At 44.8% G+C, this 144,179-nt stretch overlaps 1 long non-coding RNA gene across 1 annotated transcript; it reads right to left on the bottom strand.

The window, feature by feature from the left end:
• Positions 1-24,374: 24,374 nt before the first annotated feature.
• Positions 24,375-133,518, bottom strand: LOC138522224 (uncharacterized). Its single transcript, XR_011283304.1, has 3 exons — positions 133,343-133,518; positions 104,272-104,421; positions 24,375-25,528 (listed from the first exon to the last, which is right to left on the bottom strand). It is a non-coding gene; the product is annotated as an uncharacterized lncRNA (long non-coding RNA).
• Positions 133,519-144,179: the final 10,661 nt, after the last annotated feature.

Genomic DNA, 144,179 nt, shown 5'->3' with positions numbered 1-144,179 from the left:
GCACCCCTGTAAAGCTGGAACAGTCCTTCTTCCCGTCGCACTATTTTCCCTGCAGCACTACCTCATTGGCTTACGCGTAAGTAGGCACACATGCATCCACCAATCACCTCGAACCTGCCATCATCTAACGCTGTCACTCATTTACAACGCTTCAAATGTACCTTTACACATTTACAATACAAGTGTCGTGCCATTCCAAAGTACGTCCACTACAAAGTTCAGTAAAAGTATGCATGAATTCACCATCTGCATACAGCCACATGGCCACCCAGGATGCGGCATGTGTAATCCTGAAACTACTGCACAATCTGCAACCTTTTCGTGACAGTGAGGGTGCGGGTGGCGGGGTAAGCATTATCAAGCTGAGTTGGGGATTGGGGCATCCATCGTAGATGTATAATGGTTTTTGATTTTTTTTAACGTACATGCGAGCAACATTTTTTGCTTTTTCTCATTATATACGTTTCTGTTTGTCTCTCCTCACATTTTTACCACACTCTAGTCAATACTTCTTGCACAGTGTAAAAGAAAATGGCATAGCCAATGGCGCTCAAATAAATCAATTTCTATGGAACCACTGCATATTTTGTGACCTCATGATCTCATAGTGGGTGGAGAACATGCCAGCAGTCTGCATAAATTCACACATAATTCTGTTTATAACACCCCTTCTGACCTCTGGCCGGGGACAAATTACACCATCATGGGCCCATACCCCTCTTGGTGTTATGCATGAGAAAACGACCTTGGCAGTAGGAAAAATCTGCATCACTGCGTTCAGAAACCTCTTCAGGTGACGGATTAAACATTCACATGACATGTAACCCAATTGTACACTTCCATAGTGCACGACAACAAAGTCAATGTTCGTGACAGAGGCCACATATCTGCAAAGGCGAACCATTCTGCCAAAACTGCAGTCACCCTGACAGCCTCAGAAATCGTCCACTCCTTCCAAACCAAAATTACCAGCAACGCCTCTTTGCACACCTTTGCAGATGGCACACAAAGGTATCACTGACGATAAGCACTGTGCGTCTCTCCCTCTCGACCAACCTCACAACACAGTATTAGGACGAATTGGTACTGCCCCTTCCTGTCTACCCCACCCTAAACACCAAATTGCCTATTGGCCAAAATTCAATTTCCATGTGCACTATGCTCATAAGGGCAGAACATGGGACTTGCGCTTTCCTATCTGCAATGAGGGCCATGGCCCAGTAACGCACACACAATACTTCTTCCCTTTGCACCGGCATTTTTGCAGCACTCTCCCATTGGGTGTTGTCAAAGTTTCAAACACGCATGCAGCAATCACATACAAAATGTCTGCATTGCACATTTCTGTACACCACTCCATATTTACCATTACACCCTCTTATTACATGTTTCGTTTGATTCCAAAGACCCTCCGCCAGAAACTTCTGCTAATGAATGCACAATTGCAGCATCCACAAAGATCCTGAGGCGCACCCAGCACACCTTTTTGCCATGCACACAACAGTGCAGCCCTTTCAACACCCACCACAACACGATGGATCCATGCATGCAACCATGTGGGCACCTAACATTATGCACAAACGTAACATACGTAGCACCACTTCTACCCATCTCCCCCACACCATAAAACACCCATTCACCAAAAAGTGTCACAATTAGTAGAATCCACAAACATACTACAGCCTGCACCGCCCCTACCCACTGCCATTCACAAATTATTGTGTCACTGGCAATCTATGCACAACAGCTTCACAACTTTGTGCCTAATTCAATAAATCTGCACACAGCACTGTAACCAAGCACATATACGCTGGACTTCAACCATGCCCTCACATTACATAAACACTGCACCCTGTGTACACACTACTCAACCTCTCTCTGCAACATCTCCTTCTGTACACCAAATTCTGTAGCATGTTGTAACTATCATCACAACCATGGAACGCACAATACACACTTTGCAACTCACTTGTGCTGCTGTAGCATGTCTACAATGTGCCTAATGCACTGTCAAACCTGCATTGCTGCAGTGGGTGTGCTCCTTGCACACATTTCCGCACAATAATTCATGTCAGCATTTCACCAAGTTCCACTATGCACATACGCACCACTGCCACCAGTACTCCTACCCAATCTACCCAATCTCCACACCGCAATGCATGTGCACAGCGTTAAATGCAATAGTTACCATAATGTAAACACATTACACTATCTCCAGCCCCCTACGCCCTTTCATTCTCATACTAATGTCTTACCCACTTCCACTCAGAAAGTATTGTGTCACTGCCAACCTAACCACAAAATGCTCACAACATTGCTCATACTCCAAGCAATCTGCACACAGCACACTATCCAAGCAGATATAAGCGGCCCTTCAACAATACCCTCTACCATGCTGAAAATATGCAAACACTGCACCCAGTGCCCACACTGCGTGACTTTTCACTGCAGAATCTCCAACCACACAGCAAAAACTTTACCATGTTCTAACAGTCACCTAACCTGCAAATCAAACATACATGCTTGGCAGCTCTCTTCTGCTGCGCTATTGAGTCTTAAATATGCTCCACGCCCATTCTGTACAAGTCACCACCCTCTAATGGATGCAGAGTCAACAATGCATTACTGCTGTGGTTGTGCTCAGGCCCTAGGCTCTTGAGAGCATGCCCTCTGGCCTTCGGCCATGCACCCAATAGTCTAGGCCTTGCACAAACCCACCACAATGTGAGGCCACCATACATGTCACCATGTCACCAACTACGACAATCCACATACACAGCACTGCCACCAGCACTCCTACCCAACCTGCGCACCGCCATGGAGCTATACAGGAACTAATTGCTACACTTACCATAATGTAGAAACAAAACACTGTCTCCTGCACCCCTGTGCACTTTCATTCACATAGTACGGACGTACCCACTTTCATTCACAAAGTATTATGTCACTGCCAACCTACCCACATACTGTTCGCAACATTGGCCCTACTCCAACCAATCTGCACACACCACACTATGCAAGTACCCCCCTCTACCGGATACAGAGTCACACATGCATTGCTGCAGTGGGTGAGATGAAGCCCCAGGCTCTTGCACCCAATAGTTTAATCCTTCAACAGACCCACCGCAACTTTATGCACCCATGCATGCCACCATTTCCCCAACTACCGCTATCCACCCACATAGCACAGGCACCCACGCTCTGACCCACCCTATGCCATGTGCAATTCACCCCCCTTCTGAAATTCACCTGCCACCACTCACCATGGAAAGAGGTCGCCGCAAACAGGTCACGGCAGAAGCTATCGGGCCGTTACGACAGCTGCCTCAAATCACCACACAAAGTTGTGGGCTGTTTAGGTACCCGCGAATTGGTGCAATACACCACTCCTCCATCTTCTTCCACCTATATGCATATGTCACATTAACCACTTCTCACTCCCCCACCCTCTCCCTCCATTCTTGTGGCCAACACATGGCGTACGGTATGCAGACCCTTCCGCCGGCGCATTGTCCTCCGAGACACCATGGCAGCGTTTCTCAAAAATAGTTGACGCAGAGCGCGCTTCCCTCCAGCCAACCATCGGCCGCATCCAAAGTTCTCCGACAGCATGCCGTGCCGCAAGCCAATTACACTTTGGTCTGCAGAGTGAACAGGGAAATGGGTCCAGAGAGCAGACCCAGATATCACTAATTTTTAGAGATGTGCATTTCAGTCATTTGCAACAAAAGTACTGATCGGATTCCCACCAAACAAACACGTTTTGTGACCCAAGCCCCTGCTCCTGCTGCAAATTTGATGCAAATCCATCCAGCCGTCCGGGCTCTAGACGTGCGCAAAGCTTTTCCTCATTCAATCTATGGGGGAAGAAATGCTGAGATAACCCCTATAAGTTTCCGCCCCTGCATGAAACCTCACCAAAGTTGGCGGCCCATATACCTTTTTTGCAAAGTTTGGTGAGGATTCGTCCGGACGGAGCGAAGTTATAAGCCATCGAAAAAGTAGTCTTCCTATGAGTTTAGGAACTTAACCATAACTACACATCCGCTACCACGGGCTGTGTAATATGTTCCATTTGTACAGTGCTCTGATGTGCTGTGGCCTAGTTTGCGCTTTACATTTTTTTAAAAAGTTTTAAAATGGTTGGGCAAGTAAACAAATGACGTTGTGCAGTGCACTATTTAGTTTATTTATTTATTTTTTTAAATAATGTTGTTTATTTATAAACTTTTTCATTTACGATGTAAGTCTTGGTAAAAACAGAAGGAAAAGAGAAAAAAAAAGAAAGAAAAAAAAAAGGACAATGACTTCTCGAGATAAAAGGCAGGATGTAGTACATATCTAGTTGTAAGAAGGAGGTGGAAGCAAGTAAAGTGGAAAAGAAGTGTGGCGAGCAGTATTTTCTAAAAGGTCTTTTTCCAAGTTCAAGAATGTTTTGGAGAAAGAGGGCGATTGTCTATGTCTATGTCTATGTGTTTGTAACGCGCCGACAGCCCGCGGGCTGTGTAAATTGTGTAAATACATTTGTTGTTATGCCCATTCAGGAGGGAAGTCCATCTTTCTTCAGGTTCCATTTGTTGCGATACGATTGTAAAGAAGGCGCCAAAGTGCTCCCTTTGGTTGCAAAGTGATGTACATTCCATCACAAGATGGTAGACGGTTTTGGGTGTTCCCAGGTCTTTGCAAAAACGACAGTGCTGCTCAGTGAAGGGTATGAGTCTAGCAATAGCCAGAATGGCTATTGTTGGTATAATATTTAACGGTTATAGATCAAAGGTTTGAATCAAAAGGTTCGAATTACAATAGGTTCGAATCAAAAGGACCGAAAACAAAAGGTTCTAATTTTTTCGATCCTATTGACTCTCACCATTTGCATTCGAACCTTTTGTAATCGATCCTTTAACTGGACACCATATTTAACCAGATTATCATGAAGGTTGTTCTGATGTTGGTATCAGGGAAGATGATCAGGTATTTGGGTAGATCGTGGATTGCGCGTGTGTCTGTGAGGCAGTGAAGGTTCTGTTGATAAGAGTTTTTGAGTTCAATCGTCTTTATCCAGTCGTTGCACATAAGTTTGATTTTAGCATGTTGAGGTCGAAGAGTTAAAAGTTCTTGTGAGATATCTTCGTTATCCAGTTCTTGTAACAGCTTGTATTTCCAATCATTTAGGACGGTGTTGTTAAATGTATTGGATTGAAGCCTCAAGATTTGTTTTGCTGGCGTTTTGTGATCCATTAGTATCTTGCGAACTAGGTCCAGCTTTTTCCAGAGTACAATGAACTCTAATGATTGTGTTGCCATCTTGTGTCTAATTCGTAGCATGGGGTAAGACGGGGGAGATGTAAAATCTTTCACCAGAAAATTGCCTCGTATTTTGAACAATTTGTGGGTCTTGTAGTAATCATTGCCTCTGTTCCATAAGATATGGTAGGTATGAAATTGAGTCTGTAGTAGGCGATGATAGGCTTAAACGAAAATGTTCTGTATTTGTGATGAAGGATGATGAAGTATTTGTGATGAAGGATGCACCCCTGCCTGGCATCTGTTTGATGTGAACATTGCTGTGGTTCTTAGACCTTCTTTCGACAATCTGACTGTGATCGATGTTTTCGAATAAAGCAATTTAATCGGTTCTACGATGTGATTTGGATATTGCCATGTCTCCAATTTTGCCCACAATTTTTCTCTTGATGTGGCGTCGAAGGCCATGTGTAAATCAATAAATGCTGCATATACAGGAGTGCTTGTTTTAATGGGTTCGTGTTTGATTAGATTGGTTAGGAAAAGATTGATGTTGATCCCAACGTTTGGTGTAAAACCTGTTTGCCTGATGGAGAATCTGCCCATGTCTGTAGCCCACTTGGATAGTTCTTTCAGACGAATTGATGCAAAGAGTTTTCCAAGCGGGTCAAGGAGGGAAATGGGGCGAAAGTTCGCTGGATTATCACGCAGTCCTTGTTTGTGCATGGGAACTATTGTCGCAGTATGCCAAGAGTTCAGAATCAAATTTAATTTGTTGATCAGATGTAAGAGGTTACACATAATCGTTGCCCAAGTGGAGGATCTTGTTTCATTATTGCATTAGATGTTCATTGCAGCATTTAGCTTTTTAATCATCTGTATGATATTGTTATAATCTGCCTTTACTTGCCACTTGTTTTTTTAGCAAAGTCTGTGTGAGGTAGATCTGCGGGTCGAGATTTATAAATGGTAGAAAAGTGAAGGATCCATCTTTCCTGCATTACATTGGCAGTAAGTTTGTGTTGGTTTTGAGAGTTATTGTTTAATAAATTCCACAGCTCTCGTATTATGAGATTTGTATGTTTTCATAATTTCTTCTGTATCAAGTTGTTGAAGAATTCGCTGTTGCGATTTTCTCCAATTTGAATAGCTTTGTTTAATTTTCTTTGATCTTGCTGTATTCTCTGGATTGTGTGTCTTTTTTAGTAAGCGCAGAGTTTTCTGTAGAGCCTTTATTTGCTGCTGATTCTTCATTGTATGTGTGACAGTGTTGTTTTACAGCAGCTGGGCGGCTTTCTTTGTAGAAAGAGATCCCCATCCATTTGTTGTTGAGTTTATCTAAGTCTTTTAGGGTTGAACTTTGAAAGGAATTCGGCAGAGCAGACATCGCTTGCTGTGGTATATGGAGTCTAGTAGCTGTGCTAGTCAGTTCAAGTGGAATTTGAGGCTGGATCTGTGATTGCCGGAACAGGCCGTGGCCTTGGATGGCCAGTTGATTATGATCACTCTTGTCAGAAAGCAAGGTTTGTATTTTTGATATCGATGTATGTAAGCCTGATTTTAGATAAATAAAATCAATTATGGCGCTTGAGTTTCCTCTGGTCCACGTTGGGATGATGTTGTTAGTCTCATCAGTGGCATGGTCGATTAGGATGAGGCTTTGATTAGATATTTCTTTCATCCACCTTCGGGCATGTGTTGGCAGTTTATAAGCGTCCCATCCAAGGTATGGAGGTGGATGTTAAGGTCTCAGCAAATTATGAATTCAATTGCTTGATGGGTGTTAATGAATTTGTCAATTGATAGGAAAACTCTGTCAATGAAGCACTCATTGGATATGGCTGCTGGATTCCAGTACAGATTAACGATTGCAATTGTTCTTCCAATTTTTGGCAATGATAACGGGGTTAGATAAGCGGGGTTGATTTGGTTCTTAGAATAGTGATTTGCATCCAGGGGTTAATATTTTCTGTATTTATTACGCTCCAATCTAGGTTGATTTTAATCAGGGTGAGTAGTCCGGAAGCGGGGCTTCCCTGGTTTTTTACAATAGCTTGATTCAGGTAGGTAAGGAATCCGTTACGGCAGGGATTCGCTCTAAGCCAAGTTTCCTATAGACAAATGATATGATAAGATTCGAGTTCTGGGGAAGGCTGGTTGAATAAATGGGAGTTGCCTCTTGTGTTCCAAGAACATAATGACCAGGTATCATTTGTGTTGGTTAATGGTTATGTGTTGGTGATTGAAGAATTTGTCATATATGATGATTCAGTGTCATACTGTCTTTTAAACGGTCATTGGTGCCAGGCTTCGTGATCTGTGTGGTGTGCGTGGCTCTGATCAGAGGATAAAGTTGGGTGAGTCGAGGAGCTAGCTTGTTGTTTCGATGAGGAGTTGTCAATTTGCTTTGGTATCGGATGGATGTTTTGTTGTAGTGCATCTGTGATAGGTAATTGGTGGTTTTCCTATGTAGGTAGTGGTGTTCTGTTTGGAACGAGAACAGTTAAAGCCAAGTTTGGCAAATGACTTCCGCTTTGATTGAATGAGATCTAACATGCTTTCATCTTGGAGCTCTATGCAAATTTTATCCAGCTCGAGGTCGTTTTCGAAGATCATGAGGTTTATGTCTCTGGAATCAATCGAGGTTAGCTGGGGTATTGAGTGAAAGAGTCGTAGGAGAATGGTCCTATTTAGAACTAATGGAAGTTTTCTGTTGGCAGTGTTTTCTATCCATATGGCATATGCTTGTCTTTGGTTCTTTGGTATAAAGAGTTCACAAAGGTAAGCAGGTTGAGCTTGGGCTCGGGTGGTTGACAGGTTCATTACCTAAAGAGTCATTAGATATTTGTTCATATGTTACAGAGCAGTTTGACTGTGTGTTTCATCATTCATTGAACCGTCTGATATGCCTTCATATGCTGGCAAATTTTTCCAGTGGGAATAGATCTGGTACGCGTCTCTGGGAGTCTTGTTGGATGGCTTCGCAGATGGGGGCTGCACAATAGAAAAGTTGACAATGGAGTCTTTAGGAAGTTGGTGTGGCATGGTTCGTTCCAGTATTTCATCTACGTGGATAAGCTGTGGGATCAGTGGTGCTAGTTCGAGTTGTTGAGTTGGTTGAGAGGGCGGTATCAATATTCAATATATCAATATATTAGCTCGGATGTGAGCTGGGATTTTTCTTTTCGATCCCCTCTTAAGATTTCAAACAGTCTTTGCTGCCAAAGGTTTGATTGTTCTGCTTCAGTTTGCCGACGGGTTTCTAGAATGTTGATGACATTTTCTATGTAGATTTGTTTTGAATGAATCATGGCGAGTAAGGTCGCTTGGTCTCGAATATTATCTTCTAGGTTTTCCTGTAGTTTCAAAAAGGGTATCGTGGATTGTGAGATTACTAAAATGAGCATATTTTGAAGGTCCACCCTGGTGGTTGGAATTCTGGGGTTGTTCTGTTCATCAGATTGGTGGTATTCCATCGTTGTAGGAGTGTTTTTGCTTTCTGAGAGCTGTGTGAATGGTGGAGGTAGGTGGTTGTCAGTTGGTAGGTGTGGAGTATGAAAGAATTAATCTGGTTCATAGGTGAAGTAGTTATCTGGTGCTCGGCCAGGAAATTTGGATTTCTGTCGTTCCAGTTTAGGCTGAGGTTTGAAAGAGTTGGATAAGTGAGTTGGGTTGTAAGAGAAGTTGAGGTGGAATTTAGTTGATCACTGCGAATTAGGGCGCCAAATACTTCTTTTCTTCTTTCCGCTGTCTTTCTGGATGGTTGTTGTGGGTTAAGTTGTTGTGCGGCCTTTTGGGTTGAATGGGTTTGAAGCCAAGATAATTTGGCAAATCTTGCTTTCTCTTTTTTCATTATGATGTCAGATGGGTTGCTTGGTTGCTGGTAGGCGATTTTTGTGATGTTAAGTTTTTGCAAGTTTTCGGAGGGGATGATGGTATGATCTTCCAGTGGGTTTTTGGTTGGTTCAGTCAGCTGTTCTGGGCACAGCTCAAGGATGGGGGAAAAAACTTGTGGCAGGGATGAATTTTCTAGTATTGGATGAGTCATCTCTTTGTGTTCCATTTGGTTAGAGTCTTGCATTTTCGGGCACAGAGGGTGAGCAGGTGTGAAGATGACCTGGTCTGGTGCTCGATCGGCCAAAGGGGCCACAGAGATGGTGTCAAATTCTTTCGCGTATTGTGATTTTGAAGGTCTAGAATATCTGTATGAGTTTCTTTTTTTTTTTTGATTTAATTGTATAACAATTTTTACAAAACAGAAAAGCATTAGTAAACTCCTGTCTACAGCTTGTGTGAAAATGTCCTTGCTTTGGCTTGTAATTGATAATTAGTCCTGAATCCATTGGACTTAATGTAGTGAGCTCAAGTTTTACTTTTGTCGCAGTTCTTCTTTGATCATGAGTCTCTATCCATACATTAAGATAGACCTTTCCAGAGGGATTACAGTTGGGGTGAAACATACCTCTCCTGTTCAGTTTCTTCTGCTATAGATTCAGTGTTTCGAGAAACAAGGTTACTCCTATGACGCATCTCTTGTTGTTCCCATTATTCAATAGTGACCAAAGGTTTTCCAGGTCTAGTGTTGAATAATGTTTCAGTGGTTCTGTGAGAAAGCGTTGCCTTTCTGTTACCAAACCTAGACATTCCATTATCAGATGCTTTGTGGTTTCTATGTGCTCATTTGATTTGCAGAAGCGACATAAATTCGTTTGAGCTTGTTTACGAATTGCCAAAATCTCATTAGTTTGAATCGTAGAAATAAGCGACTAAGTCTCTTATCCGGAAATTTGTGAAGGTAGCCTCGGACTGCGTTTAGCTTCATTGGAGCGTTTGGCAAACTAGCTAGTCAGTGAGTAGTCGTTGGCCATCTCTTGCGTGTGAATCCAGTCCGCTTCAAACAGTTTTTTCACTACTCTGTTTGGGTTTTGGATTAGAGTTTCTATAGACAGGTCCAGTTCTTTCAAGATTGTTTGATTATTTTGTTCCCATTCCGCGAGCATACAGTTATCTCCGTCTATGATTTCTTTACGAATGAGGTCTAGCACTCATGCTTCCGGTTTGTTGATAACTTTGCGATATAACATCAAAGTGGCTCTCATTTTGATTGCCAACATTGATGATATGCAGAGTTCCCTCCTTATTAGTGGCATGGGAGTTGATGTCGCTAGGCCCAGGACGTTTCGCCAAAAACAAACTTTCATATTTCACCCAGATAGAATTCGGGACCAGTGGCATTGCGTCTATGCCATATATCAGAGCAGGCACCACCTTGGCCTTGTAGAATTTCAAGATGGGAGTTATTGAGAAGCGGCCATGCCTCCTATCCACCGCCTTTGCTTGTGCTGTGAGGTTCTTTAGCTTTATCCAAAGTGTATCTAGCATGGTCTTTTCGTTTCTGTCATTGCTAATTGTGATTCCCAGATACTTGAAAGCTTGTACTGTTTCCAGTCTCTCTCCACCCTCACAATGCCAAGAAGATTTTTGATTCTTTTTTTCTTGCCTGCCCAGAACGAGCACTTTGGTTTTTTCGTTATTTAGCCGGAGATTATTTTCTGACATATATAATACCAGATTATCCAGATGGCGCTGAAGGCCGATGGGCGTCAGATCCATCAGGATGATATCATCAGCATATAATAGACGGTTGATCTTCTCTCCTCCCAACGCAGGTGGAAAATGTCTGATAGCAAGACTTGATTCCCCATAGTCTGCAATGTACGCATTGTATAAAGAGGGTGCCAAGGGACAGCCTTGTTTAACTCCTCTGGCTGTCACGATCTTCTCAGACAGACGTCCATCCGAGCTGAGGCGGACTTGAATGGAAGTTCCTTGGTATAAATCTTTTATGGGATTTAGAATTGAGACGGAACATCCTTTTGCTTCTAATTTCGCCCAGAGACGTTGTCTGTTGACCTGGTCAAAGGCTTGGACCAGGTCAATAAAGACAACATATATCGGAAGACCACCTTGTATTGCTTTTGCTTTCAGGGCACTCATAAGCAGAATGTTTGTGGTTGTCCCCGAGTTTCTGACGAAACCATTCTGGAAGGGATCCATAGAGTTAGTTGAACGAACCCAATTTTGGAAGTCGTCCAACACAAAGGACGAGAAGACTTTTCTCATAACATCCAAAAGAGCAATTGGCCTGTACTGATTTGGATTATCGGTTGCACCTCTCTTAAAGATTGGGACGATGTTTGCCTATTTCCAGGTAGATGGGATTTCTTTCGACTGGTTGCAATTTGAGAAAAGCTTACTCATAAAGTTTGCCCACAGCTCGGGATGTTTTTTGAGTTCGAAATTGCTAATGCCATCGGGTCTCGGCGCCCTGGAGTTGTTCAATTTCATAAGTTTGTTTACAATTAAGTATTTGTCAACAGGAATGTTCCACGTTGGATCATTTGTGTTACTTTCTCTGATAGAGGGATAGGTGGTATTCTCATCAGGGATTGGTGCAAATAGTTTGGAAAAGTGCTCAATCCAGCGGGATTCTCCCACATTATTCTGGATGTTATCGTTGACGTTGCTTTTGGTCTCCTTGATCAGGTTCCAAAATTCTTTTGGTTTGTTTCCACAAACTACCATCAGCATTTATTCTGAATCGTTCAAATGGAGTTTATAACGATAGTGGAGCAACCAGTTTCTGTACTCTCGCACAGCCTTTATCCAATGTGCCATATTCTCAGGAGAAGGGAACTTTTGATAGTATTTCTTCTGTGTTCCGACCTTTTCATTACCAGATCCTTATTATATGAGTGTCGGTATCCATTCTGTGGTTTAGATGTTTTGTTTGGGTCCATCTGGAAACTGGTTAATAAGGGAGTATAGTCCAGATCACTAACGTCCCTTTTCACTTGTGTATTAGTTTCTTTCATATCAGTAGGCTGCAGGCTCTGGGCAGCAGAGTCTAATTGGATCGAATCAATTTGTTGTTCGGAATTACTCATAGGAGGAGGGCTGGGTAAATTTGCTGGCTTTGAGTTCTGATCTGGTTTGTTCAGATTATGGGTGGTCTTAAGCCTGGAAAGTTCTAGGGCACCTTTTTTGCTCTTAGACTTCAGCAATGATTGTTGCAATGTCTGCTGCAGTGGGTCCAGCGACGGTTGGTTCGCAGTGGTTACGCCTGTTTTTTCTCGTAGTCTAGTCTTTTGGTCCTGGAAGATTAGGTTGTTTGTTCTGATGGTTCACAGACATGTTGAAGGTTGAAGCAGGAGTGGGTCTGTACTTCACAAGGCGATGAAGACTCTTTCAGAAAGGCTTGGAGCCAATTATATAATTCTTCGAGTAGAGTACAGGGTGCACAGATAGAGGGTAGGGTTTGGTATAGGTAGTTTTGCTGAGCTCAAATTAGATACAATCAGGTTTAATTCGCCGATTGCGTGAGATTTCCTGTTTCGTTTGAATTCTTGTTGTGTGCTTTGCGTACCTAGTTTTCACACAGTGCCGTTTAAATTGGTGTGTGGTTGGTAGTGATGAGGGCGGGATCCAAGGGTCAAGCCCTTTCGGTCTCCCATGCGGTTTTAGTCTGATTGCTGGCCTCGATGGGTGGTGGGCGGGATCCAAGGGTCAGGCCCGTTCGGTCTCCCTTGCACCGGAGGTCAGCCAATGTGGATTATAGCAGGGTGGGAGGGATCTAAGGATTAAGTCCTTTTCGGTCTCCCGACTACCTTTGGTCTTGCTTCGTAGTTTGTGCTGGAGCATATGGAATCCAGAAATTGGACGCTAATAGTCTCTCGGACCATTGTAACTGCTCAGGCGGCTCGTGCTTAGGAATCAGCTCCTCGAACGCTGCTGCGAGGGGAGGGTGTCAACCGCAGGGAGCCACATGCAGCGAACGCTGTCCGTAGAGCCGTTTGTTATGATGGCACAGACGGTATCTCCTGGGATATTGGCGATTTGCGGGGGTGAGTCACGAAAAGAGGTTGTTCTCCCATATAATCCCAGTGCTGCGGATCAAAGGACACTAGTCCCACAGTGTCCCCAGCACCAGTTCAAGCCTCACGAGTCAATTCTGCTCACAGTACTTGGATCGATGGATAACAATGACACTGGAGTCAATCATCCTAAATCGGGTTCTGAGCAAAGCTGAATGGCAGTCATAAAGCGAAGTCTCACTGTGGCAAGTGAAACATAGATGTTTACCTTAACAACTTTGGCATTCATGTTTTCCACTCCGCCGTGCTTCATGTTAAGAGGGCCCGGCTGGATGTGAGCCAACCGGGGCGATCCGCATCTCGGTCCTCAAGGGGTGCCAACCCTGTATTCCACCTGCTTTGGGCAATTCCGTATATCAGCGCCCAGCGCAACAGCACAACAGGAGAGACGCTCCCTTATCACCTCGCGGTCTTCACGCCGCAACGGCTCACCAATCCCACTAATAAAGGCACTATATCAATGGACACTATTATTTTTATATGAAGCAACACTGTAGCCAGTTAACCCTTAAGTGAGGGTTTTTTGAAGAACGCACACTTTGAATGAAATCACTTTTAATGGCTGACAAATTTTGGCAATCTTGACAGGTTAGGCACTATGCGAATATATTAATTGCCCAGGATCACACAATTTGGTTAAGAGGAAAAGCTGGGATGTGACCACGTTGGTTCCCAATTCATACTATAAACAAGGTGCAACTATTTGTGATTTTCTTTACTTAAATAAACTAAAATAATAACATGTTTTGTAGACTTTACTTGGAACATATATATTCTAGGGCCTGCAGTAGCGGCCCTGTAGTTATGGGTAAATTGCTCATAGGAAGAGCACATCTTGGGTGGTTCATAACTTTGCCCCCTGGATGAATCCTTTCAAAACTTTGCACAAAATGTATATAGCCACGTCAGATTAAGTCTGCAAAGTTTGGTGAGGTTTTTGTAGGGAGGGGCAAAGTTATAGGGAGGTCCCATATTTTGTGGTTTGTACTTCAAAATTATGCACACGTAACTGATGCTCCTGCCTTACCTAGACAACCTACAATGGCTAAAATCATTGAATTCTCTTGCACCATCAGAAACCTTTCACAAAATGTGGGTGCCTTAATCTCGTTCAGGTTTCCCACGAATGAGGCAATGACTTATTTTTTCAATATATCTAGTTTGGGTTTCAACATTTCCCTTAGAGCAATACTGACCTGTTCTTTCGAGTCGAGGAGTCTTCGCTCTTGCTCTCTTGGTTCAGTTAAATTAAATGTATTGTCTCATCTTTAATTGTGTGGGAAACTGACATAACTATGGATCCATGCAGTTATCTTTAGTTACATGTATAATATATTCCACTAAACCTGTGTTTAAAGGGAGGGATTCCTTCTTTCAACACAACAGATAACTCTGCTTTACTTGAGAGTTGAAATTCCACTCTAAATGTAAGGCTTGTTTCTCTGTATTAGTCCCCGGTTGGAGGTCCATTAACTGATATTCTTTATATGAAAGGTTGGCTAGAGCCCCATCCATTGCCGTGTCAAGCTCACATTTGAATGGAAGTATTCTCAAGTGGGTTAAGACTCTTCAGTTGTCCAACTCCATTTCTGCAATATGAGCTGTCTCTGAAGTTGACTGAGGTAAGCCAAGTAATCTTCTATGTATTTTGCCTTACAATTAGGTGAACCAGTCTAAGCTGCCATAGGCTCTTATGAAACCTCCATAAAACACCATTGGAAGCAATTTCCCTATTGCAAATTGGCTTAATAGTAATATCACGAACCAGCCTCGTTCTTTTTTTTTTTACAAAGATTCACATCATGTTTAATAACTTTGGGGAGTTTAAGTTTGCCTTGTCTTGATTAGTTAACCCTTTCCCGACAATTCAATATCTGCTATAAGCACCCACTGTTGCTGTAGCCATATTCTTCCCTAATAAACTTCGGCTGCATTTCCTGTTGCTCAGACACTTCAGATGGCTGGATGAACACTGTAGTCCCTTTGAATTTGTCAGACATGGGAAGGAGTAGAGTTAGAGTAACCAGAGGAGAGAGGTAGGCTTGGAGAGGGCACTGCCATCTTGGAAACCTCCAGTCCACCTCGCTCGCTCTAGACAAAGCAGTCTAGGTATGATGACAGAAGGCAAAACCCTCCACATGGTACAGCCGCCTGCACCAAGCATAGGCTTGCGTTGGACCAATCCGCTGTAGCAGTGTAACTTTATAAGGGCAGAAAATCCTGTCCTTACTTGATTCATCTTTGCATCCTCACAAGAAGAAGTATCCACTAGACCTCGTTTAGGAATGCTGACGGATTATCATGCCCATTTGACAAGCGGAACCAGTGAGGAGGTTAGGAAAACACTTGGAGATATGAGAAGTATGAAGCAGATATACACCACAACTTGGAGGCGTATCTGAAAACCCCAATCACATAAATAATCATAGAAAATCAAGGGCTGAAAAAGACTGATTGAAACACAGGAGTACGGATGTAAACACAGGAGTACGGATGTAAACACAGGAGTACGGATGTAAACACAGGAGTACGGATAAATCATCAACAGACAATTTTCCCTCCTGAGAAACCATTTTACATGATGGGGAGACACTTGTAGAGGGATCGAAACAAATTGAGAAAATGAGGGACTGAAACAAACTGAACAAACTCAGAGGGATTGAAGCAAATGCATAACTGACAACAGATGATTTGTGACAACTAAGTAATTGTGTATTTAAGGAACAGTTTATGGTACTGTGAAAACTCTTGAGTGAATTGCATTACAGACAGAACTACCAATTGGGATTTGTGAAAATTAATAAACAAAAATATTTTTTCTTGGAGCGCACAATCAAGAGTACTTGTAATTCTTTCTTACACTGGTTTAGGAATACAGACTATTTGAAAGTCCCCTACATAGAGGTGAAGACAGAAGACTGACAGAAGGCAGAGAAAGTAGAGGCACGCTCTGCTCCCTAACCATCTTCAAGGAATAGTGGGGGTGGCGTTATTGTGGACAAATTCCTCTCGTCTGCTGGTGCACTGGAACCTGGATCCTGCTCACTGAAGTTGAAGGATCCCTTTTAGGCGCCAAACAACATGCTTGACTGGAAGTACAGAACTAAGGACTCACCTTGTCCCTGGACACCCTGGACTGGGCCTCCCAGCAACCCAGAAGTCCAGAAGTAGCTTTACATTTTCTTTACTACCTCGAAACATCACTGAGCAAGTTTGACCCATAGAGGACCCAAAGTGCTGCGTTTGGCACTCTAAAGTCTTCAAACTGTTTTCCTGCTTCTTTGAGCTGTGTCGACACTGTCCTGACCCAGTGAAGCATTTCACGGCTGTGTCCCAACTGCGGGCTTGCTGCTGTAGAAGTACTTGACTCACCGCAACTCGGAAACGACCCATCTCAACCACCGAAGTGAGCTGTTGGGACCCATTGACACAAACCGCCTCAAATGCTGATTCAATCCACAAAGAGCCCCATCTTGAAGCCGACTTGCCGTCGATTCACTTCTTGGCCAAGGCACCTCGAATGTATCAACATCAGCTTGACAGCAGTAATTTGCAATGGCCCCCTCTTTAAGTTGACACTGCTGATGAAAGAACACCCTGCTTATCACCCCAAAAAACCCATTAGTATTAACGGCCTGCCTTCTCAAGGAATGGGTTTTAATTAGGTTTAATTAGTTGATTCCATTGATTGTTTTTATTGAATTTCCTATTTTTGTAGAACCTTCATTGCACACTTAACCTTCATTAGACACTGTTTAATGGTGATACACCTGTACTATTATTGTTAGTTTTGCAACTGTATCCACTCCTAATCCTGCTGAAGATACAGCCTACTCTCTGCCTACACTACCGAAAGAGGCAAAGCAGGTACATCTGTTGGGTTGTGCCAGTTACACCTTTAGGATTAGGACCACTGGTGGTTCATTAGTAGTGTGCAGCTCGGTAGGTAGCTTACCCACTACTCATCCCACTACTCATCTCTGTACTCCTACAGAGCAGTAACCATTTTGTAATAGTCACTTCCTATGATGTCAACTTCCAATGGCATCACCTGATATGATAGGTTATTTATAACGCGGTTGATACCCAGAGGTTTCTAAGCGCGGACCCTGGGGATCGAAACTGTGGGTTGCTCTCTGTCGTCTTGATTCCAATACGAGCACGTTGCCCCTGAGCTATCCTCTCGAGACAATCTTCCCTGGGTTAAAAGGTTGCATCATGAGGTTCAGCTCCCACCTGGTAAATAATAAATAAATAAATAAAAATTGCTACTTGTGGCGGTGACCCAAACTCTAGTGCACCACCGGGAAGGCAGGTGACTGCCTCTATCTAACTCATAGATGGGCAGCAATTGGTGGCATAATCTCGAAATGCAGCATAGTCTCCATCTCCCAGCACAGCATTTCAAGGTTAGCCCAGAGGGCTAGTGGCTGCTTTCACCAGCACCTTTGAATGTTAATAGGTCATGCACAGTGTTCTATACAGGCTTCATAGTTAAGGCCAATGTTCACCATCACAATTGCGCTCGCGGTGCTATTAATACCACCAGGTGAGGCAACTAACCTTCTTCATGTTTTGTTCTGACGAAATGATGTAAGAAGATAGAATCCATGATTGCGATGAGTCACGTGTGTACATGGATAATTTCAGGGACTGGAAACCGCTGATGCTGGAAGCTATGCCGCCTATGGAAACCGCGCAGATTGACTGGCGGGGAAAAGAAAACCCACAATGGCTGATGCAGATCTCGCTAATGCGTGTCCAATCAGCTTCATCGGAGCACTAATGCGTGTCCAATCAGCTTCAGCAGAGCTGCGGTTTATCTGAATACTTACACACTTGATTCGCATCTGCTCTACAGTAATGATGGAAATCCACCAGCGTCGGAATTCTCTATTGTTAGAATTACTTTAGCTTTTTAAAAATACTGTAAAATAACCTGCCTAGGCTTGCCTACGCAGAAACGGGATAGTTTCCCGTCAGAGCCCCACTACTGGCAGGGAAATGGGATTCAGAGAGCTCTGCGATTCTAAGCTTTATACCGAATACAATCAGAAACTGTTCCTTCCCACAATGCATTTGATGAAATAATCTGAACTTCAAAAGTTCTTTCTTTCTTACATTCTACACTCTAGACTCTCTTTATTCTGCGCTCCCCTCTTCTCCCACCTCATTCTTCTTCTCCCCCTCTCGCTTCCTTTGTACCATCTTTTCAACATGTCTTTCCTCTCCTATATGGCCCTCTATCCAGCTCTCTCACCCTCCTTGCCTCCCGTCTTCCCTTCATCTGATCTCTCCTCCTCTTCCTGCTCTCCCCTCTTTCTGTCCCCTTCGTTTCCCCCTCTCACCGCCCAGCTTCCACCACCCCCTTCCACTCCCTTCCAACACAAAACTAGAGTGACCAGACGTCCTGGTTTTGCCGGGACTGTCACGGAAGTAGGTGCTCTGTCCCCTTCCCCAAGATTTGTTTTCCTTTGGAAAACTGCAGTGGTCCTGGTTTTTGGTAGTAGGTCTTCATAGCTGGCAGACAGGAATACACAATCTCACACAGAAGAAATGCTGCATTTTACGAATTAAAATATTGATAATTTGTGATAAATCAATTATAATATGTGTATATTCCAACAGTAACATCTAAATCTCCTTCTCCTCAAACCGCTACTAAAGTGTAGTGCCTTGAAAGCCACTTTCAAGAGTTAGGGCCTTATTACACGGAAGGCGGTAAGGGTTAACGGTCACCGGTAATGGTACCGGTGACCGTTAACCCTTACCGCCTGATTACGAGGTCCCTTTGCGGGTTGTAATTTAACGCCTGCTTTTTAGCAGGTGTTAAAAACCAACCCGCAAAGGGACCAGGGTGTTAATTACGGTACCGCAATTTGCAGTACCGTAATTAGCACCTTCCCCATTCCCATTATGCCCTATGGGGCAAAAATGGGAATGGGGAAGGGCAATGGGGAAGGGGGAATTACCGTCCCGCCAACCTTGGAATAGGGCGATAATTCCCCTTTCCTCCAAGGCGGTGCCGGTATTTTACCGGCATGGACCAAGGTGCTAATAGCACCTTGGTCCACCGCCTACTATGTAATGAGGCCCTTAGTCTTACGTTTATGCTAGTTGCCCTGTCCCAGGTTTTTACTTTTTAAATTTCGTCACCCCAACAAAACTACAAACACATTTAAACAGAACATTTTTAAAACATAGCAAAAACCAACATCTGAAACGTGCACCTCAAAATATGATACACTGATTTGATTGCTTTGGAAAGTGTTAGAGTGCCCCTTTTGGGGCATTTTACAGTGATGGCTGACACCTGATTTTAAGCTCAAATGGGTGTGACTAATTAGAATGAGTGGGAGCACATGTTCAATGGTGCTGGTTTCCCAAAATGAATTGTCCTACAGCTAGTGGTGTAGCAAGTATTTTTCCATATGCACGGGCCTAGAGCAGAGATCCCCGTAAACTATTTTTAATAATACTGTTTGCTTTTTGCCTCCTGCAACCAGGCCACGGTTTGAGCCTGTACAGTCGGTCTGTCTTCATTGCATTGTAAATAACAGATGTTACTCTTACCCAAATGGTACTCAGTTCATCGACTGCGCCAGGATAAAAGCCACAAAGGACTGATCCGGAATTGGAACCTGCTCATGCATTTACATGAACCTGGCCACAAGGGATGTCCCCTGTTATTCCGTTTCTTCACCGATTTTCCGTGTTGTTCTGAATCTCTGAAATTCACTATTCAGCCGAGCTCGCTCTATTGCTTTCGACCGAGCTTGTTTTTCTGCATAATACCGTATTCCCCATTCTCTCTTCTCAAGTGTGGAACGCTGCTCACTACCTTCATTTAAGTTGTCTACATGAGCCCCTTGTCCTGCCCTTGGAGGTCCCTGTCTGCTCCTGCCCAAGAAGCTGTCCGTTCCTGATGAGGGGCCTGCACTCTTGGATGTGACCTCGTACTGCAGCACCTGCGGGTGATAACTGACTATAGCTAGACAAAAGAGGTGATGGCTGGAAGGTTTAGAATGAATCTTAATCTCTGTTGTTGCTCTGGGAAACCCTCTGGACCATCGTTCTTCACCTGCCAAGCCAATACAAAAGGGGAAAGACTATATACAAATCAGGCTTGGTCCCACCCCTGAACTGCTAGGTCACATCACTTCTGCACGAGACCACAAGCATCCCCAAACATGTTTCAGCCTTCTTGGGCCTAATTGGGCCTCATCAGTAAGTGACTATGTCATTCGAGTTGCACACCAGCCAAGTGCCACAAGGACAAGTCTGAACTAGCGTCTCTTGGCTGCACCTCTGGCATGCCCTGCTTTTATAGATTTTGGCTATCCAACCCATTATTGTTTCTGTTCAAAATATCCCTAGAACCGCCCATGTAGCCTCTGCCTCTCTTGATCATCACTAATTCACCCCTCACTTCTTAGCTGGTGTATGGTGGTAGAACCGCGGCATGGTGGGTACCTCCCGAAGCCCCATCGTTAGGAGCAGTGGATGTTGAATAGTTTAATCGAGGCCCGCTCTAAATCACTATTGAAGCATCCCGGCATCCCCAGCCTGTTTATGTGTGCCCTTGTGCATGTTTCTACATGGAGGTGTTTGTTAGTGCATGGCTATGGTTCAAGGTACGAGTGTGTGAGTGAGTATATGTGTGCAAGTATTTGAGAGTGCATGGGAGAGTGTGTGAGAAAATGCATTTATGTATTTGCGTGGCAGTATGTGTGCGCACGTGAGTGTCTATGTTTATGAGTTCACATTGGTATACTTTTCCATGGTTTACCATGAATATATCGTTTACGAAATGTCTGAGGGAGAATAAAAACGAAAGTTATTATACCGAGAAGAACTTTTGGCTTTGTCTCCCCCGGACATGTCTTGCAACTCGTTCCCACCAACCCCTTTACTTACCTTCCGGTGGCACTCAGGGAAGTGTGCCGCTGCCTCCACCATCCTTCTGCGATGCCGGTTCCCTTCACACACTTAGATCGGAACTGGCGCCACAGGGTCCTTTCCTCTTTTTCCTTTTTTTTTCTCACTTTGCTTGTCCTCCGTTTTCCTGTTTTACGGAAGCTGGGGACACCCAGCAACCCCCGAAGTCCTGGAATGTACATCAGGGGCGTTGCTAGGGGGAGCTAAGGGGGCTATAGCCCCTGATCTTTTGGTTGTAGCCCCGGATAGAATCTCAGGAGTTACAGCCAAAAGATTAGCTAGCCCCCAGTCCCAACAGTTCCGACATCAGCTTAGCCCCGGGTCTTTTCCAGACCTAGCAACTCCCCTGATGTACATCAAAGGGAACGAGAGACACCCGCCTCCCCCGCTCTCCTTGATCGACATCGTTGGAATTCGCTTTTTTTTTACAATGCCGTATTCGGCATTTTCTTTCATTCGTTTTTTTGTTGTTGAAGTTTTGTACGGATACCCTTTTCCAGTGCTCGTGGGTTTATGTATACGCGCCAGCCTCTCTGTGCAGGTCTGCAGGTGTATGGGGGCATTGCTGTATGAATGTGAACGCATATGTGTTTATGGTGCCAGTACATTGGCATCTCATGTCAATCAATACGTGACCTACAAAACATTTCCCTGGGCATGTGTGAATGCCTGGCCAGAGGAGGACAATGCCAAGGTCATATGGTAACTTGGCCATACCAGAATAGTACTTGGTATATGGTATTTGTACCTAGGCATATGATGGCAATATCTAGCATTGACTGTGCTTACCTGCACATATAATGCAGTTCTTGGCATATGACAGGAGTACTAGGGCAAATGATGGCTGTAGGTGATGCCAGTGCCTGGGATATATAGGGAGTATCTGCTCAAATAATGGAAACATCTGGGTTGGGATTGTAGTAACGGTGGCAACATATAGCATATGATGTGAGTACATGGAGGATACAGGCATTTCACTCCAATGCTTGCCATTTGAGTGTAGTATCCGTCCCTGTAATGGTACAATAGGATATTGCAACCCTTTGTACACAGCAACAGTCACACTAATGTTTGCATCACTGCATCCATACTACACTCCATCCATATATGAAACTAAAACATGCCGACACCCAGGGGCACATGTCAAATAGAACACCCTTCCTCTCTCCACCAATAACATCCATCCATCCACAACACTTATGCATGAAGCAAGCCAGACCTATTGACTTTGGCGATGCTTGTTTGTTTCTAGCCAGAGCACAGCGCTCGATGTAGGAATGCTGGCGTCATGTATTTGCAAATGTTTTCCTGGCTTCTTAGTCACTGTCACCTAGAACTCGGAGCACAGCCAATTCCGTTGTCTCAATCTTTCAATTATGCAGCATGGACAGAGTACATTTGATTTAGATTTAAGGGGAATATGGACCAATAAAGTAAATCTAATTTAGATTCAAGAGAACCTCTTGCACTGCTGGATAAGGTGGGGCAGCACATCTATCGGAAAGTTGGGTGGATAGCTCAGAGGCAACGCGTTTGTCTTGGAAGCAAGACATCCCGTCCGTGCTTAGAGACTGCTCTCCAGCGTTAAGCGTGCTATAAAAGTTTATGCCATTAAAGCAATGAGTGATTCGTGAGAACAACCATAGGCAGCCTTCCTTAAGGTACAAAAAGTCTGAGTCTCATTTTTCTTTGGAGTTCCTTCCAACACTCCACTTTATGAATTTCCTAATGACCTGAACATGTCATGGAAATTGATCCTACCAAGAAGCAAGCAAAATTTATGAGATCCGCAGTATCCTGTCCCGATGGCCTGTATTTTCATCCCCTGGCAGTTTAATATGCATACCACAATGAATATGCTCATCACATTTTTTAGGGGGGTGGGAAAGGGCAGATAGGGTTTGGGGGGTAGGCAATAGCTAAAAATAAGTGTGAGAGGGGGATCCCCCACCCCAAAAAAGAAAAACGATGAGCATTTTTGTTAAAATGTGAATGTACACGATAAAATGACAGGGGATGAAATTGCAGACGATGAAATGACATAGAACGGCAGTGAAGACATCCTCCATTACAGAGCTCCATGGTCTGGAGATTCTCAATCCATCAGTTGCGGAATTAAGCGCTAGGTCTCCCGGAGTCAACGAACCGACAATTCACAGCTTGATCTACGTGGACCAATATCGTTGGCTGCAATGGGCTCAAGAACAAGATATTATTGGAGATGTGACTCGGCAGAACTTATATTGTAGTTATCAGTGCCGAAAAGTAAGCCGGCCTATTCTATCCATCTGCTTCTGATTCATCACTTTATGGTGATTTATATGATTTGTGTTTTCAATAGAAAATGGCGAAAGACAAAACTGGGCTGATTATTTTTTTTGTACGAAAGACCGCTCTCACATGACAAAATTGTATAATTGAATAATGCAGGCCTCAGAATGGGGAGCGTTATGGCAAATTAATCTGGCCCGGGGGAAGTAGAAAAGGCATAATAATTAGATCAAGTATTTCGATGTAATGATATTATTTGTGTTGGGAATAGCGGATTCTCGTGCATAGGGGATTCGTTGACGGCGTGCACAATTGCCAAGCCTGCCACTCTGATCGCGTGGACGGTAAAGTGGGCCAGATGGTAGCAACCATGACACTGGAGGGAGGGAGACTTAGAAAGCAAAACAGTTTCCAGGCTTGCAACAATATTGTTGGAGATCTGGTTTCCATTCCCTATCCTTTTCAGCACTGCATATGATCAACTTCTGAAGGAAGCGGCAGCGCCCGCCCCATCGAATAGTCAATGATTTAAGTCAATGAGGCTTGTTGGCAAAGGAAATACATGTGCACACTGCAAATGGGCGCATTTCAGTAGTTACGCAAAGAAAGGTGCAACACTGTGCAGTGAAACAACTCTTCTCCTTTTTTTATGAGGAAGAGCTTCCTTGCTACTTGTTTTCTTGTGTCTATCATCTGATGAGGAAGTCTATGGGACTTCTAAAGACAATGCATTGTACAATTGTACAATATCAGAAGAATATTTCTGTAAGTTTCAAGAAAGGGTATACAAAATTGGATTTTGTGATACATTTACACAAAAAATAACACAATATCCATTCTTAAAGCAGATAGTGTAGCGGCTTCTGAAATATAAGTAAACCCCTGTGTGAACAATGTTTCGTTATTGTCTGTTAAATGGTGGGAATGTGGTGGAAAGTTCAGACACTGAAACCATATTTTATTTATTTATTTATTGTATTTGTTGGCAGTGCCCAAACCAGTCAGTATCACGGCGCTGATACATTAGTAAGCAAGAAAATACAATAGTAAGGTACATAAGCATGGTAGGACACAATAAAGCACACTCTCCACCAAAGAGTTCACAAATTCAATATTGCAATGAGGAAACGTGGCGATAGTTCAGATTCAGTGGCGAGCGTGGCAGGGACTAAAAGAAAGAAAAGAAAGGAGGAATACCTTCCAGTGATCTGACTCTTTCTCCTCCCAGATTCTGGATGTGCCTGCTCCCAATACACAGGGTCAGTCTCCTGTCCCCTTCCTGGAGGTTTAGCCATTTGGGTGTTTCTTTTACCAGCCCCAGCCCTTCCGTCTCCTAATGCTCCACTTCCGATTTCTGGGTTTACACAGCCTACAGAACAACCGCTGCACCCTGCAGCCTCCTTTCCCCTTCTTACCCCATTCAATCCTACTGGAGAGGCTCTAAAACACCTCAGCACCTTTCTAGAGCTGATATTCAACATTCACAAGTTAAGCACAACAATAATGTATATAGCCTGTGCCCAATTCATATCTGTCAATTAAAACATGCATTTATTGGCTAACAAAGGGTAGTCTTAGCACAATGTAAGTTTAGAAAGTCTTTTAAATACATCAATTAATAAATAGGAAATAGAGGAAGTGACAAAGTGTGCTGTGCCTAAAGAACGACTCATTAAGTGCAAGGAGAAAATGAACACAATCAGAGACAAACCCATTCATAAAACGATGTATTTTAAAATGTCGACGTCCTTAGTAAGAAACACTGTCAACATGCATGTTTCAATCCCGTCTAGGTTATTTCATGGGGCCTTCCTCAGGGCAGTGCACCTCTCTCTGAGTACTTTAAGAACTTGAAAAGCTTGTGCAAGACTTAGTTTTAATGTTGCTCGCTTCGCTCAGGCACTTAACTTGGGCGGCGGGCCGTTACTCACAAGGTGGGCCAACCACCTCGAGCATATCGCCCCAATTTGCCATCTGGAATATCGCGATAATACTGGGATATCAGGCGGCGGAAATGGAAGGTGAGTTTGCCGGTATCCCAAAGGTATTACTTATGATGACGTCCAATGTCTCTTCTAAACGGTATAACTCAATCATTTGATTTTCATGTTTACTGCCACTGGTCCCATAGTGACAGCCCCCTGAAAGTTTAAAAAGAGAGTTCAAAAGATTGGTACACATAAAAAATGAACAATTTAAAGGTAGGATGTGTCTTTATATTTTCTAACTGGAAGAATATGAAATCATATTGAATGAAATGATATGGACTATTATGTCTTGCACCTTGTGACAAATAGACGTCTGCCCTGCAGGAGTAGAAGGATTAGTATAGGCTAAATAACCTACTCAGCCCTCAGACACTTCTACAAACAAAGACTTAACACAATCATAACGGTAGAACAAGTACAGTTAAGAGATATACCTCCTTCACATTTTGTGGTAACGTGGCTGAGGGAATGCTACACCCTCAAGATGGGTCCAAACAGAGAAATATCAGTCTAAAATAATGGAATGCCCAATCAAGGTTCTATTAAAAATATATACTTTAATTAAACACATCATGTATAACAATAACTAACTAGAAAACACTATAAAAATGGACCAGCAGGCAGTTATCAGCAGTGTCATGGAAGTCCGACAATGGTGAACCTGGCTACTTAACACTGTTCAGGGGCTCGAGCCATTGGGAGAAGTGGCAGTCATGATGGTCCAGCTGCGAGCAGGTAATGCTGAGGTGTTGTTGAACTGGAAGAAGGTGGTGGTTCAACGCAAGCTTGAAGGATGTAGATCGTAGATGTCACCAGGTTCCGTTCGACAGTCAGGCTTCAATGGCGGACGGGCTGATAGCAGCATGGCCAGGCAAGCTGGTTCCATGTAGGGGCTCGAAGAATGCAGTTTGGTCAAAATCCCAAGGTCAGTTGGATCGCTGGTGGTGAAGAGGCAGATGGTTTGGATGGCAAATCTAGAGATGCAAGTGCAGAGGTTCCTCTCTACTTCAGTCAAGGCAACAATGTCCTACAGCTGGCGCAGTGTGGTGGCAAACTGGCTGAATGGGCCTAAATGCGCTTCTATGTCGTAGAGTGCCACAGGCATCTCCGGAGCATGCTGTTCATTTGAACTGGGTCGACATGCTCGAATCACGGCTCTCAGAGTTTTGATAGAGAAATACCAGGAATCATGGCTGTTTGGCTCACATGATCTGTGAATTCCACTGCAGGGTCTCAAGGACAAGATGAGTTCTTTCTCGGGCTCCCAAACACGGGCAAGGCTGGCACACAAATTTAGTGGTCCTTCAGCGCACTGAGATTCTGGGAAGCATTGTGTTTGGCAGAGATGCAGGACTTGATCAAACAGCAGATTCACCCCCAATGGTCCCTGGTGCTGGTTAGGGGCAGAGCTTACCTGTGCCTTGGAACACCTGCCATCACCTCACAACTGGAGGACTTTGTAAAGGACTATGTTGTAATGTATTGTAGTGGCGCTTGTGGAATGTTGATGGGCTTTCAGGCATCAACATTCCACACAGGCCAGTTGGTCTTGGGCTCTCCGGCGGCTTGTCGCCGGGGTCCACACAATAAAGTATTATACTACTTACTGGTGTGTCAGCTTCCTTCACTGGCGACGAGGACGTGTGTGTGGACCCCCATCCATTCCTACGTGTGCGGCTGTGGCATTGCTGCTGCCATCCGGATCTACCACAACAAGTCGCCGAGTGGCCTGAGAGAAAGGTTTTGCGTTGCCCAATCCTGTCCTGTTACTAGTCGGGGAGGCGGCTGGTGCGGCTAGCGCCAGGCTCTGTCGCTGGAAGGACCGTGGCAATCCCCCAGGTCCGTGCGAGGGCATCGGTGTGCAGCGACTGCCGTGGTGGTCTTGAGTGCGCTGTCTGTGCAGGAGCAGCCGCGGCATTCCGCCAGGCCGTGCTGGGTGCTCCTACAGCCGCGGCATCGGACAGGGGCTGTGGCAGTCTGCCAGCCCCCGCAGCAGTGAGTACCCCTGTGCAAGCATGGCTGCAGTGCCTTGAGTGTGCGCGGACATCAGCCGTCGCGTCCGTTGGCCCGCTTCAGGCTACTCACATTGACGTTCAACGGGCTCGGTGATTGGCGGACAGAGGGAACTGCGTGTGAGCTGGTGTGTGCGGAAGTTGGGGGGCGGTGCCATTTCCCAATTCCAGTTTGCTCATTGGTTGGTCCAGCGTGGAGGAGCGGGGTCAATGTCCGCCTTGCGATGCCGTGGTAAGCTGCTGCCAGCTGTTGAGGGGCGGTTCCATTCCCCGATTCCAGGCTGCGCATTGGTTGGGTGGAAGAGTAGGACCAACGTTCGTCTTGCATTCCAGTGATATGCGGCAGGCTTCAGTGCACCATAACGAGGTGTGAAGTGGGCCGGCCTGCCCCAGCTGGTTTGAGAATGCATTTCTTTCTTACGTTACAAAGCAAAGACAGCAGATACAAGCTTGGCGAATAAACAGGATTTTGTCTTTCCACGTTGTCTGAGAGAAACTGGGAGTGCTCACAACAAAGGTATTTTGCGTGGATTGTCAAGTGAACGGAAAAGTAAAAATTAATCTGCATTGAATTTACACCGTGAAGAGTGTCCCTAGACAGTGTTGGCTGTGGTGTGCAGTACTTTGGTCCAGACATGTTGCATACAGCCGCCAGGCCTCCACCTGCGTTCCTGCCAACTCCGGGAGAACCTACTGCTCCATGGGACCAGTGGGTAGACGCATTTAAGGTGTATTTGAGGGCGGCTGGTGGTGCCAAGTTCAATGATGATGAAAGAGAGGAGGCTGTACTGTTGAACTGCATTGGTACTGAGGGGTTGAGAGTTTTCCGTCATCTGCCTGTAGAGGATGTGACAATTCCTGGGGGTGGTGAAGGGGAGACGGTTGTGAGTGCATACGAGACTACCTTAAAAAAACGGGAGGTTCGTTTTGGCAAACGAATTAACGTTGTACTGGAACGATTTAAGCTTTTTTCCAGGGCACAGGGATCGGGAGAATGTATTGATGCGTATGTTACAGCATTACATGCTCTGATGGCCACATGTAGATTTTCTGGTAATTTGGATGAATACATTAGGGATCAAATAATGATGAAAACATGTAACCAGAAAGTCAGAGAAAGGTTGTGGATTGAAAGTGATCTGCCGTTGGACAAGGTTGTTGAGATTGCAAGAGCGATTGAAGCCTCCAGAACAAGTGTACAGATAGTTACAGAAAGAGAGACATGCGGTTCATGCTGTAGTACCAGGGAACAGAAAAGGGGCCGATAAGTCTAATAAGGAAGGGGGTAGATGGGCTAAGGCCAAAGATTTGTGCAAAAATTGTGGTTGGTCTAGCCATTCTTCAGACTATAAAACATGCCCTGCTGGTAATGTTGAATGTAGAAAGTGCAAGCGCACTGGCCATTATGCACGCATGTGCAAATCGCAGGTTGTTGCCAGTGTGACTTCGGAAGAGTGTGCGTTGGTGCAAGAAGGTGCCTCAGGTGGTAAGCCTGAGCAAGGCATAATTTTGCATGTAGGGAAATGTATTCGGGTGCAACCCCAACCATCAGAAGGCTCTGACTATAAATGTCTGTACAATGGTAAGGACGCAGCGTCTTAACGCTCCATGTTTGATCAGTTCCCTAGCTCACCAGCCCATGATTTGTTTCCTATATGTTGTCCTTGCCTGTCTTTGTCCCTACCACCTGCCAGGAGGGTTACCTTTCTTCCTGTTCTCTTTTCTGATACCCTTGCCTTCCCATACCAGTCATTTCCTGTGGGGAGGATATCTTTGGTAATTTTCGTACTCCAGCCTGATCCCTGCCTCTGCTACCTTTTAGTCTGCACCTCCTTATATTGCCTCCTGCCTGTTTCCTTCCTTTCCTGATGGACTGCCTATTTCATATAAAATGTGTCATTCCATACTCGCCTGCCAAAAGACTTCTATCTGCCTGTTCTTTGGATTGCTAACAGTCATCATCCCATGCAGCAGGCTCCCCTTTTAGTGCAGCGCAGTGTCCCTGTGTCATGCTAATAATGATAATGATGTGTTATTTATATAGCTCCTTTATCCAAAGCGCTTTACAGAGCACATATTTACATACAATATCACCCAACCGAAATTGGTACTCATTTATCGACCTCAGAAGGATGAAAGGCTGAGTTGCCTTGCCAGGATTCGAACCTGCGACCTGCAGATCACGCTCAGATCGCAACAGCGAGCGCTCAACCCACTGAGCTATCTTACTAGCTGTATATAAGAAAGGCCTAAAACGTGACATAGGGAGTGGTCCCAGATGACCCGCGAGTACCCTATATGGGTTGGTTGAGCTACTGCTTGTGCTACAACCTCTGCAGCTGCCACCATGGCCACACCAACGTCTGTGAAAGACTCCAAGAGAAACAGTTACACAGTGCAAGCGAGATAGCCAGCTAGACATCAAGTGCTTTGCGCTCCAGGATGTGGAGGGGACAGGAAGGAAAGATAGAGGCAGAGAGAAACAAGATGGTTGAACTTTCCGCAAGCTGGTAGGAGTTCCCTCTGCCTACACTAACCCCGCCCCCTTCCCTTCTCAATAGAATCAAAGACCCCTTTTGGTATGCAGCACTCTGGTGAGAGCCTTCTCCTTTTGTAAATATGGGTGCCATTTGATTCCTGTTCTAGGATAGATTCCTGTGGAGTGGCTGTCTCTCTGGGGAGGGTATTACCTGCCATCACACAGGGACAAAGAGAGGCAGTCCCAAGGGCTACAGCCCTCCTGGCTACAGCAAGGACAGCCTTGTTTAGGGGGATACACATAACCCTTCCAGAGCTGAACTGGGTTCACAGGGCTAGCACATGCGTGATATCAAATTGACGTGTCTTGAATTACTTTAAAAGATGCTGCCCACTATATCCTAAACTCAGTATGGCTTATATTTACAGTTTAATGTGACAACAGGACAGCATTCTCCTACTTATACATGTTTTGGAACAGATGTGCATTTCTTAAATGCAGCTCCTGTGCTGTAGTGACTTTGGCTGTCACTGCTGCTGTCAAGAGAGCACCTTTGACCCCTGAACCTCCTCTGTGCCGTGGGAGAGGAGGCGTTGCAGATCAGACTACTGATGCAGCTGGGCCTACGATATGTTTTTGGCATGGAGCTTTGGGAAAGGAGTGCCTGGTTAGCAGGTCACCCTTTCTAAGATGGAATTAACCACATACATTTCTTAGTTAATACAAATCATAAAAAGCCAGGGCTAAAAGGCAATTCCTCAAACACATGCATTTCAAGTTCTCAAAGAAATAATAGAGAGGTGCTCCACCCTGAGGAAGATCCCATGAACTAACGTAGATAGGACTGTCAGCCGGGTTTCTTTGTAAGGACGTCACCGTTTTAATATATATAGTTTTATGAATTTGTTTGCCTCTGTTTGTATTTATTTTTCCTTGTGCTTATGAATCGTTGTTTTGGCACAGCACTGCACACTTTGGTACATTATCTATTTTATATTGATTAATTGTCATATTTTAAAAAAAAAATCTAAACTTAAATGGTGGAAACACTTCCATTTGTTATCAACTAAATACATTTTGCAGTTGAAAGACATGAATTGAGTATAGGCTACAGTTTTTTGTTGTACCTGCACTTACCTGATGAATGTCGTTCTTCCCCCATAATTCTGATCCTCTCCTAAAGCCTCCTGTCTCCTGCTCTGCACAGGCGGCTAAAGGGGTTCTTCTTAAGTCTTCTGCCCCTCTGGTTGCTCCTACTCCATCTACAGCTTCTTTTATTCACCGCTCAAGCCAGCCCTGAGCTAGCTCTTTCTCCTAACTCCCTCAGCCTTCTGCTACAGCAGGGTTGTCCAACTCCAGGCCTCGAGGGCCAGATCCATGTCAGATTTTCAGGATACTCCTTATTAATATTCATGAGATAGATTTGCATACAAGTATTCTAAATGTATGCACATTTTTCCTCATGGATATTAATGAGGTATATGCTAAAAACCTACCAGGTTTCTGTCCCGCGAGACCTGAGTTGGACAACTCTGTGCTACAGGCCATGCCTTTCATAGGGATTTAGCCCACCATCTGCCTCTCTCTCTGGTGAAAAGGAACCCATGTGTGTTTCCTTAGGTGACTGGGATGAGGATTGGTAGATAGGCCTTACACCTGAAGATGGCTCATAGTGCTGATCTGGGAATTATGCTTGGCTCACACCTCCCGGCCTTGTGGGAGGACCTTTTTGCAGCTGCCACACCCTGGCTCTGCCTCCTTGGGGTGGACTCTCTTAGCTTAACCGATCTTAGCTGTATGATTGTGAGGCCCTTGGGAGGTGACTGATGGATTGCTCACACACCGTCTACTGGTTCAGGCCCCGTTTTTTTCCCTGTGTTTTTCTGTACCCGTATGAGTTGTGCTGAGCATGAAGGTATGGCTGGCTCCATGGACTCACTGCCCCCACATGATTCTCTTAAAGGGCAAAGAGTGTCTAAAGTGGCAATGTGATGAGTCCCTGTCTTGCAGGAATGGGATGGTGGGGGTATTTGTATGTGCATTTTATTGAATTTATATAGCGCTTCGCCAAAGCACTAAGCAAGGTTTAAACAACAGTACAGAATCAAAGATAATGTATGTAATTAAAATGCGTACTCAAATAATCGAAGAAAGTGAGACTTTGGATGAGTGAGATGCGCAGAGAAAGTCGGAGAGGACCGGAGAGACAAAGGCAAAGAGTTCCAGTGTCTAGGTGCAAGGAGTGAGGAAGAAAGCAAATGAACCTGGGACTACTCCACTTGCTCTCCCACAGCCCCACGTCACCTGGCTTGTGGTGGGCTCCAGGCCCCTTGATCACCCCACCATCAACCAGCAAGGTCTGGCAGCAGGTTTCCTTGCAGGACCAACACCATTTTTTAGTTTCAAGTAGGTCTAGATTTTAGAGATTGGAAGACCAAACTCCCTGCATAACTGCGAGAAATGTAATTGATTGTAAACAGAAGCGAAATAAGAGAATGTTTGCAATGTGTAGTGGTTAAGCACCAGCTATAGTTAAAGAACTCTCTGGGATGACCAGATCCTCTTTGTCGATTTAGCAAGGTGCACAACAAGTAATTACTACTTTCCTCAGATGTTTGCATTGGTTTATCGCTTCTGTTTACAATCAATTGAAAGCACGGTTTCTTGGAGGAAGCTCTTGAGTTGCATAGGGTGTAAGGGGACACGGCTAAGAAGGCAGAGCACGGGTTGTAGGCTTGTGAACCCATGCTTCAAGTCATGCTAGTCTGATATGGAAAAGGGAGTATAATGTCCTTAACACCCACTTAGTTCAGCAGAAAGCTGTCAGAACCATGTGGTCGAAAAATAAACATCCAGTCTTCCCTACAGTAAGTTCACATAAAGTATCTTCAGCAGATGGCTCAAATGTTGGCTGATCAAAAATCTGGAGAAACATCAACAACAAATCCTGCAGAATGACCAACGTTTGGGTGAAGGGCAATTGAGAAAAAAACAACCACTGAGCAGTGAACAGTAAAATAATGTGGTTAAAAAGTAAAGTAGAACTAGCAGGCGTCAGGAAAACACCTTGACCATGCCTGGCCTCCAACTAAAATTTGAAATTATACAACTCAAAACTGGAAAATAGGCAACTACCTCAGAGAGCCAGTTCTAAAAGCTTTCATACTTTCAGCTCATTCATGAAATTCTGGACCTCAACTGTAACGCTATGAACAGTAATTCGTTTTAGTAATTGACTCATGACAAAGGCAAGAACCAATTGAGATGGAAACCCGTGAGCTACTGAATTATCCAATTAAACCCTCTGCTTCGTTTCCTAAGAAAGGGATTGTCTTGCCCTAAAGCAACTTGCCCATCTCTAAACACCAGAAGAGCAAGACAGGTTACCAATTGTAAAATGGTCTACTTCTATTAATATTGGCATTAAAACCAATAAACAAACTCAAGCCAAACACAGGTTTTAGCCAGGAATGCAAAATATGCTGAGGGCAGGACGAGGAGGTACAGCTACAGCTGAAGAACTGTCTTTCCCAGAAGAAGGTTTGCAACTCACATCCTCACTGGCGAAGACCGCTTTAATAGCAGGTACTGGCCAAAGACGATTGGAGGGCATGACCCAATGTTTGGCCATGATGAAATTAGCAAACACCAACACATTTCTTCATAGTGGTGATACTATAATGGGAAAAAAGTTGGCAAGCATCTAAACATATATGGGAAACCACGCCTGTTTCTACCACCTAATAGACAAAGCCTCACATCCTGCAAAGATGGCATTTGTGTTGATTCCTGACAACATGGTACCATGCCACCACACCACTATTCTGGACACCCCGCGTGAGCGGTTGGAGCACACTCACATTAATTTTGCACTAACCCTGGTGCACCCAAATGCCCAGGCGGTCCTAAAAACTAAGCATCGCAATAATTACAATTTTAAAGTTGTCCCAGAAAATTCTCCTGCAAGTTTTAATAGTCCCATCCATGTCAGGTTAATTTGGCCAAATAAAGCATATTGTTATATGTTGCCATTGCTTCAAAATTATGATGACACTTTACAATTGCCTCTAGAAAAGAACAGTTACAGTTACCCTTGTCTGCAGGGCAATGCAACATGCCTGTTTAACATTTCCTTCAGAAAATGGTGTCATGCCACTTTCAAATTGTGGCATGTCACATGCTGTTTTTGCATTCCCCTCAGAAAAGTGTCATGCCACTTTCAAATTGTGATCAGAAAATTGCCCCATTCTAGTTTCACGCTGCTTCCAAAAAATGACCATTACAATTTCATACTACCCCAGGAAGTCCCCTGTGCTTCCAGAAAATTATGCAGACAGTTCTGAGATATACCCACGATGCTGGCACGCTCTACTCCCTACCGTGCTGCCTCCCATGCCGTGCCATTGCCACCTCTCTACTTGCTCCAAATATATGCACGCTATGTGCTGTGCATCTTTCTGGGTTCTGCCTCTTGTGCATGCTCATGTCTGGATGGGCCAGAATTGCATCTTGTGACACACAAGCACGCACAGTGTTTGTCCATCTAGCAGCACAACTCTGCCCACCATGGGTGTAGTACACCAGCCTGCTCTGCTTGCTCTGTTCAACACACTTTCTAGTGCACGGAACCCTACAAGCAACGGTGGAGGAGTCATCAATGCTATTCCTTGTGTGATTACCATGTATAAAAGACAAATGCTTGCATCTTGAGATCAGTGTGTAAGGCTCTTTACAAAGCAGCCCACTTAATTTATTTGAGACAATATACAATGGAATAACTTTCCCAAGATAAAATTATAAGTAGGAATTCTTAGCTGACCTCGGGACTATTTTCCCATTGAGACCGATTCGAAAAAAGGAACCTTGCTCTCAAAAGTACTTACACCAAGCATAGATATGTATTTCACATATGAGGAAAACTAGTCTTATTCACAAAAGGAAATAGAAGGCAAAATGCCATGCCCAAGTGTGAACTACTGATATAATACTCAGGATAGTAGTCAGTTAGTGACCAAGGAAAGTCAATGCAAATGGTGTCCTTCCCACCCAAAACAGTGAACTCCAAGGTTCAATGATTCGCAAAACAGGGACAGAACATTTGGACTCAGGCTTGGACTCAACATTGTGTAAATGAATACTTTTACCCGGGTAAATGTTAGGAAACAATTGTTGACTCATTTTTACCAATAGTTCCTGAAACAGCAGCTTTTCTTCCATTCAGAAAATGCTCGTTCAAGAAAATGTTTTACCTTTTTAGTTTGGGCTATGAAGTGGCACTTATCTATAAGCGGAAACTATTGCATTAGGGTACAGATAGGGAAAAATGGAATATGAGGAGGGGGCACAAAGGTTGTAGGTGTTGTTTGGTTATTTGCCCACCCGTTCACTGCCCAGGACCATACAAATCCATCTGGCCTTTTCCATTCAATTCCTGCCCCTCCATGTCCAAAACGCTTCAGCATGGGAACGCTGTGAGCTTGACTTACCATCAAAATGTGCGCTCAAAGTTGCTGACCGTGTTTTTTCAACACTGTCTTCTGAGAGTTAAGGACTTAGTTGGAGCTGTAAACACGCTGCTGGTGTAATACAGATGTCTTAACCAGGTCTGCCTTCAGCCACGGGATTTATAAGCACTATGCGTGTTGCTCGCCAAAGTCGTAACAAGCATTGGCAAAGCCAACAGTTTTGGCTTGTTTATAAGTATCAGGTATTTGCTGTTGTAATGCAAATGTCTTAACCAGGTCTGCCTTCAGCCACAGGATTCATAACCACTATGCGTGTCCCACTCCAAAGTTGTAACAATGTACACACATCATTTTGCACCTGCCACCATCAATGGCCAATTAACACCACTACGACAGAGTGCCTGCAAGTGGCTTTACCATGCGTACACAAAAGCCCAAACTGTTGGCATTCACTTTGCGGTGGACCTTGTGCAAGTTAGCTCCGCTTTGTTTCAACAAATCCTATACATTTGCATTAGAAATGCCAACTGAAACTTATAGAAAGGTATTTTAAAAAGCAACAAAAAAAAAAAACAAGAATAGTCGTACATGGGAAGCACACCCTGGAATAAGTTACTGACGTTGCCTAGCGCCTTTACCGCAAGGCCTCTGCCACTGCTTATATTCCTGTGTAGCTGCAAGAGTTCATGCGTGTGTTTTCAGAATAATTGCACAAATATCGATCCCTTTTGTAATAGTAGTTTGGAAAAAGAGTGCCCCGTTCTCGTGTCCTCTACCTTGGCACTGCCTGGTGACCTTAAAGTATTCATTTAGAAGGTTTGGTAAAAAGCAGTGCTTAACAGTAAAAAAAATAAAAAAAACAGCGATTTGGCAGTTTCACCTGGGAGGAAACTAATTACGTAGGCACTTTAATAAGCTCCGAACATCTTTGTGAGCTGAAAGTCCCCTTGCAAACATTTCCTGCTTAGGAGGGCAGCCCTCCCCCAGACACTTAATTAAAAAGCTTATGAAGAATGGGGAGTTTGTAGTTTTAACTAAGCACCCTCTTAGCCTGACGACCACGCATGATTGCTAACTCATGCGAATCCAGTTTCTGAACTCCACCTAGCATAGGTCATCCATTTTCAGCCATTTCATGAACACACTTAATGAAGGGAAGGCACATACATCGGCAGCGCTGTCATAAGCAATTTGCTGGTAGCCGAGACAGCCAGAGACCAATTAGTACTGGTGTCACACCAATTACATGCCAACAGTGATCCCAATCAGGACGCTTTGTTACAAATTGGCGAACTGCCCAAAGGAAGTTGAGTTTTGCTAACATTTCATCAGCTTCCTTTCAGAATAAAATTTGACAGATAACTGTGAGCTATATTTGGGTGTAGCAAGGGGTAGCAATGAGGCCCCCAATATTGCCTCTCCAAACCCATGTGGAAGCCTTCATATGGCCAAACAGACTACCATACATGTTAGCTTTCCCAACGTCATTTGGGAGATGCTCATATAGTCCTGGCTAGTTCTTGCCATTATGGGACAGGTAGTTTTGCTTTTCATATTATAAATTTAGGACTACAATTCTCAAAATGCAAATGAAAAACAGGCATACATGGGCATCTCCTAAATGACTTTAAGCATTTCATCATTGACTTCTTATCTAGTAAAAGTAGGCATGGCTTTAGGTTTTTCTAGTTTACCTTGGTGTCTGTTTCTACCTCTTGTGATCCTGTATTTTAATGGCAAAAGCTAAAGGACAAGTCTCACAATACAAAAGAAAAACGGACTGAGTAATCAGCTACTGAATTACATGGGCCATATTGACATGCATGGTTTATTAACCTGCTGCTCCTACTTTATCTAAAAGAACAGATTGGCCCGCCATCAGCCAAATGTCATTTGATGGTAACGTGTGGGCTCAGCGATCATTATATGATATGATGGTTTATTTATATAGCGCCTATACCCAATGTGTTTCAAAGCGCTATACGGCAAAGGGAGGGAACACGGTAAAAATACAAAACATTCTTACAGGCCATGAACAACAAGAATGTGAAAAACAACATTTCAAATAGTGCAAGTGCTAAGACACAAATATGAAGAAAATAGGATGTGATGGCATGTTGCTGGCTCTATGAGTTTGGTGAAATAAGTCCACTGCATATGCTCTACCCTATTAATAATTATGATGATGTTTAATTTAGCTAGAAAGATATTACATACTTATAATTGTTCTTTTATAACACAGGCAAGGCCAGAATTCGAACCTATTTTGATTATGCAATGACTCGCTTCCAAAAGAAACGCCTTGCCCCTGAGCTATCCTCCTGGCGTGGCGCCACTTATTCTAGACATCTGTGTTTCACCTACAAGGCAAAGGCTCGAGTGTCGAGGTGGTGCCAAGCCGATCTTTTACATGGTCGCTCTCCTTCTGCAATGTCATGGTATTCTGGAAGGCAATAGCTCAGACGGTTGCCCAGAGCAACGCCATTGGTTATGATTAACTCCAAACCTTCCACCAATACTACTATTCAGTTTTGGCAAATTCACCACAAGCTGGTATGAGTGTTCTGAGCCTCCTGTGCCTAGAGGCCCAAGCTACAACTCATTAATGATGGCAATTATATGGAAGCAGGTCTGGGGTTGATTGTTGTTGCGTTCAGAAGAGACATAAACAATAAGTTTTAGCTGGACTGCCCTTTTTGGAGGAGGACCAGGCCTGAATTGAATATGGTCCTTCCCATTCTTTAGTGGTATGGCAAGCTAAAAACAATCGTCTGAATGGTTGCGTAGAGAATGCCAGTGGTTATGATTAAAGCAAAATCTTCCAGTCATTACTCTTCAGTTTTAGGATTCTGAAGAAGGCAGTTTGGAAAAAGCAGCTAACCCTTAACATATTTAGGCTGAACTTCTCTGTACAGTACCACTTGGCATGCTTCATGGGCAAATCTGCAGGCATGAAACATCTAATTTTACATAGACGAACAGTGAGGCCAACAACAGCTATGCCCATCAGGCATCAATGAATTTACAAGGTAAAATCAGGGTGCAACATATTAATATCTCATTAATATCCACAAGAATTTCGAGAAAGGAACCACATAGACTTGTCTCCCACACCTCCTAAAAAACCTCAGATAATGGAGGAATCATTTGTTCTGCTAATGTCTTTTAGAGTTTGAAGGGGAGCCCATCACGCCCTGCTGTTTACCTGTGGCCAGCAAGTGAATGACTCTCAATACCTCTGCCTGAGACAAAGTTCTGTTAAGTGACCTCAATTCAGAACTCCAACTAAGTCAATGCTGAGTCTGGGATGCCCAAGGGAAGCTATATTTTTATGACAAGTTGAAAGATCTGGATGATAAACTCTTGTATAACGCCCCTCTCATTGAATCCCCCTGACCTCACTGAGCCAAGAAGTATGTTTGTTTTGCAAATTAAAAGATTTATTTGAAAAATTAAACAAGATATATATCACACTTTTATAAATAAATTAATATTTGATAGCACACCTATGAATATGACAGTGATCAACAATGGATAATATTACACTAGCACACTTTTTTAATTACTTAGGAGTTGGTATAGAGAGGATAAAGTAGCTGAGAATGCTTTTATGGTTTCAAGGAAATGCAATGATGGAAAAGAATGCAGCACATAAATAAACTGAGATGGTTTCCACAAGAGATAATATGATCACTTTTTCTTTTGACAATTCACTCCCCTCACTCCCCCCTATGCAATATAATGAGATGGAAGGAGAGCACACAATTTTTTCAGGAATACAATCGAATGCAATACCAATTCAGTTCCCCCCTAGCAAGCTTAGAGCAACCGGTATGCTTTTAAAACATGCAGAAATACTTTTAATGTCATTTACAATGAAGTGAAAATATGCTAAAAATGATTTTAATTCCCTTTAGGAGATTCGGGGTAGGTGATAGCTACTTAAGATTGGTTCAGGTCAATACTATCAGTGATTCATGAGGGATTATCAGGTTGAAAACGGATTTCAGCAGTTGCCAGCAAAAGACATCGATTTTGACAGGTGGAGAAATTTGATTCAAATTGCAATTCGCTGCACTTTTTCCGGGTGCGACGAGCGCGATTATGGAAAAACTATAAGGAGTAAAAAAGGGCATGTTGGAAAGCCGAGGATCTTAGCTTTAAAATGAAAGTTAAATCTCGTTCCTAGCACGTATGGTTCAAAAGATACAGACAATTTAGTGGAGGTACATTCTCAAAATTAAAGTAAAGCTCAGAATGACAAATGGCACTTTCACAGGTTCGAAATCACAGAATGGACACACGATTTCTATGCAGTTCCTTTTTTTTTTAAACATGTTTATTTTAAACAGGCAGGTTTTGGCGATACAAAGCTTAATCACTTGCGACATGTAGCATAGAGTAATACCATTTGACGCTCCTCCCACCCCACCACTCGGGCTCAAGTTCCTTCTTCACTTCCCTGTAGGGGGTCTCCATCCCGGATAGTTCTCCTGGCCAGTCGGGGCTTGAAAGTCAGGGCTGGGAACCTTTGGTCAAACTCCAATACCGGACCCCAAATGTTGCGAAAGTGATGCAAGGTGCCTGCTCCGGCAGCTGTCACCTTCTCGGCAATCATGATGTCCAAGACTTTCAACCACCAGAAAGGCATGAGAGGGCCTTCTGTTGTTTTCCAGGTGCGGGCTATCACGTTCCTACCCGCAAGTAGGCATTGTGACAATAGTTTGGCCTTGGGGCCAGACCTGGGGTAGATCCTGGGGATCGGTGCTCCAAGGAGGATAGGCTCGGGGGCCAAGGGCAGTCGCACCTGAGTGATGTCCGCTATCGTCGCCAGGCATTGTTTCCAAAAGGCTTGGGCCTTGGGGCAGGACCACCACATGTGGAAGAAGGAGCCTATTTGGCCGCACTGCCTCCAGCATTGAGGGTTGATAGTGGAGTTCATGTGGTGGAGTATTAGGGGAGGGTAGTACCACCGGAGGAGGATCTTGTAGACGCACTCTCTATTCGTGATGCATGATGAGGAGGTGTGAGCCCGGGACCAGATGTCAACCCACTGTTGGTCTTCAATCAGATGTCCCAGGTCCGCCTCCTATAGGGTCATATACTATGACTTTGAGGTTAGGAAGTCCGTTTGGAGGCGCCTGTACAGAGTGGAGATTCTTCCTCGAGGCGGAAGCTCCTTAAGGGTCAATTCGATGGCTGTGGGGGGACGAGTAGCCGCCTGGCGAGTCTGAGGATGGGTGCACCAGTGGCATGGCTGGGTATATGTGAACCTATCTCGTTCCTGGATCCCAAAGAGTTCTTTGCATCGCTCAAAGGTACAGGGTTGGCCCCCTTCAAAAAGTTGACCCAGGGTCTCTAGGCCTCCTGCAATCCAGGCCTTAAAATTCTGGGGAGACAGACCAGGAGAGAAGGTCATGTTCATGAACACTGGGGAGAGGGGGCTGAGCCCCGTCGGGATCCTCTTCCGTTTCAACGCCTTGTCCCACACCGAAATGGTGTGTTTGGTGGATGCCAGGAGATTCCGCCACTGTCGCCATTCCGGAGGGGGGACATGCGGGAGAAAGCGTAGTGGGAGGGGCAGCTGCGCTTGTTCGAGGTCTACCCATCTAGGGCGGTTGGTAAGGACTTGCCATGATTGGTTACAAGACAGGTGAGCCGCCATTTGGTATTTCTGCAAGTCAGGGACCTGAGCCTACCCAATTTTGTGTTGCCCAGCATCGTGGATTTATGGATCCTAGGCTTTTTCCCCCTCCAAATAAACTGCAGCATTTTCTTCTGTAAGCGTTGACGGGCTGGCGCCGGGACCGGCACCGGAAGTGTGGAGCATGCATACAGAAATCTCGGTTGTAAGTTCATTTTACAGGCTGTGATACGGCCCATCAGTAATATCTCCTGTGTCGCCCAGCGTCTCAAATCTGCCTCCAAGTTTGTAAATAATGGGGGAAAATGAGCCCGATAAGTCTCGCTTGGACTGGCCGGGATCTGAACTCCCAAGTAACTAAGTTCTTTGGTCGACCACTATATTGGGCACAGCGGAACCAGGGCTTCTCGGGCTTCTCGGGATTCTCGGGTCAAGCCCACTCCCATGGCGACTGATTTCCGGTAGTTAACTGTGAAGCCTGTGACCCTGCTATAGCTCGTTATCTCAGCCAGGGCTTGAGGGAGGGAGGAGCGGGGTTTTCTGATAGTCAGGAGGACATCATCTGCATATAGGGCCAGTTTGTGGTGCGCCGGGCCTGATTGAAAGCCTTCGACTGCAGGATTCAACCTGATCCACTGGGCAAAAGGTTCCATAATTAAAACGAACCACAGCGGGCATCCCTGTCGGGTTCCGCAAGTTAGGTTGATGGGGGAGGAGAGGGTGCCGTTAACTCTAAGAAGGGTTTTGGGGGCTTTGTAATTTGCCAGCATCATGGTGCAGAATTCCGGGCCAAATCCAAAAGCCTCCAGGGTGAGCCTCATGAAAGTCCAATCCACTTTGTCAAACGCCTTGGTCGCGTCCAGGGCCAAGAGCACCAACTCCCGGGAATCTCGGGAAGCGAGTTCCACCAGATCCAAGGCTCTTCGGATATTGTCGGCCGTGGAGCGGTGTCTGAGGAAGCCACTCTGATCCGCACTGATTATCTCCGGCAAGAATCGAGACAGACGAGACGCCAGGATTTTAGAGTAAATATTGACATCTATGTTGAGCAGGGCAATGGGTCTATATGCTGCAGGGTTCTTCGGATCGCCCCCAGGTTTAGGTAGTAAGACCGTAATTGACTCCTGCATGGATGGGGTTACAGTGCCCGTGGTCCTGAATGAGTTAAACAACTGTACCAAAGGTGCTAATAGCTGGGGTTTGAAAATCTTATAGAACCTGGTTGTATAGCCATCAGGGCCAACAGCTCGGGATTTGAGAGCTTTTATTGCCTCTTCCACTTCTTCGTCAGTGATCGGCGCCTCCGGAGAGTCACGGGCTGTTCTTTTTAGCCGGGGAAGTGCCGCACCCCGTAAGTATTCCTTCTGTTCCTTCATGTCCCGCGCTGGAGCGGTCATCACCTGAGTTAGGTGGGCCGCAGTGAGTCGTAGTTTGTCCTGGTCAGCGTAATGGACCTTGCCTTGTTGGTCCCACAGGCCCACAATTGTATTGTTCCTCTTCGCTTTGGCAAGTTTGGCCACTAGTAGCTTATTTGCTTTATTGTTTTTAGCATAATAAAACTGTTTTGCTTTTGCCATTTGGTGGGCAGTGTGCTCAGCATAGTGGGCCTCAATCTTTTTCTGTGCTATCCGGATGGCTCGCTGGGTTTTAGGGGTCCAGCCCTTCTCCTTATGGGTCCTTTCTGCATTTTTAAGATCTTCCTCAAGGCCCTGGTGAGTTTGACGCTTGTGTCTATGATAGGCCGCTCCTTGCGCTATCAGTTCACCCCATACTACTGCTTTCATTGTGTCCAAAGTGTTGGCGGTAGAGGTGTCCTCACTGGGGTTCTCCTTAAAGAAGTTGGTGATCGTGGTTGTGATTGCGTCCCTGAGTGGCATCTCATTGAGAATCAGATCATATAGGGTCCATCTGCGCTGTTGTGGGTTAGCAGGTTGCTGCACTCGGATTTCCAGGGTCACCGGAGCATGATCAGACAAAATTCTGGAGCCAATTGTCACATTGTTCGTAAACGTAAAGATTTGTGGGGACACTAGGAGAAGATCTATCCTGGAGAAGGTCCGGTGGACATAGGAATAAAAGGAAAAGTCTCTTTCGGATGGGTGGAGTACTCTCCATGAATCCACCACCCCCAAGGTTCTAAATAGTTGTAGGAGAGCCAGGGCTATGGTGAGGTCTCCAGCGCTGGGTGGGTGTGACTTGTCTTTCGAGGGGTTCAGGACCCCATTGAAGTCCCATCCAATCACTATCTGGCCTTCCAAAAACGGGGAGAGGGTTGTACACAGGGATTCATAGAACAGCGCCTGGCCTGAGTTGGGTGCGTATACAGAGATTATAGAATAGAGTTGTCCTAGTAATAGGCATTTCACCACCATGTATCGCTCCTCTGGGCAGCTTATAGAGTCCAGAATCTGGGGGTTCAGGCCCCTCCCGAATAGGATAGCTGTGCCACCCCTCTTGGAGTTCCCAGATGCGAAAAGTTGCTTTGGATAGTCTCGGGAGCGCAGGCGGCTGTGGTCTGCCGGCAGCAGATGGGTTTCTTGTAGCATAGCCACAGCTGCACCGTCGTTCTGAAACTTCTGTAGGATAGACTTGTGTTTGGCGGGTGAATTTAGTCCCTTGACATTCAGGGAGATGAACCTTAAGGTTTGATATTCCGGGGCCAGGTCCGAGGAGGTTGACGAGTCTTGGGGGAGGTGGGAGATGTAGAGGAATCAGCCATCATGTCGCAGAGTGTGTAGCCATTCCCCAACCTGCCTGTGGGGTTTTTTCTGAGGCCACCAACGGGAGGACCGAGTTTTAACTGAGAGTGGCTGACCTTTTGAGGGTCTAATGCCTCCCTTGGCCAACGGGGCCATCGAAGAATGTGTAGCCAACATGGCTAACCTTATGAGCAATCTTAGTGGTTTGTTCCAAGGACTCGTAGATGGATTGTGCCTTGGAACCGGGCATGGGCTGTGGAATAATGCCCGCTGCTTAAAGAATAAAGCTTATCTGTGTTCCTGAGGGTGTAGATCGGATCATGGTGCCGGACTGTGAGCCGGGATCGAGGTGAAAGCTCCATCATGGGGTCGCATCTGGCTATTTCCTCTTCCGGAATCTGGGAACCCTCGACCAAGAGTTTTGTGTGGGATTAGGGGAGGCCACCAGGTTTGAATCAGCCACTGCTTCGGAGGGCGGGAGGGACGAGGGATTGGAAGCATCTGGACGTAGGATGTCGGTAGCATCTTCCAGGTGGCTAATTTTCCTGAGCGAGCCCTTGTAGGAAAATTGCAAAGCTGTGGGAAAGAGCCATCTGTAGCAGATTTTTCGAGCCTGAAGAAGGGCAGTTAAAGGGCGAAGGGCTCGCCTCTTTTGAAGAGTAAGCGGAGAAAGGTCCTGGAAGATCTGGAGAGAAGTCCCTTGAAATGTAATCTCGTCTTTGGAGCGGCTTATTGCAGAGATGGCTTCCTTCGTAGTAAAGAAGTGCACCCTAGTAATGACGTCGGGGGGGCCATCCGATTCCACTCTGCGTCGGAGGTTCAGCCTGTGGGTGCGATCCAGGAGAAGCAGTGAATCTTCGAGGTCGGGGAGAAGAGATTGGAAAAAGAGGCCCACATATTCAGCTAACCCCTTGTCTGGTATCGAGGTGGGAACACCCCGAATGCGGAGGTTGTTGCGCCGGGCCCTATTTTCAAGGTCTTCTTGCTCTTATTCCAAGATGTCGCACCTATCCTGCAGTAGTCCGATTGAGCGTTGGACCTCTGTTAGCGCGAAGGCATGGTCTTGGATATGATCCTCAACAACTCCTACTCTTTGTTCAACCTCTGAGACCTTTTTGTCTGTACTTTCCAGTTTAGTTGTGAGTTCTGCCATACAAGAGTGGAATTCTGATTTGATATCCGCCATGAATTCACGGATATCTTCTTTGGTCGCCAAAGGTCCCTTGTTATCTAGGGATTCCCGTGGGATAGAGGAGCAGGAATCTTGTTTTTTAGCTTTGTCGGAAGCGGTCAGCAGAGTTGCTATGCCCGAAGACTTGGTGGTCTTTTGTTGCTTGGACATCGCGCTAGTTGGTAGAGGCAGGACAATGGCCGCCGGGAGCGATGTAGTGGTGAAGAGGAGCCGGACTGTGGGCCGGGGCGCCCCAGGAAGTGCTCAGGGAGAAGCGCATGCAAGCTAGGCCTACCTTAAATATCTCAAGGGGCTCCCGCTGAAGGTTCCCGTCGCCAACCGTTGGGGGGAGGGTCTCTCATCTTCGCTTCAGGAATTGAGTCGCCTCTATCTGTGTCCATGAGCCGGGAGGTAGGCCCCATTGAGCATCCAGGTGGGCCACTAACGCAGCCGCGTAGATCTCTTTCCGCTGGAAGTGTGTAGGATGGCGTGGGCCGGGGCGCCCCAGGAGGAAAAGGGAGAGGGTATGCAAAATGGGGCTCCTCGCCGATTCCAGGGGGGCCCTCGCCGGCCGATGGAAATAGTCCTCGTTTGTCTGGATATCCGGATGTCCTTCTGTCCCCTCCGGCTCGAGTGTTACGGGGAGGATCTCCTCCGACTCCTGACTGTGGCCGCCATCATACGTGCCCCCACCATCTTGGATTCTCCGAGCCGCAGAGGGGGGGACCGGGATTCAGGCAACGAGTACGGACATAGTGCTCCCTCTCCCAGCTTTCATCTTTGAGGCGCTAGAGCCCCATCGGTTCCGATCCACATAGCTGTCGTTGGTGGATCGTATAGGCCACAGGAACCACGCGATTTTAGCTGAAGCAGGGGGCCGTCCACGGGCGGCTTTAGAGGAGCGACTGCATCACGTCGGCACCAAGCCACGCCCCTTTCTATGCAGTTCTAAATAGGTGGAAATGGTTTGAATTAGATTATTTTAAACTAAGAGATTGGTTTGCACAGCTCTGGCTAGATACACACTCCTAATTTTGGAAGGAATGGGCCTTGTCACAGATCTGTTCAACAGGTTTAGCTGCGGTTCTCTCTGCTCTGCTGGTCTGGATCTCTGGTTCTGGCAAAAGTTCTGGCACTGCACAGCGGTCTGGTCTGGGTCTGGTCTTCTATTGGCACTGCACAGCGGTTTGGATACAGCTCTGCTTTCTGGGTTCTGGCACTGGCACCGCGGTCTGGTCTGGGTCTCTGGTTCCGGTGAAAGTTCTAGCCAGAAGCGAACAGCACAGCCCGGCTGTTGAATAGTTTGGTTAGATGGCTGGATTCTGAGGCCTGCTGAGAAGGATTCAGCTTTTGGTTCAGGCCTCTCTGCTTCAGGTTCTGGAGTCTATCTGGAGTCTATGGTCCTTCTGGATATTGTCTGGTCCGGCAAAGTGCTTCGCAAAAAAGTGGAAAGTCAGTGCCTCCTTGGGTCTCAGTGGCTCGTTTTATGTCTTTTGAAAGTGGGTGGGAAGGCTGACTTTCTATGCCAAACCCTCTGAGGATCCTGATAGGCTATAGGATTCTCTGTCGCCTGACTGGGGAACTGAATTGTGAGTCATCCGGCATCCTTTTTATGGAATACAGAAAGAACACTCCCCTTGTCACTTTGCACACAAATCTATTTTTGACTTAAATGCATATTTATCTATGTACAATTTTTCTGATATTATATGTCCAGTTAATATATTTTCTGTAGTGCCAAACCATCCGATCCCTGTCTTTGTAAGATGTTGTGTTCACTTCTGACAGAATTCTGCCCTTTTCATCCAGAACACAACCTCTAAACTTTTCCAGAATTTATATAAATGTGCGCAAGGAATATGGGGATCAGATGATGAAGTGTCAGGTTTTTAACATACATACATTTGGAGTAATACCCTATTTTCCGCTACTACCCCCCAGAACATACCACAGAGTCCTAACACCTCTTAAAATGTGCACAGAAAAATCACAGAAATGATGATATTATTGATATCATTTTGATAATTATGTACTATGAATTAATCATCTTTCTAAAATTATGCTCTGGCCCAGATGGGTGTGGTTTAGGTCCCAAAGCACATGGGGAATTCCTTGTTCGTATCCGCCTCCAAGCTCAGCTGGCTCACAGAGGCAGCGCCCCTCCCATTTCCTTCTGGGAGGAAGCCATTTACGACCCCCTGATTTAACATTTGCCTGAGCCAAGGAAAGTTCATTGTTCTGTTTCCTGCAGCCCCAGGTACTCCTCCCCTGATTCAATCAGAGAGGTGTGATCTCCTTTTGGTGGGGGCAGCAGAATGCAGCCAGGCCTGTGAATGCAGTTGCTGGGAAAGTTTCAACTCCTGTCGGGGGTAGTTGCCGGGCAGAATTCAGTCCCTTTAAGCCAGGCTTCAGCCAAAGGTCACTTTTGTTCCCATTTTTCTTCATTCAAATCAAACTTACAATTTTGGACACATGCAGCTAGAACGCTGATTCTAAGTTCAAAACTATGACATTGAAACAGTTGCAACCTATGTGACACTCAAAAGTAGGTCACTCATTTATTTTAAACATTTCAATTTTAGTGGCTTTAAGTCCAATTTCACGTAAGCTGCTGACATCCACAGCTCAGCCAGTTTTGTTATGAACATTATTTTAGGCTCTTTCCAGATTTGGTATGCACACAAGACTTCATTCTACCAGACATCTGCTGGTGTTCAGTAAGATTTTTGAATATCTTGCAATGTTTGAATAGGCATTTGAGCTTGCATTCAGAGAAACAAAGGTGATTTTAAAGCGCTTTTTGAGCTAACAGGCACTGCTGTTTTTCCTTTGGCACCACGTTTCACTCATGGCGCTTCTGGCCCATCACGCTCGGACTGGTGGGTGGCAGGTGGGGCGACCATTTTGGTGTGCGCAAAAACTGCACGGTTTTCCTGGATTCTGGCGCCAATGTGGGCTTTTCGGCCATCTTGGATTTTCTAAGCCCAGAGCACCAAATGTTGCAGCATAATAACTTGAACGTGGGTCGAATCACTTGAATGACATTTATTTTATTTTATTTATTGTTCATTTGTAATGCGCCTATACACAAGTGTTTAGAGGCGCAGGAAGGCGGGGATGGGGGGACAGGTAGGAGAAAGTGGTGACCCTAATAGGCTTTACAACATTCAGATCATGCAAGTGCGGTTACGGGAAGTGCGAGGTGTAGGGGAGGTGGGGAAGTACAGGAGCAGGTTGGAAGGGCCCATAAGAAGGAGAGTGCCAGGGAGGCCAGGTGGAAAGGGCCAGGGGAAAGAAGAAGTGAGCAGGGGTCCACAACTAAGTGCAATTTAAGAGGAGGTTGGAATGGCTCCAGGGTGCAAGCCAGTTGGCCCACTGTAGGTAGGTGGGGCCTGTGAAGGCAAGTGCAGGTTGAGGGTTGGGATGGGGGTTCAAGGGAGAACACGTGCAGAGGTAAACTGGACAGGGGATGGCTTGGCACCCTGTATTGCGCTGCAGGAACCTGGCCACCAGTCTCAGGCAGAGGGACATTAGCAGGGGAGAGGGAGGCAGAAGGAAGAAGAGAAAAGGAAGGCCTTGGGGAGCTTCTGACACTTAAGGAGATCTGGCTCAAGTCGGAGAGGGGCAGGGAGGCCATTCCAGAGGGAGGCACCTGAAGAGCAGAGAGATCTACCCCGACTCTCAGCTTGGAAAAAGCATCTGATTTGCAGCGAGTTAGAGCCAGACGAGCAGATGGTCTAGTAGGGCAATATTTAGGGAGATAGAGTTGGATATAGCATGGTCCCAGGCCCCAGAAATCCTTGTGGATGATGCTGAGGGTCTTGAATTTGATCCTTGCAGCCACCCGGATCCAGTGGACTGGCTGTAGAGATGCAGTCCATGGGCTTGAGGCCAAGGATAGGTTTTGCAGTCCTATTCTGGATCAACCGAAGGTCGGAAGGGAGGAGTTAAGCATATTGAGGAAGAGGCTCTTACAATAGTCCAGCCTGGAGAGAACCAGAGCTCCGGAGACATTGAGTTTGTGAGGGAAGGTGAGAAAGGGGAGAATGCCTCTGAAGAGGTGCAGCTGAAAATGGGCCTTCTTGGTCAGGTCCATGATGTGAGGAGAGAAGGAGAGGGAGGAGTCGAAAATCACACCAAGGATTTTTGCTTCACACAAGGGTTAGGGTAGGGAGCCCAAGGAAGATGGCCAAGGAGTGGGGGGGAAGGCGAGAGCAGTGATCCCAATGAGAACAATCTCTGTCCTACTGGCATTAAGGCAGAGATTGTTGGTAGTGCACCATGCCTGAATACCAGACAGGCAGTCAGGAGTGACAGAAGAAGAAGAGGAGGAAGATGCTTGAAGCAGAGTTGCTTGTCATCAGCATAACACTGACAATTAGGAAAGAAGGTGGAGATCAGATGGGCTAGAGGGGCCATGTAGATATTGAAGAGCCAGGGCAAGAGGATAGAGCCCTGAGGGACACCCCAGGTGGAGAGAAAGATGGTGGAGAGGAAAGGGCCATTTGAAACTGGGAAGACCGGTCAGAGAGAAAGGAGGTCAACCAGTCCAGAGCCAGGTCCCTGATGCCAAGGAAGTTACAGAGCCGCTTATCAGGGTGGTGAGATTGAACATGTCAACGGCAGAGGAGAGGTCAAGAATGATGAGAACAGAAGAAGAGCTGGAATCGAGATTAATGAGCAAGTCTTCACGGGTGTTCAGGAGAGCAGTTTCCATGCCTCTGGCAGCTCTAAAGCCAGAATGGTGGTCATGGAGGCAACAACAGATTGTGTGTGGTGGACAAGATGGGAGATGGCCAGCTTCTCCAAAGGTTTGCTCAAGAAGGGGGTAGTGGAGATGGGGTGGTAATTAGCTGGATCATCAGAAGGTTTTTTGAGGAGAGGATGCACAATGGAGTGCTTGAGTAGTGAGAGGAAGGATCTAGAGGCAAAGGAGTGATTGTAGAAATCAGCCAAGGCTGAAGTAAGTGAGACAATGTTGTCCTTGATAGTTCTGGATGAGCAAGGGAGCACCAGTTTGGAAGAGACTTTCATAGAGTGGACTTGTCTAGAAACCTCATCAGGTGATATGGGAGAAAAAGAGGAGACTAGAAGGGGACTGTGGAGGGAGGCCAAGGGAGGCAAGAAAAAGGGAGAGGGAAAAGGATGTGGAGGTGAGTGGAGAGGATATTTTGAGTTTTGGCGATGAAGTGAGAGGCCAGAGAGGTGCAGAGTGCCAGGAAAGGCACAGGAGAAGTGGAGACTACAACAGCGTTGGCGAGTTCCCTGCAGATTCTGAAACGTTCAGGCGTGTTATCCATGGCTGTGGAGATGTGGGCTTGGACATAGGCTCTCTTCTTTGAGCAGATGGTGAGTCTGTATTGCCTTTGACGCAGACAGCAGGCCAGTTTGTCAGAGGCTGTGCTCAAAGCCTGCCACTTCTGCTCAGCTACTCTGCACTCGTGTTTCAGAGCGGCTAGATCAGAATCATACCAAAAGTTGCACTTGGAAGCAGGATTCAACCAAATCCACATGACTGGGGCAAGGATGTCATGAGTGTTGCAAATGGAGAGTTGGAGGTTAGAGAGGACAGTGTCAGAGTGAGAATCAGTGGAAGAAGTAGAAAGGGGAGAGAAGCTGATGGCAAAGGTGCCCCCTGACACTTGCTTCACCAGTCGAGTGAAGGAGAAGGAGGCTGGAAGTGCAGGCAGAGGCTTAACCGGGGGACCAAGAAGGGCCAGGTAAGAGGAAAGGAAACATGATTACAACAGGAGAGACAAGTAGGGAGAGTATGAGGTATGAGTGGGTATGATAGTAGCAGAGACCCACTCTGGGAAGATGAGGGCCACCCTACCCCCAGGCTGGCTAAGCCTGGGTTTAGAGAGGATCTTGTCCCTCAGGGAGGAGAGAGTCAAAACCTGTGAGACAGAGCTGTCTGTGAACCAAGTCTCGGTGAGAGCGAGGATATCAAGGTCAGGGCCCTCACTGAGATGGCAGATGTCAAAGGAGTGTTTGACAGCAGAGCAAGACTTGAGGGTAGCTAAGTAGAGCAGGTTGCGACTTCTGAAGGCCTTCTGAGGAGGAGTAAAGGGGTGTGTTACACCAAAAAGAGAAGGCAGAGGAGCAGAGGGGTGACAGAAGGAGGGAAGGTAGGAGAAGGGAAGAGGAATTTGGTGAGAGACAGGAGACACCTATCAAGAAGGAGGAGGTTGGTTGGAGAAACCTGGGCCATGATATTGCTCCTCTCATAGACTTTAATGAGAACCTGGAGGAAAAGAAGGATAGCAAGAGTACCCCCCAAACTGTGCTTCCATTAATGGGAGAGAAAGAGATAGGGAGGGTAGAGAGATGATAAGGGGAACACAAAGGTCTGTAGAGGGAACAAAAAAGAGGGTGTCAGTATTGATCTGCCTGGAAGAGGCATTGACATAGGTGTCAGCGATGGGCAGGCCAAAGTTGGAGGCCAGGAGATCCTTCTTGAACTTTTTCATTCCCGTCTTTGACAGAGGGGTAGGATAGGTGATAGAGACACATTTAGAGAAGATTGGGGAGATTAAGACCACCATTGAGGAGAATGGAGGAGTAGTAGGGGGAGAGGGAGGAACTTCAGAGCTCTGTGGGATGTTTTTACCTATGCATCCAAGCCCTACCATAAAAACTGTGCATTACTGGCATTGAAAACATCATGATGGCCAGAACTCCCCAGAGAGTGCACAGGGAAAACATGAAGAATAGGCTGCCACCCATTTTTGCCTATGTTGTGAGCACAGGAGGGCACTGCCTAAAACCACCATTGGGCTACACACACAGTAGCCTGAAACCATTGGGAATGGCAATGCTGATTGCCAAAAGCAACCCAGAACTGTGGGGAATTCATTTTCTTAATGTCAAAAATGGATGCAATACTGGTGCTCACCACTATCAGAAAGCCGGCATTTTAAAACCACCAGACTTTGGTGTAAAACTGAACAAATGAACCCAAACCAGGCCAAGGAAAGACTTGCTAATAGGTGGATACAATGTAAAACTATATTCTGAAATGACTTGAAGGAAGTAATTATTTAATGTATATATAAAAAATAGCTGCATGTAAGTTGGATTTGAATGTAGAAAACGGGGAACTAAAGTGACATTTAGCTGATTTCTGCCTGACAACTACCCCCGACAGAAGAAACCGGCTCAGCCACTCTTCCCAGGCCTAGCTGCATCCTGATGCCCCTGCCAAAAGGAGATGACACCTCTCTGATTGGGTTAGGGGAGGAGCACCTGGGGACTGCAGGAAGTTGAACAAAGCCCTGTCCTGGACTCAGGCAAATGTTATATTGGGGGGGGGGTCGTAAAATGGCTTCCTCTTGGGAGAAACTGAGCTTGGGGGAAGTGGACAAACCAGAAACTCCACCATGTGCTTGCGGGCTACCACACCCCTTTGGGCCAGAGCATAATTTAAAAAAAAGATGGATAATTCATAGTACGGACTTGTCAGTATTATATATGAAATATCATTATTCTTGTGATTTTTCTGTGCACGTTTTAAGAGGTGTTAGGACCCTGTGGGGTATTCTGGGGGGTTGCTAGCGGAAAATAGGGTCTTACTCCAAATGTCTGCATGTTAAAAATCTGACACTTCATCAATTAATGTCCATACTCCTTGCGCACATTTGTGTAATTTTTGGTAAATGTCCGATATTGGTAAACCGACCAAAAAGCGCAAAATTTTGTCATTTCTGAATCCCAGCTCGCAGGAACATGGGGCTTGAACAGAGACCTGTCTTAATTCATCTGTAATATGTACATGTAATGTCAACCACTTGTGTATCTGGGAAATAAGTATTTGGATCAAATATAGATTTGTGGGCAAATTGAGCAGGGGAGGATCCTCTGACCCATAAACAGACCTCATCATGATGACCATCCATTGCCTTCCCCCAATCATGGGAGAGGGGAGAATTGGGCCAATGACAAGTAGAGAGGGGCAGGCTCAGTTATGCCACGCACACACCCACTTTCTAAACACATAAAAGCAGACTGTGCAGGAAAGGTAGGGACATTCACTTTCCACTTTCTTGTGGGACGCTTTGCCGGGAGACTTCAGACTTCACATCCAGAGATCCAGACTTCAAATCCATCAATCTCCAGAGACCAGAAATTAAATCTAGAATTTGTAGCAGAGAAGCCTGAATCCACAAGCTGAATCCTCTTCAGCAGGCCTCAAAACCAACTAAACTATTCAACAGCCGGGCGAGCTGTTTGAATTCTTGGCCAAGAACTTTTGCAAGAACCCAAGAACCTGTAGCAGTATCCAGAAAGCAGTGCTGTATCTGGAACCGGAGAGAACCACAAACCAGACCGTTGTGAGCAGAACCGGTGCTTGACAGACCCAGAGAGCAGAGCTGACCCAGATAGCCGGGACTTCAGAACCACCCGCCGGAAGTCCCGTCCAACCTGACCAGACCTTGACGGCTTATTTCAAAAATATAGTGTGAGTACTCACTGTGCAAAAACCAATCTCTTAGTTTAAAATAATCTAATCCAGACTATTTTAGCCTATTAGAACTGCCTCCTAGAATCGTGTCATTCTGTCATCTCTAAAACTGAAAACTGTCATCTGTCATTCTGAGCTTTAAAATTTCAAATCCGAAAAAACTACCTTTATTAAATCGGCCGTATCTCCGGAACTGTTTGTGCTAGGAGCGAGTTTTAACTGTCATCTTAAAGCTATGATTCTAAGCTTTCCAACCAATTTCCTACTCCTTATAGTGCCTCCGTTATCGCGCTCAACGCACGCGACTAAATTTGCCGCGATTTGACATTTTGCACAATTTCAGCCACGTGTAAAAATCAGCAGCTCCTTGCTTTCCTTTGCTAAAATTCGTTTTAACCTGCTAGTCATTCATGGAGCATTGCTAAAGTGACCCTGAATTCATTTAAATTATCTCTCACTCACCCTAACCTCCTGTAGGGAATTAAAATCATTTTAGCATATTTTTCACTTCTTTGCATACCACCTTTAAAGTACTTTGCCTGTGTTAAAATCATCCCTTTTCCTCTAAGCTTGCTAGGGGGTCACTGAATTATATTTGATTGCATTCCTGAGAACTGTGTGCTTCCTTCCATCTCTTTACCTTGCATAAAGGGGGCGTGGGGTGAATTGTCAAAGAAAAGTGATTACATTGTCTTTTGTTGAAGTCATATCAAGTTTATTTTCTGTACTGCATTTTCATTCATCATTGCATTGTCCTTGAAGCCATAAAAGCATTCTCAGCTACTTCATCCTCTCTATATCACTTCTAAGCCATCAAAAAGAGTGTACCACTGTAACATTATCCATTGTTGATCACTATCATCCTCACAAGTGTGCTATCAAATATTAATTTACTATAAAAGTGTGATAGATATATATTGTTTAATTTTCAAATAAACCTTTTAAATTTGCAAAACAAACCTACTTCTTGGCTCAGCGGGGTCGGGGGGATTCTGAGAGAGGGGTGTTATATAAGGGTTGTCATCCAGAGTAAATGAACTGGACATAAAAATACATCAATAAGGGCTTCCATCAGCATCCCAGACTAGGCATTGACTTAGCTGTAGTGTTGAATTGAAGTCGCTTACAAAGTGGGGGCTCGAAGCCGGGATATTCTGGATTAGATTTACCACTTGTGCAGCTTAATACAGTGTGTCCACTGACCGGATACACATATCCGGTTAGATCACCACGCTGTTTTACACTGTGAAAGCACCCCTCAAAGGAACTCTCTAGGGAAACGGTCTGTTTTGCAAAATAAAATACAAACTTCTGTAAGTCAGGAAGGAACTCAAATTCCAGAATGACGACACTGGTAGACATCAAAATAGCCAGAGAGCACTTCTTACATAAGCTATTTGTGAGAGGTGAATGGATTGAGCAGGGCCAGGATGCGTGGTTGCAGGCAATCACACGACAGGTCACTGCAACTGGGTTAGATATCTGGATAGATCAGGGTCCCTGACATGTGGCCCTGAGTGAACTATACATTTCTCCTAAAGCTAAAGATGAACATGACAAGATGGTTAGGATAGCGGCATATTTGTATCTATATATGGGAGCCATGCAGGACAAATGTGCTGAAGGCCAAGATCTGGCAAATAGGCAGCAGATTGCGTTAGAGAAGGCCCAATTTGACCTGGTCTCTTCTGAGCAGAGGATGCACAGAAGCCAGGAGGCAGAAAATGAGAGCAGACAGTATCTCAGTAAAATCAAAGAGGACATGTGTTTCCTGCAACAGGAAAAGTCTGACCAGGATACCAGATTTCTGGCCTTGCAGAAGGAGTACCAAGAAGATTTGGAATCCCTACTGCAGACCCAGAAAAAGCTGGAGCAACAATTAGATTTCAATAGGGCATGTGCTGAGCAGGTAGTCACCCTGCAAAGCCACCTAGATAGGGAAAAGGCAGAGAGCAATAAACTGAACCTGAAAGCCCTGGATACCCAGTCAGAGTTTGATCAGGAGCGCCAGAAAGCTGGTACCCTTCAAAGGCAAAGGGACGACCTGGCGGCACAGATGCAGACTCTTAGTCAGGAAAGGGACACCTTAGGCCAGGAAGTCTGCCATTTAAAAAGAAAAACTGAAGAAAATCACTTGGCCTTCCAGGGGCTTGGTGACCTCCAAAAAGAGCATCAGATCCTGTTAGAGCACACCCGGAGGGTGGAAGAGGCTCTGGCAAGAAAGGAGCAGGCCAGTAGGGATGGGAATCAGGAGGTAACCCTCCTGCAGCAAAGACTGGCCCAGTACTCCAGGACCAATCAAGAGGCACAGAGAGAGAATGAGGCTCTCTGCCAGCACAATGATAGGCTCCAGAAACAGGTAGCCATGCAGGAGAGACTGATAGAGTCTAGTAAGGCCTTAACTGAGGAACTGAAAGCGCATGCTCTTGCATTGCAACAGGGAGCAGGGGCTGATAGAGATGAGGTTCGCTGGGAAAGGGAAACGCCTGAGCATAACCTCAGGAGCCCTAGTACCGGAGGCCTTCATCTCTCCCAGTCCCTGGACTCTGCCACCCCCATGTTCCCTGGCGAACATGAGCACAGGGCCATAGGGATGGCAGATTACTATCCAGCCAAAAGGACGGGGCTCATAGGCCAGTACCACCCAGGAATGGATGGGCGGGCATCCGGGTATGGGCACCTAAGTACAGTGCAATTTAGTGGGGAACCCCAGGAGAGTAGGCCCACTAAGGGCATCCTGAAAACCTCTGCCCAGTTAGGTAATTGGGGGGGGTACCCATTAAATCCTGGTAGCAAGGAGGGATCTGAAGACTCCTCTGAGCGTCACAGGACACAGGAGACCAGGTTCCCACATTCTGCCAGATATTCCCAGGCTCGCAGAATCCGGGAAAACCTGGAAGATCAGACGGGCACCTCTGGGAGCAGTGCTTCTGAATCAGAGGATGAATGGACCAGGGTTACCCGAACCAAAAAGGCCAATAAGGTGAAAAGGGCCTTGCTTAATGACCCCTTAAAACAGATTAAGGCAATCAGGAGTGTCATCACGCCTTATCATAAGAACGCCTAGTATTCTGTTTGGGAACACTTGGAGCTCTATGGGCAAATGATGGAGACTTTCCATTTGAAGGACAGCAGTAGCTGCATCCAGTACGTCAAATGGACATTCTCCCCTGAATACTCCAGTTTCTTTGCGGGGCTGGAGGACCAAAACCATTCAAGATGGTCCACATATAGGGCGGCCATCTTGAAACATTTTTCTGTACATAGAAATCCCCAAGAGGCTCGCAAAGCAGCCTACAATTTGCAATGTGGGGAGGATCAGGCCCTACAAGAATTTGTGCAAGAATTGAAGCGTGCCTTTGCGCAGACCACCAGAAGGGTGCGCACGGACAGCAGAGAATTCATCAACACATTTTTCCATGCTCTTCCCAAGTACATAATGACGCAGCTCGTGAGAGATTTTAACGAGAAAAGATCTTTAGACTGGGTCATTGAGCAAGCCACCCGATCTATGAGGTGGAGAAGCCCATAGAAAATAAAAGTAACGCGCAGTAAAACCCCAAAACCAACAGCACCCCTGCTGCTGCCAAGGTGGCAGAGGTAAAGGTTGCCCCCGTTTTAGATTTGGAGATGGGGGGGCCTAAAAACCTGCCAGCACCAAATAATTCACAGCCCAGAAGGCCCCTGGGCCAGTCACAGACAGGGAGTCGAGGAGGTAGTCCCACAAATGGGATCCCCCGCTCCTCTGACTATGTAAGTCCCCGCTACAAGGGAAACCGACCAATCCTGGGTTATGTGTGGACTCCTCTAGCCCAAGGGGGGGGGTATCCAGCCAAGCACCTGACCCAGGGAACTTCCCTCCTAATTTCCCACAGGAGGGCAGAAATTCCCCAAACACTGGGCAGAACTTTTTTCCCAGGTATCCACAAGGTTTCCAGCCCCAAAACCATCCATCCTTCTTTCCCCAATTCCCTGAGCCCAGACAACCTAATCCGGGAGAGGGGAGGCCAAGGGTGGAGGGGTACCCAAATCTTCCCAACCCGGGGTATTACCAGAGAAGGGATAGCTACCCTTCCCGGGATCAGCCCAGGGGAGAAAACAGAACCCCGTATCAACCTGAGCTGGTTTCCCATCTTGAGCGCCAGGTCCAAAATATGGCACGGGATCTGGGTCATATACTGAGAGCTCAACAGAACCCTCAGATGAGCATGCCACTGCAGAATGCCCCAAACTCTGTACCTGGTGCTCCAGAACAATGACAGGGGCAGCACCCCGAGAACCCACTGGTTCCCAGGGAGGAGGCACAAGGGGAAGGGGGGTGTAAAGCCCTGGAGGAAGCTTCCTTCCCAACTTGTAAACAGCCCCTGGAAAACCAGGAACCGGAAACAAAATCTCCTTCCCCTGAAATCCTGCCTCCCAAGGAGCAGAGGGGGGGTAGGAGAAACAAAGGACCCAAACAGACCCACTTTGTGGAGGAGGTACAGGTCTTCCAATTTGAGGGAGAGGGATCCTCAGAGGATGCTGGGAAAAGGATCTTCTCCTTCAGAGATGGGGGAACTCCTCCCAAGGAAAAATGGGTCCCAAGAGATTCCAATCCAGACTGGTTAGATGTGGGGATTGAGCTGTCGCCGCCCATCATCCCATCCCAGAACCAACAAAACCAAACTTCCCTGGTTCAAACCCATCTGGGTGACTGCCTCCCAAAAGGCAGGGGCAGCCCAGAACCGGAACCAGGGGAACCTAAAACCGAATCGACAGACTGGGTAGATGTGGGGATTGAGCTGTCGCCGCCCATCATTCTATCCCAGAACCAACAATACCAAAACCCCATGGGTCAAACCCATCCTGATGACTGCCTCTAAAAAGGGGGGGGCGGCCCAGAACCCGAAACCATTTCCAGTTGCCAACTTTTTCTTTCAGATTCCCCAGGCTCTCCACAGAATTCTGCCCAAATCTCTTCTCTCGCCATGTCCAAAACCAGAAAGTTAGCCCACCAGTTGTCCAAAAATGTGCATTATCTGTGCCCCCTTGAGGAGAAGGAGGGAAGATATTATGCCCCGGTACAAGTACAGGGGCAGGGTACAATTTGGGCACTGGTGGACACTGGATCCCAAGCTACCCTTCTATCCAAAAGGGCCTTTGATGAACTAAATGCAGGAAGGAGGGAGAATTACCACATTCCTCTCACCTTTCCTCCTGGACAACTCCAGAACTTTGACGGGAAGGAAATTCCCGTCGAGGGGACTGCAGATTTGGACATCAAAATTGGGCAACACAAGGTGAAACACCCGGTCATAGTAGTGGCTCCAGAGGGCACCCCTTGTTTACTAGGGAATGACCACCTGAGAAGGTTGTCACCCCTAATAGATTGTGTAAACAAGGTCCTCTGGACCCAGACCAGCCGACCAATAAAATTAAAACAGAGTGTCAACCATGTTAGTTTAAATGGCATCTGCCACATGGTTGAACAAAAATCTGACCAAGTAGAATTTCACTTCCAGAACAACCAAATTCCAGACGTGACAGTAATAGCAGTAGGACAACAGACTGGTGATGGGGGGTCCTTTCTATTTCTGAAAATCAACCTTCCTTCCAGTTTAAAGTGGTATTCCACACTGGAGGGAAACACTCTGAAATTCTTTACCAATCCACAATCAGACACTCCCACTCCTATAGTCCAGAAAGATGTGAAATCAGCTCAGAGCCTGGCTGATATTCAGCAAATTGGAGATCAGTTGTTCATCCCAGTTCAGTTAAATGATGGGAAGGACTCTGTTCTCGCTCGAGTGTGTGTGAACAGCGGTAAGAGCTTCATCAGCGAAGCCATGTTCCGCCAACTCCCAAAAGATCCAGCCATTCCCACATTCAAACTGATAGACAAATGGGAAATGGACCTAGAAGCACCCAATTCCAAACATCTCCTGCCAAGCAGGTGTATGCTCAAAATCTCCATTGGCAACAAGAGCATAGTCCATAATTGTTGGGTCGTGCGAGACGTCACTGCCGCCTTTTACTTTGGCAGTGACATTCTCAATCGCTTTGCCATTAGTTTGGACCTAATAAACTTCAAAGCTTGGTCCCGATTAGCGGATAATCCCATGGGCTTTGATGATTCAGAAAAAGCATTTAGGTCAGCTCAATTGCTACCTTCTGCAGTTGAAATTCAGATTAAAGAGGAAGTCACCATCCCAGAAAGGACCCGACAATTCTCCCTGGAAGTGAAAGTTAAAAGAGGACAAAAAATGAAAAACCCTGATGCTTATATTCATCTAAATGCTTCTCTCCAACAGCAAGGGTTGGGGGTAAACCCAACACCATTAGTCAACATAGAACATGACACCATTCCAATAGATGTGGATAACAGCGACTTAAAGAGTATTACTCTAGCCGCAGGCACCATTATTGGAATGGCGGTTGATGACCGACATTTCTCCATTGATTTAGGAAATGAACTGTTAGGACCGATCCCCAAGGACTGTTTTGACAGTGACAGTGAGGACAATACAACACCAGACAGGATTTTCACCCGGCATGGGGGAACTTCCTGGTGTACACTTCTTGCCCTTATGGTAAGGAAGATGTGACTTGTGACTTCAGAGGGGATGAGGTGATTTTCCAGGTCCATGAGGGCTGCCTTTCCCACCTGAAGCCTCCGGTCCAACTCAGCACTCTGACCAGGGACTTCTCTACCCAGCTGGAGGAGGCCGCTGAGATAGCAAAACCAGAAGTCTTTCCAGGCTTCCGGCAGATGGTGGAAGAGAGAGTCAACCTAGCTGATGCCTGTGTGACTCTGGAACAGAAGCAAAAGTTGAAACAAGTGTTCTTGGATTTCCAAGATCTCTTTGCGGTAGACTCATATGACTGTGGTCGCACCGACATCCACACAACAACAATTCCCACGGACCCTGGAATGACTCCAGTGTTTGTGAAGCAATATTGTTTGCCTCTCGCATCCATGGAGTCCCTTACTGAAATAATTAAGAACCTTGAGTCCCGGGTAATAATCCGTCCAGTACACAGCACCTTCAATAATCCGGTGCTGGGAATATTGAAGCCAAACGGCCAGTGGAGACCTTGCGCCGACCTTAGGGAGCTCAACAAATGGGTCCATACTTCCCGATGGCCTCTGCCCTACATTGACCAAGGGCTGGCCCAGATTCAGGGGTCACAGGTATTCACAGCAATAGACCTGACCAATGGATACTGGACCGTGCCTATCAGTAGGGAGGACCAATACAAACTGGCTTTTACCTTTGGGGGCCAGCAGTACACATGGACCCGGACTCCCTTCGGATACCTCAACTCCGGCAATGAATTCAACATTTTCCTACATAAGGCCATGCCTGACCTGGGTGTGAGGGGTAACCTGGTTTATGTAGATGATGTCCTCATCAAAAGTTCATCTGTCGAGGAACACATAGCGGAGATACATTATTTTCTGACACAGTTGAGGGCCACCGGAGCAAGACTTTCCTTTCAGAAAGCACAGTGCTGTAGAACCCGTGTTAATTTCTTGGGGCATCAGGGTCTCTGTCCCCAGGAAAAGAAAGTGGAAGCACTCCATATACTGAAGGATCCCACAACTCTGCGGGAACTAAGGAGCCTCCTTGGACTGACTAATTACAGCAGAAAGTTCATTGAGGGCTACCAGAGATCACTAGACCCCTGATTCATCTCCTGAAGGGGGGGGTCAAGTGGGAATGGGGTCCAGAACAATCCGAGGCAGTAAAACAACTCAAGAGAAGCCTCTCACAAGCGCCTTGCCTAGCTTACCCTGTCAGAAACAAGGAGTTCTTCCTGGAGACAGGGTTCTCTAATACGTGCTTGATGGCAGTATTATACCAAAAGCATGACAAGGTCAATAAAGTAATCTCCTATGCAAGCAAAACTTTATCCTCTGTGGAGGATAAATTCAACGATTGTGAGAAGGCACTCCTGGCAACGGTGTGGGCATTGAAGAATTACCGCCCGTTTATCCAGGGGGAACACATCATAGTGGAGACTCCACACCAGCCTCTGCAATATCTCTAAAGTGACAGAATCCGGGCCGGAAATGTGAGTAATTCCCGAATTACTTCCTGGCTTTCCTCTGGAGGTCATATATGGCCAAAACAAGAAGAGTCCCCTCGCGCAAGGTCTGGCTGACTTGCATGATTGTGCCAGAGAAAACTGTCTCGAGGATGAAAGTCTAAAAATCAAGGACAACATGGAGACATACCTTAATTCCCCACACAAAGTCTTTGAAGAAGACAAGTGTGAGGGAATGCCCACTGTCTATGTGGACGGATGCTCGTACCATGTTGACAACAACGGGGAGAAAGAAATGGTGGCCGGCGTAGGGAATGCATGGGTGAAGGAGTTTCCAGAACCCTCCGCTGGGTACAAAATTGGTCCCCGAAGTAGTCAGGTGGCAGAACTGATGGCTGTGCATCAAGCCATCCTCACAGCTGTCCAACATCAACTCCACGAACTGGTCATAATCACAGATTCAGATTATGTACGGAACGGGTTCGTGGAGCACCTCGTTAATTGGAAAACCAGAGGCATGTTATGTGCTAATAACAAACCTCTGAAACATGGGAAGTTAATCCCAAACATTGATGATCTGGTCACCTCGAATGGGATGACCATCTACTGGAAGAAGATCAAGGGTCATTCCAAAGTAGAGGGACCAGACAAAACTGGAAATGACTTAGCTGATCAGCTGGCCAAAACTGGGGCCATCCAAGGGGATCTAATCGAGATTGAGTCCCTGTTGGGGGAAATCCAGGTCACTGCTATCACTAGGTCCCAGACAAATGCTCACAATGATCTTTCAACTATACAATGGAGTAAGGAGACCCCTGATGCTGATTTAATTACAGCTCAGAAGGGGGATCCAATAATTGGTAAGTTTTACCAACACATTGAGGACCCTGAGACCTTTCCCCTGACGGATACCGATTACATTGGGAAAGAGGACCTAAGAGTGTTGATGAAATGTCCAAAAATGTTCCGAATCCAAGACGGTTGGTTGGTGAGGAAATCCCAAGCTGGCCATGATCAGTGGGTGGTTCCTACCTCATTCCGAAGCCTGATGTTAAGTCACGCCCATGATGCGGCCACCGCCGGTCATAGGGGGTTTCATACAACACTTGAAATCTTATGAGAGGTTGCATACTGGCCACGCACACCTCGACCAATACTTGAAGGGGTGTATTGTGTGTGCACAATTTCAGCCATCATCCCTCACACACCGTGCGCCTCTCCAAAAGAGGGGGATGACACTGCCATGGTCAGATTTGCAAATCGACTTTGTAGGCCCTGTAATTCGCTCTTCTAGAGGAAACAAGTACATGTTGACCGTTACATGCTTGTTTACCAAGTGGGTGGAATGTCTCCCGGCCCCAAACTGCAAGGCAGAAACAGCAGCTGCCCTGATGATTAACCACATCTTTTCCCGTTTTGGTCTACCTCAAAGGATTGAGTCAGACAGAGGTAGCCATTTCACCAGCGACGTAATGACAAAGATGTGAGAGATACTGGGGGTCAAAAGGAAGTTACATATTGCTTACCGGCCAGCTTCCTCTGGGGCAGTAGAACGCTACAACCGAACCATTGTGAGCATTTTAACAAAGTTTGTGGCAGATTCTTGGCCAATTTGGGATATCCGACTACCCCTGGTCCTAATGGCCATCAGATCTACCCCTTTATCTGCAACTAAAATGTCACCATTTGAGTTGATGACCGGACACAAGATGGTGCTTCCCCAGCATTTGCTCTACAGGACCCAAGAGCAGACGTTGATAATTGCCTCCACAACTCATGAGTATGTGGAGAATTTAAGGAAACACCTTCAACATGCTTTTGCCTATGCTCAGCGGAATCTAGAAAGATCAGCTGATAGCATGAAAACCCACTACGACCTGAAAACCACCAGGAAAGTATACAAGGTGGGGGACCGGGTCTATCTATACAATTTTCAAAGGAACCAGGCCAAACAGTGAAAATCTTTGCCTACATGGAAGGGACCGTTTGAAATTATAGACAAGATCTCCCCTGTAGCGTATAAGATCTGCATCCCCAAAGGTAGTCTGGCGGAAGGGGAAGACAAGTGGGTACATATAAATCAGCTAAAGTGTTGCCATCCCAGGCACACTCTGCAGCAACTGGAGGAGTCCTCTGCAATACCAGAGGGGACCGCTCCAGATTAATTCAGTTCCCATCTTAAAATATTCCACATATAGTCTCTAAAATATTATGATTGGAAAAAAAAATGTTTCATGATGATATCTTGTTTTTCAAAATAAGAATGCTATGATCTATTCTCCTGATTTATAAAATGTATATGTCGCCCCACTATATCAATAGTGGTGGAAAAATGTCTATGAATAGGTATTGCCTATTTTGCTTTGTCGTCCTAGGAGACAGAAAACCTTGAGACTGGCCAAGGAGGACGACCGGGGACCGGGAGCAAAGATCTGAGGGGCCTGGGGTACCGCCCAATCCTCCCATCAGGACCAGCAAGGAGAACGGATCGATCCAACCGGATGGAGGAAAAGATGCTGAACTGTGCCATCTACGGAACTGGAAGAAGATGAGGCGAACATCCCAGATCTTGCGAGTCCATCAGTGAAAGATCAGAATGGCCATCGCAAGAGGGGGGGCTTGTGGGATGTTATTACCTATGAATCCAAGCCCTACCATAAAAACTGTGCATTACTGGCATTGAAAACATCATGATGGCCAGAACTCCCCAGAGAGTGCCCAGGGAAAACATGAAGAATAGGCTGCCACCCATTTTTGCCTATGTTGTGAGCACAGGAGGGCACACACACAGTAGCCCGAAACCATTGGGAATGGCAATGCTGTTTGCCAAAAGCAACCCAGAACTGTGGGGAATTCATTTTCTTAATGTCAAAAATGGTTGCAATACCGGTGCTCACCACTATCAGAAAGCCGGCGTTTTAAAACCACCAGACTTTGGTGTAAAACTGAACAAATGAACCCAAACCAGGTCAAGGAAAGACTTGCTAAGCGGTGGATACAATGTAAAACTATATTCTGAAATGACTTGAAGGAAGTCATTATTTAATGTATATATAAAAAATAGCTGCATGAAAGTTGGATTTGAATGTAGAAAACGGGGAACTAAAGTGACATTTAGCTGAATTCTGCCTGACAACTACCCCCGACAGGAGAAACCGGCACAGCCACTCTTCACAGGCCTAGCTGCATCCTGCTGCCCCTGCCAAAAGTAGATGACACCTCTCTGATTGGGTTAGGGGAGGAGCACCTGGGGACTGCAGGAAGTTGAACAAAGCCCTGTCCTGGACTGGAGGCAAATGTTAGATTGGGGGGGGTCGTAAAATGGCTTCCTCTTGGGAGAAACAGGGAGGGGCAGTGCCTCTGCTAGCAAGCTGAGCTTGGGGAAAGTGGACAAACCAGAAACTCCACCATGTGCTTGGGGGAAACCACACCCCTTTGGGCCAGAGCATAATTTAAAAAAAAGATGGATAATTCATAGTACGGACTTGTCAATATTATATATGAAATATCATTATTCTTGTGATTTTTCTGTGCACGTTTTAAGAGGTGTTAGGACCCTGTGGTGTGTTCTGGGGGGTTGCTAGCGGAAAATAGGGTCTTACTCCAAATGTCTGCATGTTAAAAATCTGACACTTCATCAATTAATGTCCATACTCCTTGCGCACATTTGTGTAATTTTTGGTAAATGTCTGATATTGGTAAACCGAACAAAAAGTGCAAAATGTTGTCATTTCTGAATCCCAGCTCGCAGGAACATGGGGCTTGAACAGAGACCTGTCTTAATTCATCTGTAATATGTACATGTTGTGTCAACCACTTGTGTATCTGGGAAATATGTATTTGAATCAAATATAGATTTGTGGGCAAATTGACCAGGGGAGGATCCTCTGACCCATAAACAGACCTCATCATGATGACAATCCATTTCCTTCCCCCAATCATGGGAGAGGGGAGAATTGGGCCAATGACAAGTAGAGAGGGGCAGGCTCAGTTATGCCACGCACACACCCACACTCTAAACACATAAAAGCAGACAGTGCAGGACAGGGAGGGACATTCACTTTCCACTTTCTTGTGGGACGCTTTGCCGGGAGACTTCAGACTTCACATCCAGAGATCCAAACTTCAAATCCATCAATCTCCAGAGACCAGAAATTAACTCCAGAATTTGTAGCAGAGAGGCCTGAATCCACAAGCTGAATCCTCTTCAGCAGGCCTCAAAACCAACCAAACTATTCAACAGCCGGGCGAGCTGTTTGAATTCTTGTCCAAGAACTTTTGCAAGAACATGTAGCAGTATCCAGAAAGCAGTGCTGTATCCGGAACCAGAGAGAACCACAAACCAGACCGTTGTGAGCAGAACCGGTGCTTGACAGACCCAGAGAGCAGAGCTGACCCAGATAGCCAGGACTTCAGAACCACCCGCCGGACGTCCCGTCCAACCTGACCAGTCCTTGACGGCTTATTTCAAAAATATAGTGTGAGTACTCACTGTGCAAAACCAATCTCTTAGTTTAAAATAATCTAATCCAAACTATTTTAGCCTATTAGAACTGCCTCCTAGAATCGTGTCATTCTGTCATCTTTAAAACTGAAAACTGTCATCTGTCATTCTGAGCTTTAAAATTTCAAATCCGAAAAACTACCTTTATTAAATCGGCCGTATCTCCGGAACCGTTTGTGCTAGCAGCGAGTTTTAACTGTCATCTTAAAGCTAAGATTCTAAGCTTTCCAATGAGCCTAGATAGTGCCTCTGTAATCGCGCTCGATGCACGTGACCAAATTTGCCGCAATTTGACATTTTGCACAATTTCAGCCATGTGTAAAAATCAGCAGCTCCTAGCTTTCCTTTGCTAAAATTCGTTTTAACCTGCTAGTCATTCATAGAGCATTGCTAAAGTGATCCTGAATTCATTTAAAGTATCTCTCACTCACCCTAACCTCCTATAGGGAATTAAAATCATTTTAGCATATTTTTCACTTCTTTGCATACCACCTTTAAAGCACTTTGCCTGTGTTAAAATCATCCCTTTTCCTCTAAGCCTGCTAGGGGGGAACTGAATTATATTTGATTGCATTCCTGAGAACTGTGTGCTTCCTTACATCTCTTTACCTTGCATAAAGGGGGGGGTGAATTGTCAAAGAAAAGTGATTACATTATCTTTTGTTGAAGTCATATCAAGTTTATTTTCTGTACTGCATTTTCATTCATCATTGCATTGTCCTTGAAGCCATAAAAGCATTCTCAGCTACTTCATCCTCTCTATATCACTTCTAAGCCATCAAAAAGAGTGTACCACTGTAACATTATCCATTGTTGATCACTATCATCCTCACAAGTGTGCTATCAAATATTAATTTACTATAAATGTGTCATATATATATATTGTTTAATTTTCAAATAAACCTTTTAAATTTGCAAAACAAACCTACTTCTTGGCTCAGCGGGGTCGGGGGGATTCTGAGAGAGGGGTGTTATATAAGGGTTGTCATCCAGAGTAAATGAACTGGACATAAAAATACATCAATAAGGGCTTCCACCAGCATCCCAGACTAGGCATTGACTTAGCTGTAGTGTTGAATTGAAGTCGCTTACAGCACGACCCAACTAGCCGCACAGAATGCAACAATCAGGCCAAGAGTGAAAGGATGAAGTAAGGGTTACAGCAAAATAGCAGAGGGCCAAAAATATTGGGGGGTGAGAGCAGGAACAGGGAGACCAGAGAGGAGGGAAAGGGAGGGGATGAAGAAGCTAAAACAGCAGTAATTGCAGGAATATGCAATGTTGACTTTCACACATTATCCTGCAGGTGAGTACAAAGCAAACATTTTTAAACGCTGCCAGCAATTAGCAGATAGGCTGATTTGATTTTCCTACAGGCAGGTAAAAACGCAAACTTTTTCAGATTTGACTTTCCTAAAGGTGAATAAAAATCATGGATTTGACTTTTAACACAGGTAAAAGGTCTAACTGTTAAACTCATTCAGTAGTATCATGAACCCAGATTTGACTTTCAGTAGAGGTAAAAAGGCATAGATTGAAAGAACAGCACTAATTACAACGCAAACAGCTATGAATTCAGAAATAAAGGTTGGGGCCTCACATTAAAGCACATCAAATGATATCAGAAACTCAAGCTTTGGTTTCTAAAAAAGCATAACACTAAACATAGTAGGCAATACCCAGTTGTACACAGATATATTTGGATGAGCTTAATATGAGTTTTAGGGTGGATTAGGCAGCCAAGGGCTTGTTAACCCGTATTCGCATATTACCGCCTTGTTATAGATATTTGCCTAAGCCCACTTGCGTTACATGGAAAACGTATCTGAAATATTCCGATTTTCGATCGATGTCACCGCCATTTTAAGAATCGTCCGCCATTTTGATTTCAACTCTTGTTTCTGTGTTCTAAGTGTTTTCAACTTGCAGCCGAGCCGAACGACCTTTGAGTTCTGTTAATGTTTAGGCTGACCGAGAGCAGACTGTTTGACCAATGTAAAGAAACCTTGTGACTCGAATGAACTGCCATCCAAGTGTTGTCTGCGCTCACAAGCCTCATCCTCATATGAACAATGAGACAATGGAAAACAAACTCAGATCGTGTGTTCTGGCTGAACTGCATCGTAGCGATTCTTGGAACAAGGCTTACCGTGGATCAGAGAACCAACAGCTTCATTGTAACTTCATGGACATGTAAACTTGTTTAATCCATTGTACAATATTGTAATATTTGTCACATGAACTGGGCACGAACTCTAGCCAGTAACTTATTAGCTTGGAGAGAGGCTGTACAATGTTTAAAAAATGATAAAAATATGTCTGTGTTTAGATGCCCTGCTCTCTCACCCCTCACTGTGTCTGCTGGTACACACTGCGAGGTGTTGGGAGACAGATTGCTATCTGTGTTGCTTTGATACTGTTCAGTAATAAAAGATACTTGTATCTTTTCAACCCGTGTTTGGTGTATTTCATTTGTGGTACTAAGCCTCGATATTTCTTTGGTATTTCAGATGGCGCCCGAATAGGGACCCTCAAGATTGATGTCACCTCGCTGAAGAGAAAACGCGGCTATCGGACCGGGATCGGAGAGCGAGAAAAAAGGGGGCCCCTTTGTATGAGACGCAACACCTCAACAGTACTGCACCTTTTCGATCCCTGAACAGTAAGCACGCGGTTCGAGAAGGCATCTTGATGAGGGTCCCCATATCGAGGCGGGCTGTTTTGCCGAAATCGCCAACCACGAGGATCCTTTGTAATCTAATCAGACCTCTTTAGTCCTTTGTAATCAGGTGAGTCGTGACCCGATTCCTAAGTATCCTGATATTTGGTTGCAGATTTGTACTCTCAAGTTCAAATGACGCCAGGTATCACCAGTGTTCTGATATGCCTGGGAAATTGTATGCCTTTTTCAGGGGGTTATTCCGCAGAGACAGACAATCTTTGGAATTTGGCCAATCGGCGCCACAGGAGGGGCCCTGTCATCTACTATGTACTGTAAGTACTGCATTGGTAGTATACTATTCAACGATATTTGGCACACACTAGACATGCTTCTGAATTTCAGTGGCCAGTTCATGGTATTTTTGAGATTGCTCGTAGTGAGTATTTGGAGTCTATATTGTTAAAGAAAAAGGCTAGGCCTGCAGAATTTGATGTAATTCAGAATTGGAAAAAAGAAGCTATGCAGCAACTTAAGAGTAAAGAGAAACATGAACGTCGTCATATGTCTAACTCAGAGAAAGCATTATTGTATGATCAACAGAAACAGTCGGAGTCTGTTAGAAATATGGATAGGGCTTTCCAACTTGGTGTACAGAAAATATATCTGTGTAACGACTTCCATGCCTCAGACAAACTAATTGATAAGCTTTTAAATGAGGGTAGGACTGTTGCTACTGCATCTCATCCCTATGTGCCTCTTCCTGCTGTCTTACCTCTTCCCGTTGTTGCACCTCCCCCCGCTGTTATTCCCGTTCCTCCTGTTGTAGCTTCTCCTCCAGTTGTTGCTCCTCTTCCTGTTGTTGCTCCTCCTTCTGCAGCTCTGCCCTTACCACCAGTTGTTGTTCCCTGAACTCCGTCTTTACCGCCAGCGGTAGTGTCTCCATTACCGGTTGTGCAATATTTGTCTGAACTTTCTTTTCCAAGTGGTTCTGCTCCACTTGAAACAATTGAAGGGGCGAGTACCGATTCAAAAGTAGTAACTAGTAGTACAGTTTAAAAAGCTAGAAAAAGAGAATTGTATACATGGGCTGTGAAAAAGAAATCAGCTGTCTTAACTGCAATTTCTGACTAAGAAAGTATTCCCGAACAGAATATTTTTATAGAGGGGATGGGAATGCACTTGGCTGGAATGTAGAATGATTTGACGGACATGGATGTCCCACAAGGGTTGAGGGATGTGAATGTCTTAGCTTACTCAAGGGACACTGCGGAGAAAGTACATGAGCATGTTGAGAGGGTTTTTGAGTTTAAAAGGGAGTTAGATCAGTTACAGAATGATGAAACAGATGGTGGTAGATTGGACGCCCTATATGTGCAGAAACGGTTTGTTCCTTCTTGTAAATCAACGAGTGAAGAGATGCGAATTTGCACAAGGGGTGCGCTTAGATGGATTTCAGATGTTTTGCTATCTCCCATGGAAGTATATGATACGTTTAGTCAGTATACTCCAGAAATGCAAAAAAAGTGTTACAGGTAATGGTAGAGTACCTGCAGGATGAGTGTATGAAGAAAAAGATTTGTTGTCCTGCAGATTTGATGATTATTTATAAGAGAGCATTTTCACCCGACAATGCTTTGACTACTTTGTCACTCGATTTAGCTCTATTGCTTAACAAGCATTCGGAAAAGCCTACTTCTCAATTGCCAATGAGGGAGGTTCCTGCGACATTTGTTCCCAAAGTAGAGATTCCAGTGAACGTCGCAACAGGTGCAGCAGCCGCTACTATAGAAGCTTACTATGTTTCACAATTTGTTCACGTCCCATTCTCTAGACAGGAAGTGAATACTATTAGACAGTCGATTCCAGATATTAGGAAAAATCTAACAGGTTTTTCTAAAAAAATAGAATCTGTCTTGCATTCGTCAGTTTTCAATCTGGGTGATATAGACTTGTTGTTCCCTGTGATCCTACCTGCTGAATTATGGAAACAGATTAGAACTGTAGATGATCAGGCAGGGCTGGGTGACACTTGGGCTAACTTGGTACGGATAGATGGAGAAAGAAAAGCTGGTGAGAAACCGCCACAGGTGATACTGACACTGCACGACAGAGTAGTGACTACATTGAAGACTTTGGTTCCAGAGAGAAGAATGGTGGGATAAACTTACTGCTTGCACCCAGGGGAAATCTGAAGGTGCTACCGAATGTTTTAATTGGTTCGAACAAGTATTTTCATATTGTAGCAGTCAGGATTTAAGCACAGAGTCAGGAAAAAGGCTGTTTTTTGGACACATTTGTGCGTGGATTGTTGCCTAAACACAAATTATGACTTCCGAAAGTGCCTGGCAAGGTAAATCACAGTACGAAGTATTGCATATGGCTCAGTATTATGCAAATATAGTCAATACTTAAAAAGAGAGAATAGAAAAGAAGAAGGGAGACTTGAAAACCAAAGTATTGTTGCAACAGATAGAAAGAGGGACAAAAGGTGGGAGTACACAGTTCAGAGGTCAGTTTACTCCACAGAGTAATGCGCCGATGGGTCCTGTACACATGAACCAATGTTCTTATTGCATACAAGAAGGTCATTGGCGAGTAAAATGCCCGATCCTTCAGCAGAGATCGAATAACACATATGGTGCCATGGGTAGATGATCCAGAGGCCGCCCTGGGATAAGGGGTCCTGGTAGAAGTCAGTTCACTCAGAATTCACAGTAATTTTCACAAGATAGTCAGCAACATAGTGTTGATAATAGGAATATTTTTGATAATCCTTCGACTGCCTTTCTTTCTGAGGACCTCGTATTTGATGATATATTGTTCCGTTAGGACAGCCCGAAGCAGAGTCTGGAACCAATGCCTATTCCCATTGATCAGAAAGGGCCCTGCATAGAAATGAAGGTGGGGAATAGGAAGCATCTATTTTTGATAGATACAGGAGCACAGAAGTGTTCCATATATCATTCACGGGTTCCAGATATTACACTGTCAGGGCAGAATAACATTTCTGTTGGGTTTTCTGGCACACCAGTGGTTAGTCCGGTTTCTCAGCCAGTACCGATTTCACGGGGGCCATTCACCAATTCATGTCCATTTCTTTTGACGACGAATTGTGGCGAGAATTTGTTGGGGTTGAATCTGCTGAAAGAATTAAATGCGTTAATTCATTGTTCTCCGGATGGAGTACATTTGACTATTTCACCTCAGCAATTTTCTGTTTCACAATTTCTGACTAGGCCTTTACCGACTGAATTGGATAACGTTCTGGCATGTTTATGGGCAGTTGACGATAATGATGTTGGCATTTTGCAAATTGAACCTGTTAACATTGTCTTGAACCCAGTTGTTAAGTTGCCACATATTCCACAATATAAGATTTCAGTTGACGGTGAGCAAGCTTTAAAGAGTATAGTTTCCGATTTTGTGCATCGAGGAGTGATTGAGGAAATTACAGGAAGTTTGTACAATAGCCCGATACTACCGGTGTATAAGAAAGGGGATAATGCGATTCCTTTCTGTTTTATTTTTGATCTGCGTGCTATCAATAACATTGTTGCTCCACAATTTCCAATTGTGCCTGATGTGACCACAATATTAACGACTATTCCAGCTTCTGCTACTCACTTCAGTGTTGTGGATCTTAAGAATGCTTTCTTTAACATTCCTGTACATGTTGACAGTAAATATTTGTTCGCATTCACCCTAGGGGGACGCTAGTTTACTTTTAAATGCGTGCCACAAGGGTACACTGAGGGCCCGATTCTCATCTTGGCGCAGTGATCGTGCTAAATAGCACGATCACTGCGCCATTTCTTTACGCCCAGGCACCACTGCTATTCTCATGTGGGCCTGGGTGTTAGGCTCACCTGGTAGCCACAGGGATGCGACCCAGCCGGGTTATTCGCTGATATGCTTCTCAGCTTTGTCCAAGATATCTTTGACTTCGAATTCTGGTTCTCCGTCAACAAGTATGGGCTTAGGTGGTGTCCCAATCCATGTGCCGGGTTGCATTGGTTTCAGGAGGGACACATGGAATACCGGGTGGATGTGTAGATTAGGTGGTAAATCCAGTTTCACGGCTGCTGGGTTGATAATTGCCTTAATGGTATAGGGTCCTAAGAATCTGGGATGAAAGGTCCGGGTTCCCTTGATGGGTACGAATTTAGCGGCTAACCAAACTTTGTCTCCTACTTGATAATCAGGGGCCTTTTTCCGGTGTTGGTCGGCGAATCTCTTTTGTTTTTCTTTGGCATGAATAAGGTGTTCCTTTGCCCTTTTGAAAGCCTGAATAATGGTTGTGTGTAGAGTCTTTACCGCTGGCATTTCCAAGCTGGCTGGAAGGTCTAGTTCCGAGGTACGTGGATGTCTACCATAAAGGGTATAGAAGGGCGTTTGTCCCATGCTTGAATGCAAAGAATTGTTATATGCATATTCGGCTATCCATAGTAGGTCTTTCCAATTCCTTTGTTCGTGGTGCAGCATGCACCGTAAATATTGCTCGAGTGTCTGATTGGTTCTCTTGGTTTGGCCGTCTTTTTCGGGATGTTGACTGGTAGATAGCTGAAAGTCGATCTGCGCCATTGCACAACATTTTTCCAAAATTTTGAAACAAACTGGCTGCCTCGATCAGAGACCAGAACCGAAGGGAAGCCATGTAGCTTAACCACGCCCTCCAGGAACACTTTTGCTAAAGTGGCTGCGTCTGGGAGGCCTTTGAGAGGAATAAAATGGGCCATCTTCGAGAATAAGTCCACAACTACAAGGATGGTGTTGAGCCCTTGGCTTGGAGGTAGATCAGTGATGAAGTCAAGCAAAAGAGTGTGCCATGGAACTGGAGGAATGTCCAATGGTTGTAGGAGACCAGATGGTTTTTGTTTCTGTGATTTATTTTGTGCGCAGACACCGCAGGACTGAATATACTGAATGATGTCCTTACACCAGGTAGGCCACCAAAAGTTCTCTTTCACCAAAGCTAGGGTTTTGCCGATCCCAGGATGCCCTTCGATCAATGAATCGTGATAGTTTGAAATAATATGCTGTTGTAATTCCTTCTTGGGTACATATAGGCGATCCCTAAAAAAGGGTAGATGGTCCTTGATGGTATATTGTTCTCCTTGAGTTTGCCAGGCGAGGTAGGCATCAGGATTCATTGTCTGTTGGATTTCTTTTCGTAGTTCTGCTTGTGTTAAGGCTGTCGTGATACCCAAGAGTTTGTCTTCAGGTATAATAGGTACTGGGTCTGGAGTTGTATATACTATTTCATCTATGCCCATGCGAGATAAGGCATCCGCCTTTCCGTTTCTGACTCCTGGTCAAAATGTGATTACATAATCATATCCAGCAAAGAAAAGGGCCCACCATAATTGGCGCAAGGACTGGGCCTTGGCTGTTTTGAGATCACTGGTCTGTGATGTCTGTAATGGTGTGTCTGGCCCCCAGAAGGTAGTGCCTCCAGGCTTTAAAGTCGGATTTTATAGCCAGGAGTTCCTTGTCTGTGATGGCATAATTAATCTCTGGAGGTGAGAACTTTTTCGACCAGAAGGCCACAGGATGTAGCTGGCCGGTTTCCGGGTCTCTCTATGAAAGGACAGCCCCCATTGCGAGACTGGACGCATCAGTTTCAACGACATAAGGGAGGTCTGGCCGAGGATGTCGCAGGATTGGAGTGGAGGTAAACCTTCGTTTAAGTTCCTGAAAGGCTTCTTCTGCTTCTTCGGTCCAAGCTAACTTTTTATTGTTTTTTCGTAATAGTACTGTGATTGGGTGCACAACCAGAGAGAAGTCGGGGATGAACCGGCGGTAGAAGTTTGCAAAGCCTAGCATGCTTTGTGCCCCTTTCAGAGACGTCAGTGAAGGCCATTTCAGAATGGCATTTACCTTGTGCACGTCCATTCTGATGCCTCCTGGAGTAAGGATAAAACCAAGAAAATCTACTTCGGTGATGTGAAAAAAGAATTTTTCAAGCTTTGCAAACAAGCGATATTGATGGAGCTTGGTGAGGACTGAACGAACGTACCTTACATGATCTTGTTCCGAGGCTGAGTATACTAAGATGTCGTCTATGTACACTAAGGCGCACACATCAATTAACTCCCTTAAGACGTCATTCATGAAATACTGGAATGCTGCAGGAGCGTTGCATAACCCGAAGGGCATGACTTGATATTCAAACAAGCCATACTTAGTACGGAAGGCCCTTTTCCATTCATCTCCTTTTCTGACTCGGACCAGGTGGTACACTCCTCGAAGGTCCAATTTGGTATAAATCTGGGCATCCCTAACTTGGTCTAGCATCTCGGTCATCGGGGAAGGTTAATTTTCGTGCCCACCAGTCTATCAAAGGGTTGTCAGCAACCAACCATGGCATCCCTAGTATTAGCCTGAACTGATGTGCCTTGATGAGATCGAATTAAATAGACTCACGATGTCCGTCCTGGCACAGCAAGGTTACCCTGGCTGTGCACTGGGTTACTGTTCCTGAAGCGATTTCTGTCCCATCCTTGGTGGTTACCTTGTCCATAGTTGGCTTAGAACACAAAGGAAGCCCCATCTCTGCTGCCAGTTCTTGATCAATATAATTTCCAACTGCCCCGCTATCGATGTATGCTTCAACGGCATGCATTCTTGACGACTGTTGGTCGTTAATTAAGATCACTGGTATTGCAAAGTGCGAGGTCAGCAACTCTTTCTTCTCACTCGACAAACTGACCTCTACGTTTGTAGAACTTGGTAGTTTTCCGATTCCTTAGCTTCATTCTTCTCTGTGGCCCGGACTGTTCTTATTGGGGGTTTTACTGGACAGTCCTTCAGAAAATGTCCTGGTTTCCCACAATACAAACAAAGCTGTTGTTGTCTTCTTTTGTCCCGCTCTTGTTTTGTTAATGGAGGCCGTATCCCTCCAATCTGCATGGGTTCTACAGCATTTTCAGGTACACGGGGTGTGTTTTCCCTTGGTCGAACATAACTGTTCTGAGGGTCCGTCTTAGACCGGTCTGCCTTTCGGTCCTGCAACCGGTGGTCTAGCTGCACGACCAGATTTATGAATTCTGCACAGTCTCTGGGTGGATCAACCACCTGGGCTAAGACGTCCTTTAATTCGCCTCGTAAGCCTCGATGGAATAACCTGGTTCTTTTGTTTTCTGGCCACCTAGCTTCGGCAACCAGTCTGTTGAAGGTAGCAATGTACGTTAACAAGTCCTGATTCCCCTGTCGGAGGGACAAGAGTTCATTGTCTACTGCTTGTTCCTGGTTATGGCAAGCAAAACGTTTTTCCATTTCTCTCTGGAACCCCCCAAAGTCATGTAATAGAGGATCGTCATGGGTTACCAACGGCACCGACCAATCTGCTGCACTACCACTCAGGTATGATAAAACAAAAGCTACCCGAGCTTGGTCGTTTGGAAATGCTCCAGGCCTACAAAAGAAATGAAGGCGGCACTGATTGATGAATGCCGCATATTTCTGTGGGTCGCCTGAGAACCTTTCTGGTGGTGCCAGGGGCACTGTTACAGGTAATGTGATCTGTATCGGAGTGGGTGGTATGGCGGTGTTTTGCATCGTTGGATTGCTTCCAGGTAGAGGCGTATGTCCTGCCTGTGATTGCAAGTATTGCCTGCTAATCTCTTCCGTGCGTTCTTTGTTCACTATTAGGTCTCTCCGGAGGGCATTAGTCTCTTGTCGGGTAGAATGAACCTCAGCACGAAGCTCTCCTAGTAATTGGGCCAATTGGTCCATTTCTGATGTCTCCATAGCGCCCAGGTGGATTTGTTCTGTTACGCTCACCTGGTATCCACAGGGACGCCACCCAGCCGGGTGATTCGCTGGTATGCTTCTCAGCTTTGCCCTGATGTGGTCTGCGGGGAAGGTTCTGCCTTGTGGTAGAATTAGGCGTGCTCTCCGTCCTGCCTTCTTTGCAGGGGCGTGTTGTCTTTCATGGGTGAGTGCGGTCCAGTTACTTCTCTGATGCCGGCCCCTTTGATATTGTTCAGGTAGGTCTTATTGCTGTTCTTTAGTTTTGTTGCTATCCTGCATGCCTTTCCTTGTTTAAAATGTCTCTTTTTTCTCCGTTGGGTATGCAGAGCTTCAGCGCGGCGAACTGGCTTGGTTAATCCCCGTTGGTAAATGATGGCGCTTTAAGAGCGCTATGATGCGGTAAGCCAGCGCTATGCACAGCGCTGCAAAGTCTTGCCTTTGCTAACCTGCGTTTTCCTTCCTTGCAGGTCGCAGTGTTCTTCAGCGTGAGTGGAATGTCCGGAGTGGTGCCAGCCGAGAGGCGACCAGCCAGGTAAGCCTTTTGAGCAGTTCGTAAATTGTAAATGTCTCTACTGCTTTCTTTAATGTTGCCTCTATCTTCCTCTTTCAGGTCGTTCTGTCTGGGAGGTGTGCAGATTCGAGGAAGCTGTTCTCAGTAGCTGCGAGTTTTTAAAGATGAAGACTGCAGGTAAGATGCTGCTGCTAATGATGTTCCTTTTGTCTCCTTGCAGGTTCTGCTTCTCCGAGGTTCGAGGGAATAGCTGGACACAGTGAGCGTCACGTTGCAAGCTGCAAAGTAACACGAAGCGTGTTGTCTTGCTCGGGTGTGGTTTAAATAGCCCCAACCAAATAGTCCAGGTAAAGTAGTCCCTAGGCTACCACACCCAAAACACTAGACCGCATAGCTTGGTTCTTCCACTTGTCCATTGTTGCATTATGTTGACAATTTCTTTTAGCTGCAGACTCAGAAATTGGTTGCAAGGAGGGCATTGTGTTGCTGCTTATTCATCTAGCAGAGCATGGACATAAGGCTTCATTGAAAAAGTTTCAATATTGTACACAGGAGGTTGCCTATTTAGGCTAGCTTCTGTCAAAGGAGGGAAGAAAACTGACACCCGAACAGATAAAAAGCATCTCTAGCATGTCTGTCCCAAATACACAGAAATAGGTCAGAGCCTTGATAGGCATGGCTTCATACTGTAGATAGTGGATCCCAAATTTCTCATTAATGATAAAACCAATGTTGGCATTGACAAAGCAGGGCATTTCTTTGACATTACCGTCGAACTTGGATTGCCAGAAAGCTTTTGATCTGCTCAAGGCTGAGTTGTGTTCAGCACCAGTTTTGGGCACGCCAAGTTATGACAAGGCCTTGTTGTATATGTGCATGAATGTGATGGATGTGCTTTGGCTGTTTTAATGCAGGAACATGGAGAGAAAAATTAACTGTGCGGTTATATTCCTCCACTCTTGACCCTGTTGCATGCACTTTGCCGAGATGTCTAAGAGCTGTTGCTGCTACCGCTGCATCTGTAAAGCAAAGGGAGGGTATGGTTTTAGGTCACTCTTTAACTGTGATGGTACCCCACTCTGTAGACGTTCTATTGAACAGAATGCAAACGCAACATCTTGCATCAGCACGATTAACAAGCTACGAGCTGACTCTATTTGCACCACATATCCAAATTAAGAGATGTTGCGCATTGAATTCGGCCAAACTATTGCCTCTTCCACAAGACATTGCTTGCAGTGACAAGATGTCACATGACTGCCTCTATACCACAGAACAAGAAACCAAAGGCAGAATCGATTTAAATGACACAAAACTGAAAAATCCACAAGGGGAGCTGTTTGTGATGGCTCCTACTTCAAACCTCTTGATGGTACATCCACTGCTGCTTATGCCATCACTACATTAAGCACTATTGTGCAAACCAAAAAAATTTCGCATAATTCCGCGCAGGCCGAAGACATTATCGCATTGTCTCGAGCTTGTGAACTTTCCGAAGGGCTTAGAGTAAATATATTTACAGATAGCCAGTCTGCCTTTGGGGTGGTTCACAACTCCGGTAGATTATGGGTAGAGAGAGGGTTTTTGACCTCACATGGAACTAAGATTCAAAATGGCACTTTGATAGTCCGGCTACTCTCTAGAACAAAAAATGGGGGAGTGTCCCAGATAGAGCAGTGAAGCAGGACTACAACAAACCAGTAACAATAAATTCCAGACTGCTGGTAATCTGATTTCTAAATTATTTTAGAATAATGATTTGAATATGGAGTGTATCTTTTACTATATCACTTGGACAACAAATTGGAGGCTGTGTCAGACTCTGAAAGCAGTTGAGACGGTATCATAAAAAAGAACAACAGTTATTTTGGTGAGTATTGTGTTTCAAAGTTCAAGATTTTAAACAAGAAACATAAAAATAAATAAATAAATGGAAACAAACTTACAGTTATTGAACAAATCTAGATATGTGCTAGAAAAATGTGTAAACTGCTAGACCCTGTCTAGGTAAATGTAAACATCTCAAAGACTGCTGAGCGTTTCGTCCAAAATTGCATGGTATGCTTACAGCATAATGTGGGAAAGGGTACATTGACACCGAGGGGTAGTTTTGGTCCCCCCTCTGTGCCCTTTGAGGTAATACATTTCGACTTCATCGAATGGAACGCTGTCAAAATTACAAATATGTTTTGGTAGTCATTTGCGCCTTTAGCAAATTGGTCGAAGCATTCCCTGTAAAAGATGTCACAGCAATAACGACAGTGAAAACCATACTTAAGGAATATTTTCCTAGGTTTGGGTTGCTGAGGGTCATTTGGTCGGACAATGTTCCACAGTTTATCGTAGCAGTTATCCTGCTAATATGCGCGGGATTACAGATCGGTAAACGGTTCCATTTGGCCAGACACGCTTCAGGACTTGTACAACGCCATAATGGTATATTGAAGAACAAATTGGATAAGGTTTGCGCTAGTAGTAATTTGAAATGGCCGGATGCTTTGCCAATAGCTCTAGTGTCGATGCGGACGACCCCACAAACAAAAACTGGACTATCCCACTACGAAATAGTTATGGGAAGGCCAGACAATATTTGGAATTCGCCCAAGCCCAAGCAAATGAAAGACATGGACCATTTGCTCCATTCTGAATACTGTGACCAGTTAACTCAAAATTTGTATTTGATCTATCAACAAGTGCGAGAAGCCCTCCCAGTAAAATACGAGGGGCTAGGTCATCGACTTCGACCCGGCGACTGGGTGCTCACAAAGGTTTTTGAACAAACATCCTTTCTCGCACCGCATTGGAGAGGACCGTTCCAAGTCCTGTTGGCCACACAGACCACTGTACGAGTAGACAGAAAGAAACATTGGATACACACGTTAGGAAGATACCTTTTTCCTCTGCCGCACGACGAAGGAGAAGAGAAAGAAATTGTCACTTTGTTCCTCATTGCAAGCCCGTTCTGACTTTTAATTCTTCTTCGGATCTTTCTGCATCACTGAGCAATCTGAGCAATCTTGCTTCTGTTTCACCACTTCCATTAGGAAGCGACAATACTCTGTTCGCAGATCACGCCGTACCTGGAGTCTTGAGGTACGATCTGCGTTTGCGGCACTAGACTTACAGCACGGCATTGGCTGTGCCCACAAGAAACCACTGTTGAGCTAGTTCCTTGCCACTCTTTCGCTGAAACAGAAATAAGTGGCAGGGACTGGCAAAGTTACCTTCAAGCAAGATAAGCTACGTGGTCAGGGGCCACCGACGGATGAACTAAAAGAGCCTGATAGAGAGGCTTCTAAACGGACTCTGAGAAACAATGCCCTTTTCTAACTATACTCGTACGGAGCAAGCCATTGGTCTTGTGGCTGACAAAGAATTTGATCATCAAAGATCATGGTCCTTGAGGACTCATTGTTTTCTTGTTACAATGTTAATCGGTCTGACAGTTGTATTTTCGCTTGAGTTTTGGTATTTAGAAGGGTTGCGTCCATTTGAGACTTTGTGACCTACTGAAATTGTTCCCACTATGTCTTCACCTATCGTGCATCTGCACACTCTACCTCCTAGAGACTCCCAACATAGACAGAGTTATCACAATAACACTCTCCTATTAATCATGAATGCAACCCATGCGATTCTAACTGGAACAAATTGCTGGGTATGTTCACATTTGCCACAGCACGGGGTAAAAGGGTTGGGCTGGTATATTCATCCTCTTCCTTTGACTACTGCATGCTACGCCTCACTGAGGGCACTATTCTTTGGTTGTTGGAATGACAGTATTTCTGGGAACTTCGATGACACTAATCTCAATGAAATTGAAAAACGACTCCTGACACCTTTGGCATGTTCCCTTTTTTGTGAATAGGAGCAAGCTCAATGTTGCTTCTAGTAGGCCTTCTAATAGACTTTCTAGACCTTTCCAATCGCTAATTTCTTTCAAGATGGCTCCCGTAGGCAACCGGGATGCCATCACCTCCTTCCTACAATATTATTTATTTATTTTGGATTTATAGAGCGCACTGCAGACCACGGGCATCGAGGCGCTATAAGGATATTTAAGATTGCTTGCTTGAGGGTTACAAGAAGCAGCCCAAATACAGATACTTGATACAAATTGCTTGGTTACAGTCAGTTTGGTTACATGCTAGAGGTTACAATGCAAAGTACAGTGAAATAGGCAGAAATAATGGTAACATATATATTGCATAGCCTATGGGACATGCCCATTCAGAATACAGTAGTGAGGCTAAAGAATGGTTACATGCATGGTACATAGCGCGATGGGAGAGGCCCTTTCAAACAAACGGCCTAGTTTTTATGGCCTTGCGGAAGGCTGCATGAGAGTCAATGGTCCTGATTTGGGCTGGGAGGGTGTTCCAGAAGGTCGCGGCAATGGTTTGGAAACTCAACCCTCCTGCACGCACTCTGCGTGTGTGAGGAACAGTAATCCAGTTAGCATAAGCAGACCTAGAGGGTCTGGATGCAGTCTGTTTGGTGATCCTTTGTGCAAGGTACAAGGGTGCCTGGCCATGAAGGCATTTGTGTGTGAGAGCAAGTGTCTTGAAGACAATCCTTTCCTTAACATGTAGCCAGTGTACTTGTCTTCTGATTGTAGAAATGTGGTCCCTCCTCGGGATGCCTGTTGCGTTCCTCAAGGCATTATTCTGAGCAATCTGGAGTTTAGCCAGATTCTTTTGTGAGGTCTCAACAAATAAGGTATTGCAATAGTCCAACCTAAAGCCAATGATGGCCATAGTGATGGTGATGCAGTTCTGTTGGGAGAGAAATGGCCTAACTGCATTGATCAGTTTAGAATGGTATGCTGTCAAGGATGCGACAGCATTGACCTGCCTATCCATGGTAAGGCTAGGTTTGAGATACACGCTCAGTGTCTTGATTACTTGTGACAGTTGTGATGGGAATGTTGTCAATGGTGAATGAACAGTACTCCTTATCCAGTTTACCCAATGTGCAAGGGGATCCAACCAGCAGAAGTTCTGTTTTTTCGCTCTTTAGGAATAGCTAGTTTTCAGCCATCCAGGCCTGAATTGTGGAGTAGATGAATTTGAGGGTGTTCAAATCAGTTGAATAGTCAACCGTGAGTGGGATAAGCACCTGTGTGTCATCTACATAATTGGTATATGAGATGCCTAGGGTGTCAGGGATGCTGAACAAGGATCTAGTGAATAAGTTATAGAGGGGCTATGCAAGATCCCTGTGGGACCCCACATTTGATTGGACTGGGGATGGCACTCGAGGAATCAGAGAAAACCCTCAACACTCTCTCCTGGAGGAAGGAGGTTATCTATTCACATGACTTTGAGGAGAAGTTGGCCGTGGAGGAGAGATGGTGACAAAGGGTTTTATGATCAACCAGATCAAAGGACGCAGAAAGGTCTAGGAGCAGGAAGAGCGCAGGTTTGCCTGCATCTCTAAGGTCATCAATTAGATTTTTTAGGTCTAGTAGTGCTGTTTCAGTACCATGTTGTGGCCGGAAGCCAGACCGGCGTAGTCCAAGGAGGAGGTTGTCTTCAAGGAATTTTTGAACTTGCAGGTAGGCTGCTTTGTTCAAAATCTTTAGCAAAAAGGGGACAGTGGTGATGGGTCTGTAGTTCCCAGGGACGGATGGGTCCAGGAAGGTTTTTTTAGGAGCGGTCAAACCCAGGATTCCTTGAGGGCAGCTGGTACGTGGGACGACTGGAAGGATGAGTTGATGAAGGCAGTGAGGAATGGGGTGATGGCCAGGGCACAGTCCTTGATGATGTGTGCCGGGCATGCGTCACCTTTACAGTTGGACAGCTTGATAGATTTTATGAGGGTAGTAACTTCAGATTCGCTCATGTCTGAAATTTCAAATGTTGGTACCTGCCTGGGGGTGGTAACAACTGGGGGCGCCATTGGACAGGAGGCTAGTAGAGAGGATAGAGCTTTTTTGGTGAGCTAAGATTCTGGTGTGCAAGGTGTCCAATTTGTCAAGCATGGCAGCTTGAATTTGGTTGCACAATGCTTCGTTCTTAGTGATGGATGATGGTGGGGCCGAGGGAGACTCCAGTTCCCTGAAAATTGTGAAATGTCCTTTGTCTCAGAGTTAGCGTTATTGAGCAGGTGTTAAAGTACCAACCCGCAAAGGGACCTCATAGTAAGGCAGTAAGGGTTTACCGGTACCGGTGCCCTTACCGGTACCGGTAAACCCTTACCGCACTACGTGTAATGAGGCCCATAGTCTCCATGCCCCCTTTTCGAACTGACACCCTCTACCTGCCAGGAATTGTGTACCACATGGATCCTCCCTATCTACCCTCCCAGTTAACCTATATTTTGAATTCTGTAAACAGACCCTTAACGAACACAACACCTATGTCCACCAATATGCAGATACTCATACATATACTTTCAAGTCTCATCACTCTCACAACTCCACACTCACAAAATCTGTCTCTTTACTATCACCACCCTGAGGGCTACCCACTTCCTCAAGCTCAACTATTGTCAGACAAAATACCTCTACATCTGCCCGACAGACACAAACCCAAACTCACCCCTGGATCAAAGAACTCGCCATGGGCAACTCACACATATCCCTCTGCAGAACTGTCAAATCCCTTGGCTTCACCATTGACCCTCACCTTTTCTTCACCCACCAAATAGCTGCTGTCACCTAAACATGCAACCTACAACTACACCGCCAATGAAAGATCAGATACATCCCTCCTCCTGATGACTTCCATGCTGCAGTCCAAACACTGGTCCTCTCCAAGCTGGACTTCAGAAATTCTCTCCTCACTGGATTCCACAACAGCACCCTTATGCCCCAGCAAGCCACACAAAACGCAGCAGCCAGACTCGATCTCCACCTCCACAAAAATTCACACATCACCTCAGCTCTTGCCCAGCTCCTCTGATGCCCCGTACTCCAGAGAATTGCATTCTAAGAACTCTTCATTGTTTTCATAGCCATCTACGACAAAACTTCAGATTAACTTCACAGGAAACTAAACCCATTACACACACAAACAACAGACAAGTAGGCCAGTATATCTTAACCTTTCCATTCTGCAAACTAACATACACACAAAAACAAGCATTTACCAAGTGGGCACCCAGAGCTGGAACACCCTACCTCTTCACATCCACACTGGTCTTCCATCACCACTTTCAGAAAGAGCCTCAAAACATTCCTGTTTCCCCACTCATAATCCTGCCCCCCTACCTTCCTTGCTGCTAGTTGTCTAACCTAAACTTCCTATCCTATCCTTAAATATTTTGTAACTTTAGTTTCACTTCCATCCTTATCCTTTTCAACCTTTAAACCTTGTAAGATGCTCTGAAACCCTCTGGGTAGGGCCTGCGCTGAACACAAATTGTAATAAAATACATTAAATAAATATTCTACATCATTGAATTGGGTTTTTCATACCCTGCCCATTGTGAGTCATACAAGTGACGGGTTATTATTATTGAATGTTTGCTATTTCGTGTTAGGCTTGACCACGACCCCCTCTTATTACACATATTAACACCAAATCCACCCCTGCCCCCTGATATGACGACCTGGGTCTGTACACCAATAGTTAGGCTATAATTATTTTGTTGTGTACTCCACGCTCACCTTTAATCACAAAAGCAACATAATATAACAAACAAACATAACCATAACAGAAGACGAACCTTACATCCTCATAGAAAGGATGCACTAAGAGGCAAAATAAAATTGCTTAACTAAAGATTGCAGGATACAGTGCCAGGCCCGTCAACTTCACCTATGCTATTACGAAGGTACAACACCAACCTTCTGTTTATCGGGGAGGAAAAGTCAAGTTTTATGCCAAGACTTATTAGGCTCACTCTCCTGATCCCCCTGGAGCCCGATGTCCCTGAGCCTTAAACCTAATTACATTGTATTTAAAATCATGCAGCCCAGATGCATGTAAGCGTTTTTTATGTCATAATTCCTTTTCTCCCTCCTGGAAGAAAATAGCTAATCTCTTTTGCTTCACATGCCTAATGGCAATCTCACTAATTCATTTGATGGAGTAGATGCAGATCGATTCCATGGTGATGTGTTGGTTCACAAGGTTCACAAGAACCCACACTTTGGTGAAGGCTCTTGCCACTCTGATGGGAATTTCCATCCACCATTCTCCAACCAACTGACTTTGCAAACGTCACTCTGGTTCCACTTCTTAATGAGCATAGAGGCGGAGAGGCGCTTGTCTCTATTGATGGATCTTCGTCTGATGAAATTACATTGATGAAATTGCACTGCTTCAGGAGTGCCTGAATAATGCATACAATTGCTGGAAACCTAAGGTAGTATCTTTGGCCCAACCGTTTCAATCCATCAAAATCGAATTAGATTCTTGGTGACTGCATGTTAACTCTGATAGAAAACTGCCATCTTTCTCAATTTCATCATTGTGCCTAAAGGCTTGAATCACTTATATTAATTCTGAAACAATCGAACTGTAACAATCAGTGGTCGATCATAGTAGGCTGGTTTCAGCATAAGGACTTGTTGAGCTGACATAAGGTCTTTAGTGTTGGGAAGATGCAGCTCATTCATAAATAAGTCATACAAAAAAACGTATAGGTCCTCTCTTTCACTAGTCTATGGCATGCCAACCAGGCAAATGTTATTTCGCCTAGACCAATTTTCTTGGTGCTCAACTTTGGCATTAAGGTGCTACATTTCTTTTGCTGCTGATGCGTTTCTCATTTCCTGAGAGATACGGTCAGATTATCGGTTTCTACCACCACGAAGTGCTTTGAATTCCTTCAACACGTTATGGAAGGCAATGTTTGTTGCTGCACTGGCTGGTTTCAAGTTTTACTTTCCTCTAAATTGCAGTTTGTGGTGTTCTCTAGCACCTTCAAGAGTCTCTTGTGCTAGATGGGATTACCAATAAAGATTTCAGATCAAATAACCGGACAGAATAAAAAAATATGGCAAAATACAACTTTATGCTCAATTTGATAAAGCAGGGCAAACTTGAGACATCAGACTGATGCTCGCACACTCACACATAAACTTGATTATACAGAGGTTTTATGCCCCAAAATGCGTCATCTTTGACATCATCCTATGTGGCAAACTGTAACACCCTTTGAACAGAGGGATTGGTATGGGCAACATATGTATCTATGTTATACATAAGGGTTAGTACATCATTGCTACCTCTTATCTGAAAGACATGCCTCGAACTACCTCTAAATACATGTAATACTGATCATAGCAGAGAAAATAACAGCGGATTGGTCTATGCAACATTACATAGCAGGTTAACACACAGAACCTCTGATTCAGTTGGCATTATCACCAAACCTTGGAATTTTGGCTCATTAGCAGCACATAAGCAAAACAAAACCCCAGTGCTTGATTCACGTCAGATTACTCCCCACTTTCCCAATTAATCCATCATATCTCATCATTCTGGACATGAGCCAGAGTTTCCCATCTGTAGTTTACCTTGTCGCCTGCTCTCTGCCCTGGGACATTCAAGGGAGTGTAAGCACATCACTATCTTCATCGGAAGCTTAATGAATAGCCCTTGTTTTTGACTTCTGAATCATGTGTGAAGAGACCACACATATGTCCATTTAAACCTCTTATTCACTTCTATTTGATTTATTTATACTGGGTGTTCTTGCTTCTATTGGCCTCTAGCAACTTGCTCATCCCATCTTGTATAAACTTTATGCACTTTTATTTGTCCAATACTTGGATCTTGCAGATGTTTTCTTCTTCTTTAATCTAAGAGAAATATGTCTTATGTCTGTGGTTTATCCGTCCGCCTCCCTTTGTGCCTTGCAATTATCCCTCAATATAACAAAGTTGATCCCAGGCTAACCTAGACTCCTCTGTATTATTCACAAAAAATTGTTTCTCCAACGTCTCCTGACTCTGAAGCCCTGGTTTGTTTCCGAGGTAGCTGGATTGAATGTTAACACAAACCAGCGTCCATCTTCCCATTATGGCCGTCCTAGCCACATTATATTTTCCTCTATAGCAAGCTTCTATGTGTCTCATCTACCTTGTGTTACTGAACATTCACACTTTTTGTCAGCAAGCTACTTTATCTTCTTTGGATATATGATTACTTTATCATTTCATCCATGTTTCTCTTATCGCTTCAGTTATGTCATCACTTTTAAGTATTTTCACATTGTTTCAGTATAGCTTTGAATATCTGCTTCATGTCAACACCCTGCCCTAATCAGATTTCACTCAGCACTCCATGATTTCCACTGGTGCGTGCTGACATCCCTCCACTCTTTCAATGCGAGTGTACATTCAGTATGGTTGTCTGAGTGCATGTCATCTCTTGTACACTCGATGCGGTATACGGACAGCACATGAGGTCCCATATAATGCTCTTCATCTGCTGTTCCAATATGACAGTGGTGAGGGGGCAGGAGCTATCAAAATCACGTCCATCTGCTTGTCTACATTTCCCCCTATGGTTGAGTCCTTGACCAAATTATCCTCTTCAATCACCTTCATCTTCTCTTCATGCTAATGTTTTCTTGTGATCCATACCTTTGTCACCCCCTCAGCTGACCTGCATTGTTTTACATGTTCATCCACACTCGAAGTCATCTGACAGCACTCTCCAGATGGTGGACAGAATATCCAACGTCCTACATATTTATTAGGGCAGTAGAACTTCACTCCTGGAGGTGCCAGAGTGCTCACTTTATATTCCCATGAGTACTGTCCTCATTTTGTATTTCCTCACCAGTTCCAGTACCTATATAAATCATTATCTTCATCCCAATTGCTTTCTTGGCTGTCTTCAGGCACTGCCCCAGATGATGCTTATGAGACAGAATCCCAGCAATACCAACACTAGCATTGCTCCATGTATTTTGAAAGCATTCAACAGCCTGGTTGGAATCCATGACAATAGAAATGAAATGAAAAACAGTCATCTCCTGCTGTCTCATCAGCATCATCTTCCATCTTCATATGCAAGTTTTTTAGCATAGTTATTGCTTGTGTCAGAGTTCCATTTTCTCCATCATGAGATGGTAAGAATGTACAGTAAGAAGTCCTGACCTTGCTGCACACGCCTCCTTCCATTGCTGTAATTAGGTCCAGGGCATACCTGATCTGGGGAGTCACCATCCAGATGGCTCTCAATTCCTCTTTGTTTGGATGGAATCCCTTTATTGTTGCATTGTTCATCTGTTACAGCTCCCATCTGATGATAGGCAACCACTTGGCGTTTACCGCAGTCTTGAGTCCTGTCATTATCATTGCTGTCTTGCTCAACAGTTTATGCTCATCTGGGATGTCTTCATAGGGCTTTATTGATTTTGATGAGAAATAGTTCCTCCTCTTCAGCCGACGATGGTTAAGTGACCTCTTTCTCCCATGGTGTTCATTTATTTTCCAAAATCCATCAATATTAAGGTCACTTTGAGGAATCACTAATGTTGGAACATGTATTAACACAATAGAACATTTTACTTCCCAATGTTTAGGAAACTGCATGTAAGCTCTGGATCCACAGGCCCAATATCGGTCCATCAATACTGCAATTCCTCCATTCATTCCTGGGACCTCGAAAATCTGTCCACATCCTTTGTTCTCTCCAACCAGAACCAGGCCTTTATTTCTGAAGCATGTTGTTGCATTCTTTAATGTTAATTTAGATATTGGTCCTGCTTCATTGTTGACCCATGTTGACCCATGTTAATAACTTACTAAGTACTTGGCCCAGTATTCTAGGCATCTGTCATTCACTATTTGCACTATGCCTGGTTTCTTCTTTAATAGTTGTGCAGGGCAAGATAATAGTCTGTCTTCCCATTCGGTACTGGTGGTAACACAGCCATATACCAATAGCGAGGTCTCTCCCAGCATCCTGGTTCTCCTGATCTTTCAGTCATATGTGAACAGTCCATCCTCTTTATCTCGACAATATGAGATGGCTACATACATGTTTTGCTTGTTCACCCCATCCCAATTTCCACCCTCTTTCTTTTCACATAAATATCTTCATATTTTAATGTCCCTCTTGATCTCCATTGTAAAGTTGCCAATTTTTCTTTGGATTGCCTTCTGGTTGTACACGCTGCTAGATGACTGAGACATTTTGCATCCTGTGCAGGCATTTCGTTGGCAAGAAATGTCCTTGCTGCGTTCATGGCATACAGTATTTAGGAACAGACATAGCAGCTTTCATCTGACAATCCCTCTCCCACCTCCTTCATGTGCTGATACCATGGATTATTTTTTAAATGAGCTGAATTGGCAAGATATGTATTTATATCTTCATGATATTGCCTAATATCCCTTTTAAATCGAACTAGGTGCCTTGTAAGATTATACAAAATGCTGTTTGTGCTTTCATCGGGGACAATAGTAAATGTTTCATTGTCACCTACCATGCCTGTATTGTTTCTTATAACATGTCTAAATGTTATAATAATCAGGAGGAAAACACAAATCATAATGCATAATTATATTATTATTATTCCACAGAAATCCATTGATTTTCTTGATAACAATGAGCCTCATATTCTGAAACATCTTCATTTTTGCTTGGACTTTTAATATGTAACTCTGTAATTCTTTAAGGTTGCACCTTTATATCAAGAACTGCAAGATGATGGCTATCATTATTTTGAAAATAATGTGATTGTTATTAGCATTGCCAAAAAAGTCACAGTGTTTACCTGTCTCCTTACTAAAGCTGGATAAGTCTGTAGTGTATAGGTAAACACAGCATACAAGAATGTGTGTATTGTTATTACAATGGGTAACATAAGAAATGAAGTGTGCTTCTTTTCTTTTACGTTCCGTTACGGAAAACATTAACTCTTTTGACCTGTCTGATAAAGTTCCAGAATAACTGCAAGTCTATTTATTCCTTAGCAAATTTGAAAGATATTGATCTTCAATTTAAAGTGCTTCTGTGCTCTTCATTTTCCTTGTCTTTTCTTTTGGCTATTGAACGAGTCTGCATCTGTGGATCTCCTTCTTTTGCTTCACGATTGGTAGCTGCAGGAGGGGTCGGTGGTTCTCCTTTATATGGTTTGATGTCATGCAAATATAGCCAGGCTCATATTCCTTTTAATTTGGCAGCTCTTGGATGACTTCATCACCTCGTATGGACCTTCAAAGCGGGGCATTCTCCAATTGCGTACAAACCTTCGTACCAGCACCTGGTCCCCTTTATATAGAATGGGTTGCTTCAATAAATCTTCTACAACAATGGGTTCACTTTTTTCACTTCTCTTTGACCCATCCCTCCAGTGCTGGACCTGTTGAGACCTCAAAGAAACACTTGCAGTCTTTGTTGTTAGGTAATGAGGCAGCTGGACAGCTACCTTCGCTTCACCATGGACATCAGTTTTTAACCTATTTGGAGGCAATGGGGTTTCTCATACAGCATCCAGTCACCAGCTCATGAGGAGTTAGATGGTGATCTGAGCTATGCTGATTTCTTAAGGCATAGAAGGCAAGGGGTAGGCAATCTAGCCATCCCTTCTTTAAAGTCATTTTTAGTTTTTGCAACCCTTTTTTTCAATAATTAATTTAATCCCATAAAGATGTCATTCACCTGTCGATGATACGCTGCAGACAACGTATGCTTAAGGCCTAATAGAATAGCTTTTTGTTCAATTAATTTATTGACAAAATACGGTCCATTGTCAGACCTCAAAACTTCACATGATGCCCTACTTGGGAAAACCTCACGCACAAGAAACTTGATGGCACATGTGGTATCAGGGTGCCTGCATGGACCTGCCTCAATTCATCTAGAAAAAGAACATACCACGACCAGCATATATCTGTAGCCATTGCATGTCTACAACATATCCACATAATCTATATGTAGGTGCTGAAATGGGTCATTGGGTCTAGGAATTGCTCCTGCCACCATTCGCAAAGTGTGCCCTGCAGTACATTTCTGGCACACAATGCAATTTATAATAAACTGTGCCACATGCTCTAACAGATTTGGCGAAAACCAGTCTTCTGCAATTGTAGCAGCTAAACTCTCTCTCTCGAGTCATCGAGACATATGCTCAGGATAGTGAAGCTGCTCCAATGCAATCCCCCATAATACTAGAGGCATAACTGGCTTTCCAGTGCTATCCTGCCTCCAAATTGCCTCTGTGGAGGATAAAGAACATCTCTGTTTCCTCCATAAATCCTGCGCTTCTTGTGTGGCTCGTCCTTGAATCTCAATTAACTGGAAAATAGACAGCATGTTAAAGCCCTCATTTACCAACATTTATCGTCCTGTCATCTGTTTAACACTTTCTATTTCAAAATTAGAAATGGTTGGGAAATAGGCTGTCATTTTGGCTTTGTTTCTGCGAGAAATTAAATCTTCCTTTTTAGTATGCCCTGCGCATTATACAACTGCGAGCATCAATGGGAGTCTTAATGCTTCAATGAGTTTATCCACTAGCACTCATGCTGCACTGGACTGATGACTGCTCAGCGGAAGCCCCTCCTTTTCCAGCGTGATAAACCTGCATGTACATTTGACGTCACATAGGTGGAGTCAGAGTATACTATCACTTCCTCATCTTCAAATCTTTAAAGCACGATGATGAGCTTCACTAATTCTGCAGCGCCTGTGCTGAGTAATGCAAAGGCAATCTCGCACTTGTCACTACCACAAATTCACCCTCTCGGTTCAGCTTACTACCACTGATCCAGTATGCCTTTCAGCAGTCGTTTGCTAAATTTTGGAAGAACCGTCAATAAAGAGAACTTACCCCCTCCCGATAGCATTTTCTCTAGCTTGGGGAATATTGTCATAGTGTTCAGTATACATTGTACAATCATGTACATAATCATCCTTCCCTACTGGTTCTTCTATAAACGTTGCTGGGTTCACTGTCTAGCATCTAACCATTTTAATCGCAGGGTTCAAAATAATTGCCTCGTATCCATATCCTCTTTGTGTGGTTAATGTACTTTTGGGTTTCTCTAAATTTGCAAATATTCGTGTTTCACAAATAATGTTACTTGACACCCCATTGTTATACGTGAAGCTTTTTCAATCGCAAACGCAGCAGCAGATAAAGATTGCTCACAGGGGTAATGCCCTTTCATAACTGGATCTAACATCCCACTGTAAAAAGCAAATGGTTTATGTCCATGTCGTAATGTAGTTTTCTCTGTGAGAGGACTGCTGTCATGACTTCTCCATTTGAATGAGAATATAGGTACAATTCTTCCTGATAATCTGGAATTCCTTACATAGGAGATGTGCTGATTGCCTTTTTTAATTCTTCAAATCCTTCAGTCATCTCATCTGAACATGTTATTTTACTCTTGTCCACCTGTGCTTCTTTAAGCCCTTTTAAAAGTGGTTGTATATGTACTGTAATCGAAAACTCAGGCCCTACAATAGTTACATAGGCCCAGAAATGGTTGCATTTCTCTCACTGTTCGAGGTTCTGAAGTCTTCATAATTGCTTCTGCTCTCTCGGGTGTCACTTCCTTTCCAAAAATATATACTAAAGGAGGAACCCCCTCAGAAAACTACTCCCAAGGGTAGTAAAGTCTCTACCTTCAAAGTAAAGGGTTTAGAGAGACAAAATATAGAAATACAAGGTAGAGAAAACATTCAGCAGCACCACACTCAAGGGTTCTTGTCACAACATATACATTTTATTAATAATCATTATAAAACATCATAAAATACAAATATATACTAAAACATAACTAATAATAAAGTGCAAGTGAGACCAAGAAAAATGCTCACAATTAAATTGTAACAATCCATTCCTAGTCTCTAAATGAACTAGGGAAAATCTCCTATTTAAACATTGATGTAACACATAAAGGAGAACAAATTGTTTTTACACAACCCAGTAAGGCTAATTATTGGTATTCTCCCTCGACATGTTTCAGTTCATATATTTTCATTTAGAACTTTCTTCAGGAGGATGTTTTAATCCGTCACTTTCTCTTTACACTTCAATACTGCACATCATGGTTTTCCAAATGTGCTTGAACCATATAGGTGCTGCTGAAACAAATATAAAAACACACTGTACACCTAAACATTCACTAAAGGATAGACAGATTTAATCTGTATCTCGCTAGGGAAAGAAGAAAAAAGCATCTTTACTTAGCGTGGGAGTGGTGGTAGTACAGGAAGAGACTGGATTAAATTTCATCTTCAAACAGGTATTTCACCCCTAGAGGGTCCAATTATCTGTATGGATACATATAAATTGCATCAGACTACTATTAGGAGCCTAAATTAACTGTCTGTCAAGCTCTAGCATGCACCAATGCCATAAAAAACTGTATTCATTTTTCCTGGACAGTGTCATATAAAAAGTATAGGCACTGTTACATAATTTTGCCTCCTCGGTTCGCCCAAACGGTTGTTCTACTTCGAAAAAAACAACACAGCAGCCAAACAGCTCAAGGATCATCCTCTTAGAGGAGCGTTGCGTGGAAGACAGAGGAGAAAAGTAGCTAATTACCTCTTAACTTCAAAATTGGAGTTCTGCAGCGCATTCAAATGGATAGCAACATTTCAGATCGCGTCATCATCCACTCAGGTTGGACATATAATCTGACTTCTAAACTCGGTCCAAAAAACGAAGGAGTGAGGCCTCTGCAAAAATGAGGGAAAGCAGTGTTAGTAGTGTTTAGCTGTAGGTGGAGGGGCTAAATCTCAGAGGATTAATAATGCAGGCTACAAACGTGCACAGCAAAACGGCGCACGTTGCGTAAGCTCTAACGCTTCCAGTTACCTTAAATGTCACTTCTTATAGACGCGTCTGGTGAAAACTGCTTTGACTGACTCGATTTCCTATAGAGGCAGATTTAGTGTAGGCAAAAAGCGGAACGATAGGATCAGATTTAGTGTTTTTAAGCACTCTCCATTGTTTGGAGATAATATTTCGAACGGCCAAACTCTGGTAAGTGAATGTATTTACACACACTATTCTATCTTCAAGCTGTTTGTTGGGTTTTTTATCCAACAGGGCTTGTCTGTTATTATTAAAAGTGCGTTTTGCCGCCTTTCTAATGAGTTTCTTAGGATAGCCTCTGTTTTGGAGTTTAGGCTTTAGATGTTGGGCCTCCTTTTCATAAGATTCTTTACTAGAACTATTGCGTTTTAACCTTAAAAATTGCCCTTAGGGCAAATTATCTCTCAGGTGTTTAATATGATGAGATTGATAGTGCAAAACTGAGTTGTTCTCTGTGTCTTTATGAAAAGGTTTAACACTAATTTTGGCATTTTCATGGTGAAAGAGGTTGGGACCAGATCCAAATCAGTTTGAGTCAGGAGTAGTCCTCTATTTTATCCAAAATGTCCTGTTGTGGTATCTTTGTGTACACAGACACTGTATCGAGAGTCAACATATATTGAGTATCTCAATTGTATTCCATGTCTTCAAACTTATTGATCACATCTTTTGTGTCTTTTAAATAGGATTTCATAGTCAACACATACCCTTTCAGATAGTGATCGGAAAAGATGGAGAGCAGTTCCAGAATGGAATTGATTCCCGCAACGATCGGCCTACCAAGTGGATTAATGAGGGTTTTGTGAATCTTAGGAAGACAATAAAAACAATGAATACTAGGATTTTTATCAATCAAGAAATCACTTTCTTGAGGGCTAATCCATTCTCGCACCTTAGCTTTGGAAACTTTCAGCTCGATCAATTGAGCTAAATCTTTTGTGGGGTCCCCACTAAGGTTTTTGTAATAGACCTCATTCAGGAGTTGTCTATTATATTCGTTCATATAATCGGTACGGTACAGCACTACTATTCCACCACCCTTGTCCGCTTTTTTAATCGTGATGGACTCATTATTAGCAAGGCTCGCGAGAGCCAAGGTTTCCAATTTCGTGAGGTTCTGAAACGCTCTAACATTCCGTTGTTCAAGTTTTTCAACCTCAGCTAGAACTCGCTTCTCGAAAACCAATTTGATTCACCATATTGTTCGGACTCAATTACTTTGGAGACACAGCAAACAATTCCTTAATATGGATCTTCTGCATAAGTTTGTAAAAGTCAGTATGGAATTCGAAGGGGTTATGTGCCTTAGTAATAACGAACCCTAACCCTTTCTCTAGTACTGACTGTTCCGTTTTTGTTAAAACGTAATTAGACAAATTCACTAGAAGCGACTCCTGCTTCGTGTTTGCTTGTGGTTGTCGCTCCAGGTCCCTCTGGACTGGCCTTGGTATAAAAAAGGTCTGTGTGAGTTATTCCGGTTTCCTCGTGTTTGTCTGAAATTGGCATTGCCTCTACCTCTTTTAGGTGGTTCGTTAGAACCTCCTGCGCTTGGATCGTCTGGGTCGCTGGCACTACTATCATTGCTACTGCTATAGGATGTGGCATGAAAACAGACTCTTCTTGATCAATTATTCTGACCATTCTGTTGAAAGGCTAGGGTTTGATACCCTTCTTTTGTGTATGCAAATGCTCTCTCATGAGTGAATTTGGCTATGTCTTTTTTGAGTCTAGAGATTCGGTCCAGAGTATTGCTTTGTTAGAACTCTTTCATCCCTTTCTCAATCTCCCCAATTCTTTTTTATATGTATCTAGAGATATACGTTTTTTAATACCTTCTTCAATGTTTTTGAGATCTATTTCGATTTTCTCAGCAGTCTCTTTAGCAGTGTCAATGATAAGAATTAACCAGTACCTGCCACAACGGTTGGATATATAACTTTATTGGAGTTTAAATTTGGAGTTATTCAAAAACAACCTAGGTTCATTCGGGACTATCAGGCCCTGCAGTAAGGATTTATTCTTTAAGTACTCGAGCATAATTGCCCCATGCAATTCGGTGCGGATAAGTATTTACTTCATCCCACTCTATACTTATATCATTGTTTTCTCCCAACATACTGCTATTTATGATAGAAATGGCTTTCATGAGGGCGGTAGCGTAATCATGGCTATATGACAAGGCTCTGTCGTCCGTCATATCTATGACAAAATGAATCGGCAAGGTGCAAGAGCTAAAACAGTACAGCTATAGGCTCCAAAAACCACTGTATAGGTTTCCTGTGACAAAGATGCCACTGTAAACAAAAAATATATACTAAAGGAGGAACCCATTCAGAAAACTACTCCCAAGGGTAGTAAAGTGTCTACCTTCAAAGTAAAGGGTTTAGAGAGACAAAATATAGAAATACGAGGTAGAGAAAACATTCAGCAGCACCACTCTGAAGGGTTCTTATCACAACATATACATTTTATTAATAATCATTAAAAAACATCATAAAATACAAATATATACTAAAACATAATTAAGAATAAAGTGTAAGTGACACCAAGCAAAATGCTCACAATTAAATTGTAACAATTAATTCCTAGTCTCTCAATGAACTATGGAAAATCTCCTATTTAAACATTGATGTAACACATAAAGGAGAAAAAATGATTTTTTCTCTTCCTCTTCACTAATCATCTGTCCCATGAAGAACCACACTTTAATCTCAGATCACTGCTGCTTCTAGCTCTAAGGGGATACTCTGCCCTTCTTCATCATCCATGGGGATTTCTGGTCCAAACAAAAATTCATCTGATACACTCATTAGTTTATCTATCAACCTAGGTAACCATGATAATGAAACATTCACTCCATACAAAAATACTTCTGAATCTAAGGGAACTCCTCATAATGCTTTCTGTCCTATAAAAGCTAATATAAACGCTTGCACATTCATGTAATGAATCCCTGGGATAAAACACACTATCCCTTCATCAGTAAAGGATATCGTCATGTTAAGTTTCATCATCAAGTCATGCCCTGATATGTTAACTGGTGTCTGTCTAGAATATAATAATGGCATTGACATGTCATGTTCTCCTATAGAGATTGGTAATTTGTCTGTAAAAGGAACTAAACTTATCACCCCAGAAACTCCCTGTGCATTCATGGCAATGCCTGACATTGGATATTTTCCCTCACAGACACAGGAATGAGTCTCTCCAGTGTCTACAAGAAATGAAAATGTTGTGCCTCTTATTATCGTCTTACCCCTTGGTTCCTCTTAGGGGTCTGGTATCACAGAAAGTACTGAATACATCAGGTCACTCTGTGGGCTGAACTATTGTGGATATAAATTCATCCCTGTACCTGTGAAAGGATTTACTACTACCATGGTCACACTTCCTAATTTGGGTGCAGGTGCTTGCTGGGCTCCTGTATTCATATTCCATTGTGGTGTCATGACCTCTTGTGTTTGCACTTGTTGAAGTTGTCCCTGTGGCAATTGTATTTGCAATGGTGCTTGCTGTGTTTGCTGTGGTTGCATCTCGGAACCTGCGTGTGATCTTGGGCATAATACTCCTGCAGTTCTGTATTATATTGCAGAACACAGCCCATCCCCCTCTTGGAGTTTGTCAATTTTGCTGCATGACTCCTCTGCTTCTACATTTTCTGGCTATGTGTCATATTGTACTGCAATTCTAACATTCTCGGTCTGTCTGTCATTAAATCCTCCTCTTCCCTGAGGGTTCTGAAATCCACCTTGTCCTCCTCCTCTAGGTCCATTCCCTCTTCCTCTTGGCCAAAAACTATACCCACCCTGATCTGTGGGATACACTGCTTTATTTTGCTGCACTGGTCGCATCTTCTGTGTTACCCCATCTTCATTACTCGTCAATACTGCTCCAAATATGGCCAGTTCTGATAACATTTTCTGAACTAACTTTGCCTCCTCCTGCTTCCTTCTCTTGGCTTTCTTCCTATTCTTCTCCTGTAACAATAGACAGTGATGCATGATCATCAATTGTATTTCTGGCCATGGTTTCGCTTTCATTTCCACCTGTCTTGTCATTTGCCTTTGCACTGGCTCAGGCAGTCCAAGACACAAAATGGGGTATAATAATGCCACTGTTTTATCTCACGGTTTTCTCATTTTATGGAGCCATTTCTCTTGAATAGCTTGAATAGAGGCAACAGGATCTTCATCCTCTCCCATTTACCTAGTCATAATCACACCCATATCTGATGTATTCGGATATTGTACTCTGAGCGCCTGCCACACATCTGTGACATGTTTTGTGCAGTCACACCTGCGTATCCTGCTCACTTCCAAATGTCGTCAGCTCTCTCCCCTAGAGTAGCTGTTAGCAGGCCTTTTATGTCACCTATGGCCCACGCCATTCCTGATCTTCTTCTCTCTAGCTCATAAATCCATTTTCCCACACCGGAAGCTAAACTCAGTAATTTACATTTTAAATAATCTTTATCCATTTGTGGCCACAGAATATATTGTGGTCGTCCTCCCCCTTGCTCTAATAATGGAAACTGTGAAAATCCTGGTTTATAATCATATCTGCATACACTTCTTGTCTTGAAGGTGTAGCTAGTCTCGCCTGATTGTCTTCGTCCTGGCAATGCCCTTAATCTACAAACATAAGCCGGGGATACATCCCACGCACTGCCAGATCATACTTGTAGTTGCTCAGTGAATAGTGTTGATTCTGTGGATCTTTCTTTGGGGTCCTCTAGATCTGACTATTTTAGCCCTTTTTCTACACTAGATTATTTTAAAAATCTGCGTGCGCTCTCCTTTAGTGCTCTCTCATTTTCTTCCCTTTCTTCATCTGACATTATTATGCCCCAGCTTCAATCTAATCTGCTTAAAGACAGCATTCTGTGCTTGTCTGTTATGAGATCATCTGACCTTCTTCCCGTTTCCCTCAATAGAATTGCTTCTATGTTTTCTTGGGTTGTATACCCTTCTTTAGCCCTCATTTGCATATATACAAATCCAATTCTTTTCCCTACGTTTTCCATGTCTCGCTCATCAGCCCATGTTCGTATTCTTGGTATTCCTTGCAGCTCCCTATGGGGCTGTTGTGACCCTTTCTCTTCCTCAAATCGTTCTTGTGCCTCAATTGGCACCATGCTTTTATGGCATATATACTCTATCTCATAATCTTTTAGTCTGTGCCTTCTGTTAATTTCTTCTTCTCTCTTCCTCATCTTCCCCTTGCCTTCTTTTCAACCTATGCACTTTCATTGTTTGTGCTTCTATCTCCTCTCATCTCTTCTCTACCAACCTCTCCTCTCTTTCTTTGTCTCATACCTTCTTTGTTCTTCCCTTTGCTTTTTTCTCTTGCCATCTTTCCTTTATATGCTCTCTCTTCTTCCTTTTCTTTCTTGGTATTCTCAAAATTGATCATTTCGAATTGGCTGAATAGTACAATTGGCCGAATTCAGGCAGCACTATTTGGTCATTTCGAAATGATCAATTTGGGTAATCACTACCAAACATGGGGAGCAGGGATTGTGGGGGTGTCCCCTGCTCCCCATGTTTTGTAGTGATTGCCTTTGGGGGTAGTTGGGGTGGCCCCCGCATCCAGAGTTATGGAGGCGGGGGCCAAAAAAAAAAGAAAAGCGGACCCTGCAGCGTCGGATCCGACCCACGTTGGAGGGACGGATCAGACGCTGCAGGTTCATATAAGGCCCAGGTGATGACACAGCAAGTAGAGAGTGGGTGGGGTGTGTGTGGGGATGGGTGGGTTTATAACAGGGCAGTTTTGGCTGCAGCAAAATTGGCTTTGCGGTCGATTTGACCCCAATCAATTCGACCGCTACCAATTGTGCCACAGCCAAAACCTATACAACCTCTTTCTTTGCTCGCTCTTCTCTTTCTCGAACCCCAACAATGCCCTTATCATCCAGCTTCAGTAATATTGCCTTCTCATCCATTTATTCTCTACTAGTTTTACTCCCCTAGGTGTGAGCTTTATCTCTTTCTATTTCCTTGTCTCTTCCTCTTTCTCTATCTGTCTATCTTGCCTATCCTCCCTCTTCGCACAGCGTTTACTTTCATCACTTGTCCTGATATATTTGTGTTCTCTACTTTTGCTCTCTTTTCCATATTGTCCTTGCTGTTATAAGCGGGGGGTGGGGGTAGGGGGCTCATTTGCCGGATTAACGTACCCCATCACTGCTTAAATTCCTTTAAGAGATAAAATCCCTTCTCCTCTGCATCTATGCTCTTATTTCCAGGAGGTGTAAGGTGAGCCGAAGGCGTTTCATCCTCCCCTTTTTGCTGATTAAGCAACCACTGCTTCTCAGCTGGATCTTCTTTCTCACTCTGGTACATCTTCCATAGCTCTAAAACAGCCAACCTTTTCTGTTCCTTCTTTCCCTTATATGTAGCATGCAAATATGTTGTCATGTTTCGCAATACTGTTTTTGAAAACAAACCCTCCTAAGGCAACACCATGAGTGTCTTATTGGCGGTGCCTTGAACCCACTTTGAAGGATACTTCCTTATTTTAGCTATATATCTTGGCAATGTCCTACATAAGTGTAGAAGGGGAGTATCCCCCATACTGACAAGTCGATCTCAACTGTCTATACTTACCCAATCCTTTATTATTTTCTTTAGTTTATCAAATATACCACACTGATCAATTTGAGCAAGGACAATTAATCGCCCCTTATATATCAGAACATCAAAACATTAACCGTTTTTTAAAAATCTATACAATGCTGTTGTTGTTGTTCCTTCATTTAAACTTTCTATCAATTTTTAATATCGTTGTTTTATCATTGATATTTTAAGACTCTCTTCTTAATTTATTTACGAATTTCCTTTGATTTTTATCCTCCTGATTGACGTCAACATTTTGACTAAAGATCTTAATAATCACTTTGATTTCTTTACTATCGTTTTATATCTGTTAGTTTACACACAACAAAAGTTTTAAGCTGACATATTATAATCCCCTACACATGATATGATATGATATGATAAGTCATTTATAACATGCCTGTACACAAGTGTTTCTAGGCGCGACAAGACACAGGGGAAAACAGTGGGAGGACAAGACAAACAATCTTACTAGGACAAGTGTCATTCAGATCGTGCAAGTGCCAGTACAAGAAGTGCAAGGGGAAGGGGGGAGAAGTGCGAGAATGAGTAGTACAAATGGAGGGTGGGAGAAGTGCCAGGAAACAGGGCATGATGCTCAGAGTAAGTGCAGCACAGGGGCAGCGCAGCTCTCATTAAGTGCAGGGAGGTAAGGGACTGTAGAGGCTACAGTTACAGCCCCTAAGTGCGTGAAAGGCCAGAGGCAGAAGAGGTGTGACTGATCCAGAGAGAGCCTGGTATCCAGTGAGACTCTGAGGGTGGCCAAGCAAGACAGCAGGGGAGGGAAAGAGAGATAGCAGAGGAGATGAGGAAAGTTTTTAGCTGCTTCCGGAACTTCAGGTGGTCCGGCTCAAGTTTGAGAGGGGTAGGGAGGCCATTCCAGAGGGAGGCACCTTCAGAGGAAAGAGATCTACCCCCCCACTCTCTGCCTGGAGACGCGTCTGACCCTTAAAGAGTTGGAGGTAGCTGGGAGAAGGGCTCGAGCAGGAAGGTATGTAGAAAGAGAGCATTGGATATAGTGCGGGCCCCGGCCACCACAGAAAGCCTTGTGGACAATGCAGTGGATCATGAACTTGATCATTGCAGCAACCCGGAGCCAGTGGAGGTATTTTAGGGCTGGAAAGATATGGTCCCTGGGCTTGAGGTCAAGGATAAGTCTTGCAGTCCTGTTCTGGAGAAAGTGAACTTCTGGGGGAAGGTGTGAAAGGGAAGAGTACCTTTGAGGACGTGCAGCTGGAAGTGGGAATTCTTGGCGACATCCAAGATTTGCGGAGAGAAAGAGAAAGGGAAGTCGAAGATGACACCAAGGTTTTTGTCCCAATATGAAGGATCTCCATCTTACTGGCATTAAGGCAGAGATCGTTGGAGGTGCACCAGTCCTGAATCGTGGCTAGACAGTCAGGAATGAGTGAGAGAGGAGAGGTGGCTGAGGGGAGTCTGAAGGAGAGCTGAGTGTCATCCGCATGACACTGAAAGTTAGAAGAGAGGGTAGAGATCAGGTAGGCCAAAGTGGCCAATTAGAGGTTGAAAAACCAGGGTGAGAGGATAGAGCCATGGGGAAGGTCACAGGTGGAGAGAGAGAGAGGTGGTGGAGAGAAAGGAACCACTTTGGACCTGGGAGGAGCAGTCCAAGAGGAAAGAGGTCAACCACTCCAGGGCCTGATCTGGAGCTGTTTCTGGGAGCTGTCCTTTCATGTGCATTTGCATTTTATTTAATTTTCTGTGCGTTTTCTGTGTATTGCCATTTGCATTTTAATTATTTTCTGCGTACGCCTTCTTTTACTACCTTTAGTAAATGTATCTCATCTCATCTTGGAGTTTGATATGCTCTCTTCTTATTTGCCTTGCCTCAGGAATCCTTAACATCCCTATTTGGAGTCTTTTTAGTGGGTACACATGTGCACCTCTTGGAACCTGGAATCGAGGTATCTGTTTTTCTTCTTTATAATCCCCAAAATTCCTGTTACATTTATGCATATTATTTACAACACTGTCCCTCCCCCAACTTTTGTCACTTTAAATGTTCTACTTACATCCGTGGCTCAGCTCGAGTCCCTTGCCATTGACTTTCCCCAACCGACCAGTTCACCTTCCGTCCACAATGTACCTCCAGCGACCGGACAGGAATTTCGTCAAAGGGGGCCCTGTCAACCATGTCTTCGTACACGTGTTTCTTTATGCACCATTCTCCACAGGAAGGTCTGCGGTCTTCTGGCTAATGGCAGAAGCAGTCGACCAATCAGAGGTCTCGATCTGGCCCTAGGTCGATTAGACTTGAACCATCCGCACTGCTACCAAATTGTGCTCTAGCACATTGAAGAGTCTCTTGTGTGTAGATGGGATTACCAATACAGATCTCAGACCAAATAACTGGACAGACTCAAAGGATATGGCAAAATACTACTTTAGTCTCAATTTAATAAAGGAAAGCAAACTGGCAGACATCAGACTGATGCTTGCACACTCACACACAAACTTGATTATACAGGTCTTATACCCCAATATGCTCATCTATGATGTCATCCTACGTGTCAAACTGTAAAACCTATGGAAGGGAGGGACTGGTTAGGGGAACACATGTACCTATGGTATACACAAGGGTTAGTACATCATTTGCTGCCTCTTATCTGTAAGGCACACCTCTAACTACCACGAAATATGTACAAAACTAATTAAAGCAGAGAAAATGGCAGTGGATTGGTCTATGTGACATTCTATAGCATGTTACCCCAAAGACCCTCTGATTGTTTGGTATTCTTACCCACAAATGGACTTTCGGCTCGTCAGAAGCATGTAAGCAAATCGAAACCCAGGTGCTTGAGTCACATCAGATTACTCTCCACTTTCCCAATGACTCCATCATCTCTCATCAGTCTGGCCATCAGCCAAAGGTCCAATCTCTGGTTGACCTTGTAGCCTGCCCTCTGTTCTGGGACATTCAAGGGAGTGTAAGCACATCGCTATCTTCATCCGAAGCATAATGAAAAGCCCTTGTTATCGACTTCTGAATCACGTGTGAAGAGACAACAAATCGGTCCATTTTTACCTCTTATTTACTGCTATTTGATTTAATTATACTGGGTGTTCTTGCTTCTCTTGGCCTTTAGAGACTTTCTCACTCCATCTTGTATAAACATTATGCACTTTTAATTGTCCAATACTTGCTCTTGCAGATGTTTTCTTCTTTTTTTAATCTAAGAGAAATATGTCTTATGTCCATGGCTTATCCATCCGCCTCCCTTTGTGCCTTGCAATTATTCCTTAAAATAGCATCCTTAATCCCAGACCAACCTAGAATCCTCTGTATTTTGCACACAAAACTGTTTCTCCAACATCTCCCGACTCTGCAACCCTGCCCTGTCTCTGAGGTAGCAGGATTGAATCTTAATACAAGCCGGCGTCCATTTTCCCATTATGGCCGTCCTAGCAATGTTATATTTTCCTCTATATGTCTCATCTACCTTGCGTGACTTTGTATTTACATTTATTGGTCAGCAAGTTACTTTACCTTCTTTGCATATATGGTTACTTTATAATTTCGTCCATGCTTCTCTTGTCGCTTCGGTTACACCATCACTCTTAAGTATATTCATATCCTTTCAGTATAGCTTCGTATATCTGCTTCATGACATCTCCCTGCCCCCATCACATTTCATCCAGCGCTCCATGATGTCCACTGGTGCGTGGTGACATCCCTACACTCTTTCAGTGTGAGGGTACATTCTGTATGGTTGTCGGAGTACATATCTTTCGTACACTCGATGCGGTATAGGGACAACACATGGTGTCCCATATAAGGCTCTTCTCGTGCTGTTCCAATATGACAGGGTTGAGGGGGCGGGACCTAGGGAAAACACATCCATCTGCTCCTCTACATTGGCAATAATCCCCCGCTCTTTGACGTCTGGTGGACCGTCTGGGTGTCAACTGCATGACGAAAGTGATCCTTGAAGTTCTGATTCAGAGTCTGAGCTGTGGGATGGCATCAAATGGACATATAGTGACAAGGTATTGTGCCAGTCTTATCTGAGCCAAGACTTGACCCCCCCAAGCAGGGTCTCTATATTTATTCAGGATTAATCATAGCATCAACAGTAATTCTCATAATTAACTGGTAGATCACAATCCAGGCTCAAAGCCAAAGATCTTACCCAGACCGCAAAAGCTCACTTGCTTTTAGCTTGCCGGTTCCGTTGCAACTGCCACCTCCAGTAGTTCAATAACCTGTGTCCGCTCCTCAGACCCTGCTCTTCAACGCACCAACCGGATAACTCTCAATGTTATCTTCATTGCTCTGGATCCTGCGAAGAGCGAGAATGCCTGGTTAAGGCTGCTAATGTTTTGGATATGTGTATGGAAAAACAAGACCCCTAGTCTGACCCATGTTTTCATGCAAGATACAGTGCATTTGGATAATGGCATGTGTAGGAGCTGGCCACTTGTCTTCTCCTCACCCACCCCCACCCATGAACTGCTGTCTTCTCCTCACCCGTACCTACCCTTGCACCACTTTGCCTTCATTTCACCCACACCTCCATAGGACCCACTTGCTCCTTTGGTACTAATGATTTACACCCACCTCTACCCTTTTGATGCCCCACATACCACACATGTCCAGCTCTCGTTGTGTGGCTCTAAGGAGTAAGAGTTTAGGTACCTCTTTGGCCGATCATGCCAGGCTGAGGAAGTGACTATTAATATGTGTAAACACTGCCCGGCCGATATGGTCCACACATTGTTCAAACATTTGGTCCCTTCTGAGCAGTACAACCAGTGGTGCAAGTGAGTGACCTTTGTTGAATCGAACAATGCAGGATTTCACAGTCTTTTCAGGATTGCCTTTGTGAAATCAAAGTTGAGGACTACCACACCGAGCTTTGCAAGAAAATAAAAACATTCTTGCTGATGCAAAGGTGGAACTCCTGCTCCTCTCTGCCATTTCCCTCTTGCCCCATACTGCTCCCCTTTCTCCCTGAGACCGGTGGCAACTGTCAACCTACCCCCAGGCCCATCGCACCTGCTGACTCTGATTGTTGCTTCATTTACCCTCCTTCAATTAAAAAGTGCAGGCAACTCTTTGCTTTTCTACTTTACCAGACTATGTTGTGCTCTTTCTCATGCGATCAAAGTTTGCCAGCAGCTGTAATAAATACTTTTTAATATACTGGATTTATTGGGTGAGCTGAGGAACATAACATCACATAATGGCACATCAGAATCTTGCCTGGGCTTTAAGCATATATGAGAACAAAGAGGGATAGAGGGTGCACACTCACAGATTTAGGAATGAGAGGTAACAAACTTTAAGGAACAAATAACAATGACTCCTGGGTGCGGGGGAGGAAAAGTGGCCCTGGCACAGGGCTACCTAGATATACAAAGAAAGAGGAAAGAGGATCCAAACTGGAACCCTCCCGTCCTCTGCACACCGTAGTGATGCGTCAATACGACGCCTTAATGTCAATTCAAGAAAATTGTAATGGGTATCAACATTGCATACCTTTTAATGGAAAAGAGCACATTTAATTAAAACTAATAATGCAGTCCATTCTTTAAATATAGAAAACAAGTGTGTTTTATTCCAAACGCAAAAGACAGAGAAACTTCAGTTCATTTCATTGAGGGCGGCTGATGCGTTTTGAGAAGTATATTCTCTTCTTCATGGGCCAGAGTTCATGTATAAGAACTAAATGTAAAAAATGTAGAGAAAATCAAGAAAAGAACAATCAGGATAGTGTTGCTACACAGTCGCTTCCACAACCTATATAGTCTTTATCATCATACAGTCGAATTCTGCCAGAAAAATGACACACACAGTGTCTCCACAATCATATTGTCAGCAACGGAAATATATTTGAATTAAAATAAGACAATTTTGGATTGAGATATATCCAAAGCCACAGGCAACCATAATCAAAAATAGCCAAATGGTCAATTCAAAGAGGGAGGTTCAGTGAGAATGAATTTTCTTAAAAAAGGCGGAAAGATGCTCACCGTTCCTCAAAAAGTCCTTTATGTTAGTGCATTTAGAGGTGACTCTGTGAGAACAGAGGGTTCAATTGGACGGTGAATCCTGAAGTGGTTCAGCGTGAAGCGGATGTCCAATGGGCTGCAATAGATAATGTGAGTGATCTATTGTCAGTACAGTGTCACTGAGTGATAGCTCAGATGGTCTAAATTAAAAGGACAAGATTTAAAATACAAGCACTCACCCTGGCGAGGTGAATGTCCGCCTACGGTCGTCTTGTAAAATGGGCGCCGTGGACGGCGTGTGATCATAAATCGAGTGCTGGTTAGAGCACAGTGGCAGGACCTGTGGGGAACCCAATGGTGCTGCGTGTTAGATTGTGAGCGAGCGCGTATATACAAAACAATGAGTTGATCGTTAACACTGTAAGAGCAATGAAAATTACTATCAGTCCAGCGAAGTGCGATCTTCAAAGCATGCAACCTATACCCGGCGTGCAGTTATCCCGTGTGTATCACGCAGCTCAGTCATGGGTGCGCGTTCGTTAGTGGAGATTGTTGCTAGGAGAGAGACGCTTCCCGCGAAGAAAAAAGAAAAGAAAAGAAAAGACCCTCATGCATGCATTAGATAGTCCGTATAGTGCGTGGCGCATCGAAATAGATGACGGACTTACGGATGACGGACAAACTCTATGCTCAATTTATTTGAGAATATGGTGATGAAGGATCTCAAGAGGATTAATTATCAGAAAACCACACCAAGCAATGTGAAAAGATGCCAACTTGAACACATTGAAGCGTTAGCCAAAGATGAAGAAATAACCATCAAACCGGCAGACAAAGGAGGTGCAATCGTTATAATGGACACAAAAGACTACACAACCAAATGTCTTACCCTCCTTAACGATGACAACACCTACACCAAATTGGATGGAGACCCCATAAACAAAATCAAGATACTGATTAACAACACCATTGAAGAAGCAGTGGACCACAACTGGATCAATATGAAGACAGGTGAATTTTTACTTAACCAACATCCCATCACTCCGGTATTTTACAGTCTCCCGAAGATCCACAAGAACCCCACCAACCCTCCATTGAGACCCATAGTAGCTGGATCTGATAGCATTTTCGATCCCCTAGCTATCTATGTGGACAGATCACTTCAAAAACTTGTCTAAGATACTCCCACATATCTGAGAGATACAACCGACTTTCTAAACTGTATTCAAGAGATCACAGCTTTGAGTGCTGACTGTATAATCTTCACTATGGATGTGTGTAGCTTGTACACATCTATCCTCCACGATGAAGGCATCAGAGGAGTCCAATATTTAATCTGCAATAGCTCTAACACCACAGGTAACAAGAATTTGATTTTGAAGTTTTTGGACATTATACTCTACTATAGCTATTTTATATTGAAGGGGAAATTTTTCCTACAGACAACTGGCACCTCGATGGGCTCCTCTATGGCCTCAGTTTACGCCAACCATTTATGTACAGACTGGAACACCAACATGTACTGGATCACCCTGAGTGGTCATACAAGATCCTAATATGGAAACGATATAGCGATGACATTTTCAATATCTGGTGCGGGACACGCAATGAACTGGACTCTTTCTTCAATTACATGAACACCATCCACGATAACATAAAATTTACCATGGAGGTAGGATCACCTCATCTACACTTTTTGGATGTGGACATGGAAATTAAGGAAAACTGCATTAACACCACTGTTTACCATAAACCGACCGAGGCAAATAATTTGTTGCATTTCACAAGTCATCACCCAAAATCAATGTTGAAGAGTCTACCATACAGCCAAATTTTGAGATTGAAATGCATAATTTCAGATCCTGTAGGCCTGGACAAAGAAATCAGCAGATTATTTGAGAAATTTGAAGCCAGCGGATACCCAGAGACAATCCTAGACGGAGCCAAAGAAAGATCAGAACTCATCAGTAAAGAACAGCTCCTTGTCCCTAAAATAAAAACCAAGGAAACACCATTACTGCATATTCCTAAATATTCCAGACAGAGTTTCCAAATAGGAAAAACCATCAGAAAACATTGGAACATTCTCCACAATTATCAGACACTCAAAAAACTTTTCCCCAAAGCACCCATGATTGCCTTCAGACGTGGCAAGAATCTCAGAGAAAAACTCGTCAGAGCAGAAATACCTCCTAAGGAGAAACAAATGCTTTTACAAACCAAAAAAAAGGGAACTTTCCCCTGCCTCTGTTGCTCACATTGCACAACGTCACCAAAGATGACCATATCATTCATCCATACACAGGCAAAAAGATCAAACTACGGCACTATACCACATGTATGTCCACTGGAGTGATCTATGCGATCAAATGCCCGTGTGGCAAACTCTATGTGGGGCAAACTACAAGATCCGCTAAAGAAAGACTTACAGAGCACAAATCGAACATCAGGTGCAAAAACATGAAATCACCCCTCTCGAGACACTTTATGGAGAACAACCACACTGTGGCTCAGATTAAATTTCAAGTCCTAGAAGTAGTTAAAAAACCCTATAGGGGTGGTGACTGCCAATCAATACTTTCCCGTAGAGAGAAAAACTGGATTCATGCATTAAACACACTACTCCCTAGGGGTCTTATCGATTAATTTTCTTTAAAATGTTTCATCTGAAGAGGTTTTCACGTCTAATTTCTCCTCTTTTTCAATCAGGATCTGTATTTGTATAGTCTACCTCTGCCCAATTCACATTATAAGTATTTGCACTTTAATACTGTCTAGAAACCTCATTAGGTTATCTAATAATGTATGTAATCGTATAGACAGTGATTGCCCAGCTGTCTCTGAATACCTGAATACATGAACTACATCACTATGTGGAAACTGTCTACACAATATAGTTGGATCTGTCATATCAGCCACATAATCTCTCTGTACACCTTGTAAATGCAAAGCCACCCAACCTGAACCTCTTTATTTGAATCTCTCTCAATAGGTGATCGATCTATATTGAATATTGTCAAATTCAGATCTCCTCCTGTACCGTGTACCTATTATCTGTATGGGATATATTTTCAAACATGGCCGCCGGGTTGCACAAGTTCTTAACGTGAAATCCACCGTAAATCCGTCATCTATTTCAATGCGCCGCGCACTGTACGGACTACCTAATGCATGCATGAGGGTCTTTTCGGCTTCGAGAGAAGCGTCTCTCTCCTAGCAACAATCTCCACTAACGAATGCGCACCCACGACCGAGCAGCGTGATACACACGAGATAACTGCACGTCGGGTATAGGTTGCATGCTTTGAAGATCGCACTTCGCTGGACTGATAGTAAGTTCCATTGCTCTTACAGTGTTAACGATCAATTCATTGTTTTGTATATATGCGCTCGCTCACAATCTAACACGCAGCACCATTGGGTTCCCCACAGGTCCTGCCACTGTGCTCTAACCAGCACTCGATTTATGATCACATGCTGTCCACGGCGCCCATTTTACAAGACTCAGACGACCGTAGGCAGACATTCACCTCGCCAGGGTGAGTGCTTGTATTTTAAATCTTGTCCTTTTAATTTGAGACAAACTGAGCTATCACTCAGTGACACTGTACTGACAATAGTTCACTCACATTATCTATTGCAGCCCATTGGACATCCGCTTCACGCTGAACCACTTCAGTATTCACCGTCCAATTGAACCCTCTGTTCTCACAAAGTGCCCTCTAAATGCACTAACATAAAGGACTTTTTGAGGAACGGTGAGCATTTTTCCGCCTTTTTTAAGAACATTCATTCTCACTGAACCTCCCTCTTTGAATTGACCATTTGGCTATTTTTGATTCTGGTTGCCTGTGGCTTTGGATATATCTCAATCCAAAATGGTGTTATTTTAATTGAAATATGTTTCCGTTGCTGACAATATGATTGTGGAGACACTGTGTGTGTCATTTTTCTGGCAGAATTCGACTGTATGATGATAAAGACTATATAGGTTGTGGAAGCTACTGTGTAGCAACACTATCCTGATTGTTCTTTTCTTGATTTTCTCTACATTTTTTACATTTAGTTCTCATAAATGAACTCTGGCTCATGAAGAAGAGAATATACTTCTCGAAACGCATCAGCCGCCCTCAATGAAATGAACTGAAGTTTCTCTGTCTTTTGCATTTGGAATAAAACACACTTGTTTTCTATATTTAAAGAATGGCCTGCATTATTAGTTTTAATTAAATTTGTTCCTTTCCATTAAAATTTATGCAATGTTGATATCCATTACAATTTTCTTGAATTGACATTAAGGCGTCGTATTGACGCATCACTACAGTGTGCAGGGGACGGGAGGGTTCCAGTTTGGATCCTCTTTCCTCTTTCTTTAAGCATATATGACCATTGTCCAGGCTGCTAAGACGTATGTTAGTTAATTGTGGTATTCCCACAGGTGGGCTAGGATGAAAGTGAGGTGTGAGCAGATGGAGGTGGGGCTTTAGCCAAAGCAAGGAATGCTGTTCAGTATTTTAATGTGATAATCTGTGTCTCCTGAATCAACTGCTGTTTGATGCAGTAGGTCTAGCCTGCATGTACTTTCCTCATGTTTAGAAATTGTTGGAACCCTTCCTTTTGTATTGTTTTGGGGCGCCCAATATGTCTGTTCCATGGTGAGTGCAGACAGTGGCTGTCTGTTCTTACAGGATCTGTTCTGCTCTGTTGTTGTCTAATGCGAGGCGGCTGGGGGGCATTTCATTGTACTGCATGAAGGACAGGCACGCCTCCATTTTTTCTAATGTATCTCCGATGATATGATCTTCCATCTGGCATGTACCTGCAGCTGTCAGCAATCTTTATGATATGGATAAAAATGCATATCCTCTAATTCAAGCCCACCTTGAAGAATATGACCTGTTAGGTTCTAGACTGTCCTGTTTTCAGGCCCACTATAGCACAGAATCAGCGTTTTTCGATTTAAAGTCTAGCCTGTCTCTAACCATGGATCAGGGACAGATCTATATGTTGCTTTGATTGGATTTGTCTGCAGCCTTTGACTTGGTGGATTTTAGAATATTGTTTGAGAGGACGCAATCTGAGGCTTTTTTTCAAAATAGGCAGCTGAAAGGATTTTATAATTTTTAACTGACAGAACTGTGATAATTTTTAATGGCGTAGTGGCAGCTGACACCGTGGAGTTGATATATGGTGTCCCACAGGGGTCCTGCCTCTCCCAACTCTTTTTAATATTCATATAAAGCCTTTTGTATGCTGGATGCTCCGTGGGTCTTTTACACTAACTACTCAGGTCATGCTAAAACTCTCAGGAGACTATACTGCCGTTGCTCTAATGATTAATACGATTTTTGATTTAATACATCATTGGATGGCACAAAATGGTCTGGTGCTCAATGAATCAAAAACAGAGTTGCTTATTGTAGGTAAACACCAAAGACTTGAAATATTGCTGTGTACATATAACGGTTTTATCGTATTTGGCTGCCAACTAGAGGTGATGCCTAAGGTTAAGACATTGGACCTCATTATGAGTATGCCGGTTTGGTAACAATGGTGCCGGTAAGCTACTGACACCGTTGGTACCAGACCAGCATACTCTGAGTTCTGCGAGCCGGTGCCGTTCCGCCCACCAGGTCTGACCTGGTGGGCGGAACGGCACCTGCTCGCAGACCTTGACGGATGCACCGGCACTGTTGCACACAGTGCCGGTGCATCCGTCCTCTCCATTCCTATTGAGTCCTATGGAACTCAAATGGGAATGGGGAGTCATTTTTAACGGCACCTGTCTATGGGGAATTACCGGGACCGCTGGGGCTGTAATGCCCCAGTAATTCCCCATTGCCAGGCGCCAGAATAAAAACAACTCTGGCAGCAGCCGTGCCGTTTTTACCGGCACGGCTACCACCAGGGTCATAATGAGGCCCATTATCTATGAAAGACCCGGTCAACTCTATATGTTTCACTACTGCATCCAATCTCAGATTACTGGCCAAGATTTGTCCATATATCTCTAGACTGCAAGTAATTCAGAACAATGCAGTGAGGATAGTAGCCTGTCTAAAGCGCTGTGTTCATAACACAGAGGCAAGACAGGCCTTACATTGGCTACCAGTCAGAGAGCGGATTAAGTTTAGGGGCCTCACAATTGTTTGTTCGGAAAGAGTCCCACCTATTTGAAGCAGAGATTGTCAAGGAAGCGACATGTGAGGAATCTTAGGTCTAGCCACTCAAACTCTCTGTGCCACGTTGCAAATTGGAGAGAAGGCAACCTGTCTTTTAACTTCCTTGCTTCCGATCTTTGGAATTGACTACCGTGTCACCTATTATTTGAGTCAACTGTAGTTGTGTATAAGAAGGCTTTGAAAACCTTCTTTTTTTACTTAGGTTCTGTAACTTTCTCTATTTTAGGTTTTTATACTTTTTAATGTTGGCTTTGTAATTTTACTTCCTTTGGATTTTAACTATTCCTGTGTGATAATTGTGGTTCTGGTTTTATGGATTCTTCATTATGTGTGTCTTTTCATATTGCATTTTATTCATTGAAACTCGTGGTTGTGCTTTGTAATTTTACTTCCTTTGGATTTTAACTATTCCTGTGTGATAAATGTGGTTCTGGTTTTATGGATTCTTCATTATGTGTGTCTTTTCATATTGCATTTTATTAATTGAAACTCGTGGTTGTGTTGTTTGGATTCTCCATTTTCGTATCTTTCACATGTATTGTAGTTCTGGTTTTACCTGTAGGTATTCTTTGATTCTTTTGTGTTATTTTGTGTAAGCGCCAGTTTGCTTGTGGGCCTAAGGGACTTGGTACATGTTTTAATGTAAATGTATATGTAATAGACATAAGATTCTGCATGACACTATATTTAACTTGGATAGACTTGTTTGCTTTTCCTGCACACAGGTAGACCATAGGACATTACTGTTGCTATGTTTACAGTACATTTAGGCATTAGTGAGATAGGATATACTGCTAGGTATTTTCCCATAATGCAGTGGGACAGGCTATGCTCGAATGCCCTTTCCCATAATCTGTATATAAATGCTGTGTACATAATTTTGTGTTTTGCAGCTCTCAGCTCAGAAATCCCAAAATGCATACCCCAGAGGCACACGCCACCTACCTGATACACAGGCTGTACAGTAAGAACAGACCATAGTATTTTAAATTGAGGTATGCTACCTGTATCTCTCTGGATGATTTGGACTACAACTCCCATGATCTCTCATCATTAACCATGCAGACTAGAGCTAAAGGTTGGAGATTCCTGATTAATGTAGTGACAAGGCAGCCCCTCCCTGATGCCAGGGTATGTTTTGATGGTTTCAGATATGCTATTACTTTCTATGAATGTTGTGGCCTAATTACACTGAGAAGCAGCATATTCTATTATTCTGCACTCCTAGATCTGCCAGTGGGAGCTACAATGTTCCTCTTGTCTTTAAATGGCAACTTTTCTGCTGTGTGCCCCAGAGCAAAGCTTCCTATAATTATGGAGTCAGTGGTTTTCCAACTTTTAATGTTGCATTGTACTCACACTACATGGAAATAAAGACCCATTCAAAAAGGGTTGTAGCCCATAATTGATACATTTTCAATTTTGTCTTGTAAATACGTGGAAATGTCTTGGCTGCTCTCCACCCTCAACTCCATCTGTGAGCAGCTGCCATACACACATTATGGAGTTGATTGGGGTCGCAGCAACCGTAATATCTTTAGGGGCAGGGGAGAGACAATGTTATTGATCGCTTTCATAGGACAACATAGTGAGGGTTCTGGTCTGATAGTGGCTGATGCCTGAGAGGAGGATCAAAGTCAATGACATCTGGTCCACAATCGTCCACTAACTACAGTCTTAACAAAGCCTTCAGCCAAAGGCTTTGGTAAGAGGGTTGAACACAACTTGTTCAAGCACTTTGGAGTAGTGCAGAAGGAGAGACACAGTGCCAGTTGGTTCTGGTCAGCCCTTGCTTTTTTAGGAAAGGGATGACAGTGGCTGTTTTGATAATAGAGGGAAAGCAAGCAGAATCGAAGGACAGGTTGAAGAGTTCAGTGAGGTGAGAGGCCACTAAAGGGGCAATCGGCTTGACTAGCTGAGGAGCAAGAGGGCCTGAAGGGGCACAAGAGGGTCTAGCCTTTATCAGAAGATACAGCACTTCTTCAGTATTTTTTTAAATTTTATTAGCTCTTTGGTTTACACAAGGAAAACCTTTGGCTATTTTTACAAAGAACAAAGGATAACAAAATAAACAGCAAAGAAAACTCAGATAAACAGATCAATCCAACAATTAATCCAATCATTAATCAAAATTTGGATAATGTTTTAGAAGACGAGACTGACTAACAGAGGAAAAAGAAAGAGCAAAAATAAAATATGTAAGAAACAATAAAAATTCCATATAAAACCAACAACAATTACATTTTAGAAACTACCATTCTAAAAGTATGCTAAAATATTAATAAAAATGTGTGTAGCTGCCAGACTTATTTCTTTTCTCTTTCTGTTCTTTTACGTTGCTTAGTGCTTGAAGCTGGGAAAGTCTGCTGTCTTTCAAATCCTTATCGCTGTTCCGAGATTTAAGTGTTCTCCCTCGATTTTCTCAAAGATGACCAAGACAGATTTTATGACCGCAAGGTTATTTGAAATCTTATCTCCTTCCAGCAAGTGGGACCACCAGAGATCAATTTCCTTGAATCTGTAGTCTTGCCAGAGTTCCCCTCTCACTGTTGGACATTCCAGCAACAAATGTTTCAGTGATTCCACTGTCATTACATTTTTATACAATCTACCGTCCTTTGGTTCTTCTCTCTCTCTCTCTCTTTCTGTAGTGATTTGTTCTAGTTGGCCAGAGGTTCAGGCATAGCTTTAAGAAACCCTGTCTCAAGAACCAGTTGGGAAAAAGAGTTAGATATTTTGGTGGCATATTCAATTTTCGCGGTACTGCCCAGAATTCTTCGTAGCCTTGATATTTATTAAGCTCTTCCAGTGTATCAATCCAATCTCTGGTATACATTTTTTTTCACTTGGTCTGTGTTGTTTAGTAGGGACTCTTCCGTCTCATTCAAGTTAAAGAGGATTATCTGGCATGTTTTGGCCCATTCAGTCAACATCGGTTCCGACTTCTCAGCCATTGCTTTTTTTATGGCTGCAAACCCCCCCATTGTTGCTGGTTCCAGGCATTTTCTGATGAAAGACATTATCTTCCACTCTACGATGACTTTCAGAGAAGATAGTGCCAACTCTCTTCGAATTATTTGAATTGGGAAGGATTTTGGTAATCCCAAAATAGTTCTCCAGAATTTCCCTTCTAGACGTGACCATAAGTTGATGTCCAAGAGAAACAAGGTTTGTGATCCATAGGTGAGGATTGCCACTACCTTTGCTCGATAGAAGTCTATCATAGGTTTCATGGAAAACTGACAGAATCACGCCAATAAGATCTTTGCTTGTCCTATTAGGTTTCTGAGTTTATTTCTTAGATCTTGACATCTTGGGGCTTTGTTTCTGTCGGTGTTAATGCAGACTCCCAGATACGTAATGGCTGTCACTTCCATTATCTTTTTGTTGGTTAAGTACCACTGAGGCGGTTTTGTCTTTTTCTTCTTTTTGGAGTTGGTGAAAGTCAAAATCCTGGATTTTTCCGGGTTGATGGTCATTTTGTTTTTGGCTACATATGCCTCTAAAGCTTTTAGCTGATGTTGAAGGCCTATTGGGGTCTGATCGATTAAAACTAAATCGTCCGCATAGATTAGTCTTCCAATTGCTGTATTCGCAAGTTTAGCAGGAAAAGTTATTTCATCTGCAAAGGCTTCTTCCATGTCGGAGGAGTACAGATTGTATAGTTCTGGAGCCCAGTGGCAGCCTTGTGGCAGCCTTGCTTGAGCCCAATTGTCATGGGAATTGTATCGGATAGGAGGCCGGCTTTATTTAGCTTCACTTTGATCGAATTGTTGGTATGTAACTCCTTTATGTTGTAGAGTAGAATTTCCCGACAATTCCATTTTTTAAAATTCCTCCACATCCTCTCTCTATCTACTGCTTCAAAAGCCTTTGATAGGTCGACGAAGGCTATGTAGAATTTCGCCTCTTTGTTAATCAGGGTTCAAGCTTTTAATAGATTTAGAATAAAGATGTTTAATGGGGTACTTTGTCCCTTTACGAACCCTGATTGCCAATCGTCCTTATGGCCTGTTTGCGTTGCCCATTTGGTCAATGATTTTAATAATATAGAGGCAAAGATTTTTCCTGCCACGTCCAGAAGGGCAATAGGCCTATAATTTTCTGGGTCTGTTCTTAGTCCCTTTTTGAAAATCGGCACCACAACGCCCGTTTTCCATGAATTTGGTATTTTCCCTGATGACAGGATGTATTTGAACAAATGGTGTAAGATTTTAGCCCATTCCGCTGGATCCTTTTTCAAACCTTTGTTCGTCAGACCCTCAGGTCCTGGTGCTCTTGAATTCTGTCATTTTTTAATCAGATCTTCTAAGGTCCCACTGTCTATATTCAGCAAGCTTTCTTCCATTTTTGCTGGGATCCATTCGTTTGTGAGAGGTCTTAATATCGGCTGTCTTTATTTATAATATGCTTGCCATTGTTTCTCTGTAACTGGATTTTCTGTTAGGGCGTCTTGAAGCATCTCATTAATATTTATCAGAGCCCACGTCTCTGTGGTGTTTCTCTTGCATATCGTGCTTAACATAACCTGAGAGTCGTGGTTTAGCATTGATTTCTTATGCATCTTTATCCAGTTGCGGAACGTTTGTTTTATTTTTCGTATTATATCGAATGTTTCAGTTGTTTTAGATGTTTCCTCATAATTCTTTTCTTCACAACCACGGCTTGATCGTATGTATGCCGATGTGACATTATTGGTTTTGTAATTCCGGACTTGATGGTAGTATGACATTTTTTTAGCAGTGGAACATAATCAATGACTTGCAGGGGTACCTGCGACTGTAGTTCATTTATCATTGTTGTCAGATTTCCGTTCAGCGTTGGTAGTTTCGCTGGATTCATTTTCATTCGAGTTTTCCCTGAGTTGATATCTAGCTTGAACAGATATATTTCCTTTTCCTTTTTCGGGAGAAAGCTTAAGCATGTGAGTTTGATCGCGTTGTGGTCACTTGCCTTAGTGGTTTTCACCTCGAGTTTTTGGATAAACGCTGACAAGTTGGATGAAATTGTCACGTAATCTAGAATGGCTTTTGATTTCTGGCCTCGCCACGTCGGTTTCCCCGGGATATCTCCCGGCGTGATTCCGTTTAGGATTATACAGTCTCTAGATTGGAGGGTAGACCTCCAATTGACTCCTCTTTTGTGTTTCGTAGTGGCCATTTTTGGTACATCTTCGAGTGCATTGTTGTTTTCGTCAAGACAAGTACAATTGAGGTCAACCACCAATATGATCCAAGGGTCGTTCCATTTGGCTTTCAGATCGTCGATAGCAGCTGCTACCTCCCTTGGAAGTGATTTATTTGCTTTTGCGCCTGGCACCCAATATATGTTCATCAGCACTACGTGCTGAGAGTAGTGATCGTCTAGGTATGCAGGTATTTCCACGACTAGGACTTGAATGTATGGGGACAAGTTCGAAGAATGGATCACATTCCAGTTTAGGTCCTTTTTTATCGCTATCAGCAAACCAGCCATTTGTCTTCCTCTTTCACCTTTCTTTGCTGGGTTTATGTTTACTGAATAAGCTTCAATCAGGGGAATTTGTCTTAACCAAGTTTCCTGCAGGCATAGTACGTTTGGCATGTTTTTTTCAAATTCATTTTTTGTTAGAAGGTGGTTGAATCCCTTTGTGTTCCAAGTAGTGAGGGTCCAAGTTTCCGGCACTATAGGGTCTTCATTTTTCCAGCTGCTAAGTTAGCCAACCATACCCATCTCTCCTGTTCTACGTCTTGATGTTGGGTTACTTGAGATTGTTTCATAGCTTTTTTATGCGTGTCATACGCCTCTTGGAATCAGGCTTTCTTTGAAATAATTTCTTGATCAAGTATGTCTGGTTCCACTTCTTTATTGCTTTTTTCAGTTATCTTAAACCCCATCTTCCATATGGTCCTCTCTTCAGATAGTAATACTGATGTATGACCTGAGAGCAAGTTGAAACCCATATTCTATCCATATACGTTTTATCTGGAAATTCTATCAGGGTTATGTTGCTGGAGATGATTAATCTCAATGTTGGTATATGGTGGAACAACCTTAGGTCGTTAGCCTGGTTTAGGATAAGACCATCATTTGTGTGTACTAGTCTTTCCAAAAGGAGACCTCTACCCTTTTTTTCGGGTTTAGCCTGCATTTTGGTAATCTCAAGGGGCTAATCAAGAAATGTTCATTTCCTGTACTATGCTCATTTTCTTCTGTGTCGTGTTCCTTAATCTCCAATGTAGGTAGGGAGTTGATTTTTTTTTTACTTTCCAGGTTCATTGTTGGAATTTTAACTGGAGTATATAAGCCTCCAGTCAACGTTGTCTTTAATTTTTTGTTGTGACCACCTTCTGGGTTATTATGTACAAGCTTATTTGCAATTTCAGGCTCAATTGTGTTACTTTCCTTTTTAGTTGTTTCGGGTTTATTTAAGTTTTCCCCAATCGTCCTGTTTCCATCCTGCAATGTTTTTGATTTAAGTTGTACTGGTCGTTCTGTCTGTGCTTGTTCCTCGTTTACTTGTTCAAGTTCCTCTTCTTCTGAGTCCTAGAGGTTGAGTCATTTTCGTCCGAGATGAAATAATGGACATGTCCATTAGCTCCTGCTCAGAATCATCCGTTGCTACTGCTTCTTTGTTCTTTTGACTCATATTTACCTGCATATTAGCCTCTATCCGACTAGTGTTTTTATTGACTACAGGTGTCACTGCTTCCTTTGGTACATTTAAGCATTTAAAAAATGTTTTACTTTTGTTTGATTTACTTGACCTTTGCGGAGGTTGATTTCTAGTTTTTTTGACTGTCTGTAATGTTTGAGTGCATCTAACTTTCTGTTCGTTCATGATGGATTGCTCCTTTGATTGAATCAATGCGTTACCGCCCTTCTGTTTTGCTTTATTTTCATTAAAGATTTCACACAATTTAGAGTTCTGATTGTCGATTTTTGTTACTTCAATATCCCTTTCAGGTTGCAAGGTATCCAATGTTATTTGATGTGTTTGTTGTCCAGTTTTTGTGTTTTGTTTTACTTTCTGGTCATTGTTTAGTATGTCTCCTCTCTGAACTTCGTTAGCAGTTGAGGTTTTAGAGATACTTGTCATTGCTTCACTGTTTTCCTTATTTTGTTTGACTCCTGTTACCATCTCCGTCATGTCTTCATTTATCCGTCCTTCCACCGAAGATGTAATTGGGGGTTCGATCTGATTTTTTGATTCTTCTGTGGTCCCCTCTTCATTGACGTTTTGGGGACGCTCTTTCAAACGCTCTTCCTTGGAGCTTTCCTCTGTTTGTGGTTGTAATTTCACTAGTTCTTTCGATTGAAGTATGGAGAAGTCAGGACCACCTAGTGAGTCTCTCCTAGGGATTTTCCACCGGTTTTCCTTCTCTTTCATAATCGGTTCCAGGATAGTGTGCAGCATGTCAGAGATTCTTTGCTCGACATTTTGCATGTTCTTTTGAATGGCTGTTATAAATCCTTCTATGAAAATTATCTTCGAGTGAACCATTGCTAACAGAGTAGTATGGTCTTTTAAAGTATCCGTCGCATCCTCATGTAATTTCATATAGGGGGCTAATATAGCTGCCATTGTTGTAATCATTAGGAAATCGTCCTTTTCACGTTTTTCTCCCAATGTCCCAGACTTAAAGTTCGTCTCCCCCTGTATCGGGGGTGGTTCTGTTGTTGTTGGTAGTGTAATCGAATCTAATTCTTGAGCATTGTCTGTTTGATTTGACTGATTTTTCATTTCCCCTTTCATGGTTTGTACTGGCGTCTCTGCGGTCTGGGGCTCTTTGTCAATTAAAACTAAGTTTTCCAACATCACTGCATCAGGTATTTCATTTAGCGTGATGTTTTTACAGGTTGATTTCATTTTAGGTGTATTAGCAGTAACACCTGTCCCCCAATTTAGTAGGGATTGTTTCCCAAAGAAATAGTTGTTTCTGTCTTGGGCATCACCTGAGGATAAGGTCCGAGGTTTTCATATTTTTTTTTCTCGATCCGTATATCTTATGAAATCCATTCTGATTGGTTTCAGGGTTATTGTTTTGGTTTTTGTTACACTATGGGTTCCTTTCGCTATTTTGTCTGAGTCTTCAGCCATAGTGTTGATTTTGAACCTTGGAATTTCCTCAGATTGTTGAATTAAATCATTTTCCTTAGGTATATTTCCTGCTAGTTGTTTTGGTCTTGTCTCTAGTGCAAGTGATGAATTCTCTAGCACGTCTTCCTTTGAGTAATCGTTTTTCCTTGTTGATTCTATCTCTTGTTTGTTTTTGGCGGGTATTTCATTTAGCTTGGGGGCGGAAGCTTCCTTCCTCTCCTTTGCATCAGGGATGTTTTCCTGAGGCTGAGGTAATTGGTCGATCTCATTCACGTTATCTATTTGATGGATTGTGTGGTTATCCATGCTCGAATGTGCCCCATCGCTCTCTAGGTTTGGATGTGTATCTTCCTGTGGCAGGCTCCACCCAGTTTGATTGCCGATCTTTACCTCTAGCATGAAAGGCAGTGGTACTCCCCCCTGATTTGAGTCTTTAATTCCCAGACTCAGGTTCATGCTTTTCACAACTTGAATCACCTCATTGTCATTGTCGTGGGGTAATATTGTGTCTTTTGTGTGGTCTTTTGTTCGTAGATGTTCCCCCTGTCTGGTCACTGGCACTGGCTCTGCCATTGGGTGGTGAGGGGTCATGTGTTCATTATCTTTGTACAATGGTATAAAACCTTCAAGTGGGCTTGTCATTTTCCAGACGTTCTTATTAGTGTTTTTCTAAGTCGCAAAAAGCGCTCCAGTTGTTTAGGCACTTGCGTCAAATATGTACGATTTATTTGATCTTTTATATGATTTTTGCTTCCGTTAACAATTTATGTCGGTAGTAGCAGGTAGTAGCGGTAAGCGGGATCAAAGGGGTTAAGCCCCAGCAGTACCCCTTTTCTTGAATAACAAGTCAAAAGTTTGCAACGTTTCACTGGGCGGGATCAAAGGGGTCGAGCCCCAACAGTCTCCCTACCCAGCATACGAGGACAGATATGGCGAGTAAAAGTGACATATTTGTCAGACTGAGCGTGTAACCATGTAGTCATATAGTCATGTATAGTCAAGTATCTTATTTAGATTGTGAAATATCTGCAAACGGCAAACTGATTTACAAAATCTGACCCACCTGTTGCACTTTAGGGTGCTCGAGTTGATTACACGCTACAACTTCGAAGTGGTTTCCAAACATTAGCACATCCGGCCGCCTGGCCGCCCAGTCAACCAGCCAAACAGCTCCAAACAGCAGCGCCTTTATCCACGCAGCAGGCTTCTTCAGTATTGGTATGACTAAAGTCGGAGATAGAAGCAGAGGATGATGGTAGAGTAGGCAGAGTGTAGAAAGTAGGAGGGAGTGTGAGGAAGGTTAGGAGAGAGTCTCCAATTTTATAATGTTTGCAGCAAAGTCTTCAGCTAGGTCATTAGCTGTGAGAGTAGAGATGATAGTCATAGGACTAGGAGGAGTGAGGAGTGAGTTTAAGGTTCCCTGTAGCTGCCGAGGATGGTTGGAGTGAGAGTCAATGAGAGTGAGGTAGATTTCCCTTTTCGCCTTAATCAAGCGAGGACTTGAGAGAGTTCAGGGCAGAGAGGTGGAGTTGCAGGGCCTCATGGGTACGCTTCCATTTGGGCAGAAGCCGACGCAAGTCTGTGCGGAGAGAGCGTATGAATGGTGTGACCCATGAGGATGCTGAGATTGAAGGGTAAAAGTTAACAGTGGGAAGTGAGAGGAAAATGAATCATATAGTAGGTATTGGAAGCTGGAGAAGGCATTGTTGGTGGAAGATGTATCAAGCGTGAAGGAGAGTGAGAATTGTAGGGCAGAGAGAAAGGGTGGAATGGCAGAAGGTTTACATTTCCTTTAAATAATAGGTGAGGCAAGTGGTGAGGAGAAGACTGAGGGTGGAAAGCGATGTGGTGGAAACAATTGAGTGATCATATAGGGATGGCGTGGCAGTGGTATTAGTGGCTGAGAGAGAGGTGGAGATGAATATGAGATCCAAATGGTTGCCACTTCTGTGAGTGGGTAGGTAGGTTATTGATACAGTGGAGGGTGGGGTCAGGAAAAATGTACAGCTTTCTGAGAAGTGGTTGTAGAGGGTTGGTTAAAGTGAACTAAGAGGATGAGTTGTTGTTTAGTGGAAAGAGAATCAAGTAGTTGCCCAAGAGCATCAAAGAATGGTCCAGTATGACCAGGAGTGTGATAGATGGAGATGATGTGGACTGAGGTGGAACAATATTAGAGATGGTGAATTCAAAAGAGGTAGAAGATGATGTGGCATTGGAGATTTGTGAGGTGATACTCTGAGGCGAGAAGAGAGTAGGTGTTGAACGCCTCCATCTCTGCCAGTCAGTCAAGGAGAATGAACGAAGGATCCTTTGGAGTCGTGTAGGACTACCAGAGTGGCAGTGCCAGATGGATAAATCCAGGTTTCAGTGATAGCAAGAAGGTATGGGGGAGGATAGTTGGTGTGAAGGTAGTCAGTGATAAAGGAGGTTTGTTTCATCCAGACTGAGCATTGCAGAGTGCAATGTTCAGTTGATGTGCTAAGGAAGTGTAGAGAATTTGAGTCGTAGGGAAGAGAGGCAAGGTTCATAGGTGTTAGGGAAATATGGTTAGCTCATCGGCTTTGTTTGTTGGAAGAAGTTGGAAGAAAGATGGAGTAGTGAGAGTTTTGAAATTTGAGTTTTATAATAGGGATAGGAAAGGAGAAAGTTGCAGCATGATTGCAGAAAGCAAGGGATAGGTGAGTAGAAGGAGCAGCAGGAGGAGCAGAAGCGAATGCATTGTAGGTGAGTACTGCAGTGTTCAGAGACAGCACAGTAATTAGAAAGTTTGGGGTACTCACAGGTGCAGCAGGTAGGAAGGAAAAACCAAAGTCTCAGAAGCAATGTGGCTACGGTAAAAGAGGCTGGCCAATGGCTGGCGTAACAGTAACAATGGTGGGGCAGATTGGATATTGGCATCCAGCTGATTAGGAAAAGCCCAGCTGATGAGACATTCGCCTAGTTGATGCTAACACCCGATTTTTAAACCTGGTCCCCAATCGAGTTCCGGTGTACTGGGTAGACTTTCAGTCATGTGGCCATCAATGTTGCACAGAGCAGTGGGCATCTTCACACATATGTGCTTGAAAGTACGTCTACATTTGCACTCTCCTCCCACTTGCATAGTGCCTGTGGCCGGGGACAGCGTATGTTGAATGACAAAGAGCTGCCTAGAGGTGAAAGGATAACCAGCATCTCGAATGGCTGAGCATGACCAGTATTGATGATACATGGATGCCAGATCAATTCCGAGATCTGTGGACGATATGGCTGATTTACCCAATGTAAACAAAGTGAAATATACAAATGCCACTCAAGTACTGTACCCTCCTCTGACTGATGGCTATCTCGTTTGGGCATTCAGACTCATATTGTCAGTATATGCTGTGCCGTGTTGTTTTCAGTGTCACTTGGTATACGGCCACAACATATATTTTTTGTATAATTCTTATCACTTGATTCACATGAATTGAGGTTTTCTCAATTTGTCCCTTACCATGCAATGGATTCTGTATGGCGCAGTGGAGTAAATTTGCTGAAAATGTTGAGGGGGACATGACATCTAAAGGACAGGGGCCCCCGCCGAATGTTGTGGACAAAATGGTGTGCCACGGACATTGGCGGGGGACAAACATCTTTGTCCCCCCTAAAATAACACCTATGGTATGGCAGAAGCATTTATGATCAAGAGCCACTTTAGTTGTGCACCTTTCATGCAGGAATCCAGGTGTTGCAGCTAGGGGTTTCGACTAGAACTTTATACCTTTCAGGAATGCGTTTGATTTTGCTGTTTTGATAATGAAAAAAAGTTTCCACTTGTTGAAAACATTACTCAATGAGATCCCACAAACTTCTATGGGTCTTATAATCAGTACAGACATGCTCTCGAGGATGCCCGCCAACCTCCTCTTTTGAAACAGATGATTTTCTGTGCTTTTGCATTTCAAGGGGCAAAGAAAATCAGAGGCAGCTTAGGAAGGACACATGTCAGCTCGTTGACGCTCATTAGGCCACCTCATTACATTTTATATTACAGGTAGGACATATTGCCACCATAAAAAAGAGTCTTAAATTGGCCGAGTTTGCAACATAAAAGGCAGAGCCATGTTTTCTCATGAATCTGTTTAACTTCAAATAATGTTTGTACCATTTGCCTTGCACTGTCTTACACTAGTTCTGCTCTGACCTTAACTTTGCCGCCATTCGCCGAACGCAACAAAATGTACCTCAGAAATGCCACCCTCTAGGCACCACAGATCAGCGGCATACTCTTATGAGGACTCTCCTTGCCCGCATCACACCATCTGTACTCCCAGTGCCCATCCCATTCTTCCCACTCCTCCCGGTCCTAACCCCGACTTACACAACCGCCCTTACAGCGGATCCAACTCCCACCACCCTTCTCTCAATTTGCTGGGCAATCCCTCAGCTCTCTCCAAAGAAGCAGGCCCATGCCACATAGGCATGCAACCAGCCAGGCCAGTTCACCTGCACCAGACCCAAAACACCCAGACTACCCCTTTTGCACATGCCTTGATGCATACAAGGGTCTGCACCCCCAGGCTCAAAGCTCAGTCACAAGGAACGAGGCACCACCACTATGCACATCCCCAATGAGCCACCTCCCACTACCACCCTCCACTCCCACCCTGGTTCCCTCCCTGGCACTACCCGCATGCCAACTCAACCCCAGTCAGGCAGACCACTGGCTTCACCATCAAACTCCAGTAGCAAGCCCAGGAGCTGCTATAGGCTGAGTCAGCCAGTTACCTGCCACAACTCCCCACCACCCGAGAGGATCATGCACCTCCAGGGGCCATCTGCCCCACGAGGCTCCACCACCACCCTCTTGGCTGCTCCGGGATCACCACCCTGTGCACCGGCCTACCAATCATCCTTCAAACCCCCCAGGTCAACTCAGCATGCCGCAAACCCAGTGAAGTACATAAGCTCCAACACCCCCTCAGCGCACGCTACAACCACCTTGATGAACACTGAACCACACCCACTGACTTCCCACTCCCCCAACACAACACACCACACAGCCTTCCTTATGTATACACAGCTCATCGGGCATGATTTCTCCAGCACCCCACCCATCGCCGTACTACCTCAGCAGAGAATGGTACCCAGGAACCAGCTACACTGCCGACCCCTAAACCTAACCCACCTGCTCTCCTCTGTGCCCTACTCAACACTAGATCACTGGCCGCTCATACACATGATATATTCGACATGATCACCACTAATAAACTGGACATCCTAGCGCTCTCGGAGACCTGGATGACACCCACCTCTGGCCCTGCACTGCCACTAGAAGTCCCAAATGGCTATGCCCGTATTCCCGCTAACAGAGCCCTGGAAAAATGTAGTGGGGTATTCATTATCTACAAGGACACTATCCTCCTCCACACCATAAACTCCTCCCTAATCCCCAACTGTGAATTAATGACTGCCAAAATTAAACTCATGCCTAACAACTCACTGACCATCCCGTCCCTCTCACTTCCTTTGAAGACGACATCCTCCATCTCGCCTCAACCGACCTCAAGCCCACCACCCTGGTACTAATCTTAGGTGACTTTAACCTGGGATATAACGACCCCTCATACACAGAGTCCACCTCAATGGCCAGCACTGTAGCGGCTTTAGATTTCTCACAACATGTCACCAACCCTACCCATACCCATGGCAGCACACTAGACTGGATCTTAAACCACATTTGCAAGACATCTATCCTCTCCATTCTCAAATATCCTTAGTTGGACCACAATTCCATCACTTTCACCATCCCTCCGCCATCCCACACAGACCAGCGTGCTCCCAAAAGGCAACCACCACAACGACGACCATTGCCATGGCACGCAACACTCGGAACCTTACCAGCACCTGCATCATTCCGCTCTTTGTGCTTCCTGCTCCATGCGCCAAGAGCACCTCATTGCTGGTTGACCAAAACAACAGTCTGCTCAGCAAGACTTTAGACCACCTCGCCCCTCTCAAAGCTTGAAAGCTTGAGTACCTGAACACTTGGTTCACTCCCGACTTAGAGCCTCCCGAGCTAGGAAAAGATCATCAGAAGCCACTTGGCACAAAAACCCAAACATGACAAACAAAGAGCGATTTGCTTACGTTTCCCGAGACTACAGACAAGCCATTCACACCTCCAAAGCAGCCGCTTACAATGATAAGATCTCCAAAGTACATTCCAGCTCCTGCGAGTTGTTTGCCATGCTCCGGGAGCTCGAGATTGCCCCCCTCTCCACCATCCTCAAAGACAACTCTTGGTGCAAACTTGTCAAAGATACCTTTACTAACAAAATCACATGTGTATAGGAGAAGATCGCCATCAAATGATCTATTATCTCTTCTGCAACCTCTCACGTCCCACAGTTGGAAGGTCTGAGTCTCCCCCTGGCCAAATAGTACCCACCATTGAGTTTCTATCCATCAGCACCACCGTCCTCAGCAACATCATCAAAAGCCATAAACCCTCCCAGTGTAAAGGCGACACCTGTCTAGCCCTATCATAAAAGACTGAAAGACTGTGCTGAGCCAGTATTCCCATTCATCGCCGCCATCATCAACTCCTCCTTCGCCTCTTGTGTTGTTCCCCAAGCACTCAAGGAGACCTGGATCTCCCCATTATTAGAAAAACCTTCTCTTGAGCCGGCCATCCACAAGAAAACTACCAGTGCATTACCACCGTCCCATTCCTGTTAAAAATCATCAACAGAGCCGCTTGATTACAAATCCACCTAGAATCCCATCACATACTAGGCAACCGGCAATCAGGTTTCCACCCTAGGCATGGAACGGAGACCAAACTACTGGACCTCAAAAATCAACTAGGTATATCCTTCTACAAGGGTAACCCCATCCGTCTCATGCTCCTAGACATCTCTGCAGCCTTTGACTTGGTTGGTTACCTGACGCTCTACCGCCACTTCACTACTGCAGCCCACTTCTCACCGATGCAACCCATTGGATTGCCTCCTTCGTAGCCAACAGAACCTCACGAGTGTTCGCTGGTGAGGCTGCCACCATTCCCACACTGACCTCCTGTGGAGTACCCCAAGGATCATGTATCAACCCCACCCTCTATAGTATATACACCAAACCCCTCTTTGATTTCCTTGACTCGTTAGGCATATCGTACACCACCTATGCCGACGACACACAGATTATCATCCACCTCACAGGTTTCTACACACCGGACATGCCCAAGATTAACTGTACCTATGAAACCATCCAGACCTGGATGGCACGCACAGCCTGAACTTGAACGATGAAAACCAGAGCAACTCCTTGTTGGCTCCCCATTGCGCTTAGCCAAACTTCAACGGTCATACAAAGCATTTACCATTTATGGGCATTGTATTCTCGTTGCCGATGCGTTAAAAACTCTAGGCGTTTACCTGGACGTTTCGCTCAACATGACACGGCAGGTCAATCACATAGCATCAAATTCTGCTTACGCCACGAAGCTCATTACCACCAGCAGGCCCTTCCTGTCCTGCAACCAGGGGTGTTGCTAGGTCGGGAAAAGACCCGGGGCTACGTTAATGTCGGAACCGTTGGGACTGGGGGCTAGCAAGCCTTTTGGTTGTAGCTCCTGAGATTCTATCCGGGGCTACAACCAAAAGACCAGGGGCTATAGTCCCCTTAGCCCCCTCCTAGCAATGCCTCTGCCAGCAACAATGGACTTGAAGTTGCACGTGACCTTATATGCTCTAAATTCTCTGGAATACTGCAACTCACTGCTTAGTGACACCACCACTAAAAATCTGCTCAAACTCCAGTCAGTACTGAACAATGCGCTGCGAGCTGCACTTAACATTAGAAAGCACGACCACATCACGAAGGCGAGAAGATCCGCTCACTGGCTCCCAGTCAAGGACAGAATCAACTTTAAAATCCTGTCCATCACACATCGATGCCTCTCCAACAATGATCGCTCCTACCTAGCTAAATAAAATACAGAGACACTCTCCAGCTAGGCCCCTGAGATCAGCCTACAGACATTGGGCCTCATTATGAGTTTGGAGGTAGCCATGCCGTCACTACAGGCATGGCTAACTCCAACCTCGTGTCCGGGTCCCAAAAAAAGGCAATTACCGGGCCATTCCGACTTTTGCGTGCCCGGTAATTCCCATTTTCGGGATCCGGACCCGGTACAACCCCATTTCCATTTGATAGGGCTCAATGGGAATGGGGAGGATGCTAACAACGGACCCGTTAATGACGGGTCCGTTGGTAGCATCCTGGTCTGCTCGCGGGTGCCAGTATGCACGTCTGGCCAGACCAGACGTGCATACTGCCAACAGCGATCTAACTCGTAATGTGGCGGCCCGGTATGAACGGTGCCGGTACCTTACCGGCACCATTCATACCGCGGCCGCCATGGTCATAATGAGGCTCATTGTCTCTCCATCCCAAGGTTCAACCGTAAGAGAGCAGGAGGTTGTTGCTTCCCAGTCTGTGCTCCCAGTATCTGGAACAATCTCCCCTCTCACCTGCAAGACGAACCGTCCTACAACATTTTCGGGAGAAAGCTGAAAATGTACCTATTTAAGTGACTGCCTGCATCTTTGCCGCTCTGCATTGTCCCTCTGCCACCCCACACCCGCCTCTGCCTGAATGGAACCAGCGCTCAGATGCCTATTGGCCAAGTGCGCTTATACAAATGATAAATAAATTAAATAAATGAAACTCTGAAGGCAACAGGAATGCATCCCTTGGCTGAACTGAACATGGTAATCCTCTTTCTTTTGCCCATATGTATTTTTTGTAATGTTTTGCTATTGAAGCATCTGGACTGTGTACAGTTCCATTCCCTAATCTCATCAAAACTAGCACTAAAGAACCCCCGTTGCATAAAGCTATACACAATAAATAACCAGCTGGCATCTGCAATCTGGTCCTAGCTGTAAGGCACCTCATGTTCCAGACAGCTCTGTCACAATATATGTTGTGTGTAAGAGTGCTCTATTTCACCTTGTAGCCAGGCCTGCACTGAAGCAAATGTATGGTAGAAGGGCTTGACTTGCAATGCATGCCTTGAAGCTTTGAGAATTTGTTTAAGAAATGAGGCCATGTATTGCTGTTAGATGTTTTCTTCTCTTTAGACATTCAGAAAGTGTGGATTGCAGGCTCTAACCACTATCAACACCGAGGCTGAATTTCACAATGGTTTGGAGCTAGTTGCAAGCTGCATGCATCCGCCCTCCAGCAAGTCCTAGTCCGCCCTTCTCCCACTGCCCCATCGCACCCCATCTCTGTTCTCCCTCGTTATTCCTCTGTCTGAACAACCCCTTACTTCTTCCTTACCTGTTGGAGAGCACAATCTCTCCCTCACCACTCTCCCCACACCACAGCTCTCCACAGCTGCCACCTCCCAAGCGCACCATTGACTCAGTTTCAGTGAGGGGTTCTGCTCCGAGTCCCGCCTTTCATCTTGATGGCTGCCAATCTTCCCTCTGGGACGCGCACTCTGTACACCCCATCTTTCCCCATTTGTTAATTGCTCTTAGCACTCTGAGGGATTGCCTCGGGATTCTAATAGCAGTACTAACCCATTCCACATGCTTCATGTTGAGGCCCAGAAGCAAAGGCCCCACTTCTCTCAGGGCTGTAACTTGTACGCTTGGCTGTTACTGGCTGGTGAATCCCATATAGTAGGTAAATGGATAAACAGAAGCCTCCATTCCGTGCTTCTTTTGATCTTATCACTGTTTCCAGCTTTCTATCCCAACAGCGAGTTTGAAATGCAGGTCCTGACCACCTGTAAACGGGTACATTTCAAAAGTCCTTCTATGTGTACACCTTGCACACTGAGGAAGGGGACATAGTCAAGATGCATCATGGGAAGCTTCCTTTTTCCACTCTAAGCAAGCACTAATACTGTTATGACCCTGACCATTAGGCTTATTTTGTGCTAGGTGACCTTCGCCCTCATTAGAGGCCATCTCCTTTGGCTCGGGACAACTAATTTGGGTGGCAGTCTCCTACCCAACAGCAGAGCCCTCTGGTGTGGTTCCATGTAATAATGTCCCCGCAAAAATGTCTCCTGACAAAAATGTCGCCGTTTTTTGCGGAGATATTATTACATTGAACATACAGGGGGCACCCAGGCAAAACCCCGAATTATTATTTTTTTAACAAGGGAAGCAGGGGACATCCTCGCAACCCGCCCTGATACATAATGTCACCTTATATAGTGTCGCCAATGGCTTTCACCGCAACATTATGTATGGGGACATTGTTACCTGATACCTATGGTGTGTGCTCTAACACTGCAGTGAAACAGTTCAGTCACAGGATGAACGCCTCTTTGTGATTTACCGCTGTCACATCCTTGCCTTTGTTTGCAAAGAACCTGTGTTCCTGGAAAATCAAACAGAGCTTTGCAAATCCTTGTACAGCAAGGCTCTGTTTTTTCTTCTGACATGGTCCATGTTGCTTTCTTAAATGAGAAGATAATCCCCTGACTTGCAGGGGATCCAGTCCTTGTTGTTATTTCAAAAGACTTCCTTGCCCAGCGGCGAAGCCTTACCAATAGGATGTGGTTGTGTGCACATGAACTCTTCCAGACAAAGCAATAGCCCAAGCTTTTTCTTGTGGCTCTTTGCTGCTAATAAAGTTACAAGCTTTGTTTTACAGCAATGCTGCCTCCTGGGCAGCTCCTTTGACGTTTTAAAATGAACGATTCTAGTGTAAGATTTTTTTTGGGAACAAAAGAAAATAAAAAAGGACAAACTGATTCATGATGAACTTGTAAAGGTTACGGCCAGATAAACCTATTTTCTCCTTAAATCTCTCAAGGTACTGACTCCACTCTCATTAAAATAATGAAACGTGATTGTATCATAGAAAAGGCCGATTCTTGTATGTTACGGGTGAGTGGCTTCGGTTCTGGCGCTCTGCCTTTCACCGGGCACGGTCGGAAAATTACTTTTTCTAAAGAACAAAGGGTAGGAAAAGGAAGGAGCCTGAAAAAAAAAATCTGAGTGAGCGGGAAACTCATAAAGTTATGGAATCAACGTTTTCAGGCACAAAAGGCACACTGTTCACTGCAAATGTAGTTTTGAAAACTTGGCCAGCACTTTTAAATCCCAGAAGGAGCTACAGGTCCACCACCTATGTCTCCAATTCAATAGACCATCTTTTAAAAAAAAACACAACATAAGCAAGGAAGACAATCTGTGTGAAAACAAAATATCTACCACATCACAAGGGTGCGAATATGTTATCCTGAAAAACATACCTGGCATGAAATATTTTATGTAAAGTTACAATGTGTAAATCGATTGAATATAGGTGTTTAAAAAAGTATCACCCTACAGCAAAGGAGCAAGGGACCAGCTTAGATTTCATTTTAGCAGGAGCTTTTCGAGCCCAAGGTGTGCTACATGAAAAAATATGGTGAGTGGTGTTCAATGGAAAACAGAGAATACACGCAATTATGTGAGAAGGGCACATAGGTACATGGGACAACAGCACATGCGCCATGATACAGTTATAAGTTCGTTATATGAAGCATATTTGCATATTTCTGTATAAAAGACAAAATGACTTGCCCTTACTATTCATACGCGAATCTTCATGATGACTTCATCCTAACGCCTGCTACAACCTCCAGTAACTGCCTGGCACTTTCCTGTTTGTTGCCTTTGCAACTGGCTCTCTGGCACTTCCCCCCTCTGTGGAACCTCTAGCATTTACCCCCCCCCCCCTCCCTGTCCATCTCTCTGCACCTGCACGCTCCGAATGTTCACAAGGAATAGTAGGACCGCTTTATTTGTATTGTGCTCATTACTGCCATCATAATCCATTGTCTTGTTGTTTCCTTGTTATTTGCCCTTTGCCCTGTGGGCGCTCTGAAACACAATTTCTTGATGTATAAGTGCATTACAAATGCTCAATAACATAAAATAAATAAATAAAATGAATGTCAAACCACAACAAAGCTATGGAGAACCCGTTGCATGACATTGAAACACTTCTATTCCCTAGTATACCCCTTATCTTCCAGACCTGCAGCTCTAACAGTGTACATGCGCTTGTCACCAATCCATTTTGGTTTCTCCCCTCTGGTTAGATAGTAACCCAAGTGTCTCCCTCATGAACCACCTAGAAACATACTATTTCACTGGAATTGTGTACTTCACACCTGTGCCTATCATGATTCGCTTAATAATGCCACTCTACATGGAGAAAATTATTTATTTGGTCAAGTGCAGACACTAGAACACCGGTCCTCAGTTTCCATTGTCAGCAATTTAACCATAATCGGGTGGCTCGCCCACGCTTGCCATTTCGATCCTGGCCGAGCGGGGTGAGTGCAGTGCAAACTAATATTTAAAATCTGAGCTGCCCTCCTGGCCTGTGTGTGTGTAATTGTCCCTGATTTTTCTATTTTAAGCTCCTGCTTCCCTTCGTGTGCCCCTGTTCCCCCTGCCTCACTCCTCCCGCTTCTGTCCCTCCTTCCCACCCGCCTCCCAACTGGCCCACTGTTGGGAGTGAAAAGGGACAGAGACCCTTTAAGAGGGAAGCTCAGGACTAGGGGAGGGGCAAGGGAAGAGGGAATTCAATTGTAACATGGAGGAATAAAGTGAAGGTCAGGAGGAATCTGGTTCCTGTGCAGTTAATGAGATGAATGATGAGGAGGGGCTGTAGAAGGTACAACAACTGCCGACGAAGCCAATGAGGCCCCACGCCTGTAGGAGGAATTGAAGGGTGAGGAGCACCCAGGAGAACGGGGGGGCCAGCAGAGCCCTGCAGACAGAAGGGAGCAGCGGATCAGACCCAAATGCGACTGCAAAGGCGCAGCACGCCTGTTGGAGCGACATGCAGCAGCTTCTGACGTGCCCAGCAGCAAGTATTGCAGCCGAGGGGGAAGACAAATGCGCCCAGCAGCCCATGAGTAAGCCCGGCTGACGTCCGGAGAATGGGCAGAAAGAAGGCCAGCAGCCCGTGTGCGGAAAGGAAGCCGTGGGTGTACCTCACCTGGAAGAAAGAAGACGGAGAGCACAGCAGCCCATATCGGCAAGAAACGAAGGGAGAGAAGCCCAGCAGCCTGCGATGCAGGACAAAGGATAACTGGCAGCCAGGAAGAGAGCGCCGCAAGCGCTCCAGTGGGTGGATCCAAAGACGCGCAAGATAGACGCAGCAGCAGGAGAAGCGACTAGTATGTGGGTAAGAAGCCCCGGGCCTCCCCCACTGCTGCAGGCTGAGCAGAAGTCAGAGCACTAAGCTGCCCTGCAAAATCATGCCAAAACGCTCCTGCGAGCGCCAAAATAAATAAATAAATAAAGAAACACAGTAGGGAGCATACCAATGTACAAAGGGGTGATCATTAACCAGGGCACCGGCACTCACCAACCCCACAAACTGCCCGCAAAAGAGGGCCGCAACACACCCACGAGCGTGGGAAGAAGAAGAAAAAAAAGTCAAGGGGAAAGATTGCAAAATATCGCACTGTAGACACCAACTGGAGCCAGGAGATCCTGCCATCCCAGAGACACTCGCCCGCGGGCCTCCCTAACGATAGCGCTCAATGTAACACAGCACTGGAAAGTGCCAGGCCCACGGGACAATATGAAGCAGACTGTGAAGGGCACCCTCATTTGAACCCCTCTGCTCCAATCAACACAAGTGTGCGACGTCACACAGACACCCGCTAGAGAGAAGGTCACAGCGACCAACAAGCCTCTCACACAACTGCAGAGGCTAGGGGTGTCCCCCCTATATTAAAGACCGCCAATGTGCCCAACTGCCAATGTGCCCAAAAGAGTTAAAACTGCACAGGAGCCGCCACTGTCCACCACGCACAAGCATGCCTCATACCGAACACTGACAACAACACCACCAGTGGCAAGACCACGCCTGAACCCGCACCAGGCACAACCAGTTCAAAGGAGAGGCCGAACGAAACACCACCACACCGCGGCTCCACGGTGCAGAACACAAGCACAGGAACCACGGTCATTAAACGCCAAGATACTCAGACCGGTAACAAGAGTGGAGGTCCTGACGACAAGCGGACCCACTAACATTCAGCGGTGGGAATTGCCAAAACCTCAAACGGAGAGGAAGAAACCCATGGGCCGGTAAGGAACCAACATCACAAAACCCATCAAGATGGCTGGCCTGGTACAACAGTTTCTGCGATGACCCGACCCGTTTCTCCTTCACCCGCACCACGACCAAAGTCAAAGATGGGAGAAATGGGTCGAAGAGTTCGAGGACTTCTTGCAGGCACTAGGAGAGCGTAACCCACCAAACAAAATAGCCATATTCACCAATCTGGCAGGCAACACTAACTACTAACTATAGCGCACGTGTAGTCAGTTACACTGTGCTTTGCCACTGACTATTCTGACCATAACCTTGTATATGCACCGTCTTGTTGGATTCTCTGAGCCAGCCAATGTTAACTTTGCTTGTGATTTTGCACATGTACTGCCCTGGGGGATATATTGATCCTGCCAGTGTTTACATTGCTTGTGATTTTGCACATGTACTGCCCTGGTGGATATATTGAGCCTGCCAGTGTTTACCTTGCTTGTGATTTTGCACATGTACCACCCTGGGGGATATATTGAGCCTGCCAGTGTTTACCTTGCTTGTGATTTTGCACATGTACCGCCCTGGGGGATATATTGAGCCTGCCAGTGTTTACCTTGCTTTTGATTTTGCACATGTACCGCCCTGGGGGATATATTGAGCCTGCCAGTGATTACTTTAATTATGTACTTACTAATTCACATGTCCTTTCGGCTATATATGTGTAGCACCCAGGTATAATTGGACTCCCACTAGCCACCTCCACCTGATATACCCCCAGATCACCACTCTCTAAGCGGCTTGTTTACCAACTTTGAACGGCCACCTCTGGAGCGCACTTCCACTGCAAACTATCTTCACTGATAAGTACCTCCCCAGCCAGCAAGCGCTTGGCACTATTCCTTATCTAGCGTTTGAACCACCAGGCCACGACATGCGGCTGCGGCCCCTTGCCAGCCTCCTCCTCACCTACCTGGTCATTTTAGGGCACCTAACCTCTTCCCTAGGCATCTTCTCCTCCAGCATTGCTAAGACACATCACATCCACGTCCTCGACCCAATCCCCCACCATTCACCAGTGCATAGACCACCCAACCAATCCCTATCTTAACGAGCCGCCTCTGTGGCTCAAGCACTTTGCTACTAAACCTACACCCAATCAACCATGCACACTACAATCTAGAAACGCCAGACTTAGATCCAGACTGCCACGGGCACCTGGCATTCAGCGCAGACTCATTGCCCATATACAGCCAGCCACACTAACCTCCCCCAAACTCCCTGCGTCCACCACCCCCATCTCATCGCTTAAGGGAGCTCTCATCAATGCCAGATCCCTCACGGCCCATGCCCTCGACATTGCTGACCTCATCACCGTCCAAAACCTTGACTTCTTAGCCATCACGGAAACCTGGTTACACGCTGCCTCTGGCCCACTTCTCGCCCTTGCCATACCTAACGGCTATTCCATCAATAGAAATGACCGCCAATCCAACTTGTCTAAAGAAGGAGGAGTCGTATTTATACATAGAGACAATATCACCATGAGAACAACTCCCAATTCCCAACTCAGCTCTGCAGAATCCCTCTCAGTGAAACTATCCCTCTCACCGACTAACAGAGCAACACTACACCTCATATACAGACCTCCAGGTCCACTTGGCTTATTCACTGACAATATTACATCTATCCTGTCTACCAACACGAAGCCTAACTCTCAGGTATTGCTACTAGGTGACCTCAACCTTGGCCTTACCTACCCCAAGGACCATATGGCCACCAAAGTTGCCACCACCATCGCCAACCTAGGATTCCATAAACGCATTCTTGAACCCACCCATAATAAGGGTAGAACGCTCAATTGGATATCTGACTTTAATTGTAATACCACGATCAGCTCTAACTCTGCGTGTGCTTGGTCTGACCATCACATCATTACTTTCCACCTGCCAGCTACCAACACTCAGCCCAAACCCATCATAGCCCCTGCTATGCCCATCAGGAACAAAAAGGACATTACCAGGGATAAACTGATCTCTCTCATTCTCCCTATCTTGAACAAATGCGCCGCGCAGCACAAGGACCCTACCGTCTTAGTAGACACCTTCAATCATACACTCCTCAAAGCCATCAAGACCATAGCCCCGCTGAAAATATGCAAAGCCAAACAACGATCCCATCTGAACTCTTGGTTCACCCCACAGCTTAGAGTTCTGCGCAAAGAAAAGCGCAAGGCCGAAACTCTCTGGAAAAGTCTTCCTAGCACGACTAGCAAAGACTCCCTTCTCATCACCTCATTTAACTACAAGGAAGCCATCCTACAAGCCAAAAAAGAGACTTATAACCAACGCATATCTCAAGCCAAATCCAACACAAAGGAGTTATTTAAAATTCTCAAAGAATTATAATCCCCTTCTCCCGTCCCCGATTCTTGCATTAAAGACAGCACCTGGTGCAATAACATTCAAAATGCACTTCTCAACAAAATAACTACTCTACAATCCAAAATGAATGCCAAACAAAACACACTTCTCACGCACCCCCTTACTAAAACCTTGCCTCCTAAAACGATCACCACAGTCTCTCACTTGCCATTTAGTTTTACTCCGCTTACCATCCCAGAGGTTGAAAAAATCATTTGTAATTTAAAACCTTCCAACTGTCTAGGTGACTCCTGTCCGGCACTGATCATTAAGGAATCGGCCCACGATCTCGCTCCTTTCATAACTACCTTCATCAATTCCTCATTTCAAACAGGAGAGGTCCCTAACAATCTGAAGGATGCCTGGGTCATCCCTCTCCTAAAAAAACCGACCCTAGATCCAGAGATTCCAACCAACTACAGGCCCATCACTACTGTCCCATTTCTCCTAAAAATACTAGACAGAGCAGCCTACTTACAGATACAGAACTATCTGGAAACAAACAATCTTCTAGGCACTAGACAATCCAGCTTCAGACCCAAGCACGGGACTGAAACAGCCCTCTTAGACCTCAAAACCCAAATTGAGGATCTAAAAGATAATGGCAAATTGGCACTACTATTGCTACTGGACTTATCTGCTGCATTCGATTTGGTCAACCACCAAATCCTTTGTCAACATCTGAAAACGGCAGCCCACTTTTCCAATAATGCCACCAATTAGATTAGGTAATTCCTAGAGAATAGACACATGAGAGTATTTTCCCCAACATCCTCTACAGCCCCAGCAGCTGTACCGTGCGGGGTCTCTCAAGGATCTTGTGTATCCCCCACTCTCTACAATGTGTTCACTAAACCTTTGTTTGATGTGCTTGACTATCTGGGTGTCACGTACACTAATTATGCTGATGACACCCAGATACTCATCCCCACCACTGGTGATTACTCTGTAGACTCTAAATCTTTAAACAACATTTACCAAGTTATCCAAGCCTGGATGGCACAACATGAGCTCTGTCTTAATGATGACAAGACAGAGCTCCTCATCCTAGGCACACAACAAAGACTCAACAAGTTGAACCCTTTGTTCAGTTCCTTCAATATTGATGGTAATTCTATAAAAGTATCCAAAGACACAAAAACCCTTGGGATCTACTTAGATTCTACACTCTCCCTCCACAGACAGACCAACGCTGTCGCTGCCGCATCGGCCTACACATGCAAGTTGATCACAGCCTGTCGCCCATTCCTCTCTACCCAGAATTGCATCACCTTTGCCAGGACATTGGTGATGTCCAAACTTGACTACTGTAATGCACTGTACCAAGGTACCAACCAGTGCAAGCTCAATAAACTCCAGATCCCTCAAAACAACGCCATTAGAGCAGCCCTCAACATCCCTAGATCAGCACACATCACTGAAACCAGGAAGAACCTTCACTGGCTTTCAGTCGCCCAAAGGATTTCACTAAAATCTCTCGCCTTGACTTACAAATGCATGAATAACCAGGCCCCCATATACCTAGCCTCGCGGTTCACACAATATGTCCCACCTCGGTCACTCAGGTCTGCTCATAGCCAGAGCCTCACGATCCCTAGATTCAAGCTCCAAACAGCTGATGGGGTTAGCTTCCCAGTCCTGGCTGCCAAACTTTGGAACACAGTGCCACTCACTATTAGAAATCTATCATCACTGCACCTATTTAAACACAAAGCTAAACTCTGGCTAGCCACCTCTGATGACCAATGGTCATCCTGAAAAATCCAAACCTAAGTACCATGACTTTTGTATGCCTGACTAATTTGCACTGCGACTTTATTCCTTTGCTCCTATGCCTTGTACTTAATGTTTCTCTGTAATGACCTTCATGTTGATGTAACTACTGTTTTGAAGAAATGCGCCCGGTTGCCTCCGGGCCTGGTTTGCGCTATACAAATAAATAAAATACAAATACAAATACAAAGAGATCAAAGGGATCATGAGAACAATCCCCACGCAGGAAAGAGACACGTACCAACACCTTCTCGTTGCAGTCAATGACAAGCTAATAGTAGGCTTCAACAAAGACTACGAACGCTTTGAATTCAACCAACACAGGCAGCGTCCGCATGAGTCCATCAGAGAGTTCATCCTACGTCTTCAGCAGAAAATAGTACACTGTGATTTCACCAAATCAATGATGAAGAGGCTCTACGGCTGAGGATCATAGAAAGGTGCACCTCCTCAACGCTCAGAAAACACCTTCTCAAGAAGCCCCTAACCATAGCAAAAGTACTCCATCTGGCAAAAACGCAGGAGAAAGTTGACACACAGGCAGCCGCCATTGAAAGAAAAGTTGAACAAGACTTCATCGTGGCCCTCACATTAGGGCAACCGCAACACTCTAAGCCCACTGGACCCTGGAGGAGGCGGAAACTCAGAAGACATCGGCAACAAAGCCTGAGAAAAGAGCATTGCCACAGGCAACGGTTTTAAAACACACACGGACAACCACATTCAGCCTCTGGACGGACATGCTGGCGCTGTGGTCAAGAAGGTCACCTTCAAGCAGTATGCAGAACAGGACCACCTATAAGCTCTGCATACCAACCCGCACCACCAGACCAGACAAGATACCCGAGCCCACCGATGGCACGGTTAGACATCAGGAAAGACATCGAAGCCATGAACACCAACCCACCCAGACGACACAGGCATGCACACCCCCTCTCCCCAGAGTTATACCACCCAAAAGGGGATGGACGGCTCTTGGCACACGAACCCCACCCGTTCTGCAAGAGGATTGTGAGCCACGCACCCACCCAGCACCCATCGAGATGTCGTACAGGGGGGGGAATGCGGAAGCCACAGGAAACATTGGTACAAAGCTACAGTACCAGACAAAGGCGGAAGAACTCTCCCTAGACAAACCCCAAGCCCATGCTGTCCAATGGAGAACAGCACAGCCAGTACAGCAAAAAGGACAGTCACAACACGATCTAACCCAGGGAGACCGCAGAAGGCCTGACGCCATCCGAATGACACAGACTCCCGCCATAGGGCACAGCGGTCTCAGCCACCAGCAAGCACTACAGCATGCACTCATCAGCATCCACTATAGGTCATTCGAAGTAACCCACAAGAAGGACCACGTATGCGAGCAAGATGAAGGAGAGGCAAGCAAAGCCAAAGGACAGACGAACCGCGTGGATCCCACCCTAGTGATAAGGGACAAAGAACAAGTGACAACTACGACAAGGACCTACGTCAAACTGACGGCAAAGAACTCCCTCCTCCACGAGTTATACTTTGAAGAGCGTGAGCCAACAAAAGGGGAAGCGATCGAGATGGAGGAAAAAGAGAGAGCAGAGACTCATGAAACACCGCAACAAGAGAGTGCAGAGGAGACCCACGAGCAACCAAGCAGTCCCCATCGAACCACAAAGAAACCCCAGCGGTTCATCGAGCAAATGTAACCCGGGAAGTATCATGTAAAGCAAGGGGGAGGTGTTGGGAGTGAAAAGGGACAGAGCCCCTTTAAAAGGGAAGCTCAGGACTAGTGGAGGGCGCGGGAAGTGGGAGGAAAGGGAGGGGCAAACTGGCTCCTGTGCAGTTAATGAGATGAATGATGGGGAGGGGCTGTACAAGGTACAACACGCACCGCCCCTGATTGGCCTCCCCTCCCTTATCACCATCCTTCCAGGGGCAGCCTCTGCCCGGCAGCCAACAGGGCAGCCCCACGGCTAAGGGTCCCTAAGCAAAGGGCGGCTCCCATCGCGGCAACTCCAGGCTGTATCTGCAGGTGTCCGCAGGTTGACGCCAGTTGTCAGCTAGTCTCCCTGGTCAGTCCCACTAGCCTCTCTGCCTACCCCTCTACAGACTCTTTAAACACGGCTGTGCTGTGCCTGTGTTGCTGTAATACACACTGAAATTTCTGTATTTAAAAACTCTGCGCTGTGGCTTTTTCTCCCCTTTCAGGATTCTTCAACTTAGGTGGCCTCTCCACAGGTTGCCGTAATATGCACTGTTTCTGTATTTAAAATTCTGCGCTGTAAAAACTAGGCCGTTTTCTCCCCTTTCAGGATTCTCAAACTTAGGTGGCCTCTCCACAGGTTGCCGTAATACACACAGTTTCTGTATTTAAAATTCTGCGCTGTGAAGACTAGGCCTTTTTCTCCTCTTTCAGGATTCTCAAACTTACGTGGCCTCTCCACAGGTTGCCATAATATGCACTGTTTCTGTATTTAAAATTCAGCGCTGTGAAAACTAGGCCTTTTTCTCCCCTTTCAGGATTCTCATACTTAGGTGGCCTCTCCACAGGTTGCCATAATACGCACTGTTTCTGTATTTAAAATTCTGCGCTGTGAAAACTAGGCCTTTTTCTCTCCTTTCAGGATTCTCAAAATTAGGTGGCTTCTCCACAGGTTCTAAAGTTGAGCATTTCTGAGCTCTTTAACCCTGAGAGTCTGTCCTATTGCATAACCTGATTGTCGCTCACTATCTTGTCTGCCTACTCTCTCCAGTGTCACTCCCCTCTCCCATCTACTCTATGGTGCTCTCTGTCTCGCCTATCTTTTCTAACTGCTTCTTTATCGACTATCCTGCTCTCCTCACTAAATCTGGTAGGAAAAAGTTTAGAAAGGACATCCTGGTCTCCAACCCATGCCTCCCTATCGCTGACACCTATACCAGTGCCTCCTCCAGGCAAACCCTCGCTGACATCCTCTTTATCGTGCCTTCACCTGACTTATGGACCCTTCATATGGTCTCTGTGCTCTCTCCTTTCGCCTCTTCTCCCATTAATGGTGGCACCCGTTGGGATGTTTTCTTGGGCTCCTTCCACTCCTCTAAGGTCATCATTAATGTTTACTCTAATGGGACCGTCTTGGTTAAAGGCCCTCAGGCCAACCTTCATCTCTTTGATAGACGCTTCCCGCACCTCATCAACTTCCTTTCTTCTCCTGCTGTCCCCCGTCCCCTTTCCTCGGCTACCTGACCTTCCCCCTCCCTCTCCACCCCCTCTCGGGCTCCTTCTACACCTCCGCAGGGCGTACTTCTGATCTGTACCCCTCCCCAGAAGTCCTTCAAGGATGGTAACCTTCTCCACATTGCCACTCTTAACTCTCGCTCTGCTGTCAAACATTCCTCTGATATCTGCCGCCTTCTTGAAGAACTTGACCTTGATGTCCTCGGTCTCACTGAGACATGGTTGACGGCTCTCTCTCTCCCCAAGCCATTCCCTTACTGTGGCTACGATCTATCGACCACCTGGTCAGATTTCTTCCTTCCTCTCTGAGTGGGCTGACCTCTCCTCCTCACTCCTGGCCTCCACCATTCAACTCCTCGTTCTTGGAGACTTCAACATCCACCTGGATGCCTCCTGTCCCCCCTCTGGACTCTTTCGCAACCTCTGTGACTCTCTCTCACTCACCATTCTCCCCTCTGGCCCGACTCATTCTGCAGGGCACACTCTCGATGTTCTGATCTCCTCTGACCTTCTCCTCTCTGTCCCTCTCTTCACTCCTCTCTCCTGGAGTGATCACTTTCTCCTATCCTCCCACACCTCACCCTCCCTACCTCACAGGCCAAGCCGCCTCCATCACTGCCACCCACATTCTCGGTCATCCGACCCATGAAGCGTGTGTCAGTTGAGGCTTTCGACACCCCCCCTGACCTCCCCCTTTGGCTGACTCTCACCCTGACACAGCCCTCTCCATGCTCCACTCTTCTACATCTGATACTCTTGATATCCTTGCCCCTGTCATGAGAATCCGCCTGAAGCCCAAAACCAAGTGTAACTCCATGTATGACTCAGATCTCGTCACCCTAAAACGCAAGTGCAGGGTGGCTGAGAGAAATTGGCGTGCTTCATGTTCATCCTCTGACAAACTGGCCTGCCGCCTGCTGCAAAGGCAATACCGGCTCTCCGTCCTCACCAAGAAGAGAGCTCATATCCAAGCCTGCATCGCTGCAGCGTCTAACAACTCGGCTGAACTCTTTAAAATCTGCAAGGAACTAGCCAATCCTGCCGCAGACTCTACCTCTCCTGTACCTTCCCAGGGCCTCTGCACAGGAGTGGCTTCTCACTTCATTTAAAAAACTCAGGGCATCCTGTCCTCACTCTCTTCCTATAGCCTCCCTCCCTCCATCCCCTGCTCTTCCCCTGGCCCTTCTACAGCCACTCCCCCCTCCCTCCTTCTCTGCCTTTCCCCTTTTCTCTGCTGACGAGGTTTCTAGACAAGTCCAATCTATGAAAGTCTCGTCGAAACACCCCTGTTCCTCCAAAACTATCAAGGACCACATCGACTCCCTCGCTCCTACCCTGGCTGATTTTTGCAATCACTCCTTCGCTACTGGAGTCTTCCCATCCCCCTTGAAGCACTCCCTTGTGCACCCCCTTCTTAAGAAACCCTCTGCCGACCCCTCCTGCCTGGCTAACTATCACCCAATCTCCATCACTCCCTTTCTGGGCAAGCTCCTGGAGAAACTGGCCATCTCCCAGCTTAACCTCCACATTGAATCTGTTGGTTGTCTTCATGGCTATCAGTCTGGCTTCAGAGCTGCCAGAAGCACCGAAACTGCTCTCCTGAACATCCGTGAAGACCTGCTCTCCAACCTTGATGCCAACACCCTGTGTGTCCTCATCTTGCTTGATCTCTCTTTTGCCTCCGACACTGTCAACCATGCCATCCTGCTCAACCGACTCTGTGATAACCTGGGTATCACTGGTCAGGCTTTGGCGTGGCTGATCTCTTTCCTCTCTGACCAACCCTCCCAGGTCCAACTTGAGTCCTTCCTCTCTGATATCTTTTTCTCTAACTGTGGTGTGCCCCAGGGATCTAACCTCTCTCCCTGGCTGTTCGACCAATACCGGGCACTCCTAGACCACCGTATCGCTGCTCTCTGCCCCAATTTTCAGTGCTATGCGGATGATACCCAGCTCATTTCTAGGCTACCCTCGGCCTCCTCCTCTCCTTACCTCATCTCTGACTGTCTGTCTGCTATCCATTAGTGGTATGCCGCCAATGACCTCTGCCTTAATACCAGTAAGACTGAGATTTTACTCATTGGCACAACCACTTCCTCCTTCCCTGCTGTTCTTTGGCCTGTCTCTCACTTGGCCCTCTTCCTGTTCCCACTTGCAAGGCTAAAAATCTCAGGGTCATCTTTGATTCCACACGCTCCTTCTCTCCTCACATCTCTAACGTCTCTAAGAAGTCACACTACCAGCTACACCTCCTCATAGGTATTCTTCCTTTCCTCTCCTTCCCCCAGAAGCTCACCATCTCCAGAGCCCTGGTTCTCTCTAGACTGGACTATTGTAACAGCCTCTATCTAAATCTGCCTGCCTCTACTCTCTGCCCTCTGCAACTTAT

This window comes from Ambystoma mexicanum, chromosome 1q (assembly GCF_040938575.1).
Source record: "Ambystoma mexicanum isolate Mex_15411 chromosome 1q, UKY_AmexF1_1, whole genome shotgun sequence".
Lineage (NCBI taxonomy): Eukaryota > Metazoa > Chordata > Amphibia > Caudata > Ambystomatidae > Ambystoma > Ambystoma mexicanum.
Note: the sequence above shows the minus strand (reverse complement) of the source record. Positions and strands in the feature narration are given on the sequence as shown.